At 48.0% G+C, this 136,434-nt stretch overlaps 1 protein-coding gene and 30 non-coding genes across 32 annotated transcripts in view; 1 reads left to right on the top strand and 30 right to left on the bottom strand.

Moving 5' to 3' along the window:
• CCDC190 (coiled-coil domain containing 190) overlaps nt 1–13,701 on the top strand; it is a 16,972-nt gene extending 3,271 nt beyond the window's left edge. The window contains exons 3-5 of one of the 2 annotated variants that reach the window (XM_015125664.3): nt 1,819–1,945; nt 2,218–2,618; nt 11,310–13,701. In XM_015125664.3, coding sequence (XP_014981150.2) covers nt 1,819–1,945; nt 2,218–2,618; nt 11,310–11,329 — 548 coding nt within the window. In that variant the 3' untranslated portion in view covers nt 11,330–13,701. Of the gene's footprint in view, nt 1–1,818; nt 1,946–2,217; nt 2,919–11,309 lie in introns of those variants that run through there. The other variant, XM_015125657.3, reaches the window with a different exon arrangement.
• A 12,403-nt stretch (nt 13,702–26,104) lies between these two features.
• LOC144338925 (5S ribosomal RNA) lies at nt 26,105–26,223 on the bottom strand. Its single transcript, XR_013413317.1, has one exon. It is a non-coding gene; the product is annotated as a 5S ribosomal RNA (ribosomal RNA).
• A 4,382-nt stretch (nt 26,224–30,605) lies between these two features.
• LOC144338924 (5S ribosomal RNA) lies at nt 30,606–30,724 on the bottom strand. The gene has a single exon (XR_013413316.1). It is a non-coding gene; the product is annotated as a 5S ribosomal RNA (ribosomal RNA).
• Nucleotides 30,725–33,549: 2,825 nt separating this feature from the next.
• LOC144338922 (5S ribosomal RNA) lies at nt 33,550–33,668 on the bottom strand. Its single transcript, XR_013413314.1, has one exon. It is a non-coding gene; the product is annotated as a 5S ribosomal RNA (ribosomal RNA).
• A 4,379-nt stretch (nt 33,669–38,047) lies between these two features.
• Nucleotides 38,048–38,166, bottom strand: LOC144338921 (5S ribosomal RNA). The gene has a single exon (XR_013413313.1). It is a non-coding gene; the product is annotated as a 5S ribosomal RNA (ribosomal RNA).
• A 2,824-nt stretch (nt 38,167–40,990) lies between these two features.
• LOC114674650 (5S ribosomal RNA) lies at nt 40,991–41,109 on the bottom strand. The gene has a single exon (XR_003725771.1). It is a non-coding gene; the product is annotated as a 5S ribosomal RNA (ribosomal RNA).
• Nucleotides 41,110–45,489: 4,380 nt separating this feature from the next.
• On the bottom strand, nt 45,490–45,608 carry LOC114675916 (5S ribosomal RNA). Its single transcript, XR_003726779.1, has one exon. It is a non-coding gene; the product is annotated as a 5S ribosomal RNA (ribosomal RNA).
• A 4,399-nt stretch (nt 45,609–50,007) lies between these two features.
• LOC114675632 (5S ribosomal RNA) lies at nt 50,008–50,126 on the bottom strand. The gene has a single exon (XR_003726540.2). It is a non-coding gene; the product is annotated as a 5S ribosomal RNA (ribosomal RNA).
• Nucleotides 50,127–52,986: 2,860 nt separating this feature from the next.
• On the bottom strand, nt 52,987–53,105 carry LOC114675631 (5S ribosomal RNA). The gene has a single exon (XR_003726539.1). It is a non-coding gene; the product is annotated as a 5S ribosomal RNA (ribosomal RNA).
• A 4,404-nt stretch (nt 53,106–57,509) lies between these two features.
• Nucleotides 57,510–57,628, bottom strand: LOC144338731 (5S ribosomal RNA). Its single transcript, XR_013413059.1, has one exon. It is a non-coding gene; the product is annotated as a 5S ribosomal RNA (ribosomal RNA).
• A 2,838-nt stretch (nt 57,629–60,466) lies between these two features.
• LOC144338725 (5S ribosomal RNA) lies at nt 60,467–60,585 on the bottom strand. Its single transcript, XR_013413055.1, has one exon. It is a non-coding gene; the product is annotated as a 5S ribosomal RNA (ribosomal RNA).
• Nucleotides 60,586–64,962: 4,377 nt separating this feature from the next.
• LOC144338929 (5S ribosomal RNA) lies at nt 64,963–65,081 on the bottom strand. Its single transcript, XR_013413322.1, has one exon. It is a non-coding gene; the product is annotated as a 5S ribosomal RNA (ribosomal RNA).
• A 2,821-nt stretch (nt 65,082–67,902) lies between these two features.
• LOC144338918 (5S ribosomal RNA) lies at nt 67,903–68,021 on the bottom strand. Its single transcript, XR_013413310.1, has one exon. It is a non-coding gene; the product is annotated as a 5S ribosomal RNA (ribosomal RNA).
• A 4,406-nt stretch (nt 68,022–72,427) lies between these two features.
• On the bottom strand, nt 72,428–72,546 carry LOC144338928 (5S ribosomal RNA). Its single transcript, XR_013413321.1, has one exon. It is a non-coding gene; the product is annotated as a 5S ribosomal RNA (ribosomal RNA).
• A 2,878-nt stretch (nt 72,547–75,424) lies between these two features.
• On the bottom strand, nt 75,425–75,543 carry LOC114675858 (5S ribosomal RNA). The gene has a single exon (XR_003726701.2). It is a non-coding gene; the product is annotated as a 5S ribosomal RNA (ribosomal RNA).
• Nucleotides 75,544–79,928: 4,385 nt separating this feature from the next.
• LOC114675859 (5S ribosomal RNA) lies at nt 79,929–80,047 on the bottom strand. Its single transcript, XR_003726702.2, has one exon. It is a non-coding gene; the product is annotated as a 5S ribosomal RNA (ribosomal RNA).
• A 2,812-nt stretch (nt 80,048–82,859) lies between these two features.
• On the bottom strand, nt 82,860–82,978 carry LOC114675642 (5S ribosomal RNA). The gene has a single exon (XR_003726547.2). It is a non-coding gene; the product is annotated as a 5S ribosomal RNA (ribosomal RNA).
• A 4,376-nt stretch (nt 82,979–87,354) lies between these two features.
• LOC144338927 (5S ribosomal RNA) lies at nt 87,355–87,473 on the bottom strand. Its single transcript, XR_013413319.1, has one exon. It is a non-coding gene; the product is annotated as a 5S ribosomal RNA (ribosomal RNA).
• A 2,824-nt stretch (nt 87,474–90,297) lies between these two features.
• Nucleotides 90,298–90,416, bottom strand: LOC114675638 (5S ribosomal RNA). The gene has a single exon (XR_003726545.2). It is a non-coding gene; the product is annotated as a 5S ribosomal RNA (ribosomal RNA).
• A 4,371-nt stretch (nt 90,417–94,787) lies between these two features.
• Nucleotides 94,788–94,906, bottom strand: LOC144338917 (5S ribosomal RNA). Its single transcript, XR_013413309.1, has one exon. It is a non-coding gene; the product is annotated as a 5S ribosomal RNA (ribosomal RNA).
• Nucleotides 94,907–99,318: 4,412 nt separating this feature from the next.
• LOC144338916 (5S ribosomal RNA) lies at nt 99,319–99,437 on the bottom strand. Its single transcript, XR_013413308.1, has one exon. It is a non-coding gene; the product is annotated as a 5S ribosomal RNA (ribosomal RNA).
• Nucleotides 99,438–102,220: 2,783 nt separating this feature from the next.
• On the bottom strand, nt 102,221–102,339 carry LOC144338915 (5S ribosomal RNA). The gene has a single exon (XR_013413307.1). It is a non-coding gene; the product is annotated as a 5S ribosomal RNA (ribosomal RNA).
• Nucleotides 102,340–106,783: 4,444 nt separating this feature from the next.
• On the bottom strand, nt 106,784–106,902 carry LOC114675643 (5S ribosomal RNA). Its single transcript, XR_003726548.1, has one exon. It is a non-coding gene; the product is annotated as a 5S ribosomal RNA (ribosomal RNA).
• Nucleotides 106,903–109,743: 2,841 nt separating this feature from the next.
• LOC144338914 (5S ribosomal RNA) lies at nt 109,744–109,862 on the bottom strand. The gene has a single exon (XR_013413306.1). It is a non-coding gene; the product is annotated as a 5S ribosomal RNA (ribosomal RNA).
• A 4,378-nt stretch (nt 109,863–114,240) lies between these two features.
• On the bottom strand, nt 114,241–114,359 carry LOC114674642 (5S ribosomal RNA). The gene has a single exon (XR_003725759.1). It is a non-coding gene; the product is annotated as a 5S ribosomal RNA (ribosomal RNA).
• Nucleotides 114,360–117,219: 2,860 nt separating this feature from the next.
• Nucleotides 117,220–117,338, bottom strand: LOC114674882 (5S ribosomal RNA). The gene has a single exon (XR_003725970.1). It is a non-coding gene; the product is annotated as a 5S ribosomal RNA (ribosomal RNA).
• Nucleotides 117,339–121,722: 4,384 nt separating this feature from the next.
• Nucleotides 121,723–121,841, bottom strand: LOC114674638 (5S ribosomal RNA). The gene has a single exon (XR_003725754.1). It is a non-coding gene; the product is annotated as a 5S ribosomal RNA (ribosomal RNA).
• A 2,840-nt stretch (nt 121,842–124,681) lies between these two features.
• LOC114674637 (5S ribosomal RNA) lies at nt 124,682–124,800 on the bottom strand. Its single transcript, XR_003725753.1, has one exon. It is a non-coding gene; the product is annotated as a 5S ribosomal RNA (ribosomal RNA).
• Nucleotides 124,801–129,181: 4,381 nt separating this feature from the next.
• Nucleotides 129,182–129,300, bottom strand: LOC144338905 (5S ribosomal RNA). The gene has a single exon (XR_013413301.1). It is a non-coding gene; the product is annotated as a 5S ribosomal RNA (ribosomal RNA).
• A 2,846-nt stretch (nt 129,301–132,146) lies between these two features.
• Nucleotides 132,147–132,265, bottom strand: LOC144338904 (5S ribosomal RNA). Its single transcript, XR_013413300.1, has one exon. It is a non-coding gene; the product is annotated as a 5S ribosomal RNA (ribosomal RNA).
• Nucleotides 132,266–135,123: 2,858 nt separating this feature from the next.
• Nucleotides 135,124–135,242, bottom strand: LOC114675922 (5S ribosomal RNA). Its single transcript, XR_003726782.1, has one exon. It is a non-coding gene; the product is annotated as a 5S ribosomal RNA (ribosomal RNA).
• Between the last annotated feature and the right edge of the window lie 1,192 nt (nt 135,243–136,434).

The raw sequence follows: 136,434 nt of genomic DNA, 5'->3' as shown, positions 1-136,434 counted from the left end.
AAAAGGAAGAGTATGTACAAAGGCACATAAGTGAGCACTGCTTGCCTCAAATAGCTCAGTACTGCAGGCACGTGACATGGAAGTGGGGAAGAGGAGAACGTGTAGGTGCAGTTTTCAGAGACAACGCAAAATAGCCAATGTCTCCAATCCAATCCAATCATGAATGACTTCACAGGTCTTGCAAAAGAGTTGAGAGTTCACCCTGTAGGGTTTGAGACTGGTGAAAATTACATGCTCAAATGTTAAAAAGATCATTCTGGGTGCAAAGTTTAAGGTAAAACAGACCTCATGCTATAGTCAGAGTAGACCTGATAGAATTACAAAGTTCAGGCCATGGTTTCAAGGCCTAAACTAGGGCATTGGTCAGGTGAAGCAAATGAGAAGACGAGCATCTCAAGATATTTAGAAAGTAGAATTGTTGGAGCTTTAAGACTAAATATATGTCCAAGGGTAAAGAAAACCAGAATCTAAAGTATATTGCCTGGCACAAAGTAGGTGCTCAAATGAGCTTGTCAAATCTGGTAACTGGGTGGGTAGAAGTACCATACCTTCACAGAGAGAACATTGGAGAAATATCAAGTTTCAAAGAAAAGATATGTTCATTTCTCAACCTATTATCCCCGTAGGTCTAAACTTCAGAAGACAGACCTTGCTGGGAGAAGTAGCTCAAAATCCCTCAGTTTATATGGAATAGGTGAAGTTCTTACATGTCCGAGACCCCCACAAAAGACCCCAAGGAGAAAACAAAGGATGAGAGGCTCACAAAGAACTCTTCCTTGTTCTGATCGCTTCACAAAGAAGCGATCATATGAAAGAGTATTAGGAGTTCAATGTGAATTCTAGGTTCCCTATCTGGTCATATTCCCTCTGCTTGGTGCCTATTAACCGAACTGTAGATTTAAAGAATTCTGTCCCATGAGCAAAACTAGTCCAAGACTTTCAACTCTAAAGGACCAGTTCATGAGATGTCTTAAAAACTAATTGAGTTCTCCATAGCAGCTATGTCTGCAAGATGCTAAAACATCAACTCAACAAGTGAAAAGTCCACTTAGTCATGGCTGGCAGTTGCAAACTCACAGTTGGGTAGGAGGTCACATAATTGCGGTGAAGGAGACAATCCACTCACACCCAGTCATTTTGTTTTTGAAAACATTGTGCTTGCCAAGTAAAATGTTCAAAGGAAACCTCCACGGGCTTAGCCAGTTTAAACCTCTGATCTTAGTGTTTCTAAATCCTCTTTAACATATACTAGGTAAATACTGGAAAACTGCTTTAAATTTTTCCGTTTCCATCTATCACACCAGATGAACCTAATGTGTAATATACACCAAGGTTTATACACATTGGTTTTCTGAAAGCCCAGTTTACAGAATTCTTTTTCTTCTTCTTATGTTGGTTTTCTAGGGCTGCCATAACAAAGAACTACAAACTGGGTGCCTTAAACAACAAAAATGTATTGCCTTACAATTCTAGAGTCTGGAAATTCAAAATCAATATGTCAGACATGTTGGTTCCTTCTGAAAACTGTGAAGGAAGGCTCTGTTGCAGGCCTCTCTCCTTGGCTTATAGATGGCTGTCTTCTCCCTGTGTCTCTTAGTGCTCTCCCTGTATGTGTCTGTGTGTTCTAAGTTCCTTTCCTTATAAGGACACCAGTAATATAGGATTAGGACCCACCCTAGTGACCGCATTTTAATTTTGTTATCTCTGTAAGATCTTATCTCCAAATAAAGTCCCACTCTGAGGTACTGGGGGTTAGGACTTGAAAGTAAAAAATGTAAAGACACAATCCAACTCATAACACTTCTTAATTAACTCAAGCAAAAACCATGAAGAAAAAGTTCTCCTCTTATTTGGGGAATGGAATTCAGAAGAGACCAGAAGATGTTCTCATGTTCTCACCACAGGGAGGGCAGCAGCACAGAGCCCCACAGGCTAAGAAAATGAGGTAAGAACTTGATTACTAAACTCATGGGTATGACATTAAGTCCCTCTTCCCAACTGACCTCTTTAAACTGTTTTCCTGAAGAAATGCTCCGTTCCCCTTCTTAAGTGAGACATTTTCCCTACATTGTTACCATTCAATTTCACCCACCACCCCATTCCCACCTATATTACCTTGGCTGATACTGAAGAGGACCACATTCTAGTAAGTTGAAAGGTCTAAAGAAGAGGCTCTTTATTGGTTTTCAGAGATCTTTCTTTTATCTCCTTTCTCAGAGCATTGGCAACCCGTGTGACCCAAGACACATACAAAAGCAAATCCCAGCTGCCTCCTTCACATGATCCTGGCCTCAAAGACTCCATGAAGAGCAAAGAGCAGCTACTCTCTCAAAATAAGAGAACTGCCTGCTTCACGAAAGAGCAACCACAAGCCCAAGAGAAAGATTCTGTGAATCCACCTAAGGACGTAGACTCCAGCAAGAGCATCTCTGTTCTATGCCAAAATCAAGAGGTTTCCACCAACACCATAGAACAAGGTCCTAGTTCCAGCCTAGCTCGTAATAGTGGAACGGCACATGCTGATAAGACCAGATCAAAAGATGTTGCTGTAAAGCCAGATGGGAACACTGGAAAACAAATTCCTCCAAATCACACGGAATGTGCAGGAAGCTTCGAAGGTGAGTTCACGAAGCCAGCCTTCTTAGAGTTGCTTTCAAAGGCCAGAAATGTGCATTATCTCCGGCACAGGGTGCCCCCTGAGTCTGAGAGGTTGCTTAGCATTGGGGAGGTATTTGGGCATGGGGAATCCCTGGAAGGCAGGCGAGGAGTGTGAAAATAGAGCGCCTTCTAAGTTTCTTCCTCTCTAACCATTTAACATAGCCTGATAATAACATATTCCATTATTGCTAAGGAAATGTGCTCCTCAAATGGCTATATTAAGCAATACAGAGAAAAACAAATAAACATAATTGAGTTACAATTTTATTTTAAACTTCCTATTATTTTCTGGGAATATAATATTTCTTGAATGAACAATGCTAATATATGAAAAAGGAGGGGAGGAATGAATCTTCTGAAAGTGCTTTTTAAGGGATGTGTTTATGATGTCATCAACAGTATGAATATATATTGATGACTGGACTTGGGAAAACAGTAAGAGTCTTGCTTTCAGGGACTTCCGGTTTCTTCTAGGAGATTCTCATGGTGCCACCTGCTGGCAAAACGGCGTAGCTATTCTCTTTTTTTAGTTTGATATACAGTAGTGGTAGGAATAGGAATGCGATTGTAAACATGTACTGTAACATGGTCTGCAAAGAAAACCCGCTCTTTAACCACACCCATGTGCTTTCTTTGGAAGCCGTTTCCTTCTTTCCTTTATTTACAGATAGCTCCATTTTAGTTTTCACCTTCCCACTTTCAACCTGCTCCTATCAAATTTTTTGAATCCTATTGAAAGAATAATGGACAATCTTTTCCGTCTCGTATCTTTGAGAATCAAAGGATTTTAAAAACTTTTAATCATCTCCCAACGTGCTGTCAAATGCATAGCAGACTCTATCAAAACGATTTCACTGTAAAATGAGAGGTACTAACATTGTTAACAAGTTATTGTTTCAAGTAGGCCTCTATGACTTGGCCTACATTGTAAAAGAATCGATTAGATTTTGTTTCCCATTCAAGGGATCCAAATATCACACTAAAAATAAGTAGTATCATAAGTCATCAGAAAACAATAGCTTTTTGTTAACACATTTAAACTTATTGTCTACCTAATGAAGTGTAGAATAAAATCATCACCACTTTTTATCTATACTGACTTTATTAGGAAAATCATCTTGCGCCATAGGTCTCAAAGAAATCATGCCTCTATGGTGGATAAATTCAAATCTTCAGCCCAATAACAAATTTTAATTCCAGAAGTATAAACTTGAGGGCCTATTTCATATCTGGCATCCATACTTGATGTAACCCAGCCTGGGATATTTTGATGAAACAAGGTTATTTAGCTCAGAAATGATAAAGGACCCCAACCTACTAATATGACAAAGGGCCTGCAATGAAGATTAATTCATATTTAATTTATAGTTCATTAAATATAAATTTGAAGTACATTTAGTTTGAAAACATTTCATTTAATTCAGATTTAGAATTCCTGTGTTTAAAAATAGCAATTCCTAATAGCTCCTATTTTTCAGTACCTCCCCCCATCCTGGCACATTCCACACAGCATGCCAACTGATCCTCAAAACAATGCTGCAAAATAGTTTTCTTTATCCCCATTCCACAGATAAGGAAATTGAGGGAAGAGTGGTGGCAACTTGCTAGTAGATGGCAGTCTAGCATTTGATCTCTCCTCTACTCAATTTCCTTGCTCACACTCTTTCATTACACCACACTACCACCTATCTGAAGACAAAAGCTTAGATCAAACATGTGAGAGTCAGTTTCATTAGCCCAGCCTCTGACCTTCAATGGGGAGACAATACTTTATAGTGAAAAGAACACAAGAAATCTGCTACTGCCAAGATTTTCTTCCATGAAGCAAAGCAGCAGAGGAAGATAGGCCACAGGTGACAGAACTGATTCACGAAAACTTAACTTATTTGCACCAGCCATGCTTGGGCCAACAGGAATAGGCATACAACAATTAGAGAACCCCTTTGTAAACTGCACAAGCTCTTTCCTAAAATGTCTTTCTTCTTGCCTTCTACGCAAGCCTTGCCTATCATCATCACAATTCTCCCTCAAGGCTGAGTCCTGAGTGAATGGTTTGTCACTACTAAGTGGGTCTTTTCACTGTACTAGCTATCACAGTTAGAAGGGGCCATCACAAGGCAGAGGGAGCCAGCCTCAGCCCACACCTCTGTTCTACTTGGTTCCACGCCCTCTGCTCCAAGTCCACCTCACTCCTGCCATCTACAGAAGGGAACATTCTGCATGTTCCTCCTTGCTGTCTTGCTTGTGTCTTCATATACATCTGACAGACCCAGATCTGTCTGCACTTTTAAAATCAGTATTTTAGTATATCCTGTTTTAAATATTCCCTGCATTGCCACAAATTATACATTTAAAAATCTTCTAACCACCTCGATGTTATCTTCTTATCATTTAGTCTAATACATTTTCCTTCTTCAATACAATGGATGTAATACTCTGATTAGTACAACTTAACACAATCAAAGAGAACGCTGCTGCATGGAGCCTTTCTTGCGTAACTCATTAAATTCTAAAGAACAGTTTAAATCCTTAATCCTCGCACGGCACATGGTGTTCTAGGATGGCTTGCTCTCGACTAGGCACAGTTACTGTGCTTATACCAGTGGTTCTCAGCTAGGAGCAAATGTGCCCCCCCGCCCCCAAAAAACATCTAGCACTGTCCAGAGGTATTTCTGGTTGTCACAACTGAGGTGAGGGGGCTGCTACTGGAGTCTAGTACGTAGGGACCATAAATTCTATAATACATGGAGCAGCCCTCTAAAACAAAGAATTAACAAGCACAAAACATCAATAGTGCCAAGATTGGAAACTCCACCCTGTACCATTACATTAAATATTCACAAAACCTTCTGAGATAGAAAATCAGGGAGATACTTGCTGCCATTTTACAGATAAAGAAACTGAGGCTCATGGTAAGTAAAATAGCTTTCTCCATACCAGAATGTGGATGAGGAACGAAGACGAGGATACTCTTTTCCCATACTCTCCTCTCAAAGAAGATGGGGAATGACACGTGTCCGATGGCTCCTGCCCTCATTTTCAGTTAAGAAATGCTTTCAACCCTACAAATACAAATCTTTAACATTCAAATTAGTAACAAATGGTTAAAAGGGATAATTTATACTTCAATTTTGAGGAAACATTTTTATTGCATTCATCCATTCATTCATTCAGAGATGTACTGGGGACAGATAATCCCTTCCCCGTTTCCTCCCCCATGAGGAAGAAGGAGCTTTTGACTTGTTGCCTTAACTCATTCAATGCGAAGAGATTCCATTTCTCACCTAGAGACAGAGGCAGCTGGAAACTCCCAGAGGTAGAGACTCAGCCTCTCACCCAGGGTCCCCAGGTCCTGGAGGCTACTAAAGAGCACCCTGAAGGATCTCACAATCCTCAGTGTGGGAGGAAGGTTGGGTAAGTTGTTACCAGGAACACTGGAGGGACCAGCTCCTCTCAAGGTGAAATGAGCCTTGAAGGAAGGGCAGAGGAAATCACTCTTGGGCAAGTGTTTTGCCCTCACATCAAGAGTACCAGGGAAGCAGAGAGCACCAGTCCAAACAGACGTCAGCAGCCCAACCTCACCATTGACAACCAGAATAGCAAGCAACCATTGCAAAAAAAAAGGCGGGGGGAGGAGCCAGAGGTGTGTGAACAATTGCATGAACCAACTCATTCCCTCACCTCCACCCACACCTACTGGATCAGGCATTCAGGCACTGAAGACAGAAGAAGGGAGAGCAGGCAGCCAGGTCCTCCTCTTCTGCCTGAGGCCACTGCAGTAGAACAGAAGTTCTACCAGGTGGGGAAGGAAGACTGTAAACTGGACAAGAACCATAAGTAATAATAACCTAAATGCAGTTAAATGAATATCTACTGGCAGTAAAACTTTTAGAACAGAAGTGCATGGAAGTTATCAGATCAGACTGAAGTAATATTAAGCAAAGTTGGTCACAGTTATTGGGGGTAAGAAAAGATAACCATTCCATATTTATACCTCACCAAACTGAGATTTTTCAACTTAACCTATATAAAGATGCATTGCACTGAATTACACTGACTATAAGAAACACAGGTCTTTATTATATGGTCCTCATCTCAATGTGGCTTGGGGCATGTGTGGCCCCCTTAAGATTTATAGGAAAAAAATGTTTTACATAATTAGGCATAATGCAAACTATCCCCTAACTTTTCCACCTTCCCACCACTATTGTGAATATGTTGCTGCTCTGTGTCCTAATAGTAGGCATCATTAAAAAATTGTAAACAAAATTTAATGTAATTAGTTAAATTATTTTGAACTACTCAAGTTTAATCCCATTGAACTGGTTGCATGAAACTGGGCAACGAGGAAACTTTCCTGGTAAAAGGAAAACACATACAAATACACATAAAAAGACTCCAAATACATGTAGCACATTTTGGTCAGAATCAAACTGAATACTTGCATGGACCCTTTCAACTCAAAATTATTAATAAAACTAAATCTTACTTTAAAAATGTGTGATAAACAAAATGTATGCATGCTATATATAAAGATGTCAATGCAATTCACAACTGGAAAATTTTTGAATATTCTGAGGACTATTTGTTCATAGTGAGGTGGAAGAAATGAGGCAAACAGCATAGACCAAGGGTTCAAAACTAAAGGACAAGAGCTAGGATTGCCAAACCAAGTGACTGATTCAGCTGTGGAGAGAGCAACAGAAAGTGAGCAAGCATCTGCCTGCATCACTGAGACCTCAGCCTACTTTCCTCCTGGCTTCCCCTGGAGCTCCAGCAAGTAGGATAGTATGAGCAGAATAATAGTGATGCTAGTAATTATTTTGATACTATTAAATGAAAGAGCAGATACATTTTACATAAGAGGTATAAGAATTCATATTTGAATGATATTTTTTCTTAGAGGATTTTCCTCTCATTTTCCTTGGGGAGTACACACTCATTCAGACACTGAGACCCACAACAATCTTTTTAAAAATGGCCATAAAAAGAAGGTGCCCCCAAGGACTCAGATGGTAGTTCACTACAAGCACTCATACCCGCAGTATGCTAGCTATCAGTATGCTGGAGGGAGGTGATCATGTTTCAGGGAACTAAGGGTGAATGGCAACCCTAATACACTTTTTTAAGTCCCAGCAAATTTTGGTAAAAACATTTGGCAGTGTCTTTATCCAGGTCTGTCTGAAAACTACAAGCAAAATGAAGTATAAGTTGGTGTGATGGTTAATACTAGGTGTCAACTTGACTGAGTCAACGTATTGATCCTGGGTGTGTCTGTGAGGGTGTTGCCAAAGGAGATTAACATTTGAGTCAATGGACTGGGAAGGCAGACCCACCCTCCATCTGGGTGGGCACCATCTAATCAGCTGCCAGCACAGCTAGAATATAAAGCAAGCAGAAAATGTGAAAAGACTAGACTGGCCCAGCCTCCCAGGCTATATCTTTCTCCCGTGCTGGAGGCTTCCTGTCCTCAAACATTGGACTCCAAGTTGTTCAGGTTTGGGATTCAGACTGGCTCTCCTTGCTCCTCAGCCTGCGGACAACCTATTATAGGATCTCGTGATTGTGTAAGTTAATACTTAATAAACTCCCCTATATATATCTGTTATGGGGATATATACATATATACATATATATGTCTATCCTATTAGTTCTGTCCCTCTAGATAACCCCAACTAATACAGTTGGGTCCCAACATAAAGAAAACTAAAATTAATTGAGTTTGGACTAAAAATGACATTTGGCATAGTCTATAGGAACAGAATTAAAAATCTGGACAGAAAGAGATCAGCAAGATAAGGCAATTCTAGGAATCACAGGGAACTTAAGAACATGTTATCTTGTGGTTCTAACTCCATCCCTTACTAAACCAAGTGAGACTTCTCTTAAACACAAAAGCTGGCAGATCTCAGTTTTACTGCCCCCAAATATCTTTGTTTCTGTAGCAGAAGTACTAACAACTGGTGTCATGACCAAACAGAAAAAAAAAAAAAAAAAAAAAAAAGTCCCTAATACAAGTTTTAATACAAAGCCTTGACAGGGACCTCAATTCTAAAATCAAGACTTTTCCTTAATTATCCAAGCAGCAGTAAGATAAGAGGCTTTTTCTTATAACAACTGATTCCCAAGGGTCATTCTTTCATTATAGAAAGCCTATACCGACTTTCCTTTTGCCTCATAGCTAACTCTCCAGGGATGGAAAATAATTCACACTCAGGAGAATGTACTTTGGCTCAGGGTAATCTGCAACTTACCCATACTTTGCCATTTAATCCTAAATATCACTAAAAAAATTAACAAAACTATATTAGTAACAGAAATAACTATCTTATTTATACTAGTCGTTTTGGGGTTTTTCCATAGGATATTGGAATTGGTAGAATTTTGGGGGTTAACCAGCTTAACCCCAGTTCAAAGGTATGAAGTTACTTCTTCAAAACACACCAAAATGAACACTTTCCCACCAAAGAACGTTAGTTTAGAATTGAAAGTTTGTTCACCCTGTGTAAACCAATGCTGCCCTCTAGTGGTGAAGGTGGCAAGTTCAAGCAAGTCACCTTGAGGGCCAGGAAATTTACCTAATTTTTTAGAAAACAGTACTAGTAGTGTCAGTTATTTTTAGAATTCCATTGATTTGTGGATTTTAAAGAGCTTCAGAGTTATTTGGAAGAAATACAATTACAGCTTTAGTCAAAATGCATGGATTTTAATGCACATGAATCAGATTTTATTTCTGTGCCTGCCTTTGGAGTACAAACCTTGGGATGCCTCTGAATTACAAACTCCTGCCTTTTAGTGTGGCCCAATTTGAAGAGGAACTGCTTGAGCTGGAAAGTGAACTGTGTTACCCAAAAGACATGGCAGCCCTGGAATTGGCAAGATGTATCTGTGACTCCTAGGAAATTACTGAAATTTTTGGTTCTTTGACCAAATGTTATCTAAGCCAATTAGTTTTCAGGAATCTAGTAGGATCCAAGGTAAGCATCAGGCAGTGCTCAATGGCTCACACCTGTAATCTCAGCACTTGGGGAGGCTGAAGTGGGTGGATCACCTGAGGTCAGGAGTTCGAGACCAGCCTGGGCAACACAGTAATTAGGCTAATACAATTTCCCAAAGAGTATTGCAAAAGATCTTGCTAGGTGCTGTCAGAAAAAAAGGACTCTGGGTTAAAATAAATTTGGAGAAACCTGGGTTAAACAATGAAAACAAATTTCTCTATGAGACTTCTCTAAACCTTTGATATGCTAATGTCACTGTGAATGTCAAGGGGGAAATCACACCACACTGAATTCCACCAAATAATATGACCGTGAAAACTTTGTCCAAAGATCATCTCCAGGGACTATTACAATCCACAAAGCATACGTCAGAAACAGTTTCCTGGAATAAAAAATAGATTAAGACAGGCTTTTTAAGATTAAGACAGGTCTGCCGGGCGCGGTGGCTCACGCCTGTAATCCCAGCACTTTGGGAGGCCAAGGCCGGCGGATCACAAGGTCAGGAGATCCAGACCACGGTGAAACCCCGTCTCTACTAAAAGTACAAAAAATTAGCCGGGCGCGTTGGCGGGCGCCTGTAGTCCCAGCTACTCGGGAGGCTGAGGCAAGAGAATGGCGTGAACCCGGGAGTCGGAGCTTGCAGTGAGCCGAGATCGCGCCACTGCACTCCAGGCTGGGCGACAGAGCGAGACTCCCTCTCAAAAAAAAAAAAAAAAGAGGCCGGGCGCGGTGGCTCAAGCCTGTAATCCCAGCACTTTGGGAGGCCGAGGCGGGTGGATCACGTGGTCAGGAGATCGAGACTATCCTGGCTAACATGGTGAAACCCCGTCTCTACTAAAAATACAAAAAACTAGCCGGGCGCGGTGGCGGGCGCCTGTAGTCTCAGCTACTCGGGAGGCTGAGGCGGGAGAATGGCGTGAACCCGGGAGGCGGAGCTTGCAGTGAGCCGAGATCACGCCACTGCACTCCAGCCTGGGAGACACAGCGAGACTCCGTCTCAAAAAAAAAAAAAAGAAAAAAAGAAAAAAAAAGAAAGAAAGAAAGTTAAGACAGGTCAAATAGTCAGCAAAGACCTCATAAATTCCAGATGGCAATAGCAGGAATGACATTTTCCTTAGAAGATATTTTCCTCCATTTTTCTTACAGGTATTCCCACATACACATGGCATACACCTGTTCACAAGTGCACACATACACACACAAAAGGTTGCCACACCCACACTCAAAAATATTGTTAGAATTAAATAGAAATGTTAAGAAGCTGGGCCGGGCACGGTGACTCACGCCTATAATGCCAGCACTTTGGGAGGCTGAGGAAGGCGGATCACGAGGTCTGGAGATCGAGACCATCCTGGGTAACACAGTGAAACTCCGTCTCTACTGAAAATACAAAAAATTAGCTGGGCGTGGTGTCGGGCGCCTGTAATCCCAGCTGCTCGGGAGGCTGAGGCAGGAGAATGGCGTGAACCCGGGAGGTGGAGCTTGCAGTGAGCCAAGATCAGGCCACTGCACTCCAGCCTGGGCGACAAAGCGAAACTCCATCTCAAAAAGAAAAAAAAAAAAAAAAGAAGCTAGAAAAATATCTTTGGCTGTTTTGGCTGGTTCATATGTGTTACATGTGTTCTCAGGGGTAGTCTTTGCTTCATTTTACAGATGAGAAATCTGAAGCTTAGAGATTTTGAACTTCAGAAGTCCAGCAAGATCCTAAACAGGCAGCAAGTGCTGAGCTGGGGACCAAGCCTACTTCTATCTAGCTCTAAGGACCCTGTTCTCCCCACTACATGATACCATCTAGCTTACGTCCATCCAAAAGTTCAACAATGGCAACAAAAGTGCCCGCTGATGCAGGCACTGTGCTTGGGGCTAAGGGTGAACACAGATCCCACGCAGTGATCTTGTTTGCCTTCTAATCAACAGGCCCCAAAGCAAATTAAACAAAAAAATGGTGTTACAGTCACAGCTGCTACCTATTTCCTCACATCTATCGCAAATGATAAACATCAGTCATGGTCATTCTTTCCTTCTTGCCAGAGGCCTGTTTGGGAAAGAGTATGTGACTCAATCCTTGTCAGTTAGACATGAAGGGAAGTCTCCTGAAGACTTCTGGGAAAGATATTCCCATTCCTAAGAAATAGACACAGAGAAAACAGTTGTTTCCATCCTTTAGACACTGTCCTATCTGGATGTGACTTCCTAGATGTTGCGTCTGGAAGATCTGCTACAGTCATCCTGCTCCAGGGGGAGGAGGAAGCCCAGGGAGAGAGGAGCAGGAGATAAGCTGCTGAACGGATGTGCTGAAGAGCTGGAGAAGTGGGAGATTCAGATAATGAAAAGCTTGATATTGAGGGGACTACATAACTGACCGTCTAAACGAACACTTCCAAGAGTGAAAAGGGATGCTCCTAATAAATAAACTGAGACCATGTGTGGTGGCTCACGCTTGTAATCCTAGCACTTTGGGAGCCCGAGGCAGGAGGATTGCCTGAGCTCAGGAGTTCAAGACCAGCCTGGGCAACACGGTGAAACCCTGTCTCTACTAAAATACAAAAAATTAGCCGGGCGTGGCTGTGTGCATCTGCAATCTCAGCTACTCAGGAGGCTGAGACAGGAAAATCACTTGAACCCCAGCAGCGGAGGCTGCAGTGAGCGGAGATCAGGCCACTGCACTCCAGCCTGGGTGGCAGAGCAAGACCATCTTCAAAAAAAAAGTAACAATCAAAAAAATAAATAAACTGGGACAAAAGGCATACAATGGAATAACCTACTTACATACCATGCTGATCAGTCTGGACTTTGTCCCGGCCTGGCTACTTCAGAGCTTTTAAAAGGTTAGAGCCACTTCTGGAATTTATATACATCTTTCTGGCTGCTACAGACAAAAGGGCTTCCAGGACAGGCCAAGAATCAGGGCATAAAACTGTAGGTCTGGCTAACATGAGAGAGGTTGAGGGATCCAATGAGGGCAGGGTGTAGATCAAGAGGAGGGGAAGATTAGAAAAGTGGTCAAGAGGAAGAACACGGTGGCTGGCTAGGCCTGAAGAAAGAAGGTAAGGTGGGGTTCAGGTCCCTGGCTTGGGCGTCTTCATGAAAGATGATGCCATTTCCAAGAACTGGGAAAATCCAAGGAGTAATGGCCTTCCCCTCTTGCTGGGGACACCCTGGCAACCAAATTCTGAAGGCTGCGGGACGCTAAGCTCACTGGACCTGCTGCATGGACTTGTACATAAGACGCTATCTTGATGTAGAAAGTAACTTGGAGGTTGGGAGACCTGTGTTAGCTCTCTCAATCCTTCTGGCAGAGATTAGCAATGAGAAAAAAATGGAAGAAAGAGAATTAGATAGTGGCTAGGAGTCCGGTAGAAACTGTCAACAAGTGGAGATTGAGGGCAATATATTGCAATGTGTATGAGGCACAGGACACATCAGGGAGACAAAATCTTGCCTGTGGCAGGAGCTACTTCATGCCTGGATTTTTAGTCACTCCTATGTTGTGACTATAGTCAAGTCATTCTCTTTCTTCCAAGAATCAATCTCTTTCTTTTCTCTCCTTGTTATTTTATCAGTTTTAATACAACTGGGGGAGGTTGAATTTTATTAAGCATTCTGTTACACAATTAAGATAGTATATGCAACATGTTGGTTGCTGGCCAGGGGCTAAAACACACACTGCTGTATTGCTTGAGATTGATTCATTCAACAAATATCTGTATTGAACACCATTCTGTGATTGGTGCTGTTCTTTCATTACAGAAAATAGAAAATAAGGTATGATTGTTGCACTCATGGCCAACTTCTAGGCTGCTTGTTCATGCTTGTGAAGCTAATTTAATAAAGATGTCTGATAGATGGGTATTTGTGAAACACACACACACACACACACACACCACTCTGTCTCCTCCCAACCTCCAAATAAATCACACATCATATTTCTCTACAAGAGCCAAAAGTGCTCTTGGGGATATTAAACTGAAAGAAACCTTGAATGTGATCAAGACAAAAGACAGTTTTTGTAAATTAATAATAAATTTTCTCTTTTCTTATTGTAGAATTTTTTTTTTCTTGCAGAAGACTGGTCTGAATCTAAGAAGACTTTTTCTGTGCTTCATCTTCAGTGCTTTCAAAACAGCATTTCTTATATAAAACTACCATAGCTGGTAATGGTCAAAGTGACAGTGGTCTTTAGGATGAACTAAGAAGTAGAGAATTTCTTAAGGGAAAACTCTTTTTGGTTAATACCATACTCTCCTTTATTTGGCAGTTCATGCAATGCATATCTCTTGTCTACTTTGTATAAAGGCCCTGTTCCAGGGTTGGAAACACAGAAAATCCTCCTCTTGGAGCATCTACTCTGGCAGGAGAGCCAAACAATAAGGAAGTAAAATTCAATTAATTGTTTAATTACAATTATGATGAATGAAAAGCATAGGTGCAAAGAAAACCAAAAACAGAGGCCTGACTTAGTAAGGAGAGACAAGAAAGGCGTCAATGAGGGCCTGTTATTTCAGCTGAGATTTGAGGGGTAAGGAGAAATTAGCAAGTTAAAAGGGAAGGAGGGAGGAGCAGAGAGTTTCCAGAAGGAAGGTGAACCTGAGCAAAGGCCCTTAGGGAGCAGGAGCATGGGTTTGGCAGGGGAAGCAGGGATGGTGGTGGGGTCAGGTCAGGGGGCAGGCGGTGGTTGGGGGCGGGGGCAGTCCTGAGAGAAAAGCCCTGTAGCTGGAGCTTAGGGAGTTAGGAAGAGGAGCAGCATGGCAGGGAATGGGCGGCAAGGATTTGCAGAGAAGGTGGGGTCTCCCTACTAAAAGTCTTCATTTAAACAATGTTAAAATAGCTTATATTGGGATATTGATACAATTGTTCCCAAGGCCTGATAGCACTCTGTTACTTGGTCAGTGGATTGAGAGACTAAGGCTGTTTTTGAACCAGCCGTAACTAGGAAGGAGGTGGAGATGTCAGCATTTCACACCTACCTGAGCCAAGGGAGGCTCTAGTGCTGTCCACCTAGTACCTTACACTGAACAAACCTTACAAATCCCATGTTCTTCATTTGTGATTTTTTTCAGTGATTTACACTCTCAAAAGTAAGCCATAGGAAGGAAATGGGACAAACTGATTAACAATGTCCTTGCAAATTATTTAAAGGAGACGAATCCCATTGCAATTGTTTCCTTCCTTAAAGCTCTATAATTTTGCACACCCTGTGTCACCAAAACATGTGAATCCCTAGTCTCCCAGGGCCTTGAAAATGGAATGGTAGCACATGGATCTAAATAGACCCCTCAGCCAAAACTAATTCAACACATTTTATAGACATCATTTGGCATAAAATTATTAGGAGTCCTCTTTTCCAAATGGAATTGGAGAGCAAGTACATCCAAACCCAGGTCTGACTGACAATGAAGGGCTAAGCCTGATGGCTTATATGGCAGCCCATTTTATTCAAATGACTGAATGGAGCAGCAAACTGCATTTGTAATACAAGCTCACACATTGATGTGTGTATAGAGATACATACTCACAAACAAGTACACTTATACATATGTAAATAGACATAAATATTTAATACCGTATTTCGTCTGATCCAGGATGCCAATTTTACAAGATGCACCCTTATTTTATGTACTAGTAAGAAAGAAAAAGGATGCTGCCAATTAAACTATGGCATGCTCTTGATTGCAAAATGCGTCACAGTTTCAAAGAAGTTAAAATATGAAAATGTAAATTTCACAATTAATGAAACAAAGAGTATATATGTGTGTGTATATTGTGTGTGAGACACATACATACACACACTTTTTTAATGCCCTTCACATATGAACAACCAAGCATTATGTTAGAACTAAAATGAAGCCTTGGATGATAGTCTCCTAATCCCACATTAAAAGATATCCAAACAGGATCACCACCAACTAAAAATTAGATTATGTTGAAACTTCTTTATGTTCAGGGCTCAGCACAAGTCCCACTTAATGCATGATTTTTCAGGGGAAGCTCTCCCTTCCTGTCTGCTGGAGCAGCAGCAATTCAAAACTTGAGTTCAGAAGGTCTTGTTTTTTTTTTAATTTTATTTTTCCATAAGTTATTGGGGTACAGTTGCTGTTTGGCTACATAAGTAAGTTCTTTAGTGGAGTTCTGTGTGAACTTGGTGCATCCATCACCTGAGCAGTATGCACTAAAGCATATTTGCTGTCTTTTATCCCTCATCGCCCCCCCACCCTTCCTCCCAAGTCCCCAAAGTCCACTGTACCATTCTTATGCCTTTGTGTCCTCATAGCTTAGCTCCCACATATCAGCGAGCACATGCGATATTTGGTTTTCCATTCGCAAGTTATTTCACTTAGAATAATAGTCTCTAATCTCATCCAGGTCATTGCAAATATTGTTAATTCATTCCTTTTTATGGCTAAGTAGTATTCCACTATGTATTCCATATATCTATTCCATATATATACGTTCCATATATCTATTCCATATATATACGTTCCATATATCTATTCCATATATATACGTTCCATATATCTATTCCATATATATACGTTCCATATATCTATTCCATATATATACGTTCCATATATCTATTCCATATATATACGTTCCATATATCTATTCCATATATATACGTTCCATATATCTATTCATATATATACGTTCCATATATATACGTTCCATATATATACGTGTTCCATATATATACGTGTTCCATATATATACGTGTTCCATATATATGTGTTCCATATATATGTGTTCCATATATATATCAGAGTTTCTGTATCCACTCATTGATTGATGGGCATTTGGGTTGATTCCACAATTTTGCTAATCAAACTAAAGAGCTTTTGCATGGCAAAAAGAACAGTTAGCAGAGTGAACAGACAACCCACTGAGTGCGAGAAAATCTTCACAATCTATACATCTGACAAAGGACTAATATCCAGAATCTACAACGAACTCAAACAAATCAGTAAGAAGAAAACAATCAATTCTCATCAAAAAGTGGGCTAAGGACAAAAACAGGCAATTCTCAATAGAAGACACACAAATGGGCAACAAACATAAGAAAAAAACGCTCAACGTCACTAATGATCAGGGAAATGCAAATCAAAACCACAATGCGATACCACCTTACTCCTGCAAGAATAGCCATAATCAAAGAATCAAAAAGCAGTAGATGTTGACATGGATGTGGTAATCAGGGAACACTTCTACACTACTGGTGGGAATGTAAACTAGTACAGCCACTATGAAAAACAATGTGGAGATTCCTTAAATAAGTAAAAGTAGAACTACCATTTGATCCAGCAATCCCACTACTGGGTATCTACCCAGAGGAAAAGAAGTCATTATTCGAAAAAGATACTTGCACAAGTATGTTTATAGCAGCACAATCAGGAGGTCTTGTTTTGACCTCTCTTTGTCTCTGTATTTAAATTTTGTATCCTCACCAAGATTTAAGTTCCCTGCAATGTGTGTGTGAGGAGAGACAGATTACCAGTGACTGTTTTTTATCTGTCCCTTGGAGCTCTTAGCACCAGCCTGAGCATAAATACCCATGTCTTTGACTTGTATCCCAATGCTGTAAATGTATAGTAAGTAAGAGCCCTCAATAGGTTGCTTATTAATGTTCCTGGTGGTTTTCAAAAGGAGAGAAAACTTTATAAGAAAATCAGTGGAAGATTTCTCATTCTGAACGCAAATTCCTTTTACTGAATCTTTTACTTAATTTTAATCAGCTAACATTTATGAAGCACCTACTAGGAATAGGCACTTCCAGGCTAGCCACTACTGGGCTAGGCACTTGTAGATACACAGAGAAGGGCTGCTGCTCATTGAGCACTCATTCCCATGCTGGGTGAGGGCCTGAATCTGCTCAGAGAGACCGTGGGAGACAGGCACACCAGCATGCAAGTATAGTGCACTGGGATCTCTCTCACTAGATACAAGGAACGTTGGGCAAATAAGTTTGTTTCTCATGGGCCATGATTGTTAGCAGCTACCCTTGGATCATGATGTTAAGAAGGATTCTAATGTCCTAGCACTAACACTTCTACTCCGTTGTAAGGCGTTGCTGTGAAAGAATTCACCAGGAAAAGTACAGCTGAGCAAAGGAAGGAAGATAAGTTACCCATTAAGAACTAGCAATATTTTTGCTAATTTAACCAGGGTCGTAAAAACATAATTTTTATTTAATTATTTTAGGATGTAATAAGTAATGCATGTTAATTGTAGATATTTGGAAAGTACTAAAAATGTTACAGGAAGCTAAAAATGTATACAAGGTCCCAGCATTAGGAGACAATGCTATTAACACGTTAGCATATTCCTTTCTAATCTTTTCTCTAAGCATTGTCGAAAAGGAGGAATATTACAACAACAACAGTAAAGATATACAGAAGCCTTTAGCTTTTAGGAACAGTTCCCCCAGTGTTTTCATAGAGCATTCTTGCCACAAGATGTCCTCAAAGAAGGAGTCTGTGTTTGAATGCATTTGGGATACACTGTATCTTCTATTAGGGACTCACACATGGTAACATATTAGCATAGCAAAGATCCTGGCAAGTTCCACAGTTAAAGAAAAATTCCTATGGAAATTTTCCTCCTTTCCTGCTTGCCTGCCTTCCTTCCTTCCTTCCCTCCTTCCTTCCTTCCTTCATTCATTCATTCCTTCATTCCTTCCCTCCCTCCTTCCTTCCTTCCTTCCCTCCCTCCCTCCCTCTTTCTCTTTTTCTTTCTTTTTCTTTATTTCTCTTTCTCTCTTTCTTTCTTCCCTTGCTACCCCTTCTACTTCTCCACTATTCCTTTCTTTCCCTTCGCCTTCTTTCCTCTTTGTTTCTTTATTCCCTGCTTGCTTGCTTTTATTATTACCTACTAACATCTTGCAGAATAACTACTTTGCTGAAGAACACATGTTAGAAAATAATTTCTAAAAGAAAGGCAGTTCCTGATGTTCCCAAGGTCTCAAATTTCTGTGTTTCTCAAAGTCAGGCAGCCAACTTGAGGGAAGCAAGTCTAGTTGAAGAAAGACAGTAAGTGCAAAGATAATTGCATTACACCTGGTGGCACGTGCTGAGGTATATTGCCTCAGAGAATACTATGTGGTACAAACAAGAGTGCAAAATAAATTCCTACATGCTGTCCCTCTGGATTGGTAGGATAAAGTAAAGAATTAATGAACTTGAAAACTCCTAAAACTTGTAATTTACATAAACATCTGCTTTCTTTGCTCCCCAAACCTAAAATTTATCTTCTATGTACCCAAAGTGAATGCATTTTTATAGTTAAGTCATATTTCTTACTCACCAATAATATGACCGGCACCAGCAGCATCCAGATTAAAGGAGGCATAATTTCATATGTACGGTTGGCCACCACTGTGCCTGGGCCACCCTGTAATCACCCAGCTGGGTTCATCTTGCCTGCTGCCTGAAAGTGCCAAACACTGAAAATAGCAGGAGTTGCAGTAGAGAAAGAGTTTAATAATCACAGTGCCAGCCAAGCTGAAGGGTGGGAGATGTTTCACAAATCTACCTCTCTGAGAATTCAGAAGCTAAGGTTTTTCAAGGATAGTTTGGTGGGCAGGTGGCTAGGGAATGGGGGATGCTGATTGGTTGGGTCAGAGATAAAATTATAGGTGGTCGAAGCTCTCTTGTCATGTTGAGTTGGTTCCTGGGTAGGGGTCACAAGACCAGTTGAGCCAATTTCTTGGTGTGGCTACCAGTGCAGGTGGCACCACCTGGTCCACCAAAATGCAAGGTGTGAAAAACACCTCAAACACCAGTTTTAGTTTTTACAATAGTGATGCTATCTATAGGAGCAATTGAGGAGGTTAACGCTTGTGACCTCTGGCTACATAACTCCTGAACCATAATTCTAACCTTGTGAAGTTTTACAAAGGCAGTTGAAGTCGCTGAGCAAGGAGGAGGTTAGTTTCAGGAAACTACTTTGTTTTAAAGTTAAACTGTGAACGAAATTCCTCCCATAGCCTACACCCAGGAATGAGCAAGGTTTGTGAGATTACAAGACAGATGGAGTTAGTTACGTTAGATTTCTCTCACTGGCACAGTTTTTGCAAAGGCGGTTTCAACTGTACACTGGAATACAGACCTTAGGGACACAGACAGAGGCACTATGAGGTTCTTGATTCATCAGATAATTACTATGTCATCTTCATATGCAAGATATTGTCCTAAACCGACTCTGTCAATTTTCCTTGAAATAGGAGATCTCTTCAGTTCAACAACTATTATGTGTCTATCATGTAAAAGGAACCTAGGATATAAAAGAAAGCCTCTACTCCCAGAAACTTGTAGTATAAAAAATTAGACAGCTATACCATGCCTTTACCTAAGAACTGATTGGGGAAGAAGAAGCGGTCCCAGAGATACAATATCCCTTGCCTCTAGCTTGAGGTAGATGCTCTAGTCATTAGAAAAAGACTGGAGCTGGAAAGTTCAAAATGAGATGTTTAGCCCAGGGTCGCATCCCTCTAATAAGTTCTGCCCGAATGAAAATCTCAGTCTACATAAAACTTATGTTGGTGGCTTTTAGCTATTTTACTCTATTTAAAAGCACTGCTTGATCTTTGGTGATTTGTTAACCACAGCAGAATTGCTTTAGTATTTTTAATGGCTTGATTTTCAACTATTTATTTTAATTATTGATAATTTATCCTGAGACCACATTTATTATTTGTCATCTCAATGTTAATTTATTTTAAATAATAATTATTATAAGCATAATCATAATATACACTATATATAATCATATATACATTATATTTAATTATATATGAATTAGCATTTTTATACCAATTTATTTTAATCTTCATTCTATTCCTTTAAGTGAGGACTAGAAAACACCAATGTAAATGAGTCAGTCCCTGTTTTGCTTGTGCCCCAAATAAAAGAAGACTATTGCTTCTTTCCTCTAGGCAGCAGTAGGGAAGTCTGTTGGCCCTCAAAGCAGATCTCCTCTAGTGCTACTTATGTGGTTAAATAAGAAGTTCATAACATCCCCAGAAAAGGTCAGGTAAATAGCCTTAGGCTCAATATCACAGCTCTTGGCAACTCATTGTTTATTTTTAATTTATTTTAATAAACAAATATAGCTATAGCCACCACATAGCAGACACTGTGGTAAGCATTTTATAAATATCAATCCAGGCCCCTCTCCTCAAAGAGGGGAATGTGTCTTATCTCAAGGAGTGCTCAGAAAAGCTGAGAAGCTGTGTTTCTGTCTTATTTTAGCACCATTCATTTTCTAGCTAAGAAAATCTACGAGCTAAAACTCAGAGTCTCCAACACATACAATAGATATTAGACAAAACACTAACTAGGTAGGAAGTCACAGCCCAGTGGGCCCTTCACTGTAATCACACCATGAGTTTAATTCAAGGAAAAATGCAGGTAATCCTGAAACTCTCTATAAGAGGTATGTGAACTACTTAAATCTATTATTTTACTTCTATGAAACTGGGCAAGCATCAATAACATAAACTTTCTAAAGGAATAGTCCTGTTTAGTTCTTTCCCAGGTCCTTTCTCATCAAGAAAGCCAATAGAGCCTTCAGAAAGAAATATTCTATCATTACCCTATTCCCCATTTATAGAAAAAGAGCTCAAATCTCTCATGACAATTGTGGCTTAAGTAAAATTCCAGATGCCCCCAAGAATGGGTAATACACTCCAACCTCGCTTAGCTCCAGTTCAGTTTGTATAGGATAAGCAAGAGTGACCAGATTCCAACAATCTGAACAGAAGCAGAAAGGCGAACTGAAACGACTCCTCCCTACCCTTCAAGCTACAGAGAGATGATTACACACACATTTACAACTAGTCCTTAAAGACTGCAGAACAGCTGTGCTAGATGATTACATAAGATGGAGTCAGATCTGAAAGGAACTCAGCATACAAAAATTAAAGCATTGGCTGGGCATGGTGGCTCATGTCTGTAATTCCAGCACTTCGGGAGGCCGAGGTGGGTGGATCACTTTGAGGTCAGGCATTCGAGACCAGCCTGACCAACATGGTGACACCTCGTCTCTGCTAAAAAAAAAATTAAAATAAAAAATAAAAAATAAAAAATTAGCTGGGCATGGCAGCACACACCTGTAATCCCAGCTACTTGGGAGGCTGAGACAGGAGAATCACTTGAATCCAGGAGGCAGAGCTTGCAGTGAGCTGAGATTGCACCACTGCACTCCAGACTGGGCAACAAGAGTAAAACTCCGTGTCAAAAAAAAAAAAAAAAAATTTTTTAAAGCATTAAATAGGAAAGTGTTAAGGTGACAGTAACTGAAAGTGGGAAAGTTACTGCAGCACATACCTTGAAGGAACATGCTTAGGAAAGTACCAGGAGGATGAAACAGACTAAAGAAAAGGCATGGAAGCCAAAAGACTGGTCCAGGACTTGACACTACCAGTACAAATTATTCAAAGCTTCAAACATGCGAACATGCAGAAAGGGTAAAGTTTGGGCAGCACATAGCACTACAAGTATTGGCCTTCACTGGGTCCTTTGCAGCCAGACTCTGGAATTACTAACAGCAGTTTCAGTTCAGGTATATGCTGAAGATGATTCTCTAGCTGAAGTAAATCTGTGACAAGGGAGAGACTCTCCCTAAAATCAAGTTTTTATAGGCCTAAAGAAATTTCAGAGCAAGGAGACAATGGCAAAGGCCACAGCCACATCAAGTTCAAAAATGTCTTGAACTTTGTTGAAATGAAGAAATCCAAAGAAAGAGTAAGAGATCAGGACTTGGAGAAGGAAAGGCTACAAGGTGAGTCCTTGGGGCACATCAGCCACAAACGTGTCATTTGACAGTCTAGTGCAGCAGTAAGATTCTGGGGACACAAGACTTAAGAGGAAAAAGAAGTGAAAGGTTTTAAATAGGCATAAAAGAGAAAGGGGGAATTGCAAGCAAAGACATAGTGGCTGGCCACTACATAAACTTTTTAAATTTGCTAGAAGAAATGTCTCATATGCTATTCTCTGACAGAAAATATGCTTAGGTGCATTTTCTTGCAAATATGGCAAAGTGCCTTAGTAAACCTCACGATGGGTGATTTCTTCCATATGTTAAACTCTAGATAGCTGCACAGGAAGCCAAGAACACAAGTGAAACTGAAAAACCACACAATGTTCTCTTTTCTCTTGTTTTTTTCATTCTACCACAAAGTCTCTGCTATGATCTTTGGCGAATAATAGCAATGTGGGTTCTGAAGTTGGCTTAGGATGATTGCTATAGGGGCTCAAGATTTGTTTGTAGTTTCTAAGTGCCTGGGGTGTGAGGCTAGTGCTGGGAAAATCTTATGTGTCCTGTTCATACTATAGATTCTTTAAGGAGACGGTGATGAGAGAATGGGCTTTGATTAATCCGGTCACAGAGTTCTAAGTGCACAATGGCTATTCCGGTAACAGGCAGCTCAGGTTACTCAGGTTACAGATGCTGGAGACAGCCCTACTCACCCTAAACATCTGAGCATGATGGCTATAGTGGACAAAGCAATGAGGAAGGATGATTTGAGGACATAATGAAACATGAACTTATATGGGAGAGGAATTTTCATCTTCAGACATTAATTTGTCCCAGGAAATTTTAAAATGAGATCATATGCATGCAGTTCAAATTTAGGGATTTTGTATATTGCTGGTGTATGGTAGATTCACCTGATAGCAATAACTCAAGCATACCCTGAGAATACCCTAGGTCTAAGAAGCATGTATGTTCAGGGTTCCAAGTTAAAGAATCTGGAAGTACCAACCAAGAGATGTGCTCTTTATCTATGAAGCACATTCAAATCCCTGGCCCATCCCTTGGGACACAGGCTGTACAGGGGACTGAGGTCCTTTGTTTTGGGCTAAATGCAGGTTGCTAGATGGAGGCTGCCAAGTGGAAATGCTATATAACGGTATGCTTTGTGTGAACCGTAGCATTTTTCTTGTCCAGCCTGCCACTCCTGGACCTCCCTGTATGTAAGTCCTCAATAAACCCTATGTCTCATTCACTGGCTCCAGACCTCTTCTGAGGCCTCCTGGACACGCTGGCCACCACTACTGGAGTCAATAGGGGTCTAGCACAATAACTGGTACTGGTTATTTCTGTTTTCATTAAAGCTCACTGCATCATGTCTGGAGAGCTAAATCGAACAATAGAGCACACAACTGAGAATTAGAAAAGAGAACTGAGAGCAAATTTGTATTCTGGGTAGAGAGTGGTCTTAGAGTTAATTTCTTTCATGAACTGTTCTAACCCAATCCAGAACTTTCTGGGAGCAAAAGTTCACCTGGTGAGCCCAGAGAAAACATGAAGGAACAACAGTTGATATTAGAACATCAGTCCTTAAACTGATCAAGGGGCCTTTCAGGTCAAAACTACTTTTATAATTACACCGTACTGCCTTTTTCACTCTTCTGTCTCACATGTATACAGCTGAAGTCTCTACAAGCTCTACAACATGTGGCTCCATGACATTGCTCAGATGCTCCCATACCGCCTGCCACCTCCTGCTTACCCTCTCTATGAAAGTGATTTATCTTAAGGCGAGATTAAGCAAAGGGGATGAGACTGTGAGGTTTAGCTCTTCCAGAGCTGGCTTGCCCACAAGCAGCTCATATTCTTCTTCTCTTCCCTGCCTCCTCCATTCAGTGAGGAAGGCTCCATCACAGTTGGGAAGGGAGTCATCTGGCCTGTAGCTGAAGGGCAATGTTAATTCATAGGAAACGGACTAAAAAAAATCCAATTTTAACATCAGGTCCAGATTTGGCAGAAACAAAACAATCTGGTAATCTTTATATGTATGTGTCAACCCAGAAAATCTGAGACAACTCTGAGTTTATTTACTTAATTTAGAAAGTTTATTTTGCCAAGGTTGAGGACGTGACACAGCCTCAAGAAGTCCTGACTACATGTGCCCAAGGTGGTTGGGGCACAGCTTGGTTTTATAGATTTTAGGAAGACATGAGACATCAATCAATATATGTAAGAAGTACATTGATTGCATCTGGAAACGCAGGACAACTTGAAGCAAAGAGGAAGACTCAAAGCAAAGCAGCAGAAAGCTTCCAGGTCATAGGTAGGTTAGAGACAAACCATTGCATTCTTAGAGCTTTTGAGGAGCCTACCCAAAGGAGACAATCAGATATGCATCCAGCTGGAGCCTGGCTCCCGGAAAGGCGACGGCAAGGCTGAAGCAGTGGGATGCCTCTGCTCGGTGGTGCTTTCATGGAAGACCCTCAGAAGGAGGTCCCCAGCGGTGTAGGTGGGTGACAAAGGGAGAGCAGAGTCAGGGGAGGTAGGGAAGCATGGCGACAGTAGGGGCAAGGGAGGGAGAGGGGAGGCCACAAAAGCCTACAGCAGGCCGGGCGCGGTGGATCACGCCTGTAATCCCAGCACTTTGGGAGGCCGAGGCGGGTGGATCACGAGGTCAGGAGATCCAGACCAGCCTGGCTAACAAGGTGAAACCCCGTCTCTACTAGAAATACAAAACATGAGCCCGGCGTGGTGGCGGACGCCTGTAGTCCCAGCTGCTTGGGAGGCTGAGGCAGGAGAATGGTGTGAACTCGGGAGGCGGAGCTTGCAGTGAGCCGAGATCTTGCCACTGCACTCCAGGCTGGGTGACAGCGAGACTCCGTCTGGAAGAAAAAGGAAAGAGACAAAGAAAGAAGGAAACAAAGAAAGAGAAAGACAGAAAGAGAGAGAGAGAGAGAGAAAGAAAGAAAGAAAGAAAGAAAGAAAGAAAGAAAGAAAGAAAGAAAGAAAGAAAGAAAGAAAGAAAGAAAGAAAGGAGGGAGGCAGGGAGGGAGGGAGGGAGGAAAGGAAGGAAGGAAGGAAGGAAGGAAGGAAGGAAGGAAGGAAGGAAGGAAAAGAAAGAAAGGAGCAAAGAGAGAAGAAAGAAAGAAAGAGAAAGGAAGAAAAGAGAGTGAGAAAGAAAAGGAAGAAACAAGGAAAGAACGAAATAAAGAAAGAGAAAGAGAGAGAAAGAGAGAGGAGAAAGAAAGAAAGAAGGAAAGAAAGAAGAAACAAAGAGAAAGAAAGAAAAGGAAGATACGAAGGGAAGAAAAAGAAAAGAATGAAAGAAAGAAGGAAAGAAAGAAAGAGGGAGAGAAAAGAAAGACGAAAGAAAGAAAGAAAACAGAGAAAGAAAGAAAGTAGGTAGGAAAGAAAGAGATAGAGAGGAAAAAAGAAAGAAACAAGCAAAGACAAGAAAGAAAGAGAGAGAGATGAAGAAAGAAAGGAAAGATAACAAGGAAAAAACAGAAAAGAATGAAAGAAAAAGAAAGAAAGAAAGAAAGAAAGAGCAAGATAGAAAGAGGGAGAGATAGAAAGAAAGAAGGAAAGAAAGAAAGAAAGGAAAGAAAGAGAGAAAGAAGGAAAGAAAGAAAGAAAGGTGAGTGAGAGAAGGGAAGAAAGGAAGGTAGAAAAGAAAGAAAGAAAGAGAAGAAAGCAAGCCAAAAAGCCTACAGCACCCGGTATTCCCAGGCGGTCTCCCATCCAAGTACTAACCAGGCCCGACCCTGCTTAGCTTCCGAGATCAGACGAGATCGGGCGCGTTCAGGGTGGTATGGCCGTAGACGCCGGCAGAGGCGCCTGGCTGCCCCAAGAGCCCGGCCCAGCCATGCCCGCCGGCTTCCAGCCCGCACCGCCAGCCCGGGGTCGTCGTGCTCGGATCGGGATCCCGGAGCCTCTTCGCCTGCTGCCTCTCCCGGCTGCCGAGCTCCCGAGCTTCCACCACGTCGGGCCCGCTCGGAACAGGGAGTGCTCCGAGGCGTCAGGGCCCACAGCCCACGATCCTGGGACCCCGTCGGGTCCTCCGCCCTGTCGCGCAGGTATTCTTTGGGATCCCTGGCCGCTCAGGAATCCTGCGAGGGCCCCTCTTGCCCCCTCACCCAGAGTCGTCGAGGCTGGCGAAGGGCGAACAGCGTATTATCAAATGTCTTCTCTGACCACAACAAAATCGAGTTAAAAATCAATAACACAAGGAAAACTGATAAACTGACCTGTTTTCTTTTTGGAAAGTACAGAACACACTGCTATGGTCTGAATGTCCCCCAAAATTTATATGCTGAAATTTATTTGCCAATATGATAGTATTAAGAGGTGGGCACTGGCCTGGGGTGGTGGCTAACGCTGTCATCCCAGCACTTTGGAAGGGAAAGGCAGTCAGATTGTTCGAGCCCAGGAGTTCAAGACCAGCCAGGGCAAAATGGCAAAACTTGTCTCTAGAAAAAACACCAAATTCGGTGGGCGTGGTGGTGCAGGCCTGTAGTCCCAGCTACTCAGGAGGCTGAAGCAGGAGGACTGGTTGAGCCTGGGAGGTCAAGGCTGCAGTGAGCCATGATCAGGCTACAGGCTACTGCACTGCCGTAGGGGCAATAGAATGAGACCCTGTCTCAAAAAAAAGAAAAAGAAAAAAAAAAAAAAAGGGTAAAAAGGTGGATTCTTTAGGAGGCGATTATCTCATGAGGGTAGAAGTCCTTATGGATGAAATTAGAGCCCTTAGAAAAGGACTTGAGTGGGTTCATTCCCTCCGTCTCCTCCGTGTGGGGACACAATGTTCTTCCCCTCTGAAAGATGAAGCAACGTTGTGTCATCTTGGAAGGAGAGACTGGGCCCTCCTTAGACACTGAATGGGCTGATGACTTGACCTTGGACACCCCAGCCTTGAGAACTGAGAGAAATAAATGTCTCTTTTTAATAAATTATCCAGTCTCAGGTATTTGAAGAGATTCAGATATTTGCTTAAACAACCAATGGGTTAAAGAAGAAACCACAAGAGAAATCAGAAAATACAGTTGGGTGTCAGTATCCACAGGGGATTGGTTCCAGGACCCCGTAAGTAGGCCAAAATCCACACAGAGTCAAGTCTTGCAGTTGGCCCTGTAAAACCTGGGCATTAAAAAAGTTAGGCCGCTGTATCCTCAGGGTTTGCGCTCTGTGAAGACTGTATTTTCAATCTGCCTTTGGTTACAGATGCAGAATTAATGAAATCAGAGGACCTACTGTACTTATTGAAAACAATTCCTGTATAAGTGCACCCTTGCAGTTCAAACCCATGTTGTTCAAGGCTCAGCTGTACTCAGAAATGAATGAAAATGAAAACACAGCATAGCCAAACTTTGGGATGCAGTGAAAGCAGTGCTAACAGGGAAATTTATAGTGTGAAATGCTTACATGAAAAAAACCTAAAGAAAGCCAGGCGTCGCGGTTAATGCCTGTAATCCCAGCACTTTGGGAGGCTGAGGTGAGCCAATCACCTGAGGTCAGGAGTTCGAGACTAGCCTGAACAACAGGGAGAAACCCTGTCTCTGCTGAAAATACAAAATTAGCCGGTTGTGGTGGCAGGCGCCTGTAATCCCAGCGACTTGGGAGGCTGAAGCAAGAGAATTGCTTAAACCTGGGAGGCAGAGGTTGCAGTGAGCCGAGATCGCACCATTGCACTCCAGCCTGGGCAACAAGAGCGAGACTCCCTCTCAAAAGAAAACAAAACAAAAAACACCCAAAGGACCTCAAATTAGCAATCTAAATTTACAATTTAGGCACTAGAAAAGAACAAATTAAACCCTAGGAAGGAAAGAAAGAAAGATTAATTCAGAAATAAATAAAACAGAAAATACAAAAATGGAGAAAATCAACAAAACTGAAAGTTGGTTTTCTAAAAGATCAAATTGACAAACTTTATGGAGTGACTAAGAAAAAAAGAGAGAATACTCAAATTACGAAAATCAGAAATGGAAGTGGGGACATTACTATTGGATCCAGTCAAAATGAAAACGATTGGCAGGGTGAAGTGGCTCACACCTATAATCCCAGCACTTTGGGAGGCCGAGGCATGCAGATCACTTGAGGTTAGGAGTTCAAGACTAACCTGGCCAACATGGTGAAACCATCTCTACTAAAAATACAAAAAAAATTAGCCGGGTGTGGTGGTAGGCCCCTGTAATCCCAGCTACTCGGGAGGTTCAGGCAGGTGAATCACTTTAGCTCAGGAGTTCAAGACCAGCCTGGGAGATATGGTCAAACCCGGTCTTTACAAAAAAAAAAAAAAAAAAAAAAAAAGATAAAAAGGAAAGAAAAAAATAAATTAAAGAAAGAAAGAAAGAAAGAAAGAAGAAAATTCAGCCCATCTTGATGGCAAAAGCCTGTTGTCCCAGCTACTGAGGAGGCTGAGGTAGGAGGATCGCTTGAACCTGGGAGGTGGAGGTTGTAATGAGCCTAGATCACACCACTGCACTCTAGCCTAGGTGACAGATGAGATCCTGTCTCAAAGAAATAAATGAATAGGATTGTAAGAGAGTGCTAAGAACAATTGTACACCAACATATTGGATAACTTGGATGAAATGGATAAATTCCTAGGAACATGAACCCTACCAAGACTAAATCACAAAGAAAGTGAAAATCTGAATAGACTAGTAACTAGTAAGGAGACTGAATCAGTAACCCAATATCTCCTGCCAAAAAAAAAAAAAAAAAAAAAGCCTTGGACTTGACTTCTCTATCAAATATTTAGAGAACGAATAGTAATCCTTGTTAATCCTGCCAAAACCTTGAAGAGGAGGGAGTATTCCCTAACTCATTCTATGAGGCTACAATTGCCCTGATACCAAAGCAAGACAAAGATTTTACAAGAGAAAACTGTAGAATAATATCCCATATGAAGATCGATGCCTAAAACTCCTCACCATATCCTAAGACTGTGAGGTGAAATTCATCACAGAAAAGGAAAGCCAAGCAGAAGCCTAAAACTATACCCCTAGTCTGACCGGGCGCTGGTGACTCACGCCTGTAATCCTAGCACTTTGGGTATCCTAGCACTTTGGGAAAGTGGGTGGATCGCCTGAAGTTGGGAGTTCCAGACCAAGACCAAGCTAACCAACATGGAGAAGCCCCGTCTCTACTAAAAATACAAAATTAGCCAGGTGTGGTGGTGCATGCCTGTAATCCCAGCTACTCAGGAGGCTGAGGCAGGAGAATGGCGTGAACCCGGGAGGCGGAGCTTGCAGTGGGCCCAGATCTTGCCACTGCACTCCAGGTTGGGTGACAGAGTGAGACTCCGTCTGGAAGAAAAAGGAAAGAAAGAAAGAAACCAAGTAGGAAAGAAAGAAAGAAAGAAAGAAAGAAAGAAAGAAAGAAAGAAAGAAAGAAAGAAAGAAAGAAAGAAAGAAAGAAAGAAAGAAAGAAAGAAAGAAAGAAAGAGAGAAAGAAAGAGAGAAAGAAAGAAAGAGAGAAAGAGTGAGAGAGAAAGAGAGAGAGAGAGAAAGAAAGAGAGAGAAAGAAAGAAGGAAAAGATAGTAAGGGAAGAAAAAGAAAAGAATGAAAGTAAGAAGGAAAGAAAGAAAGGAAGAAAGAGGCAAAGACCGAAGAAAGCATGAAACAAAGAAAGAAAGAAAGAAAGAAAGAGAAAGGAAGAAAGTGAGAAAGAAAGAAAAGCAAGAGAAAAGGAAAGAATGAAATAAAGAGAAAGAAAGAGACAGAGAGATAGGAGAAAGAAAGAAAGAAGGAAAGAAAAGAAAAGAGAAAGAAAGAAAACAAAGATAGCAAGGGAAGAAAAAGAAAAGAAGGAAAGAAAGAGAGAAAGAGCGAGAGAGAGAGAGAGAAAGAAGGAAAGAAAGAAAGAAAACAAAGAAAGAAAGAAGGAAGGAAAGAAAGAAAGAGTGATAGAGAGATAGAGAGGAAGGAAGAAAGGAAGGAAGGAAGGAAGAAAGAGAAAGAGAGAGAGACAAAGAAAGAAAGGAAAGATAGCAAGGGAAGAAACAGAAAAGAATGAAAGTAAGAAGGAAAGCAAAAGAGAGAGAAAGAGCGAGATAGAAAGAGGGAGAGATAGAAAGAAAGAAGGAAAGAAAGAAAGGAAAGAAAGAGAGAAAGAAGGAAAGAAAGAAGGAAAGAAGAGTGAGTGAGAGAAGGGAAGAAAGGAAGGTAGAAAAGAAAGAAAGAAAGAGAAGAAAGCAAGCCAAAAAGCCTACAGCACCCGGTATTCCCAGGCGGTCTCCCATCCAAGTACTAACCAGGCCCGACCCTGCTTAGCTTCCGAGATCAGACGAGATCGGGCGCGTTCAGGGTGGTATGGCCGTAGACGCCGGCAGAGGCGCCTGGCTGCCCCAAGAGCCCGGCCCAGCCATGCCCGCCGGCTTCCAGCCCGCACCGCCAGCCCGGGGTCGCCGGGCTCGGATCGGGACCCCCGAGCCGCTCGCCCGCGGCCTTCCCCCGGCTGCCGAGCTCCCGAGCTTCCACCACGTCGGGCCCGCTCGGAACAGGGAGTGCTCCGAGGCGTCTGGGCCCAGGGCCCACGATCCTGGGACCCCGGCGGGTCCTCCGCCCTGTCGTGGAGGTATTCTTTTGGATCCCTGGCCGCTGGGGAGCTCCTGCGAGGCCCCCTCTTGGCCCACCCCCCCAGAGGCGTCAGGGCTGGCCAAGGGCGAACAGCCGGCCCAGCCGCGCCTGGCCTTTTTCTCACAACGCCCCCACCACGGTCGCTTGTCCCGACCAAGACCCGGCCGGTGGGCAAGAGGGCGTGGGGGCTGGGGTGTTGGGGGATGGCCCTGCTTTGCCCCGGGCTGGCACTAGAGCCGGCAGCCTGATCCCCGGCGAGAGGGGCTGAGAGAAACCCAGAAACACCCCACCACCACCAGCAGCAAATCCACAGCCCCACACACAGACACACCCGGGCGCTCGCGCGCGGGAACCCACACACGCGCGCGCGCTCACACACAGACACACACACACACACACACGTGCACACAGAAACGGCTTGAAGGAGAGCAAGGAAGAGATAGATGGAGAGATTGAAACCGAGGGAGGGAGAGAGACAGCGATCGAGAGAGACAGGGGAGGTGGAGAGGGAAAGAGACAGAGAGGCAGAGATAGAGAGAGGGACAGAGAGAGCGAGAAAGACAGACAGAGAGGGAGAGACAGAGGAAAGGCGACAGAAATAGCGCGAGGTGCAGGGGCAAACCCAGAAGAGAGAGGGGCAGGGAGCTAGAGAGCGAGAGCGATAGAGCCTTGGAGAGGGAGCGCCCTGCTCCCGTAGGCAGGGCCCTTTTGAGCAGGCCGGGATAGGGTGGAGGGGGCTTGGGCTGGGCCAGAACAGGGTGGCCAGGCCGTCCATGCGAGAGGAGCAACGGAGCGCTGAGACGGGTTTTGTCTTGGATTAATTGCTTGCTTTGGGGGTGGGTTTCGTAGGCTCCTTCCTGTGTTGGCACCTCCCTGTGCTCTTGGTGCGGTGCGGTGGGCCCCTTGATTTGCAGAGTGCGCCCGCCCTTTTGGCGGGAGCCGTGGCACCGGGCGTGCCCACGGGGCCCGAGGCCTGGGTCTCTGGCGTGTCCTCGGGACTGGAGTTTACACGAAGTTGGTGGCAATGGGAATCCGGGTGCACAGGGACTGTTTTCCTGGTTGCTGGCGAAGCAATGTCCTTCCCCCGGATAAAGCAGCCCCTGCGTTCTGGAGCGGAGGTCTCGGCTGGCGTCTGTGGCACCCGCTGGCCCTGCCCGCCCCTTCCCCCGGTTTGGAAGGTTGCGGCGGCGCCCGCCCGGTGAATGGATTGAATCACCTGTGCGTTCCGGGAGCGGGAAGGCGCCGGGAACGGCAGGGAACCCGCGCCTGCGCCTTTGGGGTCCGGCCTCCTGCCCTCCAGGGCTGGAGCCGGGCTCCTGGCCGGGCGGCGGCGAGGCGGAAGCGGTGGGATGCTGCTGCCCGGTGGTGCTTTGGTGGCGGACCCCCAGGAGGAGGTCCCCGGCTGCGGCGGGGGTGTAGGCGGGCGACAAGGGGGGAGCAGAGTCCGGGGAGGTTGGGAAGCATGGCGATAGTAGGGGCAAGGGAGGGAGAGGGGAAGCCACAAAAGCCTACAGCAGGCCGGGCGCGGTGGATCACGCCTGTAGTCCCAGCACTTTGGGAGGCCGAGGCGGGTGGATCACGACGTCAGGAGATCCAGACCAGCCTGGCTAACACGGTGAAACCCCGTCTCCACTAAAACGACAAAACATGAGCCGGGCGTGGTGGCGGGCGCCTGTAGTCCCAGCTGTTTGGGAGGCTGAGGCAGGAGAATGGCGTGAACCCGGGAGGCGGAGCTTGCAGTGAGCCGAGATCTTGCCACTGCACTCCAGGCTGGGTGACAGCGAGACTCCGTCTGGAAGAAAAAGGAAAGACAGAAAGAAAGAAGGAAAGAAAGAAAGAAGGAAGGAAAGAAAGAAGGAAGGAAGGAAGGAAGGAAGGAAGGAAGGAAGGAAGGAAGGAAGGAAGGAAGGAAGGAAGGAAGGAAGGAAGGAAAGAAAGAAAGAAAGAAAGGAAAGAAAGAAAGGAGCAAAGAGAAGAAAGAAAGAAAGAAAGAAAGAGAAAGGAAGAAAAGAAAGTGAGAAAGAAAAGCAAGAAAGAAGGAAAGAACGAAATAAAGAAAGAGAAAGAGAGAGAAAGAAAGAGACAGAGAGATAGGAGAAAGAAAGAAAGAAGGAAAGCAAGAAAGAAGAAAGAACGAGAAGAAAGAAAAGGAAGATAGCAAGGGAAGAAAAGAAAAGAATGAAAGAAAGAAGGAAAGAAAGAAAGAGCAAGCAAGAGAGAGGGAGAGAGAAAGAAAGAAGGAAAGAAAGGAGGAAGGATAGAAAGAAAGATAGAGAGGTAGAAAGAAAGAAAGAAGGAAAGACAGCAGAACGAAAGAAAGAAAGAGAGAGAGACAAAGAAAGAAAGGAAAGATAGCAAGGGAAGAAACAGAAAAGAATGAAAGTAAGAAGGAAAGCAAAAGAGAAAGAGCGAGATAGAAAGAGGGAGAGATAGAAAGAAAGAAGGAAAGAAAGAAAGAAAGGAAAGAAAGAGAGAAAGAAGGAAAGAAAGAAAGAAAGAAAGAGTGAGTGAGAGAAGGGAAGAAAGGAAGGTAGAAAAGAAAGAAAGAAAGAGAAGAAAGCAAGCCAAAAAGCCTACAGCACCCGGTATTCCCAGGCGGTCTCCCATCCAAGTACTAACCAGGCCCGACCCTGCTTAGCTTCCGAGATCAGACGAGATCGGGCGCGTTCAGGGTGGTATGGCCGTAGACGCCGGCAGAGGCGCCTGGCTGCCCCAAGAGCCCGGCCCAGCCATGCCCGCCGGCTTCCAGCCCGCACCGCCAGCCCGGGGTCGTCGTGCTCGGATCGGGATCCCGGAGCCTCTTCGCCTGCTGCCTCTCCCGGCTGCCGAGCTCCCGAGCTTCCACCACGTCGGGCCCGCTCGGAACAGGGAGTGCTCCGAGGCGTCAGGGCCCACAGCCCACGATCCTGGGACCCCGTCGGGTCCTCCGCCCTGTCGCGCAGGTATTCTTTGGGATCCCTGGCCGCTCAGGAATCCTGCGAGGGCCCCTCTTGCCCCCTCACCCAGAGTCGTCGAGGCTGGCGAAGGGCGAACAGCGTATTATCAAATGTCTTCTCTGACCACAACAAAATCGAGTTAAAAATCAATAACACAAGGAAAACTGATAAACTGACCTGTTTTCTTTTTGGAAAGTACAGAACACACTGCTATGGTCTGAATGTCCCCCAAAATTTATATGCTGAAATTTATTTGCCAATATGATAGTATTAAGAGGTGGGCACTGGCCTGGGGTGGTGGCTAACGCTGTCATCCCAGCACTTTGGAAGGGAAAGGCAGTCAGATTGTTCGAGCCCAGGAGTTCAAGACCAGCCAGGGCAAAATGGCAAAACTTGTCTCTAGAAAAAACACCAAATTCGGTGGGCGTGGTGGTGCAGGCCTGTAGTCCCAGCTACTCAGGAGGCTGAAGCAGGAGGACTGGTTGAGCCTGGGAGGTCAAGGCTGCAGTGAGCCATGATCAGGCTACAGGCTACTGCACTGCCGTAGGGGCAATAGAATGAGACCCTGTCTCAAACAAAAAAAAGAAAAAGAAAAAAAAAAAAAGGGTAAAAAGGTGGATTCTTTAGGAGGCGATTATCTCATGAGGGTAGAAGTCCTTATGGATGAAATTAGAGCCCTTAGAAAAGGACTTGAGTGGGTTCATTCCCTCCGTCTCCTCCGTGTGGGGACACAATGTTCTTCCCCTCTGAAAGATGAAGCAACGTTGTGTCATCTTGGAAGGAGAGACTGGGCCCTCCTTAGACACTGAATGGGCTGATGACTTGACCTTGGACACCCCAGCCTTGAGAACTGAGAGAAATAAATGTCTCTTTTTAATAAATTATCCAGTCTCAGGTATTTGAAGAGATTCAGATATTTGCTTAAACAACCAATGGGTTAAAGAAGAAACCACAAGAGAAATCAGAAAATACAGTTGGGTGTCAGTATCCACAGGGGATTGGTTCCAGGACCCCGTAAGTAGGCCAAAATCCACACAGAGTCAAGTCTTGCAGTTGGCCCTGTAAAACCTGGGCATTAAAAAAGTTAGGCCGCTGTATCCTCAGGGTTTGCGCTCTGTGAAGACTGTATTTTCAATCTGCCTTTGGTTACAGATGCAGAATTAATGAAATCAGAGGACCTACTGTACTTATTGAAAACAATTCCTGTATAAGTGCACCCTTGCAGTTCAAACCCATGTTGTTCAAGGCTCAGCTGTACTCAGAAATGAATGAAAATGAAAACACAGCATAGCCAAACTTTGGGATGCAGTGAAAGCAGTGCTAACAGGGAAATTTATAGTGTGAAATGCTTACATGAAAAAAACCTAAAGAAAGCCAGGCGTCGCGGTTAATGCCTGTAATCCCAGCACTTTGGGAGGCTGAGGTGAGCCAATCACCTGAGGTCAGGAGTTCGAGACTAGCCTGAACAACAGGGAGAAACCCTGTCTCTGCTGAAAATACAAAATTAGCCGGTTGTGGTGGCAGGCGCCTGTAATCCCAGCGACTTGGGAGGCTGAAGCAAGAGAATTGCTTAAACCTGGGAGGCAGAGGTTGCAGTGAGCCGAGATCGCACCATTGCACTCCAGCCTGGGCAACAAGAGCGAGACTCCCTCTCAAAAGAAAACAAAACAAAAAACACCCAAAGGACCTCAAATTAGCAATCTAAATTTACAATTTAGGCACTAGAAAAGAACAAATTAAACCCTAGGAAGGAAAGAAAGAAAGATTAATTCAGAAATAAATAAAACAGAAAATACAAAAATGGAGAAAATCAACAAAACTGAAAGTTGGTTTTCTAAAAGATCAAATTGACAAACTTTATGGAGTGACTAAGAAAAAAAGAGAGAATACTCAAATTACGAAAATCAGAAATGGAAGTGGGGACATTACTATTGGATCCAGTCAAAATGAAAACGATTGGCAGGGTGAAGTGGCTCACACCTATAATCCCAGCACTTTGGGAGGCCGAGGCATGCAGATCACTTGAGGTTAGGAGTTCAAGACTAACCTGGCCAACATGGTGAAACCATCTCTACTAAAAATACAAAAAAAATTAGCCGGGTGTGGTGGTAGGCCCCTGTAATCCCAGCTACTCGGGAGGTTCAGGCAGGTGAATCACTTTAGCTCAGGAGTTCAAGACCAGCCTGGGAGATATGGTCAAACCCGGTCTTTACAAAAAAAAAAAAAAAAAAGATAAAAAGGAAAGAAAAAAATAAATTAAAGAAAGAAAGAAAGAAAGAAAGAAGAAAATTCAGCCCATCTTGATGGCAAAAGCCTGTTGTCCCAGCTACTGAGGAGGCTGAGGTAGGAGGATCGCTTGAACCTGGGAGGTGGAGGTTGTAATGAGCCTAGATCACACCACTGCACTCTAGCCTAGGTGACAGATGAGATCCTGTCTCAAAGAAATAAATGAATAGGATTGTAAGAGAGTGCTAAGAACAATTGTACACCAACATATTGGATAACTTGGATGAAATGGATAAATTCCTAGGAACATGAACCCTACCAAGACTAAATCACAAAGAAAGTGAAAATCTGAATAGACTAGTAACTAGTAAGGAGACTGAATCAGTAACCCAATATCTCCTGCCAAAAAAAAAAAAAAAAAAAAAAAGCCTTGGACTTGACTTCTCTATCAAATATTTAGAGAACGAATAGTAATCCTTGTTAATCCTGCCAAAACCTTGAAGAGGAGGGAGTATTCCCTAACTCATTCTATGAGGCTACAATTGCCCTGATACCAAAGCAAGACAAAGATTTTACAAGAGAAAACTGTAGAATAATATCCCATATGAAGATCGATGCCTAAAACTCCTCACCATATCCTAAGACTGTGAGGTGAAATTCATCACAGAAAAGGAAAGCCAAGCAGAAGCCTAAAACTATACCCCTAGTCTGACCGGGCGCTGGTGACTCACGCCTGTAATCCTAGCACTTTGGGTATCCTAGCACTTTGGGAAAGTGGGTGGATCGCCTGAAGTTGGGAGTTCCAGACCAAGACCAAGCTAACCAACATGGAGAAGCCCCGTCTCTACTAAAAATACAAAATTAGCCAGGTGTGGTGGTGCATGCCTGTAATCCCAGCTACTCAGGAGGCTGAGGCAGGAGAATGGCGTGAACCCGGGAGGCGGAGCTTGCAGTGGGCCCAGATCTTGCCACTGCACTCCAGGTTGGGTGACAGAGTGAGACTCCGTCTGGAAGAAAAAGGAAAGAAAGAAAGAAACCAAGTAGGAAAGAAAGAAAGAAAGAAAGAAAGAAAGAAAGAAAGAAAGAAAGAAAGAAAGAAAGAAAGAAAGAAAGAAAGAAAGAAAGAAAGAAAGAAAGAGAGAAAGAAAGAGAGAAAGAAAGAAAGAGAGAAAGAGTGAGAGAGAAAGAGAGAGAGAGAGAAAGAAAGAGAGAGAAAGAAAGAAGGAAAAGATAGTAAGGGAAGAAAAAGAAAAGAATGAAAGTAAGAAGGAAAGAAAGAAAGGAAGAAAGAGGCAAAGACCGAAGAAAGCATGAAACAAAGAAAGAAAGAAAGAAAGAAAGAGAAAGGAAGAAAGTGAGAAAGAAAGAAAAGCAAGAGAAAAGGAAAGAATGAAATAAAGAAAGAGAAAGAAAGAGACAGAGAGATAGGAGAAAGAAAGAAAGAAGGAAAGAAAAGAAAAGAGAAAGAAAGAAAACAAAGATAGCAAGGGAAGAAAAAGAAAAGAAGGAAAGAAAGAGAGAAAGAGCGAGAGAGAGAGAGAGAAAGAAGGAAAGAAAGAAAGAAAACAAAGAGAGAAAGAAAGAAGGAAGGAAAGAAAGAAAGAGTGATAGAGAGATAGAGAGGAAGGAAGAAAGGAAGGAAGGAAGGAAGAAAGAGAAAGAGAGAGAGACAAAGAAAGAAAGGAAAGATAGCAAGGGAAGAAACAGAAAAGAATGAAAGTAAGAAGGAAAGCAAAAGAGAGAGAAAGAGCGAGATAGAAAGAGGGAGAGATAGAAAGAAAGAAGGAAAGAAAGAAAGGAAAGAAAGAGAGAAAGAAGGAAAGAAAGAAGGAAAGAAGAGTGAGTGAGAGAAGGGAAGAAAGGAAGGTAGAAAAGAAAGAAAGAAAGAGAAGAAAGCAAGCCAAAAAGCCTACAGCACCCGGTATTCCCAGGCGGTCTCCCATCCAAGTACTAACCAGGCCCGACCCTGCTTAGCTTCCGAGATCAGACGAGATCGGGCGCGTTCAGGGTGGTATGGCCGTAGACGCCGGCAGAGGCGCCTGGCTGCCCCAAGAGCCCGGCCCAGCCATGCCCGCCGGCTTCCAGCCCGCACCGCCAGCCCGGGGTCGCCGGGCTCGGATCGGGACCCCCGAGCCGCTCGCCCGCGGCCTTCCCCCGGCTGCCGAGCTCCCGAGCTTCCACCACGTCGGGCCCGCTCGGAACAGGGAGTGCTCCGAGGCGTCTGGGCCCAGGGCCCACGATCCTGGGACCCCGGCGGGTCCTCCGCCCTGTCGTGGAGGTATTCTTTTGGATCCCTGGCCGCTGGGGAGCTCCTGCGAGGCCCCCTCTTGGCCCACCCCCCCAGAGGCGTCAGGGCTGGCCAAGGGCGAACAGCCGGCCCAGCCGCGCCTGGCCTTTTTCTCACAACGCCCCCACCACGGTCGCTTGTCCCGACCAAGACCCGGCCGGTGGGCAAGAGGGCGTGGGGGCTGGGGTGTTGGGGGATGGCCCTGCTTTGCCCCGGGCTGGCACTAGAGCCGGCAGCCTGATCCCCGGCGAGAGGGGCTGAGAGAAACCCAGAAACACCCCACCACCACCAGCAGCAAATCCACAGCCCCACACACAGACACACCCGGGCGCTCGCGCGCGGGAACCCACACACGCGCGCGCGCTCACACACAGACACACACACACACACACACGTGCACACAGAAACGGCTTGAAGGAGAGCAAGGAAGAGATAGATGGAGAGATTGAAACCGAGGGAGGGAGAGAGACAGCGATCGAGAGAGACAGGGGAGGTGGAGAGGGAAAGAGACAGAGAGGCAGAGATAGAGAGAGGGACAGAGAGAGCGAGAAAGACAGACAGAGAGGGAGAGACAGAGGAAAGGCGACAGAAATAGCGCGAGGTGCAGGGGCAAACCCAGAAGAGAGAGGGGCAGGGAGCTAGAGAGCGAGAGCGATAGAGCCTTGGAGAGGGAGCGCCCTGCTCCCGTAGGCAGGGCCCTTTTGAGCAGGCCGGGATAGGGTGGAGGGGGCTTGGGCTGGGCCAGAACAGGGTGGCCAGGCCGTCCATGCGAGAGGAGCAACGGAGCGCTGAGACGGGTTTTGTCTTGGATTAATTGCTTGCTTTGGGGGTGGGTTTCGTAGGCTCCTTCCTGTGTTGGCACCTCCCTGTGCTCTTGGTGCGGTGCGGTGGGCCCCTTGATTTGCAGAGTGCGCCCGCCCTTTTGGCGGGAGCCGTGGCACCGGGCGTGCCCACGGGGCCCGAGGCCTGGGTCTCTGGCGTGTCCTCGGGACTGGAGTTTACACGAAGTTGGTGGCAATGGGAATCCGGGTGCACAGGGACTGTTTTCCTGGTTGCTGGCGAAGCAATGTCCTTCCCCCGGATAAAGCAGCCCCTGCGTTCTGGAGCGGAGGTCTCGGCTGGCGTCTGTGGCACCCGCTGGCCCTGCCCGCCCCTTCCCCCGGTTTGGAAGGTTGCGGCGGCGCCCGCCCGGTGAATGGATTGAATCGCCTGTGCGTTCCGGGAGCGGGAAGGCGCCGGGAACGGCAGGGAACCCGCGCCTGCGCCTTTGGGGTCCGGCCTCCTGCCCTCCAGGGCTGGAGCCGGGCTCCTGGCCGGGCGGCGGCGAGACGGAAGCGGTGGGATGCTGCTGCCCGGTGGTGCTTTGGTGGCGGACCCCCAGGAGGAGGTCCCCGGCTGCGGCGGGGGTGTAGGCGGGCGACAAGGGGGGAGCAGAGTCCGGGGAGGTTGGGAAGCATGGCGATAGTAGGGGCAAGGGAGGGAGAGGGGAAGCCACAAAAGCCTACAGCAGGCCGGGCGCGGTGGATCACGCCTGTAGTCCCAGCACTTTGGGAGGCCGAGGCGGGTGGATCACGACGTCAGGAGATCCAGACCAGCCTGGCTAACACGGTGAAACCCCGTCTCCACTAAAACGACAAAACATGAGCCGGGCGTGGTGGCGGGCGCCTGTAGTCCCAGCTGTTTGGGAGGCTGAGGCAGGAGAATGGCGTGAACCCGGGAGGCGGAGCTTGCAGTGAGCCGAGATCTTGCCACTGCACTCCAGGCTGGGTGACAGCGAGACTCCGTCTGGAAGAACAAGGAAAGACAGAAAGAAAGAAGGAAAGAAAGAAAGAAGGAAGGAAAGAAAGAAAGAAGGAAGGAAGGAAGGAAGGAAGGAAGGAAGGAAGGAAGGAAGGAAGGAAAGAAAGAAAGAAAGAAAGAAAGAAAGAAAGAAAGAAAGAAAGAAAGAAAGGAAAGAAAGGAGCAAAGAGAAGAAAGAAAGAAAGAAAGAGAAAGGAAGAAAAGAAAGTGAGAAAGAAAAGCAAGAAAGAAGGAAAGAACGAAATAAAGAAAGAGAAAGAGAGAGAAAGAAAGAGACAGAGAGATAGGAGAAAGAAAGAAAGAAGGAAAGCAAGAAAGAAGAAAGAACGAGAAGAAAGAAAAGGAAGATAGCAAGGGAAGAAAAGAAAAGAATGAAAGAAAGAAGGAAAGAAAGAAAGAGCAAGCAAGAGAGAGGGAGAGAGAAAGAAAGAAGGAAAGAAAGGAGGAAGGATAGAAAGAAAGAGAGGTAGAAAGAAAGAAAGAAGGAAAGACAGCAGAACGAAAGAAAGAAAGAGAGAGAGACAAAGAAAGAAAGGAAAGATAGCAAGGGAAGAAACAGAAAAGAATGAAAGTAAGAAGGAAAGCAAAAGAGAGAGAAAGAGCGAGATAGAAAGAGGGAGAGATAGAAAGAAAGAAGGAAAGAAAGAAAGAAAGGAAAGAAAGAGAGAAAGAAGGAAAGAAAGAAGGAAAGAAGAGTGAGTGAGAGAAGGGAAGAAAGGAAGGTAGAAAAGAAAGAAAGAAAGAGAAGAAAGCAAGCCAAAAAGCCTACAGCACCCGGTATTCCCAGGCGGTCTCCCATCCAAGTACTAACCAGGCCCGACCCTGCTTAGCTTCCGAGATCAGACGAGATCGGGCGCGTTCAGGGTGGTATGGCCGTAGACGCCGGCAGAGGCGCCTGGCTGCCCCAAGAGCCCGGCCCAGCCATGCCCGCCGGCTTCCAGCCCGCACCGCCAGCCCGGGGTCGTCGTGCTCGGATCGGGATCCCGGAGCCTCTTCGCCTGCTGCCTCTCCCGGCTGCCGAGCTCCCGAGCTTCCACCACGTCGGGCCCGCTCGGAACAGGGAGTGCTCCGAGGCGTCAGGGCCCACAGCCCACGATCCTGGGACCCCGTCGGGTCCTCCGCCCTGTCGCGCAGGTATTCTTTGGGATCCCTGGCCGCTCAGGAATCCTGCGAGGGCCCCTCTTGCCCCCTCACCCAGAGTCGTCGAGGCTGGCGAAGGGCGAACAGCGTATTATCAAATGTCTTCTCTGACCACAACAAAATCGAGTTAAAAATCAATAACACAAGGAAAACTGATAAACTGACCTGTTTTCTTTTTGGAAAGTAAAGAACACACTGCTATGGTCTGAATGTCCCCCAAAATTTATATGCTGAAATTTATTTGCCAATATGATAGTATTAAGAGGTGGGCACTGGCCTGGGGTGGTGGCTAACGCTGTCATCCCAGCACTTTGGAAGGGAAAGGCAGTCAGATTGTTCGAGCCCAGGAGTTCAAGACCAGCCAGGGCAAAATGGCAAAACTTGTCTCTAGAAAAAACACCAAATTCGGTGGGCGTGGTGGTGCAGGCCTGTAGTCCCAGCTACTCAGGAGGCTGAAGCAGGAGGACTGGTTGAGCCTGGGAGGTCAAGGCTGCAGTGAGCCATGATCAGGCTACAGGCTACTGCACTGCCGTAGGGGCAATAGAATGAGACCCTGTCTCAAACAAAAAAAAGAAAAAGAAAAAAAAAAAAAAGGGTAAAAAGGTGGATTCTTTAGGAGGCGATTATCTCATGAGGGTAGAAGTCCTTATGGATGAAATTAGAGCCCTTAGAAAAGGACTTGAGTGGGTTCATTCCCTCCGTCTCCTCCGTGTGGGGACACAATGTTCTTCCCCTCTGAAAGATGAAGCAACGTTGTGTCATCTTGGAAGGAGAGACTGGGCCCTCCTTAGACACTGAATGGGCTGATGACTTGACCTTGGACACCCCAGCCTTGAGAACTGAGAGAAATAAATGTCTCTTTTTAATAAATTATCCAGTCTCAGGTATTTGAAGAGATTCAGATATTTGCTTAAACAACCAATGGGTTAAAGAAGAAACCACAAGAGAAATCAGAAAATACAGTTGAGTGTCAGTATCCACAGGGGATTGGTTCCAGGACCCCGTAAGTAGGCCAAAATCCACACAGAGTCAAGTCTTGCAGTTGGCCCTGTAAAACCTGGGCATTAAAAAAGTTAGGCCGCTGTATCCTCAGGGTTTGCGCTCTGTGAAGACTGTATTTTCAATCTGCCTTTGGTTACAGATGCAGAATTAATGAAATCAGAGGACCTACTGTACTTATTGAAAACAATTCCTGTATAAGTGCACCCTTGCAGTTCAAACCCATGTTGTTCAAGGCTCAGCTGTACTCAGAAATGAATGAAAATGAAAACACAGCATAGCCAAACTTTGGGATGCAGTGAAAGCAGTGCTAACAGGGAAATTTATAGTGTGAAATGCTTACATGAAAAAAACCTAAAGAAAGCCAGGCGTCGCGGTTAATGCCTGTAATCCCAGCACTTTGGGAGGCTGAGGTGAGCCAATCACCTGAGGTCAGGAGTTCGAGACTAGCCTGAACAACAGGGAGAAACCCTGTCTCTGCTGAAAATACAAAATTAGCCGGTTGTGGTGGCAGGCGCCTGTAATCCCAGCGACTTGGGAGGCTGAAGCAAGAGAATTGCTTAAACCTGGGAGGCAGAGGTTGCAGTGAGCCGAGATCGCACCATTGCACTCCAGCCTGGGCAACAAGAGCGAGACTCCCTCTCAAAAGAAAACAAAACAAAAAACACCCAAAGGACCTCAAATTAGCAATCTAAATTTACAATTTAGGCACTAGAAAAGAACAAATTAAACCCTAGGAAGGAAAGAAAGAAAGATTAATTCAGAAATAAATAAAACAGAAAATACAAAAATGGAGAAAATCAACAAAACTGAAAGTTGGTTTTCTAAAAGATCAAATTGACAAACTTTATGGAGTGACTAAGAAAAAAAGAGAGAATACTCAAATTACGAAAATCAGAAATGGAAGTGGGGACATTACTATTGGATCCAGTCAAAATGAAAACGATTGGCAGGGTGAAGTGGCTCACACCTATAATCCCAGCACTTTGGGAGGCCGAGGCATGCAGATCACTTGAGGTTAGGAGTTCAAGACTAACCTGGCCAACATGGTGAAACCATCTCTACTAAAAATACAAAAAAAATTAGCCGGGTGTGGTGGTAGGCCCCTGTAATCCCAGCTACTCGGGAGGTTCAGGCAGGTGAATCACTTTAGCTCAGGAGTTCAAGACCAGCCTGGGAGATATGGTCAAACCCGGTCTTTACAAAAAAAAAAAAAAAAAAAAAAAAGATAAAAAGGAAAGAAAAAAATAAATTAAAGAAAGAAAGAAAGAAAGAAGAAAATTCAGCCCATCTTGATGGCAAAAGCCTGTTGTCCCAGCTACTGAGGAGGCTGAGGTAGGAGGATCGCTTGAACCTGGGAGGTGGAGGTTGTAATGAGCCTAGATCACACCACTGCACTCTAGCCTAGGTGACAGATGAGATCCTGTCTCAAAGAAATAAATGAATAGGATTGTAAGAGAGTGCTAAGAACAATTGTACACCAACATATTGGATAACTTGGATGAAATGGATAAATTCCTAGGAACATGAACCCTACCAAGACTAAATCACAAAGAAAGTGAAAATCTGAATAGACTAGTAACTAGTAAGGAGACTGAATCAGTAACCCAATATCTCCTGCCAAAAAAAAAAAAAAAAAAAAAAAAAGCCTTGGACTTGACTTCTCTATCAAATATTTAGAGAACGAATAGTAATCCTTGTTAATCCTGCCAAAACCTTGAAGAGGAGGGAGTATTCCCTAACTCATTCTATGAGGCTACAATTGCCCTGATACCAAAGCAAGACAAAGATTTTACAAGAGAAAACTGTAGAATAATATCCCATATGAAGATCGATGCCTAAAACTCCTCACCATATCCTAAGACTGTGAGGTGAAATTCATCACAGAAAAGGAAAGCCAAGCAGAAGCCTAAAACTATACCCCTAGTCTGACCGGGCGCTGGTGACTCACGCCTGTAATCCTAGCACTTTGGGTATCCTAGCACTTTGGGAAAGTGGGTGGATCGCCTGAAGTTGGGAGTTCCAGACCAAGACCAAGCTAACCAACATGGAGAAGCCCCGTCTCTACTAAAAATACAAAATTAGCCAGGTGTGGTGGTGCATGCCTGTAATCCCAGCTACTCAGGAGGCTGAGGCAGGAGAATGGCGTGAACCCGGGAGGCGGAGCTTGCAGTGGGCCCAGATCTTGCCACTGCACTCCAGGTTGGGTGACAGAGTGAGACTCCGTCTGGAAGAAAAAGGAAAGAAAGAAAGAAACCAAGTAGGAAAGAAAGAAAGAAAGAAAGAAAGAAAGAAAGAAAGAAAGAAAGAAAGAAAGAAAGAAAGAAAGAAAGAAAGAAAGAAAGAAAGAAAGAGAGAAAGAGTGAGAGAGAAAGAGAGAGAGAGAGAAAGAAAGAGAGAGAAAGAAAGAAGGGAAAGATAGTAAGGGAAGAAAAAGAAAAGAATGAAAGTAAGAAGGAAAGAAAGAAAGGAAGAAAGAGGCAAAGACCGAAGAAAGCATGAAACAAAGAAAGAAAGAAAGAAAGAAAGAAAGAAAGAAAGAAAGAAAGAGAAAGGAAGAAAGTGAGAAAGAAAGAAAAGCAAGAGAAAAGGAAAGAATGAAATAAAGAAAGAGAAAGAAAGAGACAGAGAGATAGGAGAAAGAAAGAAAGAAGGAAAGAAAAGAAAAGAGAAAGAAAGAAAACAAAGATAGCAAGGGAAGAAAAAGAAAAGAAGGAAAGAAAGAGAGAAAGAGCGAGAAAGAGAGAGAGAGAGAAAGAAGGAAAGAAAGAAAGAAAACAAAGAGAGAAAGAAAGAAGGAAGGAAAGAAAGAAAGAGTGATAGAGAGATAGAGAGGAAGGAAGAAAGGAAGGAAGGAAGAAAGAAAGAGAAAGAGAGAGAGACAAAGAAAGAAAGGAAAGATAGCAAGGGAAGAAACAGAAAAGAATGAAAGTAAGAAGGAAAGCAAAAGAGAGAGAAAGAGCGAGATAGAAAGAGGGAGAGATAGAAAGAAAGAAGGAAAGAAAGAAAGAAAGGAAAGAAAGAGAGAAAGAAGGAAAGAAAGAAGGAAAGAAGAGTGAGTGAGAGAAGGGAAGAAAGGAAGGTAGAAAAGAAAGAAAGAAAGAGAAGAAAGCAAGCCAAAAAGCCTACAGCACCCGGTATTCCCAGGCGGTCTCCCATCCAAGTACTAACCAGGCCCGACCCTGCTTAGCTTCCGAGATCAGACGAGATCGGGCGCGTTCAGGGTGGTATGGCCGTAGACGCCGGCAGAGGCGCCTGGCTGCCCCAAGAGCCCGGCCCAGCCATGCCCGCCGGCTTCCAGCCCGCACCGCCAGCCCGGGGTCGTCGTGCTCGGATCGGGATCCCGGAGCCTCTTCGCCTGCTGCCTCTCCCGGCTGCCGAGCTCCCGAGCTTCCACCACGTCGGGCCCGCTCGGAACAGGGAGTGCTCCGAGGCGTCAGGGCCCACAGCCCACGATCCTGGGACCCCGTCGGGTCCTCCGCCCTGTCGCGCAGGTATTCTTTGGGATCCCTGGCCGCTCAGGAATCCTGCGAGGGCCCCTCTTGCCCCCTCACCCAGAGTCGTCGAGGCTGGCGAAGGGCGAACAGCGTATTATCAAATGTCTTCTCTGACCACAACAAAATCGAGTTAAAAATCAATAACACAAGGAAAACTGATAAACTGACCTGTTTTCTTTTTGGAAAGTAAAGAACACACTGCTATGGTCTGAATGTCCCCCAAAATTTATATGCTGAAATTTATTTGCCAATATGATAGTATTAAGAGGTGGGCACTGGCCTGGGGTGGTGGCTAACGCTGTCATCCCAGCACTTTGGAAGGGAAAGGCAGTCAGATTGTTCGAGCCCAGGAGTTCAAGACCAGCCAGGGCAAAATGGCAAAACTTGTCTCTAGAAAAAACACCAAATTCGGTGGGCGTGGTGGTGCAGGCCTGTAGTCCCAGCTACTCAGGAGGCTGAAGCAGGAGGACTGGTTGAGCCTGGGAGGTCAAGGCTGCAGTGAGCCATGATCAGGCTACAGGCTACTGCACTGCCGTAGGGGCAATAGAATGAGACCCTGTCTCAAACAAAAAAAAGAAAAAGAAAAAAAAAAAAAAGGGTAAAAAGGTGGATTCTTTAGGAGGCGATTATCTCATGAGGGTAGAAGTCCTTATGGATGAAATTAGAGCCCTTAGAAAAGGACTTGAGTGGGTTCATTCCCTCCGTCTCCTCCGTGTGGGGACACAATGTTCTTCCCCTCTGAAAGATGAAGCAACGTTGTGTCATCTTGGAAGGAGAGACTGGGCCCTCCTTAGACACTGAATGGGCTGATGACTTGACCTTGGACACCCCAGCCTTGAGAACTGAGAGAAATAAATGTCTCTTTTTAATAAATTATCCAGTCTCAGGTATTTGAAGAGATTCAGATATTTGCTTAAACAACCAATGGGTTAAAGAAGAAACCACAAGAGAAATCAGAAAATACAGTTGAGTGTCAGTATCCACAGGGGATTGGTTCCAGGACCCCGTAAGTAGGCCAAAATCCACACAGAGTCAAGTCTTGCAGTTGGCCCTGTAAAACCTGGGCATTAAAAAAGTTAGGCCGCTGTATCCTCAGGGTTTGCGCTCTGTGAAGACTGTATTTTCAATCTGCCTTTGGTTACAGATGCAGAATTAATGAAATCAGAGGACCTACTGTACTTATTGAAAACAATTCCTGTATAAGTGCACCCTTGCAGTTCAAACCCATGTTGTTCAAGGCTCAGCTGTACTCAGAAATGAATGAAAATGAAAACACAGCATAGCCAAACTTTGGGATGCAGTGAAAGCAGTGCTAACAGGGAAATTTATAGTGTGAAATGCTTACATGAAAAAAACCTAAAGAAAGCCAGGCGTCGCGGTTAATGCCTGTAATCCCAGCACTTTGGGAGGCTGAGGTGAGCCAATCACCTGAGGTCAGGAGTTCGAGACTAGCCTGAACAACAGGGAGAAACCCTGTCTCTGCTGAAAATACAAAATTAGCCGGTTGTGGTGGCAGGCGCCTGTAATCCCAGCGACTTGGGAGGCTGAAGCAAGAGAATTGCTTAAACCTGGGAGGCAGAGGTTGCAGTGAGCCGAGATCGCACCATTGCACTCCAGCCTGGGCAACAAGAGCGAGACTCCCTCTCAAAAGAAAACAAAACAAAAAACACCCAAAGGACCTCAAATTAGCAATCTAAATTTACAATTTAGGCACTAGAAAAGAACAAATTAAACCCTAGGAAGGAAAGAAAGAAAGATTAATTCAGAAATAAATAAAACAGAAAATACAAAAATGGAGAAAATCAACAAAACTGAAAGTTGGTTTTCTAAAAGATCAAATTGACAAACTTTATGGAGTGACTAAGAAAAAAAGAGAGAATACTCAAATTACGAAAATCAGAAATGGAAGTGGGGACATTACTATTGGATCCAGTCAAAATGAAAACGATTGGCAGGGTGAAGTGGCTCACACCTATAATCCCAGCACTTTGGGAGGCCGAGGCATGCAGATCACTTGAGGTTAGGAGTTCAAGACTAACCTGGCCAACATGGTGAAACCATCTCTACTAAAAATACAAAAAAAATTAGCCGGGTGTGGTGGTAGGCCCCTGTAATCCCAGCTACTCGGGAGGTTCAGGCAGGTGAATCACTTTAGCTCAGGAGTTCAAGACCAGCCTGGGAGATATGGTCAAACCCGGTCTTTACAAAAAAAAAAAAAAAAAAAGATAAAAAGGAAAGAAAAAAATAAATTAAAGAAAGAAAGAAAGAAAGAAGAAAATTCAGCCCATCTTGATGGCAAAAGCCTGTTGTCCCAGCTACTGAGGAGGCTGAGGTAGGAGGATCGCTTGAACCTGGGAGGTGGAGGTTGTAATGAGCCTAGATCACACCACTGCACTCTAGCCTAGGTGACAGATGAGATCCTGTCTCAAAGAAATAAATGAATAGGATTGTAAGAGAGTGCTAAGAACAATTGTACACCAACATATTGGATAACTTGGATGAAATGGATAAATTCCTAGGAACATGAACCCTACCAAGACTAAATCACAAAGAAAGTGAAAATCTGAATAGACTAGTAACTAGTAAGGAGACTGAATCAGTAACCCAATATCTCCTGCCAAAAAAAAAAAAAAAAAAAAAAAAAGCCTTGGACTTGACTTCTCTATCAAATATTTAGAGAACGAATAGTAATCCTTGTTAATCCTGCCAAAACCTTGAAGAGGAGGGAGTATTCCCTAACTCATTCTATGAGGCTACAATTGCCCTGATACCAAAGCAAGACAAAGATTTTACAAGAGAAAACTGTAGAATAATATCCCATATGAAGATCGATGCCTAAAACTCCTCACCATATCCTAAGACTGTGAGGTGAAATTCATCACAGAAAAGGAAAGCCAAGCAGAAGCCTAAAACTATACCCCTAGTCTGACCGGGCGCTGGTGACTCACGCCTGTAATCCTAGCACTTTGGGTATCCTAGCACTTTGGGAAAGTGGGTGGATCGCCTGAAGTTGGGAGTTCCAGACCAAGACCAAGCTAACCAACATGGAGAAGCCCCGTCTCTACTAAAAATACAAAATTAGCCAGGTGTGGTGGTGCATGCCTGTAATCCCAGCTACTCAGGAGGCTGAGGCAGGAGAATGGCGTGAACCCGGGAGGCGGAGCTTGCAGTGGGCCCAGATCTTGCCACTGCACTCCAGGTTGGGTGACAGAGTGAGACTCCGTCTGGAAGAAAAAGGAAAGAAAGAAAGAAACCAAGTAGGAAAGAAAGAAAGAAAGAAAGAAAGAAAGAAAGAAAGAAAGAAAGAAAGAAAGAAAGAAAGAAAGAAAGAAAGAAAGAAAGAAAGAAAGAGAGAAAGAAAGAGAGAAAGAGTGAGAGAGAAAGAGAGAGAGAGAGAAAGAAAGAGAGAGAAAGAAAGAAGGGAAAGATAGTAAGGGAAGAAAAAGAAAAGAATGAAAGTAAGAAGGAAAGAAAGAAAGGAAGAAAGAGGCAAAGACCGAAGAAAGCATGAAACAAAGAAAGAAAGAAAGAAAGAAAGAAAGAAAGAAAGAAAGAAAGAAAGAAAGAAAGAAAGAGAAAGGAAGAAAGTGAGAAAGAAAGAAAAGCAAGAGAAAAGGAAAGAATGAAATAAAGAAAGAGAAAGAAAGAGACAGAGAGATAGGAGAAAGAAAGAAAGAAGGAAAGAAAAGAAAAGAGAAAGAAAGAAAACAAAGATAGCAAGGGAAGAAAAAGAAAAGAAGGAAAGAAAGAGAGAAAGAGCGAGAAAGAGAGAGAGAGAGAAAGAAGGAAAGAAAGAAAGAAAACAAAGAGAGAAAGAAAGAAGGAAGGAAAGAAAGAAAGAGTGATAGAGAGATAGAGAGGAAGGAAGAAAGGAAGGAAGGAAGAAAGAAAGAGAAAGAGAGAGAGACAAAGAAAGAAAGGAAAGATAGCAAGGGAAGAAACAGAAAAGAATGAAAGTAAGAAGGAAAGCAAAAGAGAGAGAAAGAGCGAGATAGAAAGAGGGAGAGATAGAAAGAAAGAAGGAAAGAAAGAAAGGAAAGAAAGAGAGAAAGAAGGAAAGAAAGAAGGAAAGAAGAGTGAGTGAGAGAAGGGAAGAAAGGAAGGTAGAAAAGAAAGAAAGAAAGAGAAGAAAGCAAGCCAAAAAGCCTACAGCACCCGGTATTCCCAGGCGGTCTCCCATCCAAGTACTAACCAGGCCCGACCCTGCTCAGCTTCCGAGATCAGACGAGATCGGGCGCGTTCAGGGTGGTATGGCCGTAGACGCCGGCAGAGGCGCCTGGCTGCCCCAAGAGCCCGGCCCAGCCATGCCCGCCGGCTTCCAGCCCGCACCGCCAGCCCGGGGTCGCCGGGCTCGGATCGGGACCCCCGAGCCGCTCGCCCGCGGCCTTCCCCCGGCTGCCGAGCTCCCGAGCTTCCACCACGTCGGGCCCGCTCGGAACAGGGAGTGCTCCGAGGCGTCTGGGCCCAGGGCCCACGATCCTGGGACCCCGGCGGGTCCTCCGCCCTGTCGTGGAGGTATTCTTTTGGATCCCTGGCCGCTGGGGAGCTCCTGCGAGGCCCCCTCTTGGCCCACCCCCCCAGAGGCGTCAGGGCTGGCCAAGGGCGAACAGCCGGCCCAGCCGCGCCTGGCCTTTTTCTCACAACGCCCCCACCACGGTCGCTTGTCCCGACCAAGACCCGGCCGGTGGGCAAGAGGGCGTGGGGGCTGGGGTGTTGGGGGATGGCCCTGCTTTGCCCCGGGCTGGCACTAGAGCCGGCAGCCTGATCCCCGGCGAGAGGGGCTGAGAGAAACCCAGAAACACCCCACCACCACCAGCAGCAAATCCACAGCCCCACACACAGACACACCCGGGCGCTCGCGCGCGGGAACCCACACACGCGCGCGCGCTCACACACAGACACACACACACACACACACACACACACACACACACGCACACACACACACACGTGCACACAGAAACGGCTTGAAGGAGAGCAAGGAAGAGATAGATGGAGAGATTGAAACCGAGGGAGGGAGAGAGACAGCGATCGAGAGAGACAGGGGAGGTGGAGAGGGAAAGAGACAGAGAGGCAGAGATAGAGAGAGGGACAGAGAGAGCGAGAAAGACAGACAGAGAGGGAGAGACAGAGGAAAGGCGACAGAAATAGCGCGAGGTGCAGGGGCAAACCCAGAAGAGAGAGGGGCAGGGAGCTAGAGAGCGAGAGCGATAGAGCCTTGGAGAGGGAGCGCCCTGCTCCCGTAGGCAGGGCCCTTTTGAGCAGGCCGGGATAGGGTGGAGGGGGCTTGGGCTGGGCCAGAACAGGGTGGCCAGGCCGTCCATGCGAGAGGAGCAACGGAGCGCTGAGACGGGTTTTGTCTTGGATTAATTGCTTGCTTTGGGGGTGGGTTTCGTAGGCTCCTTCCTGTGTTGGCACCTCCCTGTGCTCTTGGTGCGGTGCGGTGGGCCCCTTGATTTGCAGAGTGCGCCCGCCCTTTTGGCGGGAGCCGTGGCACCGGGCGTGCCCACGGGGCCCGAGGCCTGGGTCTCTGGCGTGTCCTCGGGACTGGAGTTTACACGAAGTTGGTGGCAATGGGAATCCGGGTGCACAGGGACTGTTTTCCTGGTTGCTGGCGAAGCAATGTCCTTCCCCCGGATAAAGCAGCCCCTGCGTTCTGGAGCGGAGGTCTCGGCTGGCGTCTGTGGCACCCGCTGGCCCTGCCCGCCCCTTCCCCCGGTTTGGAAGGTTGCGGCGGCGCCCGCCCGGTGAATGGATTGAATCGCCTGTGCGTTCCGGGAGCGGGAAGGCGCCGGGAACGGCAGGGAACCCGCGCCTGCGCCTTTGGGGTCCGGCCTCCTGCCCTCCAGGGCTGGAGCCGGGCTCCTGGCCGGGCGGCGGCGAGGCGGAAGCGGTGGGATGCTGCTGCCCGGTGGTGCTTTGGTGGCGGACCCCCAGGAGGAGGTCCCCGGCTGCGGCGGGGGTGTAGGCGGGCGACAAGGGGGGAGCAGAGTCCGGGGAGGTTGGGAAGCATGGCGATAGTAGGGGCAAGGGAGGGAGAGGGGAAGCCACAAAAGCCTACAGCAGGCCGGGCGCGGTGGATCACGCCTGTAGTCCCAGCACTTTGGGAGGCCGAGGCGGGTGGATCACGACGTCAGGAGATCCAGACCAGCCTGGCTAACACGGTGAAACCCCGTCTCCACTAAAACGACAAAACATGAGCCGGGCGTGGTGGCGGGCGCCTGTAGTCCCAGCTGTTTGGGAGGCTGAGGCAGGAGAATGGCGTGAACCCGGGAGGCGGAGCTTGCAGTGAGCCGAGATCTTGCCACTGCACTCCAGGCTGGGTGACAGCGAGACTCCGTCTGGAAGAAAAAGGAAAGACAGAAAGAAAGAAGGAAAGAAAGAAAGAAGGAAGGAAAGAAAGAAAGAAGGAAGGAAGGAAGGAAGGAAGGAAGGAAGGAAGGAAGGAAGGAAGGAAGGAAGGAAAGAAAGAAAGAAAGAAAGAAAGAAAGAAAGAAAGAAAGAAAGAAAGAAAGGAAAGAAAGGAGCAAAGAGAAGAAAGAAAGAAAGAAAGATAAAGGAAGAAAAGAAAGTGAGAAAGAAAAGCAAGAAAGAAGGAAAGAACGAAATAAAGAAAGAGAAAGAGAGAGAAAGAAAGAGACAGAGAGATAGGAGAAAGAAAGAAGGAAAGCAAGAAAGAAGAAAGAACGAGAAGAAAGAAAAGGAAGATAGCAAGGGAAGAAAAGAAAAGAATGAAAGAAAGAAGGAAAGAAAGAAAGAGCAAGCAAGAGAGAGGGAGAGAGAAAGAAAGAAGGAAAGAAAGGAGGAAGGATAGAAAGAAAGATAGAGAGGTAGAAAGAAAGAAAGAAGGAAAGACAGCAGAACGAAAGAAAGAAAGAGAGAGAGACAAAGAAAGAAAGGAAAGATAGCAAGGGAAGAAACAGAAAAGAATGAAAGTAAGAAGGAAAGCAAAAGAGAGAGAAAGAGCGAGATAGAAAGAGGGAGAGATAGAAAGAAAGAAGGAAAGAAAGAAAGAAAGGAAAGAAAGAGAGAAAGAAGGAAAGAAAGATGGAAAGAAGAGTGAGTGAGAGAAGGGAAGAAAGGAAGGTAGAAAAGAAAGAAAGAGAAGAAAGCAAGCCAAAAAGCCTACAGCACCCGGTATTCCCAGGCGGTCTCCCATCCAAGTACTAACCAGGCCCGACCCTGCTTAGCTTCCGAGATCAGACGAGATCGGGCGCGTTCAGGGTGGTATGGCCGTAGACGCCGGCAGAGGCGCCTGGCTGCCCCAAGAGCCCGGCCCAGCCATGCCCGCCGGCTTCCAGCCCGCACCGCCAGCCCGGGGTCGTCGTGCTCGGATCGGGATCCCGGAGCCTCTTCGCCTGCTGCCTCTCCCGGCTGCCGAGCTCCCGAGCTTCCACCACGTCGGGCCCGCTCGGAACAGGGAGTGCTCCGAGGCGTCAGGGCCCACAGCCCACGATCCTGGGACCCCGTCGGGTCCTCCGCCCTGTCGCGCAGGTATTCTTTGGGATCCCTGGCCGCTCAGGAATCCTGCGAGGGCCCCTCTTGCCCCCTCACCCAGAGTCGTCGAGGCTGGCGAAGGGCGAACAGCGTATTATCAAATGTCTTCTCTGACCACAACAAAATCGAGTTAAAAATCAATAACACAAGGAAAACTGATAAACTGACCTGTTTTCTTTTTGGAAAGTAAAGAACACACTGCTATGGTCTGAATGTCCCCCAAAATTTATATGCTGAAATTTATTTGCCAATATGATAGTATTAAGAGGTGGGCACTGGCCTGGGGTGGTGGCTAACGCTGTCATCCCAGCACTTTGGAAGGGAAAGGCAGTCAGATTGTTCGAGCCCAGGAGTTCAAGACCAGCCAGGGCAAAATGGCAAAACTTGTCTCTAGAAAAAACACCAAATTCGGTGGGCGTGGTGGTGCAGGCCTGTAGTCCCAGCTACTCAGGAGGCTGAAGCAGGAGGACTGGTTGAGCCTGGGAGGTCAAGGCTGCAGTGAGCCATGATCAGGCTACAGGCTACTGCACTGCCGTAGGGGCAATAGAATGAGACCCTGTCTCAAACAAAAAAAAGAAAAAGAAAAAAAAAAAAAAAGGGTAAAAAGGTGGATTCTTTAGGAGGCGATTATCTCATGAGGGTAGAAGTCCTTATGGATGAAATTAGAGCCCTTAGAAAAGGACTTGAGTGGGTTCATTCCCTCCGTCTCCTCCGTGTGGGGACACAATGTTCTTCCCCTCTGAAAGATGAAGCAACGTTGTGTCATCTTGGAAGGAGAGACTGGGCCCTCCTTAGACACTGAATGGGCTGATGACTTGACCTTGGACACCCCAGCCTTGAGAACTGAGAGAAATAAATGTCTCTTTTTAATAAATTATCCAGTCTCAGGTATTTGAAGAGATTCAGATATTTGCTTAAACAACCAATGGGTTAAAGAAGAAACCACAAGAGAAATCAGAAAATACAGTTGAGTGTCAGTATCCACAGGGGATTGGTTCCAGGACCCCGTAAGTAGGCCAAAATCCACACAGAGTCAAGTCTTGCAGTTGGCCCTGTAAAACCTGGGCATTAAAAAAGTTAGGCCGCTGTATCCTCAGGGTTTGCGCTCTGTGAAGACTGTATTTTCAATCTGCCTTTGGTTACAGATGCAGAATTAATGAAATCAGAGGACCTACTGTACTTATTGAAAACAATTCCTGTATAAGTGCACCCTTGCAGTTCAAACCCATGTTGTTCAAGGCTCAGCTGTACTCAGAAATGAATGAAAATGAAAACACAGCATAGCCAAACTTTGGGATGCAGTGAAAGCAGTGCTAACAGGGAAATTTATAGTGTGAAATGCTTACATGAAAAAAACCTAAAGAAAGCCAGGCGTCGCGGTTAATGCCTGTAATCCCAGCACTTTGGGAGGCTGAGGTGAGCCAATCACCTGAGGTCAGGAGTTCGAGACTAGCCTGAACAACAGGGAGAAACCCTGTCTCTGCTGAAAATACAAAATTAGCCGGTTGTGGTGGCAGGCGCCTGTAATCCCAGCGACTTGGGAGGCTGAAGCAAGAGAATTGCTTAAACCTGGGAGGCAGAGGTTGCAGTGAGCCGAGATCGCACCATTGCACTCCAGCCTGGGCAACAAGAGCGAGACTCCCTCTCAAAAGAAAACAAAACAAAAAACACCCAAAGGACCTCAAATTAGCAATCTAAATTTACAATTTAGGCACTAGAAAAGAACAAATTAAACCCTAGGAAGGAAAGAAAGAAAGATTAATTCAGAAATAAATAAAACAGAAAATACAAAAATGGAGAAAATCAACAAAACTGAAAGTTGGTTTTCTAAAAGATCAAATTGACAAACTTTATGGAGTGACTAAGAAAAAAAGAGAGAATACTCAAATTACGAAAATCAGAAATGGAAGTGGGGACATTACTATTGGATCCAGTCAAAATGAAAACGATTGGCAGGGTGAAGTGGCTCACACCTATAATCCCAGCACTTTGGGAGGCCGAGGCATGCAGATCACTTGAGGTTAGGAGTTCAAGACTAACCTGGCCAACATGGTGAAACCATCTCTACTAAAAATACAAAAAAAATTAGCCGGGTGTGGTGGTAGGCCCCTGTAATCCCAGCTACTCGGGAGGTTCAGGCAGGTGAATCACTTTAGCTCAGGAGTTCAAGACCAGCCTGGGAGATATGGTCAAACCCGGTCTTTACAAAAAAAAAAAAAAAAAAAAGATAAAAAGGAAAGAAAAAAATAAATTAAAGAAAGAAAGAAAGAAAGAAGAAAATTCAGCCCATCTTGATGGCAAAAGCCTGTTGTCCCAGCTACTGAGGAGGCTGAGGTAGGAGGATCGCTTGAACCTGGGAGGTGGAGGTTGTAATGAGCCTAGATCACACCACTGCACTCTAGCCTAGGTGACAGATGAGATCCTGTCTCAAAGAAATAAATGAATAGGATTGTAAGAGAGTGCTAAGAACAATTGTACACCAACATATTGGATAACTTGGATGAAATGGATAAATTCCTAGGAACATGAACCCTACCAAGACTAAATCACAAAGAAAGTGAAAATCTGAATAGACTAGTAACTAGTAAGAAGACTGAATCAGTAACCCAATATCTCCTGCCAAAAAAAAAAAAAAAAAAAAAAAAAAGCCTTGGACTTGACTTCTCTATCAAATATTTAGAGAACGAATAGTAATCCTTGTTAATCCTGCCAAAACCTTGAAGAGGAGGGAGTATTCCCTAACTCATTCTATGAGGCTACAATTGCCCTGATACCAAAGCAAGACAAAGATTTTACAAGAGAAAACTGTAGAATAATATCCCATATGAAGATCGATGCCTAAAACTCCTCACCATATCCTAAGACTGTGAGGTGAAATTCATCACAGAAAAGGAAAGCCAAGCAGAAGCCTAAAACTATACCCCTAGTCTGACCGGGCGCTGGTGACTCACGCCTGTAATCCTAGCACTTTGGGTATCCTAGCACTTTGGGAAAGTGGGTGGATCGCCTGAAGTTGGGAGTTCCAGACCAAGACCAAGCTAACCAACATGGAGAAGCCCCGTCTCTACTAAAAATACAAAATTAGCCAGGTGTGGTGGTGCATGCCTGTAATCCCAGCTACTCAGGAGGCTGAGGCAGGAGAATGGCGTGAACCCGGGAGGCGGAGCTTGCAGTGGGCCCAGATCTTGCCACTGCACTCCAGGTTGGGTGACAGAGTGAGACTCCGTCTGGAAGAAAAAGGAAAGAAAGAAAGAAACCAAGTAGGAAAGAAAGAAAGAAAGAAAGAAAGAAAGAAAGAAAGAAAGAAAGAAAGAAAGAAAGAAAGAAAGAAAGAAAGAAAGAAAGAAAGAAAGAGAAAGAAAGAGAGAAAGAGTGAGAGAGAAAGAGAGAGAGAGAGAAAGAAAGAGAGAGAAAGAAAGAAGGGAAAGATAGTAAGGGAAGAAAAAGAAAAGAATGAAAGTAAGAAGGAAAGAAAGAAAGGAAGAAAGAGGCAAAGACCGAAGAAAGCATGAAACAAAGAAAGAAAGAAAGAAAGAAAGAAAGAAAGAAAGAAAGAAAGAAAGAAAGAAAGAAAGAAAGAGAAAGGAAGAAAGTGAGAAAGAAAGAAAAGCAAGAGAAAAGGAAAGAATGAAATAAAGAAAGAGAAAGAAAGAGACAGAGAGATAGGAGAAAGAAAGAAAGAAGGAAAGAAAAGAAAAGAGAAAGAAAGAAAACAAAGATAGCAAGGGAAGAAAAAGAAAAGAAGGAAAGAAAGAGAGAAAGAGCGAGAAAGAGAGAGAGAGAGAAAGAAGGAAAGAAAGAAAGAAAACAAAGAGAGAAAGAAAGAAGGAAGGAAAGAAAGAAAGAGTGATAGAGAGATAGAGAGGAAGGAAGAAAGGAAGGAGGGAAGGAAGAAAGAGAAAGAGAGAGAGACAAAGAAAGGAAGGAAAGATAGCAAGGGAAGAAACAGAAAAGAATGAAAGTAAGAAGGAAAGCAAAAGAGAGAGAAAGAGCGAGATAGAAAGAGGGAGAGATAGAAAGAAAGAAGGAAAGAAAGAAAGGAAAGAAAGAGAGAAAGAAGGAAAGAAAGAAGGAAAGAAGAGTGAGTGAGAGAAGGGAAGAAAGGAAGGTAGAAAAGAAAGAAAGAAAGAGAAGAAAGCAAGCCAAAAAGCCTACAGCACCCGGTATTCCCAGGCGGTCTCCCATCCAAGTACTAACCAGGCCCGACCCTGCTCAGCTTCCGAGATCAGACGAGATCGGGCGCGTTCAGGGTGGTATGGCCGTAGACGCCGGCAGAGGCGCCTGGCTGCCCCAAGAGCCCGGCCCAGCCATGCCCGCCGGCTTCCAGCCCGCACCGCCAGCCCGGGGTCGCCGGGCTCGGATCGGGACCCCCGAGCCGCTCGCCCGCGGCCTTCCCCCGGCTGCCGAGCTCCCGAGCTTCCACCACGTCGGGCCCGCTCGGAACAGGGAGTGCTCCGAGGCGTCTGGGCCCAGGGCCCACGATCCTGGGACCCCGGCGGGTCCTCCGCCCTGTCGTGGAGGTATTCTTTTGGATCCCTGGCCGCTGGGGAGCTCCTGCGAGGCCCCCTCTTGGCCCACCCCCCCAGAGGCGTCAGGGCTGGCCAAGGGCGAACAGCCGGCCCAGCCGCGCCTGGCCTTTTTCTCACAACGCCCCCACCACGGTCGCTTGTCCCGACCAAGACCCGGCCGGTGGGCAAGAGGGCGTGGGGGCTGGGGTGTTGGGGGATGGCCCTGCTTTGCCCCGGGCTGGCACTAGAGCCGGCAGCCTGATCCCCGGCGAGAGGGGCTGAGAGAAACCCAGAAACACCCCACCACCACCAGCAGCAAATCCACAGCCCCACACACAGACACACCCGGGCGCTCGCGCGCGGGAACCCACACACGCGCGCGCGCTCACACACAGACACACACACACACACACACACACACACACACACACACGCACACACACACACACGTGCACACAGAAACGGCTTGAAGGAGAGCAAGGAAGAGATAGATGGAGAGATTGAAACCGAGGGAGGGAGAGAGACAGCGATCGAGAGAGACAGGGGAGGTGGAGAGGGAAAGAGACAGAGAGGCAGAGATAGAGAGAGGGACAGAGAGAGCGAGAAAGACAGACAGAGAGGGAGAGACAGAGGAAAGGCGACAGAAATAGCGCGAGGTGCAGGGGCAAACCCAGAAGAGAGAGGGGCAGGGAGCTAGAGAGCGAGAGCGATAGAGCCTTGGAGAGGGAGCGCCCTGCTCCCGTAGGCAGGGCCCTTTTGAGCAGGCCGGGATAGGGTGGAGGGGGCTTGGGCTGGGCCAGAACAGGGTGGCCAGGCCGTCCATGCGAGAGGAGCAACGGAGCGCTGAGACGGGTTTTGTCTTGGATTAATTGCTTGCTTTGGGGGTGGGTTTCGTAGGCTCCTTCCTGTGTTGGCACCTCCCTGTGCTCTTGGTGCGGTGCGGTGGGCCCCTTGATTTGCAGAGTGCGCCCGCCCTTTTGGCGGGAGCCGTGGCACCGGGCGTGCCCACGGGGCCCGAGGCCTGGGTCTCTGGCGTGTCCTCGGGACTGGAGTTTACACGAAGTTGGTGGCAATGGGAATCCGGGTGCACAGGGACTGTTTTCCTGGTTGCTGGCGAAGCAATGTCCTTCCCCCGGATAAAGCAGCCCCTGCGTTCTGGAGCGGAGGTCTCGGCTGGCGTCTGTGGCACCCGCTGGCCCTGCCCGCCCCTTCCCCCGGTTTGGAAGGTTGCGGCGGCGCCCGCCCGGTGAATGGATTGAATCGCCTGTGCGTTCCGGGAGCGGGAAGGCGCCGGGAACGGCAGGGAACCCGCGCCTGCGCCTTTGGGGTCCGGCCTCCTGCCCTCCAGGGCTGGAGCCGGGCTCCTGGCCGGGCGGCGGCGAGGCGGAAGCGGTGGGATGCTGCTGCCCGGTGGTGCTTTGGTGGCGGACCCCCAGGAGGAGGTCCCCGGCTGCGGCGGGGGTGTAGGCGGGCGACAAGGGGGGAGCAGAGTCCGGGGAGGTTGGGAAGCATGGCGATAGTAGGGGCAAGGGAGGGAGAGGGGAAGCCACAAAAGCCTACAGCAGGCCGGGCGCGGTGGATCACGCCTGTAGTCCCAGCACTTTGGGAGGCCGAGGCGGGTGGATCACGACGTCAGGAGATCCAGACCAGCCTGGCTAACACGGTGAAACCCCGTCTCCACTAAAACGACAAAACATGAGCCGGGCGTGGTGGCGGGCGCCTGTAGTCCCAGCTGTTCGGGAGGCTGAGGCAGGAGAATGGCGTGAACCCGGGAGGCGGAGCTTGCAGTGAGCCGAGATCTTGCCACTGCACTCCAGGCTGGGTGACAGCGAGACTCCGTCTGGAAGAAAAAGGAAAGACAGAAAGAAAGAAGGAAAGAAAGAAAGAAGGAAGGAAAGAAAGAAGGAAGGAAGGAAGGAAGGAAGGAAGGAAGGAAGGAAGGAAGGAAGGAAGGAAAGAAAGAAAGAAAGAAAGAAAGAAAGGAAAGAAAGAAAGGAGCAAAGAGAAGAAAGAAAGAAAGAAAGAGAAAGGAAGAAAAGAAAGTGAGAAAGAAAAGCAAGAAAGAAGGAAAGAACGAAATAAAGAAAGAGAAAGAGAGAGAAAGAAAGAGACAGAGAGATAGGAGAAAGAAAGAAAGAAGGAAAGCAAGAAAGAAGAAAGAACGAGAAGAAAGAAAAGGAAGATAGCAAGGGAAGAAAAGAAAAGAATGAAAGAAAGAAGGAAAGAAAGAAAGAGCAAGCAAGAGAGAGGGAGAGAGAAAGAAAGAAGGAAAGAAAGGAGGAAGGATAGAAAGAAAGATAGAGAGGTAGAAAGAAAGAAAGAAGGAAAGACAGCAGAACGAAAGAAAGAAAGAGAGAGAGACAAAGAAAGAAAGGAAAGATAGCAAGGGAAGAAACAGAAAAGAATGAAAGTAAGAAGGAAAGCAAAAGAGAGAGAAAGAGCGAGATAGAAAGAGGGAGAGATAGAAAGAAAGAAGGAAAGAAAGAAAGGAAAGAAAGAGAGAAAGAAGGAAAGAAAGAAGGAAAGAAGAGTGAGTGAGAGAAGGGAAGAAAGGAAGGTAGAAAAGAAAGAAAGAAAGAGAAGAAAGCAAGCCAAAAAGCCTACAGCACCCGGTATTCCCAGGCGGTCTCCCATCCAAGTACTAACCAGGCCCGACCCTGCTCAGCTTCCGAGATCAGACGAGATCGGGCGCGTTCAGGGTGGTATGGCCGTAGACGCCGGCAGAGGCGCCTGGCTGCCCCAAGAGCCCGGCCCAGCCATGCCCGCCGGCTTCCAGCCCGCACCGCCAGCCCGGGGTCGTCGTGCTCGGATCGGGATCCCGGAGCCTCTTCGCCTGCTGCCTCTCCCGGCTGCCGAGCTCCCGAGCTTCCACCACGTCGGGCCCGCTCGGAACAGGGAGTGCTCCGAGGCGTCAGGGCCCACAGCCCACGATCCTGGGACCCCGTCGGGTCCTCCGCCCTGTCGCGCAGGTATTCTTTGGGATCCCTGGCCGCTCAGGAATCCTGCGAGGGCCCCTCTTGCCCCCTCACCCAGAGTCGTCGAGGCTGGCGAAGGGCGAACAGCGTATTATCAAATGTCTTCTCTGACCACAACAAAATCGAGTTAAAAATCAATAACACAAGGAAAACTGATAAACTGACCTGTTTTCTTTTTGGAAAGTAAAGAACACACTGCTATGGTCTGAATGTCCCCCAAAATTTATATGCTGAAATTTATTTGCCAATATGATAGTATTAAGAGGTGGGCACTGGCCTGGGGTGGTGGCTAACGCTGTCATCCCAGCACTTTGGAAGGGAAAGGCAGTCAGATTGTTCGAGCCCAGGAGTTCAAGACCAGCCAGGGCAAAATGGCAAAACTTGTCTCTAGAAAAAACACCAAATTCGGTGGGCGTGGTGGTGCAGGCCTGTAGTCCCAGCTACTCAGGAGGCTGAAGCAGGAGGACTGGTTGAGCCTGGGAGGTCAAGGCTGCAGTGAGCCATGATCAGGCTACAGGCTACTGCACTGCCGTAGGGGCAATAGAATGAGACCCTGTCTCAAACAAAAAAAAGAAAAAGAAAAAAAAAAAAAGGGTAAAAAGGTGGATTCTTTAGGAGGCGATTATCTCATGAGGGTAGAAGTCCTTATGGATGAAATTAGAGCCCTTAGAAAAGGACTTGAGTGGGTTCATTCCCTCCGTCTCCTCCGTGTGGGGACACAATGTTCTTCCCCTCTGAAAGATGAAGCAACGTTGTGTCATCTTGGAAGGAGAGACTGGGCCCTCCTTAGACACTGAATGGGCTGATGACTTGACCTTGGACACCCCAGCCTTGAGAACTGAGAGAAATAAATGTCTCTTTTTAATAAATTATCCAGTCTCAGGTATTTGAAGAGATTCAGATATTTGCTTAAACAACCAATGGGTTAAAGAAGAAACCACAAGAGAAATCAGAAAATACAGTTGGGTGTCAGTATCCACAGGGGATTGGTTCCAGGACCCCGTAAGTAGGCCAAAATCCACACAGAGTCAAGTCTTGCAGTTGGCCCTGTAAAACCTGGGCATTAAAAAAGTTAGGCCGCTGTATCCTCAGGGTTTGCGCTCTGTGAAGACTGTATTTTCAATCTGCCTTTGGTTACAGATGCAGAATTAATGAAATCAGAGGACCTACTGTACTTATTGAAAACAATTCCTGTATAAGTGCACCCTTGCAGTTCAAACCCATGTTGTTCAAGGCTCAGCTGTACTCAGAAATGAATGAAAATGAAAACACAGCATAGCCAAACTTTGGGATGCAGTGAAAGCAGTGCTAACAGGGAAATTTATAGTGTGAAATGCTTACATGAAAAAAACCTAAAGAAAGCCAGGCGTCGCGGTTAATGCCTGTAATCCCAGCACTTTGGGAGGCTGAGGTGAGCCAATCACCTGAGGTCAGGAGTTCGAGACTAGCCTGAACAACAGGGAGAAACCCTGTCTCTGCTGAAAATACAAAATTAGCCGGTTGTGGTGGCAGGCGCCTGTAATCCCAGCGACTTGGGAGGCTGAAGCAAGAGAATTGCTTAAACCTGGGAGGCAGAGGTTGCAGTGAGCCGAGATCGCACCATTGCACTCCAGCCTGGGCAACAAGAGCGAGACTCCCTCTCAAAAGAAAACAAAACAAAAAACACCCAAAGGACCTCAAATTAGCAATCTAAATTTACAATTTAGGCACTAGAAAAGAACAAATTAAACCCTAGGAAGGAAAGAAAGAAAGATTAATTCAGAAATAAATAAAACAGAAAATACAAAAATGGAGAAAATCAACAAAACTGAAAGTTGGTTTTCTAAAAGATCAAATTGACAAACTTTATGGAGTGACTAAGAAAAAAAGAGAGAATACTCAAATTACGAAAATCAGAAATGGAAGTGGGGACATTACTATTGGATCCAGTCAAAATGAAAACGATTGGCAGGGTGAAGTGGCTCACACCTATAATCCCAGCACTTTGGGAGGCCGAGGCATGCAGATCACTTGAGGTTAGGAGTTCAAGACTAACCTGGCCAACATGGTGAAACCATCTCTACTAAAAATACAAAAAAAATTAGCCGGGTGTGGTGGTAGGCCCCTGTAATCCCAGCTACTCGGGAGGTTCAGGCAGGTGAATCACTTTAGCTCAGGAGTTCAAGACCAGCCTGGGAGATATGGTCAAACCCGGTCTTTACAAAAAAAAAAAAAAAAAAAAAAAAAAAAGATAAAAAGGAAAGAAAAAAATAAATTAAAGAAAGAAAGAAAGAAAGAAAGAAAGAAGAAAATTCAGCCCATCTTGATGGCAAAAGCCTGTTGTCCCAGCTACTGAGGAGGCTGAGGTAGGAGGATCGCTTGAACCTGGGAGGTGGAGGTTGTAATGAGCCTAGATCACACCACTGCACTCTAGCCTAGGTGACAGATGAGATCCTGTCTCAAAGAAATAAATGAATAGGATTGTAAGAGAGTGCTAAGAACAATTGTACACCAACATATTGGATAACTTGGATGAAATGGATAAATTCCTAGGAACATGAACCCTACCAAGACTAAATCACAAAGAAAGTGAAAATCTGAAAAGACTAGTAACTAGTAAGGAGACTGAATCAGTAACCCAATATCTCCTGCCAAAAAAAAAAAAAAAAAAAAAAAAAGCCTTGGACTTGACTTCTCTATCAAATATTTAGAGAACGAATAGTAATCCTTGTTAATCCTGCCAAAACCTTGAAGAGGAGGGAGTATTCCCTAACTCATTCTATGAGGCTACAATTGCCCTGATACCAAAGCAAGACAAAGATTTTACAAGAGAAAACTGTAGAATAATATCCCATATGAAGATCGATGCCTAAAACTCCTCACCATATCCTAAGACTGTGAGGTGAAATTCATCACAGAAAAGGAAAGCCAAGCAGAAGCCTAAAACTATACCCCTAGTCTGACCGGGCGCTGGTGACTCACGCCTGTAATCCTAGCACTTTGGGTATCCTAGCACTTTGGGAAAGTGGGTGGATCGCCTGAAGTTGGGAGTTCCAGACCAAGACCAAGCTAACCAACATGGAGAAGCCCCGTCTCTACTAAAAATACAAAATTAGCCAGGTGTGGTGGTGCATGCCTGTAATCCCAGCTACTCAGGAGGCTGAGGCAGGAGAATGGCGTGAACCCGGGAGGCGGAGCTTGCAGTGGGCCCAGATCTTGCCACTGCACTCCAGGTTGGGTGACAGAGTGAGACTCCGTCTGGAAGAAAAAGGAAAGAAAGAAAGAAACCAAGTAGGAAAGAAAGAAAGAAAGAAAGAAAGAAAGAAAGAAAGAAAGAAAGAAAGAAAGAAAGAAAGAAAGAAAGAAAGAAAGAAAGAGAGAAAGAAAGAGAGAAAGAAAGAAAGAGAGAAAGAGAGAGAGAGAGAAAGAAAGAGAGAGAAAGAAAGAAGGGAAAGATAGTAAGGGAAGAAAAAGAAAAGAATGAAAGTAAGAAGGAAAGAAAGAAAGGAAGAAAGAGGCAAAGACCGAAGAAAGCATGAAACAAAGAAAGAAAGAAAGAAAGAAAGAAAGAGAAAGGAAGAAAGTGAGAAAGAAAGAAAAGCAAGAGAAAAGGAAAGAATGAAATAAAGAAAGAGAAAGAAAGAGACAGAGAGATAGGAGAAAGAAAGAAAGAAGGAAAGAAAAGAAAAGAGAAAGAAAGAAAACAAAGATAGCAAGGGAAGAAAAAGAAAAGAAGGAAAGAAAGAGAGAAAGAGCGAGAAAGAGAGAGAGAGAGAAAGAAGGAAAGAAAGAAAGAAAACAAAGAGAGAAAGAAAGAAGGAAGGAAAGAAAGAAAGAGTGATAGAGAGATAGAGAGGAAGGAAGAAAGGAAGGAAGGAAGGAAGAAAGAGAAAGAGAGAGAGACAAAGAAAGAAAGGAAAGATAGCAAGGGAAGAAACAGAAAAGAATGAAAGTAAGAAGGAAAGCAAAAGAGAGAGAAAGAGCGAGATAGAAAGAGGGAGAGATAGAAAGAAAGAAGGAAAGAAAGAAAGGAAAGAAAGAGAGAAAGAAGGAAAGAAAGAAGGAAAGAAGAGTGAGTGAGAGAAGGGAAGAAAGGAAGGTAGAAAAGAAAGAAAGAAAGAGAAGAAAGCAAGCCAAAAAGCCTACAGCACCCGGTATTCCCAGGCGGTCTCCCATCCAAGTACTAACCAGGCCCGACCCTGCTCAGCTTCCGAGATCAGACGAGATCGGGCGCGTTCAGGGTGGTATGGCCGTAGACGCCGGCAGAGGCGCCTGGCTGCCCCAAGAGCCCGGCCCAGCCATGCCCGCCGGCTTCCAGCCCGCACCGCCAGCCCGGGGTCGCCGGGCTCGGATCGGGACCCCCGAGCCGCTCGCCCGCGGCCTTCCCCCGGCTGCCGAGCTCCCGAGCTTCCACCACGTCGGGCCCGCTCGGAACAGGGAGTGCTCCGAGGCGTCTGGGCCCAGGGCCCACGATCCTGGGACCCCGGCGGGTCCTCCGCCCTGTCGTGGAGGTATTCTTTTGGATCCCTGGCCGCTGGGGAGCTCCTGCGAGGCCCCCTCTTGGCCCACCCCCCCAGAGGCGTCAGGGCTGGCCAAGGGCGAACAGCCGGCCCAGCCGCGCCTGGCCTTTTTCTCACAACGCCCCCACCACGGTCGCTTGTCCCGACCAAGACCCGGCCGGTGGGCAAGAGGGCGTGGGGGCTGGGGTGTTGGGGGATGGCCCTGCTTTGCCCCGGGCTGGCACTAGAGCCGGCAGCCTGATCCCCGGCGAGAGGGGCTGAGAGAAACCCAGAAACACCCCACCACCACCAGCAGCAAATCCACAGCCCCACACACAGACACACCCGGGCGCTCGCGCGCGGGAACCCACACACGCGCGCGCGCTCACACACAGACACACACAGACACACACACACACACACACACACACACACACGCACACACACACACACGTGCACACAGAAACGGCTTGAAGGAGAGCAAGGAAGAGATAGATGGAGAGATTGAAACCGAGGGAGGGAGAGAGACAGCGATCGAGAGAGACAGGGGAGGTGGAGAGGGAAAGAGACAGAGAGGCAGAGATAGAGAGAGGGACAGAGAGAGCGAGAAAGACAGACAGAGAGGGAGAGACAGAGGAAAGGCGACAGAAATAGCGCGAGGTGCAGGGGCAAACCCAGAAGAGAGAGGGGCAGGGAGCTAGAGAGCGAGAGCGATAGAGCCTTGGAGAGGGAGCGCCCTGCTCCCGTAGGCAGGGCCCTTTTGAGCAGGCCGGGATAGGGTGGAGGGGGCTTGGGCTGGGCCAGAACAGGGTGGCCAGGCCGTCCATGCGAGAGGAGCAACGGAGCGCTGAGACGGGTTTTGTCTTGGATTAATTGCTTGCTTTGGGGGTGGGTTTCGTAGGCTCCTTCCTGTGTTGGCACCTCCCTGTGCTCTTGGTGCGGTGCGGTGGGCCCCTTGATTTGCAGAGTGCGCCCGCCCTTTTGGCGGGAGCCGTGGCACCGGGCGTGCCCACGGGGCCCGAGGCCTGGGTCTCTGGCGTGTCCTCGGGACTGGAGTTTACACGAAGTTGGTGGCAATGGGAATCCGGGTGCACAGGGACTGTTTTCCTGGTTGCTGGCGAAGCAATGTCCTTCCCCCGGATAAAGCAGCCCCTGCGTTCTGGAGCGGAGGTCTCGGCTGGCGTCTGTGGCACCCGCTGGCCCTGCCCGCCCCTTCCCCCGGTTTGGAAGGTTGCGGCGGCGCCCGCCCGGTGAATGGATTGAATCGCCTGTGCGTTCCGGGAGCGGGAAGGCGCCGGGAACGGCAGGGAACCCGCGCCTGCGCCTTTGGGGTCCGGCCTCCTGCCCTCCAGGGCTGGAGCCGGGCTCCTGGCCGGGCGGCGGCGAGGCGGAAGCGGTGGGATGCTGCTGCCCGGTGGTGCTTTGGTGGCGGACCCCCAGGAGGAGGTCCCCGGCTGCGGCGGGGGTGTAGGCGGGCGACAAGGGGGGAGCAGAGTCCGGGGAGGTTGGGAAGCATGGCGATAGTAGGGGCAAGGGAGGGAGAGGGGAAGCCACAAAAGCCTACAGCAGGCCGGGCGCGGTGGATCACGCCTGTAGTCCCAGCACTTTGGGAGGCCGAGGCGGGTGGATCACGACGTCAGGAGATCCAGACCAGCCTGGCTAACACGGTGAAACCCCGTCTCCACTAAAACGACAAAACATGAGCCGGGCGTGGTGGCGGGCGCCTGTAGTCCCAGCTGTTTGGGAGGCTGAGGCAGGAGAATGGCGTGAACCCGGGAGGCGGAGCTTGCAGTGAGCCGAGATCTTGCCACTGCACTCCAGGCTGGGTGACAGCGAGACTCCGTCTGGAAGAAAAAGGAAAGACAGAAAGAAGGAAAGAAAGAAAGAAGGAAGGAAAGAAAGAAGGAAGGAAGGAAGGAAGGAAGGAAGGAAGGAAGGAAGGAAGGAAAGAAAGAAAGAAAGAAAGAAAGGAAAGAAAGAAAGGAGCAAAGAGAAGAAAGAAAGAAAGAGAAAGGAAGAAAAGAAAGTGAGAAAGAAAAGCAAGAAAGAAGGAAAGAACGAAATAAAGAAAGAGAAAGAGAGAGAAAGAAAGAGACAGAGAGATAGGAGAAAGAAAGAAAGAAGGAAAGCAAGAAAGAAGAAAGAACGAGAAGAAAGAAAAGGAAGATAGCAAGGGAAGAAAAGAAAAGAATGAAAGAAAGAAGGAAAGAAAGAAAGAGCAAGCAAGAGAGAGGGAGAGAGAAAGAAAGAAGGAAAGAAAGGAGGAAGGATAGAAAGAAAGATAGAGAGGTAGAAAGAAAGAAAGAAGGAAAGACAGCAGAACGAAAGAAAGAAAGAGAGAGAGACAAAGAAAGAAAGGAAAGATAGCAAGGGAAGAAACAGAAAAGAATGAAAGTAAGAAGGAAAGCAAAAGAGAGAGAAAGAGCGAGATAGAAAGAGGGAGAGATAGAAAGAAAGAAGGAAAGAAAGAAAGGAAAGAAAGAGAGAAAGAAGGAAAGAGAAAGGAAAGAAGAGTGAGTGAGAGAAGGGAAGAAAGGAAGGTAGAAAAGAAAGAAAGAAAGAGAAGAAAGCAAGCCATAAAGCCTACAGCACCCGGTATTCCCAGGCGGTCTCCCATCCAAGTACTAACCAGGCCCGACCCTGCTTAGCTTCCGAGATCAGACGAGATCGGGCGCGTTCAGGGTGGTATGGCCGTAGACGCCGGCAGAGGCGCCTGGCTGCCCCAAGAGCCCGGCCCAGCCATGCCCGCCGGCTTCCAGCCCGCACCGCCAGCCCGGGGTCGTCGTGCTCGGATCGGGATCCCGGAGCCTCTTCGCCTGCTGCCTCTCCCGGCTGCCGAGCTCCCGAGCTTCCACCACGTCGGGCCCGCTCGGAACAGGGAGTGCTCCGAGGCGTCAGGGCCCACAGCCCACGATCCTGGGACCCCGTCGGGTCCTCCGCCCTGTCGCGCAGGTATTCTTTGGGATCCCTGGCCGCTCAGGAATCCTGCGAGGGCCCCTCTTGCCCCCTCACCCAGAGTCGTCGAGGCTGGCGAAGGGCGAACAGCGTATTATCAAATGTCTTCTCTGACCACAACAAAATCGAGTTAAAAATCAATAACACAAGGAAAACTGATAAACTGACCTGTTTTCTTTTTGGAAAGTACAGAACACACTGCTATGGTCTGAATGTCCCCCAAAATTTATATGCTGAAATTTATTTGCCAATATGATAGTATTAAGAGGTGGGCACTGGCCTGGGGTGGTGGCTAACGCTGTCATCCCAGCACTTTGGAAGGGAAAGGCAGTCAGATTGTTCGAGCCCAGGAGTTCAAGACCAGCCAGGGCAAAATGGCAAAACTTGTCTCTAGAAAAAACACCAAATTCGGTGGGCGTGGTGGTGCAGGCCTGTAGTCCCAGCTACTCAGGAGGCTGAAGCAGGAGGACTGGTTGAGCCTGGGAGGTCAAGGCTGCAGTGAGCCATGATCAGGCTACAGGCTACTGCACTGCCGTAGGGGCAATAGAATGAGACCCTGTCTCAAACAAAAAAAAGAAAAAGAAAAAGAAAAAAAGGGTAAAAAGGTGGATTCTTTAGGAGGCGATTATCTCATGAGGGTAGAAGTCCTTATGGATGAAATTAGAGCCCTTAGAAAAGGACTTGAGTGGGTTCATTCCCTCCGTCTCCTCCGTGTGGGGACACAATGTTCTTCCCCTCTGAAAGATGAAGCAACGTTGTGTCATCTTGGAAGGAGAGACTGGGCCCTCCTTAGACACTGAATGGGCTGATGACTTGACCTTGGACACCCCAGCCTTGAGAACTGAGAGAAATAAATGTCTCTTTTTAATAAATTATCCAGTCTCAGGTATTTGAAGAGATTCAGATATTTGCTTAAACAACCAATGGGTTAAAGAAGAAACCACAAGAGAAATCAGAAAATACAGTTGGGTGTCAGTATCCACAGGGGATTGGTTCCAGGACCCCGTAAGTAGGCCAAAATCCACACAGAGTCAAGTCTTGCAGTTGGCCCTGTAAAACCTGGGCATTAAAAAAGTTAGGCCGCTGTATCCTCAGGGTTTGCGCTCTGTGAAGACTGTATTTTCAATCTGCCTTTGGTTACAGATGCAGAATTAATGAAATCAGAGGACCTACTGTACTTATTGAAAACAATTCCTGTATAAGTGCACCCTTGCAGTTCAAACCCATGTTGTTCAAGGCTCAGCTGTACTCAGAAATGAATGAAAATGAAAACACAGCATAGCCAAACTTTGGGATGCAGTGAAAGCAGTGCTAACAGGGAAATTTATAGTGTGAAATGCTTACATGAAAAAAACCTAAAGAAAGCCAGGCGTCGCGGTTAATGCCTGTAATCCCAGCACTTTGGGAGGCTGAGGTGAGCCAATCACCTGAGGTCAGGAGTTCGAGACTAGCCTGAACAACAGGGAGAAACCCTGTCTCTGCTGAAAATACAAAATTAGCCGGTTGTGGTGGCAGGCGCCTGTAATCCCAGCGACTTGGGAGGCTGAAGCAAGAGAATTGCTTAAACCTGGGAGGCAGAGGTTGCAGTGAGCCGAGATCGCACCATTGCACTCCAGCCTGGGCAACAAGAGCGAGACTCCCTCTCAAAAGAAAACAAAACAAAAAACACCCAAAGGACCTCAAATTAGCAATCTAAATTTACAATTTAGGCACTAGAAAAGAACAAATTAAACCCTAGGAAGGAAAGAAAGAAAGATTAATTCAGAAATAAATAAAACAGAAAATACAAAAATGGAGAAAATCAACAAAACTGAAAGTTGGTTTTCTAAAAGATCAAATTGACAAACTTTATGGAGTGACTAAGAAAAAAAGAGAGAATACTCAAATTACGAAAATCAGAAATGGAAGTGGGGACATTACTATTGGATCCAGTCAAAATGAAAACGATTGGCAGGGTGAAGTGGCTCACACCTATAATCCCAGCACTTTGGGAGGCCGAGGCATGCAGATCACTTGAGGTTAGGAGTTCAAGACTAACCTGGCCAACATGGTGAAACCATCTCTACTAAAAATACAAAAAAAATTAGCCGGGTGTGGTGGTAGGCCCCTGTAATCCCAGCTACTCGGGAGGTTCAGGCAGGTGAATCACTTTAGCTCAGGAGTTCAAGACCAGCCTGGGAGATATGGTCAAACCCGGTCTTTACAAAAAAAAAAAAAAAAAAAAAAAAAAAGATAAAAAGGAAAGAAAAAAATAAATTAAAGAAAGAAAGAAAGAAAGAAAGAAAGAAGAAAATTCAGCCCATCTTGATGGCAAAAGCCTGTTGTCCCAGCTACTGAGGAGGCTGAGGTAGGAGGATCGCTTGAACCTGGGAGGTGGAGGTTGTAATGAGCCTAGATCACACCACTGCACTCTAGCCTAGGTGACAGATGAGATCCTGTCTCAAAGAAATAAATGAATAGGATTGTAAGAGAGTGCTAAGAACAATTGTACACCAACATATTGGATAACTTGGATGAAATGGATAAATTCCTAGGAACATGAACCCTACCAAGACTAAATCACAAAGAAAGTGAAAATCTGAATAGACTAGTAACTAGTAAGGAGACTGAATCAGTAACCCAATATCTCCTGCCAAAAAAAAAAAAAAAAAAAAAAAAAAAGCCTTGGACTTGACTTCTCTATCAAATATTTAGAGAACGAATAGTAATCCTTGTTAATCCTGCCAAAACCTTGAAGAGGAGGGAGTATTCCCTAACTCATTCTATGAGGCTACAATTGCCCTGATACCAAAGCAAGACAAAGATTTTACAAGAGAAAACTGTAGAATAATATCCCATATGAAGATCGATGCCTAAAACTCCTCACCATATCCTAAGACTGTGAGGTGAAATTCATCACAGAAAAGGAAAGCCAAGCAGAAGCCTAAAACTATACCCCTAGTCTGACCGGGCGCTGGTGACTCACGCCTGTAATCCTAGCACTTTGGGTATCCTAGCACTTTGGGAAAGTGGGTGGATCGCCTGAAGTTGGGAGTTCCAGACCAAGACCAAGCTAACCAACATGGAGAAGCCCCGTCTCTACTAAAAATACAAAATTAGCCAGGTGTGGTGGTGCATGCCTGTAATCCCAGCTACTCAGGAGGCTGAGGCAGGAGAATGGCGTGAACCCGGGAGGCGGAGCTTGCAGTGGGCCCAGATCTTGCCACTGCACTCCAGGTTGGGTGACAGAGTGAGACTCCGTCTGGAAGAAAAAGGAAAGAAAGAAAGAAACCAAGTAGGAAAGAAAGAAAGAAAGAAAGAAAGAAAGAAAGAAAGAAAGAAAGAAAGAAAGAAAGAAAGAAAGAAAGAAAGAAAGAAAGAAAGAAAGAAAGAAAGAAAGAAAGAGAGAAAGAAAGAGAGAAAGAAAGAAAGAGAGAAAGAGAGAGAGAGAGAAAGAAAGAGAGAGAAAGAAAGAAGGGAAAGATAGTAAGGGAAGAAAAAGAAAAGAATGAAAGTAAGAAGGAAAGAAAGAAAGGAAGAAAGAGGCAAAGACCGAAGAAAGCATGAAACAAAGAAAGAAAGAAAGAAAGAAAGAAAGAGAAAGGAAGAAAGTGAGAAAGAAAGAAAAGCAAGAGAAAAGGAAAGAATGAAAAAAAGAAAGAGAAAGAAAGAGACAGAGAGATAGGAGAAAGAAAGAAAGAAGGAAAGAAAAGAAAAGAGAAAGAAAGAAAACAAAGATAGCAAGGGAAGAAAAAGAAAAGAAGGAAAGAAAGAGAGAAAGAGCGAGAAAGAGAGAGAGAGAGAAAGAAGGAAAGAAAGAAAGAAAACAAAGAGAGAAAGAAAGAAGGAAGGAAAGAAAGAAAGAGTGATAGAGAGATAGAGAGGAAGGAAGAAAGGAAGGAAGGAAGGAAGAAAGAGAAAGAGAGAGAGACAAAGAAAGAAAGGAAAGATAGCAAGGGAAGAAACAGAAAAGAATGAAAGTAAGAAGGAAAGCAAAAGAGAGAGAAAGAGCGAGATAGAAAGAGGGAGAGATAGAAAGAAAGAAGGAAAGAAAGAAAGGAAAGAAAGAGAGAAAGAAGGAAAGAAAGAAAGAAAGAAAGAAGAGTGAGTGAGAGAAGGGAAGAAAGGAAGGTAGAAAAGAAAGAAAGAAAGAGAAGAAAGCAAGCCAAAAAGCCTACAGCACCCGGTATTCCCAGGCGGTCTCCCATCCAAGTACTAACCAGGCCCGACCCTGCTCAGCTTCCGAGATCAGACGAGATCGGGCGCGTTCAGGGTGGTATGGCCGTAGACGCCGGCAGAGGCGCCTGGCTGCCCCAAGAGCCCGGCCCAGCCATGCCCGCCGGCTTCCAGCCCGCACCGCCAGCCCGGGGTCGCCGGGCTCGGATCGGGACCCCCGAGCCGCTCGCCCGCGGCCTTCCCCCGGCTGCCGAGCTCCCGAGCTTCCACCACGTCGGGCCCGCTCGGAACAGGGAGTGCTCCGAGGCGTCTGGGCCCAGGGCCCACGATCCTGGGACCCCGGCGGGTCCTCCGCCCTGTCGTGGAGGTATTCTTTTGGATCCCTGGCCGCTGGGGAGCTCCTGCGAGGCCCCCTCTTGGCCCACCCCCCCAGAGGCGTCAGGGCTGGCCAAGGGCGAACAGCCGGCCCAGCCGCGCCTGGCCTTTTTCTCACAACGCCCCCACCACGGTCGCTTGTCCCGACCAAGACCCGGCCGGTGGGCAAGAGGGCGTGGGGGCTGGGGTGTTGGGGGATGGCCCTGCTTTGCCCCGGGCTGGCACTAGAGCCGGCAGCCTGATCCCCGGCGAGAGGGGCTGAGAGAAACCCAGAAACACCCCACCACCACCAGCAGCAAATCCACAGCCCCACACACAGACACACCCGGGCGCTCGCGCGCGGGAACCCACACACGCGCGCGCGCTCACACACAGACACACACACACACACACACACACACACACACACACACACACACACACACGCACACACACACACACGTGCACACAGAAACGGCTTGAAGGAGAGCAAGGAAGAGATAGATGGAGAGATTGAAACCGAGGGAGGGAGAGAGACAGCGATCGAGAGAGACAGGGGAGGTGGAGAGGGAAAGAGACAGAGAGGCAGAGATAGAGAGAGGGACAGAGAGAGCGAGAAAGACAGACAGAGAGGGAGAGACAGAGGAAAGGCGACAGAAATAGCGCGAGGTGCAGGGGCAAACCCAGAAGAGAGAGGGGCAGGGAGCTAGAGAGCGAGAGCGATAGAGCCTTGGAGAGGGAGCGCCCTGCTCCCGTAGGCAGGGCCCTTTTGAGCAGGCCGGGATAGGGTGAAGGGGGCTTGGGCTGGGCCAGAACAGGGTGGCCAGGCCGTCCATGCGAGAGGAGCAACGGAGCGCTGAGACGGGTTTTGTCTTGGATTAATTGCTTGCTTTGGGGGTGGGTTTCGTAGGCTCCTTCCTGTGTTGGCACCTCCCTGTGCTCTTGGTGCGGTGCGGTGGGCCCCTTGATTTGCAGAGTGCGCCCGCCCTTTTGGCGGGAGCCGTGGCACCGGGCGTGCCCACGGGGCCCGAGGCCTGGGTCTCTGGCGTGTCCTCGGGACTGGAGTTTACACGAAGTTGGTGGCAATGGGAATCCGGGTGCACAGGGACTGTTTTCCTGGTTGCTGGCGAAGCAATGTCCTTCCCCCGGATAAAGCAGCCCCTGCGTTCTGGAGCGGAGGTCTCGGCTGGCGTCTGTGGCACCCGCTGGCCCTGCCCGCCCCTTCCCCCGGTTTGGAAGGTTGCGGCGGCGCCCGCCCGGTGAATGGATTGAATCGCCTGTGCGTTCCGGGAGCGGGAAGGCGCCGGGAACGGCAGGGAACCCGCGCCTGCGCCTTTGGGGTCCGGCCTCCTGCCCTCCAGGGCTGGAGCCGGGCTCCTGGCCGGGCGGCGGCGAGGCGGAAGCGGTGGGATGCTGCTGCCCGGTGGTGCTTTGGTGGCGGACCCCCAGGAGGAGGTCCCCGGCTGCGGCGGGGGTGTAGGCGGGCGACAAGGGGGGAGCAGAGTCCGGGGAGGTTGGGAAGCATGGCGATAGTAGGGGCAAGGGAGGGAGAGGGGAAGCCACAAAAGCCTACAGCAGGCCGGGCGCGGTGGATCACGCCTGTAGTCCCAGCACTTTGGGAGGCCGAGGCGGGTGGATCACGACGTCAGGAGATCCAGACCAGCCTGGCTAACACGGTGAAACCCCGTCTCCACTAAAACGACAAAACATGAGCCGGGCGTGGTGGCGGGCGCCTGTAGTCCCAGCTGTTTGGGAGGCTGAGGCAGGAGAATGGCGTGAACCCGGGAGGCGGAGCTTGCAGTGAGCCGAGATCTTGCCACTGCACTCCAGGCTGGGTGACAGCGAGACTCCGTCTGGAAGAAAAAGGAAAGACAGAAAGAAAGAAGGAAAGAAAGAAAGAAGGAAGGAAAGAAAGAAGGAAGGAAGGAAGGAAGGAAGGAAGGAAGGAAGGAAGGAAGGAAGGAAGGAAGGAAGGAAGGAAGGAAGGAAAGAAAGAAAGAAAGAAAGAAAGAAAGAAAGGAAAGAAAGAAAGGAGCAAAGAGAAGAAAGAAAGAAAGAAAGAGAAAGGAAGAAAAGAAAGTGAGAAAGAAAAGCAAGAAAGAAGGAAAGAACGAAATAAAGAAAGAGAAAGAGAGAGAAAGAAAGAGACAGAGAGATAGGAGAAAGAAAGAAAGAAGGAAAGCAAGAAAGAAGAAAGAACGAGAAGAAAGAAAAGGAAGATAGCAAGGGAAGAAAAGAAAAGAATGAAAGAAAGAAAGAAGGAAAGAAAGAAAGAGCAAGCAAGAGAGAGGGAGAGAGAAAGAAAGAAGGAAAGAAAGGAGGAAGGATAGAAAGAAAGATAGAGAGGTAGAAAGAAAGAAAGAAGGAAAGACAGCAGAACGAAAGAAAGAAAGAGAGAGAGACAAAGAAAGAAAGGAAAGATAGCAAGGGAAGAAACAGAAAAGAATGAAAGTAAGAAGGAAAGCAAAAGAGAGAGAAAGAGCGAGATAGAAAGAGGGAGAGATAGAAAGAAAGAAGGAAAGAAAGAAAGGAAAGAAAGAGAGAAAGAAGGAAAGAAAGAAGGAAAGAAGAGTGAGTGAGAGAAGGGAAGAAAGGAAGGTAGAAAAGAAAGAAAGAAAGAGAAGAAAGCAAGCCAAAAAGCCTACAGCACCCGGTATTCCCAGGCGGTCTCCCATCCAAGTACTAACCAGGCCCGACCCTGCTCAGCTTCCGAGATCAGACGAGATCGGGCGCGTTCAGGGTGGTATGGCCGTAGACGCCGGCAGAGGCGCCTGGCTGCCCCAAGAGCCCGGCCCAGCCATGCCCGCCGGCTTCCAGCCCGCACCGCCAGCCCGGGGTCGTCGTGCTCGGATCGGGATCCCGGAGCCTCTTCGCCTGCTGCCTCTCCCGGCTGCCGAGCTCCCGAGCTTCCACCACGTCGGGCCCGCTCGGAACAGGGAGTGCTCCGAGGCGTCAGGGCCCACAGCCCACGATCCTGGGACCCCGTCGGGTCCTCCGCCCTGTCGCGCAGGTATTCTTTGGGATCCCTGGCCGCTCAGGAATCCTGCGAGGGCCCCTCTTGCCCCCTCACCCAGAGTCGTCGAGGCTGGCGAAGGGCGAACAGCGTATTATCAAATGTCTTCTCTGACCACAACAAAATCGAGTTAAAAATCAATAACACAAGGAAAACTGATAAACTGACCTGTTTTCTTTTTGGAAAGTAAAGAACACACTGCTATGGTCTGAATGTCCCCCAAAATTTATATGCTGAAATTTATTTGCCAATATGATAGTATTAAGAGGTGGGCACTGGCCTGGGGTGGTGGCTAACGCTGTCATCCCAGCACTTTGGAAGGGAAAGGCAGTCAGATTGTTCGAGCCCAGGAGTTCAAGACCAGCCAGGGCAAAATGGCAAAACTTGTCTCTAGAAAAAACACCAAATTCGGTGGGCGTGGTGGTGCAGGCCTGTAGTCCCAGCTACTCAGGAGGCTGAAGCAGGAGGACTGGTTGAGCCTGGGAGGTCAAGGCTGCAGTGAGCCATGATCAGGCTACAGGCTACTGCACTGCCGTAGGGGCAATAGAATGAGACCCTGTCTCAAACAAAAAAAAGAAAAAGAAAAAAAAAAAGGGTAAAAAGGTGGATTCTTTAGGAGGCGATTATCTCATGAGGGTAGAAGTCCTTATGGATGAAATTAGAGCCCTTAGAAAAGGACTTGAGTGGGTTCATTCCCTCCGTCTCCTCCGTGTGGGGACACAATGTTCTTCCCCTCTGAAAGATGAAGCAACGTTGTGTCATCTTGGAAGGAGAGACTGGGCCCTCCTTAGACACTGAATGGGCTGATGACTTGACCTTGGACACCCCAGCCTTGAGAACTGAGAGAAATAAATGTCTCTTTTTAATAAATTATCCAGTCTCAGGTATTTGAAGAGATTCAGATATTTGCTTAAACAACCAATGGGTTAAAGAAGAAACCACAAGAGAAATCAGAAAATACAGTTGGGTGTCAGTATCCACAGGGGATTGGTTCCAGGACCCCGTAAGTAGGCCAAAATCCACACAGAGTCAAGTCTTGCAGTTGGCCCTGTAAAACCTGGGCATTAAAAAAGTTAGGCCGCTGTATCCTCAGGGTTTGCGCTCTGTGAAGACTGTATTTTCAATCTGCCTTTGGTTACAGATGCAGAATTAATGAAATCAGAGGACCTACTGTACTTATTGAAAACAATTCCTGTATAAGTGCACCCTTGCAGTTCAAACCCATGTTGTTCAAGGCTCAGCTGTACTCAGAAATGAATGAAAATGAAAACACAGCATAGCCAAACTTTGGGATGCAGTGAAAGCAGTGCTAACAGGGAAATTTATAGTGTGAAATGCTTACATGAAAAAAACCTAAAGAAAGCCAGGCGTCGCGGTTAATGCCTGTAATCCCAGCACTTTGGGAGGCTGAGGTGAGCCAATCACCTGAGGTCAGGAGTTCGAGACTAGCCTGAACAACAGGGAGAAACCCTGTCTCTGCTGAAAATACAAAATTAGCCGGTTGTGGTGGCAGGCGCCTGTAATCCCAGCGACTTGGGAGGCTGAAGCAAGAGAATTGCTTAAACCTGGGAGGCAGAGGTTGCAGTGAGCCGAGATCGCACCATTGCACTCCAGCCTGGGCAACAAGAGCGAGACTCCCTCTCAAAAGAAAACAAAACAAAAAACACCCAAAGGACCTCAAATTAGCAATCTAAATTTACAATTTAGGCACTAGAAAAGAACAAATTAAACCCTAGGAAGGAAAGAAAGAAAGATTAATTCAGAAATAAATAAAACAGAAAATACAAAAATGGAGAAAATCAACAAAACTGAAAGTTGGTTTTCTAAAAGATCAAATTGACAAACTTTATGGAGTGACTAAGAAAAAAAGAGAGAATACTCAAATTACGAAAATCAGAAATGGAAGTGGGGACATTACTATTGGATCCAGTCAAAATGAAAACGATTGGCAGGGTGAAGTGGCTCACACCTATAATCCCAGCACTTTGGGAGGCCGAGGCATGCAGATCACTTGAGGTTAGGAGTTCAAGACTAACCTGGCCAACATGGTGAAACCATCTCTACTAAAAATACAAAAAAAATTAGCCGGGTGTGGTGGTAGGCCCCTGTAATCCCAGCTACTCGGGAGGTTCAGGCAGGTGAATCACTTTAGCTCAGGAGTTCAAGACCAGCCTGGGAGATATGGTCAAACCCGGTCTTTACAAAAAAAAAAAAAAAAAAGATAAAAAGGAAAGAAAAAAATAAATTAAAGAAAGAAAGAAAGAAAGAAGAAAATTCAGCCCATCTTGATGGCAAAAGCCTGTTGTCCCAGCTACTGAGGAGGCTGAGGTAGGAGGATCGCTTGAACCTGGGAGGTGGAGGTTGTAATGAGCCTAGATCACACCACTGCACTCTAGCCTAGGTGACAGATGAGATCATGTCTCAAAGAAATAAATGAATAGGATTGTAAGAGAGTGCTAAGAACAATTGTACACCAACATATTGGATAACTTGGATGAAATGGATAAATTCCTAGGAACATGAACCCTACCAAGACTAAATCACAAAGAAAGTGAAAATCTGAATAGACTAGTAACTAGTAAGGAGACTGAATCAGTAACCCAATATCTCCTGCCAAAAAAAAAAAAAAAAAAAAAAAAAAAAAAAGCCTTGGACTTGACTTCTCTATCAAATATTTAGAGAACGAATAGTAATCCTTGTTAATCCTGCCAAAACCTTGAAGAGGAGGGAGTATTCCCTAACTCATTCTATGAGGCTACAATTGCCCTGATACCAAAGCAAGACAAAGATTTTACAAGAGAAAACTGTAGAATAATATCCCATATGAAGATCGATGCCTAAAACTCCTCACCATATCCTAAGACTGTGAGGTGAAATTCATCACAGAAAAGGAAAGCCAAGCAGAAGCCTAAAACTATACCCCTAGTCTGACCGGGCGCTGGTGACTCACGCCTGTAATCCTAGCACTTTGGGTATCCTAGCACTTTGGGAAAGTGGGTGGATCGCCTGAAGTTGGGAGTTCCAGACCAAGACCAAGCTAACCAACATGGAGAAGCCCCGTCTCTACTAAAAATACAAAATTAGCCAGGTGTGGTGGTGCATGCCTGTAATCCCAGCTACTCAGGAGGCTGAGGCAGGAGAATGGCGTGAACCCGGGAGGCGGAGCTTGCAGTGGGCCCAGATCTTGCCACTGCACTCCAGGTTGGGTGACAGAGTGAGACTCCGTCTGGAAGAAAAAGGAAAGAAAGAAAGAAACCAAGTAGGAAAGAAAGAAAGAAAGAAAGAAAGAAAGAAAGAAAGAAAGAAAGAAAGAAAGAAAGAAAGAAAGAAAGAAAGAAAGAAAGAAAGAAAGAGAGAAAGAAAGAGAGAAAGAGTGAGAGAAAGAGTGAGAGAGAAAGAGAGAGAGAGAGAAAGAAAGAGAGAGAAAGAAACAAGGGAAAGATAGTAAGGGAAGAAAAAGAAAAGAATGAAAGTAAGAAGGAAAGAAAGAAAGGAAGAAAGAGGCAAAGACCGAAGAAAGCATGAAACAAAGAAAGAAAGAAAGAAAGAAAGGAAGAGAAAGGAAGAAAGTGAGAAAGAAAGAAAAGCAAGAGAAAAGGAAAGAATGAAATAAAGAAAGAGAAAGAAAGAGACAGAGAGATAGGAGAAAGAAAGAAAGAAGGAAAGAAAAGAAAAGAGAAAGAAAGAAAACAAAGATAGCAAGGGAAGAAAAAGAAAAGAAGGAAAGAAAGAGAGAAAGAGCGAGAAAGAGAGAGAGAGAGAAAGAAGGAAAGAAAGAAAGAAAACAAAGAGAGAAAGAAAGAAGGAAGGAAAGAAAGAAAGAGTGATAGAGAGATAGAGAGGAAGGAAGAAAGGAAGGAAGGAAGGAAGAAAGAGAAAGAGAGAGAGACAAAGAAAGAAAGGAAAGATAGCAAGGGAAGAAACAGAAAAGAATGAAAGTAAGAAGGAAAGCAAAAGAGAGAGAAAGAGCGAGATAGAAAGAGGGAGAGATAGAAAGAAAGAAGGAAAGAAAGAAAGGAAAGAAAGAGAGAAAGAAGGAAAGAAAGAAAGAAAGAAAGAAGAGTGAGTGAGAGAAGGGAAGAAAGGAAGGTAGAAAAGAAAGAAAGAAAGAGAAGAAAGCAAGCCAAAAAGCCTACAGCACCCGGTATTCCCAGGCGGTCTCCCATCCAAGTACTAACCAGGCCCGACCCTGCTCAGCTTCCGAGATCAGACGAGATCGGGCGCGTTCAGGGTGGTATGGCCGTAGACGCCGGCAGAGGCGCCTGGCTGCCCCAAGAGCCCGGCCCAGCCATGCCCGCCGGCTTCCAGCCCGCACCGCCAGCCCGGGGTCGCCGGGCTCGGATCGGGACCCCCGAGCCGCTCGCCCGCGGCCTTCCCCCGGCTGCCGAGCTCCCGAGCTTCCACCACGTCGGGCCCGCTCGGAACAGGGAGTGCTCCGAGGCGTCTGGGCCCAGGGCCCACGATCCTGGGACCCCGGCGGGTCCTCCGCCCTGTCGTGGAGGTATTCTTTTGGATCCCTGGCCGCTGGGGAGCTCCTGCGAGGCCCCCTCTTGGCCCACCCCCCCAGAGGCGTCAGGGCTGGCCAAGGGCGAACAGCCGGCCCAGCCGCGCCTGGCCTTTTTCTCACAACGCCCCCACCACGGTCGCTTGTCCCGACCAAGACCCGGCCGGTGGGCAAGAGGGCGTGGGGGCTGGGGTGTTGGGGGATGGCCCTGCTTTGCCCCGGGCTGGCACTAGAGCCGGCAGCCTGATCCCCGGCGAGAGGGGCTGAGAGAAACCCAGAAACACCCCACCACCACCAGCAGCAAATCCACAGCCCCACACACAGACACACCCGGGCGCTCGCGCGCGGGAACCCACACACGCGCGCGCGCTCACACACAGACACACACACACACACACACACACACACACACGCACACACACACACACGTGCACACAGAAACGGCTTGAAGGAGAGCAAGGAAGAGATAGATGGAGAGATTGAAACCGAGGGAGGGAGAGAGACAGCGATCGAGAGAGACAGGGGAGGTGGAGAGGGAAAGAGACAGAGAGGCAGAGATAGAGAGAGGGACAGAGAGAGCGAGAAAGACAGACAGAGAGGGAGAGACAGAGGAAAGGCGACAGAAATAGCGCGAGGTGCAGGGGCAAACCCAGAAGAGAGAGGGGCAGGGAGCTAGAGAGCGAGAGCGATAGAGCCTTGGAGAGGGAGCGCCCTGCTCCCGTAGGCAGGGCCCTTTTGAGCAGGCCGGGATAGGGTGGAGGGGGCTTGGGCTGGGCCAGAACAGGGTGGCCAGGCCGTCCATGCGAGAGGAGCAACGGAGCGCTGAGACGGGTTTTGTCTTGGATTAATTGCTTGCTTTGGGGGTGGGTTTCGTAGGCTCCTTCCTGTGTTGGCACCTCCCTGTGCTCTTGGTGCGGTGCGGTGGGCCCCTTGATTTGCAGAGTGCGCCCGCCCTTTTGGCGGGAGCCGTGGCACCGGGCGTGCCCACGGGGCCCGAGGCCTGGGTCTCTGGCGTGTCCTCGGGACTGGAGTTTACACGAAGTTGGTGGCAATGGGAATCCGGGTGCACAGGGACTGTTTTCCTGGTTGCTGGCGAAGCAATGTCCTTCCCCCGGATAAAGCAGCCCCTGCGTTCTGGAGCGGAGGTCTCGGCTGGCGTCTGTGGCACCCGCTGGCCCTGCCCGCCCCTTCCCCCGGTTTGGAAGGTTGCGGCGGCGCCCGCCCGGTGAATGGATTGAATCGCCTGTGCGTTCCGGGAGCGGGAAGGCGCCGGGAACGGCAGGGAACCCGCGCCTGCGCCTTTGGGGTCCGGCCTCCTGCCCTCCAGGGCTGGAGCCGGGCTCCTGGCCGGGCGGCGGCGAGGCGGAAGCGGTGGGATGCTGCTGCCCGGTGGTGCTTTGGTGGCGGACCCCCAGGAGGAGGTCCCCGGCTGCGGCGGGGGTGTAGGCGGGCGACAAGGGGGGAGCAGAGTCCGGGGAGGTTGGGAAGCATGGCGATAGTAGGGGCAAGGGAGGGAGAGGGGAAGCCACAAAAGCCTACAGCAGGCCGGGCGCGGTGGATCACGCCTGTAGTCCCAGCACTTTGGGAGGCCGAGGCGGGTGGATCACGACGTCAGGAGATCCAGACCAGCCTGGCTAACACGGTGAAACCCCGTCTCCACTAAAACGACAAAACATGAGCCGGGCGTGGTGGCGGGCGCCTGTAGTCCCAGCTGTTCGGGAGGCTGAGGCAGGAGAATGGCGTGAACCCGGGAGGCGGAGCTTGCAGTGAGCCGAGATCTTGCCACTGCACTCCAGGCTGGGTGACAGCGAGACTCCGTCTGGAAGAAAAAGGAAAGACAGAAAGAAGGAAAGAAAGAAAGAAGGAAGGAAAGAAAGAAGGAAGGAAGGAAGGAAGGAAGGAAGGAAGGAAGGAAGGAAGGAAAGAAAGAAAGAAAGAAAGAAAGGAAAGAAAGAAAGGAGCAAAGAGAAGAAAGAAAGAAAGAGAAAGGAAGAAAAGAAAGTGAGAAAGAAAAGCAAGAAAGAAGGAAAGAACGAAATAAAGAAAGAGAAAGAGAGAGAAAGAAAGAGACAGAGAGATAGGAGAAAGAAAGAAAGAAGGAAAGCAAGAAAGAAGAAAGAACGAGAAGAAAGAAAAGGAAGATAGCAAGGGAAGAAAAGAAAAGAATGAAAGAAAGAAGGAAAGAAAGAAAGAGCAAGCAAGAGAGAGGGAGAGAGAAAGAAAGAAGGAAAGAAAGGAGGAAGGATAGAAAGAAAGATAGAGAGGTAGAAAGAAAGAAAGAAGGAAAGACAGCAGAACGAAAGAAAGAAAGAGAGAGAGACAAAGAAAGAAAGGAAAGATAGCAAGGGAAGAAACAGAAAAGAATGAAAGTAAGAAGGAAAGCAAAAGAGAGAGAAAGAGCGAGATAGAAAGAGGGAGAGATAGAAAGAAAGAAGGAAAGAAAGAAAGGAAAGAAAGAGAGAAAGAAGGAAAGAAAGAAGGAAAGAAGAGTGAGTGAGAGAAGGGAAGAAAGGAAGGTAGAAAAGAAAGAAAGAAAGAGAAGAAAGCAAGCCAAAAAGCCTACAGCACCCGGTATTCCCAGGCGGTCTCCCATCCAAGTACTAACCAGGCCCGACCCTGCTCAGCTTCCGAGATCAGACGAGATCGGGCGCGTTCAGGGTGGTATGGCCGTAGACGCCGGCAGAGGCGCCTGGCTGCCCCAAGAGCCCGGCCCAGCCATGCCCGCCGGCTTCCAGCCCGCACCGCCAGCCCGGGGTCGTCGTGCTCGGATCGGGATCCCGGAGCCTCTTCGCCTGCTGCCTCTCCCGGCTGCCGAGCTCCCGAGCTTCCACCACGTCGGGCCCGCTCGGAACAGGGAGTGCTCCGAGGCGTCAGGGCCCACAGCCCACGATCCTGGGACCCCGTCGGGTCCTCCGCCCTGTCGCGCAGGTATTCTTTGGGATCCCTGGCCGCTCAGGAATCCTGCGAGGGCCCCTCTTGCCCCCTCACCCAGAGTCGTCGAGGCTGGCGAAGGGCGAACAGCGTATTATCAAATGTCTTCTCTGACCACAACAAAATCGAGTTAAAAATCAATAACACAAGGAAAACTGATAAACTGACCTGTTTTCTTTTTGGAAAGTAAAGAACACACTGCTATGGTCTGAATGTCCCCCAAAATTTATATGCTGAAATTTATTTGCCAATATGATAGTATTAAGAGGTGGGCACTGGCCTGGGGTGGTGGCTAACGCTGTCATCCCAGCACTTTGGAAGGGAAAGGCAGTCAGATTGTTCGAGCCCAGGAGTTCAAGACCAGCCAGGGCAAAATGGCAAAACTTGTCTCTAGAAAAAACACCAAATTCGGTGGGCGTGGTGGTGCAGGCCTGTAGTCCCAGCTACTCAGGAGGCTGAAGCAGGAGGACTGGTTGAGCCTGGGAGGTCAAGGCTGCAGTGAGCCATGATCAGGCTACAGGCTACTGCACTGCCGTAGGGGCAATAGAATGAGACCCTGTCTCAAACAAAAAAAAGAAAAAGAAAAAAAAAAAAAGGGTAAAAAGGTGGATTCTTTAGGAGGCGATTATCTCATGAGGGTAGAAGTCCTTATGGATGAAATTAGAGCCCTTAGAAAAGGACTTGAGTGGGTTCATTCCCTCCGTCTCCTCCGTGTGGGGACACAATGTTCTTCCCCTCTGAAAGATGAAGCAACGTTGTGTCATCTTGGAAGGAGAGACTGGGCCCTCCTTAGACACTGAATGGGCTGATGACTTGACCTTGGACACCCCAGCCTTGAGAACTGAGAGAAATAAATGTCTCTTTTTAATAAATTATCCAGTCTCAGGTATTTGAAGAGATTCAGATATTTGCTTAAACAACCAATGGGTTAAAGAAGAAACCACAAGAGAAATCAGAAAATACAGTTGGGTGTCAGTATCCACAGGGGATTGGTTCCAGGACCCCGTAAGTAGGCCAAAATCCACACAGAGTCAAGTCTTGCAGTTGGCCCTGTAAAACCTGGGCATTAAAAAAGTTAGGCCGCTGTATCCTCAGGGTTTGCGCTCTGTGAAGACTGTATTTTCAATCTGCCTTTGGTTACAGATGCAGAATTAATGAAATCAGAGGACCTACTGTACTTATTGAAAACAATTCCTGTATAAGTGCACCCTTGCAGTTCAAACCCATGTTGTTCAAGGCTCAGCTGTACTCAGAAATGAATGAAAATGAAAACACAGCATAGCCAAACTTTGGGATGCAGTGAAAGCAGTGCTAACAGGGAAATTTATAGTGTGAAATGCTTACATGAAAAAAACCTAAAGAAAGCCAGGCGTCGCGGTTAATGCCTGTAATCCCAGCACTTTGGGAGGCTGAGGTGAGCCAATCACCTGAGGTCAGGAGTTCGAGACTAGCCTGAACAACAGGGAGAAACCCTGTCTCTGCTGAAAATACAAAATTAGCCGGTTGTGGTGGCAGGCGCCTGTAATCCCAGCGACTTGGGAGGCTGAAGCAAGAGAATTGCTTAAACCTGGGAGGCAGAGGTTGCAGTGAGCCGAGATCGCACCATTGCACTCCAGCCTGGGCAACAAGAGCGAGACTCCCTCTCAAAAGAAAACAAAACAAAAAACACCCAAAGGACCTCAAATTAGCAATCTAAATTTACAATTTAGGCACTAGAAAAGAACAAATTAAACCCTAGGAAGGAAAGAAAGAAAGATTAATTCAGAAATAAATAAAACAGAAAATACAAAAATGGAGAAAATCAACAAAACTGAAAGTTGGTTTTCTAAAAGATCAAATTGACAAACTTTATGGAGTGACTAAGAAAAAAAGAGAGAATACTCAAATTACGAAAATCAGAAATGGAAGTGGGGACATTACTATTGGATCCAGTCAAAATGAAAACGATTGGCAGGGTGAAGTGGCTCACACCTATAATCCCAGCACTTTGGGAGGCCGAGGCATGCAGATCACTTGAGGTTAGGAGTTCAAGACTAACCTGGCCAACATGGTGAAATCATCTCTACTAAAAATACAAAAAAAATTAGCCGGGTGTGGTGGTAGGCCCCTGTAATCCCAGCTACTCGGGAGGTTCAGGCAGGTGAATCACTTTAGCTCAGGAGTTCAAGACCAGCCTGGGAGATATGGTCAAACCCGGTCTTTACAAAAAAAAAAAAAAAAAAAAAAAAAGATAAAAAGGAAAGAAAAAAATAAATTAAAGAAAGAAAGAAAGAAAGAAAGAAAGAAGAAAATTCAGCCCATCTTGATGGCAAAAGCCTGTTGTCCCAGCTACTGAGGAGGCTGAGGTAGGAGGATCGCTTGAACCTGGGAGGTGGAGGTTGTAATGAGCCTAGATCACACCACTGCACTCTAGCCTAGGTGACAGATGAGATCCTGTCTCAAAGAAATAAATGAATAGGATTGTAAGAGAGTGCTAAGAACAATTGTACACCAACATATTGGATAACTTGGATGAAATGGATAAATTCCTAGGAACATGAACCCTACCAAGACTAAATCACAAAGAAAGTGAAAATCTGAATAGACTAGTAACTAGTAAGGAGACTGAATCAGTAACCCAATATCTCCTGCCAAAAAAAAAAAAAAAAAAAAAAAAAAAGCCTTGGACTTGACTTCTCTATCAAATATTTAGAGAACGAATAGTAATCCTTGTTAATCCTGCCAAAACCTTGAAGAGGAGGGAGTATTCCCTAACTCATTCTATGAGGCTACAATTGCCCTGATACCAAAGCAAGACAAAGATTTTACAAGAGAAAACTGTAGAATAATATCCCATATGAAGATCGATGCCTAAAACTCCTCACCATATCCTAAGACTGTGAGGTGAAATTCATCACAGAAAAGGAAAGCCAAGCAGAAGCCTAAAACTATACCCCTAGTCTGACCGGGCGCTGGTGACTCACGCCTGTAATCCTAGCACTTTGGGTATCCTAGCACTTTGGGAAAGTGGGTGGATCGCCTGAAGTTGGGAGTTCCAGACCAAGACCAAGCTAACCAACATGGAGAAGCCCCGTCTCTACTAAAAATACAAAATTAGCCAGGTGTGGTGGTGCATGCCTGTAATCCCAGCTACTCAGGAGGCTGAGGCAGGAGAATGGCGTGAACCCGGGAGGCGGAGCTTGCAGTGGGCCCAGATCTTGCCACTGCACTCCAGGTTGGGTGACAGAGTGAGACTCCGTCTGGAAGAAAAAGGAAAGAAAGAAAGAAACCAAGTAGGAAAGAAAGAAAGAAAGAAAGAAAGAAAGAAAGAAAGAAAGAAAGAAAGAAAGAAAGAAAGAAAGAAAGAAAGAAAGAAAGAAAGAAAGAGAGAAAGAAAGAGAGAAAGAAAGAAAGAGAGAAAGAGAGAGAGAGAGAAAGAAAGAGAGAGAAAGAAAGAAGGGAAAGATAGTAAGGGAAGAAAAAGAAAAGAATGAAAGTAAGAAGGAAAGAAAGAAAGGAAGAAAGAGGCAAAGACCGAAGAAAGCATGAAACAAAGAAAGAAAGAAAGAAAGAGAAAGGAAGAAAGTGAGAAAGAAAGAAAAGCAAGAGAAAAGGAAAGAATGAAATAAAGAAAGAGAAAGAAAGAGACAGAGAGATAGGAGAAAGAAAGAAAGAAGGAAAGAAAAGAAAAGAGAAAGAAAGAAAACAAAGATAGCAAGGGAAGAAAAAGAAAAGAAGGAAAGAAAGAGAGAAAGAGCGAGAAAGAGAGAGAGAGAGAAAGAAGGAAAGAAAGAAAGAAAACAAAGAGAGAAAGAAAGAAGGAAGGAAAGAAAGAAAGAGTGATAGAGAGATAGAGAGGAAGGAAGAAAGGAAGGAAGGAAGGAAGAAAGAGAAAGAGAGAGAGACAAAGAAAGAAAGGAAAGATAGCAAGGGAAGAAACAGAAAAGAATGAAAGTAAGAAGGAAAGCAAAAGAGAGAGAAAGAGCGAGATAGAAAGAGGGAGAGATAGAAAGAAAGAAGGAAAGAAAGAAAGGAAAGAAAGAGAGAAAGAAGGAAAGAAAGAAGGAAAGAAGAGTGAGTGAGAGAAGGGAAGAAAGGAAGGTAGAAAAGAAAGAAAGAAAGAGAAGAAAGCAAGCCAAAAAGCCTACAGCACCCGGTATTCCCAGGCGGTCTCCCATCCAAGTACTAACCAGGCCCGACCCTGCTCAGCTTCCGAGATCAGACGAGATCGGGCGCGTTCAGGGTGGTATGGCCGTAGACGCCGGCAGAGGCGCCTGGCTGCCCCAAGAGCCCGGCCCAGCCATGCCCGCCGGCTTCCAGCCCGCACCGCCAGCCCGGGGTCGCCGGGCTCGGATCGGGACCCCCGAGCCGCTCGCCCGCGGCCTTCCCCCGGCTGCCGAGCTCCCGAGCTTCCACCACGTCGGGCCCGCTCGGAACAGGGAGTGCTCCGAGGCGTCTGGGCCCAGGGCCCACGATCCTGGGACCCCGGCGGGTCCTCCGCCCTGTCGTGGAGGTATTCTTTTGGATCCCTGGCCGCTGGGGAGCTCCTGCGAGGCCCCCTCTTGGCCCACCCCCCCAGAGGCGTCAGGGCTGGCCAAGGGCGAACAGCCGGCCCAGCCGCGCCTGGCCTTTTTCTCACAACGCCCCCACCACGGTCGCTTGTCCCGACCAAGACCCGGCCGGTGGGCAAGAGGGCGTGGGGGCTGGGGTGTTGGGGGATGGCCCTGCTTTGCCCCGGGCTGGCACTAGAGCCGGCAGCCTGATCCCCGGCGAGAGGGGCTGAGAGAAACCCAGAAACACCCCACCACCACCAGCAGCAAATCCACAGCCCCACACACAGACACACCCGGGCGCTCGCGCGCGGGAACCCACACACGCGCGCGCGCTCACACACAGACACACACACACACACACACGTGCACACAGAAACGGCTTGAAGGAGAGCAAGGAAGAGATAGATGGAGAGATTGAAACCGAGGGAGGGAGAGAGACAGCGATCGAGAGAGACAGGGGAGGTGGAGAGGGAAAGAGACAGAGAGGCAGAGATAGAGAGAGGGACAGAGAGAGCGAGAAAGACAGACAGAGAGGGAGAGACAGAGGAAAGGCGACAGAAATAGCGCGAGGTGCAGGGGCAAACCCAGAAGAGAGAGGGGCAGGGAGCTAGAGAGCGAGAGCGATAGAGCCTTGGAGAGGGAGCGCCCTGCTCCCGTAGGCAGGGCCCTTTTGAGCAGGCCGGGATAGGGTGGAGGGGGCTTGGGCTGGGCCAGAACAGGGTGGCCAGGCCGTCCATGCGAGAGGAGCAACGGAGCGCTGAGACGGGTTTTGTCTTGGATTAATTGCTTGCTTTGGGGGTGGGTTTCGTAGGCTCCTTCCTGTGTTGGCACCTCCCTGTGCTCTTGGTGCGGTGCGGTGGGCCCCTTGATTTGCAGAGTGCGCCCGCCCTTTTGGCGGGAGCCGTGGCACCGGGCGTGCCCACGGGGCCCGAGGCCTGGGTCTCTGGCGTGTCCTCGGGACTGGAGTTTACACGAAGTTGGTGGCAATGGGAATCCGGGTGCACAGGGACTGTTTTCCTGGTTGCTGGCGAAGCAATGTCCTTCCCCCGGATAAAGCAGCCCCTGCGTTCTGGAGCGGAGGTCTCGGCTGGCGTCTGTGGCACCCGCTGGCCCTGCCCGCCCCTTCCCCCGGTTTGGAAGGTTGCGGCGGCGCCCGCCCGGTGAATGGATTGAATCGCCTGTGCGTTCCGGGAGCGGGAAGGCGCCGGGAACGGCAGGGAACCCGCGCCTGCGCCTTTGGGGTCCGGCCTCCTGCCCTCCAGGGCTGGAGCCGGGCTCCTGGCCGGGCGGCGGCGAGGCGGAAGCGGTGGGATGCTGCTGCCCGGTGGTGCTTTGGTGGCGGATCCCCAGGAGGAGGTCCCCGGCTGCGGCGGGGGTGTAGGCGGGCGACAAGGGGGGAGCAGAGTCCGGGGAGGTTGGGAAGCATGGCGATAGTAGGGGCAAGGGAGGGAGAGGGGAAGCCACAAAAGCCTACAGCAGGCCGGGCGCGGTGGATCACGCCTGTAGTCCCAGCACTTTGGGAGGCCGAGGCGGGTGGATCACGACGTCAGGAGATCCAGACCAGCCTGGCTAACACGGTGAAACCCCGTCTCCACTAAAACGACAAAACATGAGCCGGGCGTGGTGGCGGGCGCCTGTAGTCCCAGCTGTTTGGGAGGCTGAGGCAGGAGAATGGCGTGAACCCGGGAGGCGGAGCTTGCAGTGAGCCGAGATCTTGCCACTGCACTCCAGGCTGGGTGACAGCGAGACTCCGTCTGGAAGAAAAAGGAAAGACAGAAAGAAAGAAGGAAAGAAAGAAAGAAGGAAGGAAAGAAAGAAAGAAGGAAGGAAGGAAGGAAGGAAGGAAGGAAGGAAGGAAGGAAGGAAGGAAGGAAGGAAGGAAGGAAGGAAAGAAAGAAAGAAAGAAAGGAAGGAAAGAAAGAAAGGAGCAAAGAGAAGAAAGAAAGAAAGAAAGAAAGAGAAAGGAAGAAAAGAAAGTGAGAAAGAAAAGCAAGAAAGAAGGAAAGAACGAAATAAAGAAAGAGAAAGAGAGAGAAAGAAAGAGACAGAGAGATAGGAGAAAGAAAGAAGGAAAGCAAGAAAGAAGAAAGAACGAGAAGAAAGAAAAGGAAGATAGCAAGGGAAGAAAAGAAAAGAATGAAAGAAAGAAGGAAAGAAAGAAAGAGCAAGCAAGAGAGAGGGAGAGAGAAAGAAAGAAGGAAAGAAAGGAGGAAGGATAGAAAGAAAGATAGAGAGGTAGAAAGAAAGAAAGAAGGAAAGACAGCAGAACGAAAGAAAGAAAGAGAGAGAGACAAAGAAAGAAAGGAAAGATAGCAAGGGAAGAAACAGAAAAGAATGAAAGTAAGAAGGAAAGCAAAAGAGAGAGAAAGAGCGAGATAGAAAGAGGGAGAGATAGAAAGAAAGAAGGAAAGAAAGAAAGAAAGGAAAGAAAGAGAGAAAGAAGGAAAGAAAGAAAGAAAGAAGAGTGAGTGAGAGAAGGGAAGAAAGGAAGGTAGAAAAGAAAGAAAGAAAGAGAAGAAAGCAAGCCAAAAAGCCTACAGCACCCGGTATTCCCAGGCGGTCTCCCATCCAAGTACTAACCAGGCCCGACCCTGCTTAGCTTCCGAGATCAGACGAGATCGGGCGCGTTCAGGGTGGTATGGCCGTAGACGCCGGCAGAGGCGCCTGGCTGCCCCAAGAGCCCGGCCCAGCCATGCCCGCCGGCTTCCAGCCCGCACCGCCAGCCCGGGGTCGTCGTGCTCGGATCGGGATCCCGGAGCCTCTTCGCCTGCTGCCTCTCCCGGCTGCCGAGCTCCCGAGCTTCCACCACGTCGGGCCCGCTCGGAACAGGGAGTGCTCCGAGGCGTCAGGGCCCACAGCCCACGATCCTGGGACCCCGTCGGGTCCTCCGCCCTGTCGCGCAGGTATTCTTTGGGATCCCTGGCCGCTCAGGAATCCTGCGAGGGCCCCTCTTGCCCCCTCACCCAGAGTCGTCGAGGCTGGCGAAGGGCGAACAGCGTATTATCAAATGTCTTCTCTGACCACAACAAAATCGAGTTAAAAATCAATAACACAAGGAAAACTGATAAACTGACCTGTTTTCTTTTTGGAAAGTACAGAACACACTGCTATGGTCTGAATGTCCCCCAAAATTTATATGCTGAAATTTATTTGCCAATATGATAGTATTAAGAGGTGGGCACTGGCCTGGGGTGGTGGCTAACGCTGTCATCCCAGCACTTTGGAAGGGAAAGGCAGTCAGATTGTTCGAGCCCAGGAGTTCAAGACCAGCCAGGGCAAAATGGCAAAACTTGTCTCTAGAAAAAACACCAAATTCGGTGGGCGTGGTGGTGCAGGCCTGTAGTCCCAGCTACTCAGGAGGCTGAAGCAGGAGGACTGGTTGAGCCTGGGAGGTCAAGGCTGCAGTGAGCCATGATCAGGCTACAGGCTACTGCACTGCCGTAGGGGCAATAGAATGAGACCCTGTCTCAAACAAAAAAAAGAAAAAGAAAAAAAAAAAAGGGTAAAAAGGTGGATTCTTTAGGAGGCGATTATCTCATGAGGGTAGAAGTCCTTATGGATGAAATTAGAGCCCTTAGAAAAGGACTTGAGTGGGTTCATTCCCTCCGTCTCCTCCGTGTGGGGACACAATGTTCTTCCCCTCTGAAAGATGAAGCAACGTTGTGTCATCTTGGAAGGAGAGACTGGGCCCTCCTTAGACACTGAATGGGCTGATGACTTGACCTTGGACACCCCAGCCTTGAGAACTGAGAGAAATAAATGTCTCTTTTTAATAAATTATCCAGTCTCAGGTATTTGAAGAGATTCAGATATTTGCTTAAACAACCAATGGGTTAAAGAAGAAACCACAAGAGAAATCAGAAAATACAGTTGGGTGTCAGTATCCACAGGGGATTGGTTCCAGGACCCCGTAAGTAGGCCAAAATCCACACAGAGTCAAGTCTTGCAGTTGGCCCTGTAAAACCTGGGCATTAAAAAAGTTAGGCCGCTGTATCCTCAGGGTTTGCGCTCTGTGAAGACTGTATTTTCAATCTGCCTTTGGTTACAGATGCAGAATTAATGAAATCAGAGGACCTACTGTACTTATTGAAAACAATTCCTGTATAAGTGCACCCTTGCAGTTCAAACCCATGTTGTTCAAGGCTCAGCTGTACTCAGAAATGAATGAAAATGAAAACACAGCATAGCCAAACTTTGGGATGCAGTGAAAGCAGTGCTAACAGGGAAATTTATAGTGTGAAATGCTTACATGAAAAAAACCTAAAGAAAGCCAGGCGTCGCGGTTAATGCCTGTAATCCCAGCACTTTGGGAGGCTGAGGTGAGCCAATCACCTGAGGTCAGGAGTTCGAGACTAGCCTGAACAACAGGGAGAAACCCTGTCTCTGCTGAAAATACAAAATTAGCCGGTTGTGGTGGCAGGCGCCTGTAATCCCAGCGACTTGGGAGGCTGAAGCAAGAGAATTGCTTAAACCTGGGAGGCAGAGGTTGCAGTGAGCCGAGATCGCACCATTGCACTCCAGCCTGGGCAACAAGAGCGAGACTCCCTCTCAAAAGAAAACAAAACAAAAAACACCCAAAGGACCTCAAATTAGCAATCTAAATTTACAATTTAGGCACTAGAAAAGAACAAATTAAACCCTAGGAAGGAAAGAAAGAAAGATTAATTCAGAAATAAATAAAACAGAAAATACAAAAATGGAGAAAATCAACAAAACTGAAAGTTGGTTTTTTAAAAGATCAAATTGACAAACTTTATGGAGTGACTAAGAAAAAAAGAGAGAATACTCAAATTACGAAAATCAGAAATGGAAGTGGGGACATTACTATTGGATCCAGTCAAAATGAAAACGATTGGCAGGGTGAAGTGGCTCACACCTATAATCCCAGCACTTTGGGAGGCCGAGGCATGCAGATCACTTGAGGTTAGGAGTTCAAGACTAACCTGGCCAACATGGTGAAACCATCTCTACTAAAAATACAAAAAAAATTAGCCGGGTGTGGTGGTAGGCCCCTGTAATCCCAGCTACTCGGGAGGTTCAGGCAGGTGAATCACTTTAGCTCAGGAGTTCAAGACCAGCCTGGGAGATATGGTCAAACCCGGTCTTTACAAAAAAAAAAAAAAAAAGATAAAAAGGAAAGAAAAAAATAAATTAAAGAAAGAAAGAAAGAAAGAAGAAAATTCAGCCCATCTTGATGGCAAAAGCCTGTTGTCCCAGCTACTGAGGAGGCTGAGGTAGGAGGATCGCTTGAACCTGGGAGGTGGAGGTTGTAATGAGCCTAGATCACACCACTGCACTCTAGCCTAGGTGACAGATGAGATCCTGTCTCAAAGAAATAAATGAATAGGATTGTAAGAGAGTGCTAAGAACAATTGTACACCAACATATTGGATAACTTGGATGAAATGGATAAATTCCTAGGAACATGAACCCTACCAAGACTAAATCACAAAGAAAGTGAAAATCTGAATAGACTAGTAACTAGTAAGGAGACTGAATCAGTAACCCAATATCTCCTGCCAAAAAAAAAAAAAAAAAAAAAAAAAAAAAGCCTTGGACTTGACTTCTCTATCAAATATTTAGAGAACGAATAGTAATCCTTGTTAATCCTGCCAAAACCTTGAAGAGGAGGGAGTATTCCCTAACTCATTCTATGAGGCTACAATTGCCCTGATACCAAAGCAAGACAAAGATTTTACAAGAGAAAACTGTAGAATAATATCCCATATGAAGATCGATGCCTAAAACTCCTCACCATATCCTAAGACTGTGAGGTGAAATTCATCACAGAAAAGGAAAGCCAAGCAGAAGCCTAAAACTATACCCCTAGTCTGACCGGGCGCTGGTGACTCACGCCTGTAATCCTAGCACTTTGGGTATCCTAGCACTTTGGGAAAGTGGGTGGATCGCCTGAAGTTGGGAGTTCCAGACCAAGACCAAGCTAACCAACATGGAGAAGCCCCGTCTCTACTAAAAATACAAAATTAGCCAGGTGTGGTGGTGCATGCCTGTAATCCCAGCTACTCAGGAGGCTGAGGCAGGAGAATGGCGTGAACCCGGGAGGCGGAGCTTGCAGTGGGCCCAGATCTTGCCACTGCACTCCAGGTTGGGTGACAGAGTGAGACTCCGTCTGGAAGAAAAAGGAAAGAAAGAAAGAAACCAAGTAGGAAAGAAAGAAAGAAAGAAAGAAAGAAAGAAAGAAAGAAAGAAAGAAAGAAAGAAAGAAAGAAAGAAAGAAAGAAAGAGAGAAAGAAAGAGAGAAAGAAAGAAAGAGAGAAAGAGTGAGAGAGAAAGAGAGAGAGAGAGAAAGAAAGAGAGAGAAAGAAACAAGGGAAAGATAGTAAGGGAAGAAAAAGAAAAGAATGAAAGTAAGAAGGAAAGAAAGAAAGGAAGAAAGAGGCAAAGACCGAAGAAAGCATGAAACAAAGAAAGAAAGAAAGAAAGAAAGGAAGAGAAAGGAAGAAAGTGAGAAAGAAAGAAAAGCAAGAGAAAAGGAAAGAATGAAATAAAGAAAGAGAAAGAAAGAGACAGAGAGATAGGAGAAAGAAAGAAAGAAGGAAAGAAAAGAAAAGAGAAAGAAAGAAAACAAAGATAGCAAGGGAAGAAAAAGAAAAGAAGGAAAGAAAGAGAGAAAGAGCGAGAAAGAGAGAGAGAGAGAAAGAAGGAAAGAAAGAAAGAAAACAAAGAGAGAAAGAAAGAAGGAAGGAAAGAAAGAAAGAGTGATAGAGAGATAGAGAGGAAGGAAGAAAGGAAGGAAGGAAGGAAGAAAGAGAAAGAGAGAGAGACAAAGAAAGAAAGGAAAGATAGCAAGGGAAGAAACAGAAAAGAATGAAAGTAAGAAGGAAAGCAAAAGAGAGAGAAAGAGCGAGATAGAAAGAGGGAGAGATAGAAAGAAAGAAGGAAAGAAAGAAAGGAAAGAAAGAGAGAAAGAAGGAAAGAAAGAAGGAAAGAAGAGTGAGTGAGAGAAGGGAAGAAAGGAAGGTAGAAAAGAAAGAAAGAAAGAGAAGAAAGCAAGCCAAAAAGCCTACAGCACCCGGTATTCCCAGGCGGTCTCCCATCCAAGTACTAACCAGGCCCGACCCTGCTTAGCTTCCGAGATCAGACGAGATCGGGCGCGTTCAGGGTGGTATGGCCGTAGACGCCGGCAGAGGCGCCTGGCTGCCCCAAGAGCCCGGCCCAGCCATGCCCGCCGGCTTCCAGCCCGCACCGCCAGCCCGGGGTCGTCGTGCTCGGATCGGGATCCCGGAGCCTCTTCGCCTGCTGCCTCTCCCGGCTGCCGAGCTCCCGAGCTTCCACCACGTCGGGCCCGCTCGGAACAGGGAGTGCTCCGAGGCGTCAGGGCCCACAGCCCACGATCCTGGGACCCCGTCGGGTCCTCCGCCCTGTCGCGCAGGTATTCTTTGGGATCCCTGGCCGCTCAGGAATCCTGCGAGGGCCCCTCTTGCCCCCTCACCCAGAGTCGTCGAGGCTGGCGAAGGGCGAACAGCGTATTATCAAATGTCTTCTCTGACCACAACAAAATCGAGTTAAAAATCAATAACACAAGGAAAACTGATAAACTGACCTGTTTTCTTTTTGGAAAGTACAGAACACACTGCTATGGTCTGAATGTCCCCCAAAATTTATATGCTGAAATTTATTTGCCAATATGATAGTATTAAGAGGTGGGCACTGGCCTGGGGTGGTGGCTAACGCTGTCATCCCAGCACTTTGGAAGGGAAAGGCAGTCAGATTGTTCGAGCCCAGGAGTTCAAGACCAGCCAGGGCAAAATGGCAAAACTTGTCTCTAGAAAAAACACCAAATTCGGTGGGCGTGGTGGTGCAGGCCTGTAGTCCCAGCTACTCAGGAGGCTGAAGCAGGAGGACTGGTTGAGCCTGGGAGGTCAAGGCTGCAGTGAGCCATGATCAGGCTACAGGCTACTGCACTGCCGTAGGGGCAATAGAATGAGACCCTGTCTCAAACAAAAAAAAGAAAAAGAAAAAAAAAAAAAGGGTAAAAAGGTGGATTCTTTAGGAGGCGATTATCTCATGAGGGTAGAAGTCCTTATGGATGAAATTAGAGCCCTTAGAAAAGGACTTGAGTGGGTTCATTCCCTCCGTCTCCTCCGTGTGGGGACACAATGTTCTTCCCCTCTGAAAGATGAAGCAACGTTGTGTCATCTTGGAAGGAGAGACTGGGCCCTCCTTAGACACTGAATGGGCTGATGACTTGACCTTGGACACCCCAGCCTTGAGAACTGAGAGAAATAAATGTCTCTTTTTAATAAATTATCCAGTCTCAGGTATTTGAAGAGATTCAGATATTTGCTTAAACAACCAATGGGTTAAAGAAGAAACCACAAGAGAAATCAGAAAATACAGTTGGGTGTCAGTATCCACAGGGGATTGGTTCCAGGACCCCGTAAGTAGGCCAAAATCCACACAGAGTCAAGTCTTGCAGTTGGCCCTGTAAAACCTGGGCATTAAAAAAGTTAGGCCGCTGTATCCTCAGGGTTTGCGCTCTGTGAAGACTGTATTTTCAATCTGCCTTTGGTTACAGATGCAGAATTAATGAAATCAGAGGACCTACTGTACTTATTGAAAACAATTCCTGTATAAGTGCACTCTTGCAGTTCAAACCCATGTTGTTCAAGGCTCAGCTGTACTCAGAAATGAATGAAAATGAAAACACAGCATAGCCAAACTTTGGGATGCAGTGAAAGCAGTGCTAACAGGGAAATTTATAGTGTGAAATGCTTACATGAAAAAAACCTAAAGAAAGCCAGGCGTCGCGGTTAATGCCTGTAATCCCAGCACTTTGGGAGGCTGAGGTGAGCCAATCACCTGAGGTCAGGAGTTCGAGACTAGCCTGAACAACAGGGAGAAACCCTGTCTCTGCTGAAAATACAAAATTAGCCGGTTGTGGTGGCAGGCGCCTGTAATCCCAGCGACTTGGGAGGCTGAAGCAAGAGAATTGCTTAAACCTGGGAGGCAGAGGTTGCAGTGAGCCGAGATCGCACCATTGCACTCCAGCCTGGGCAACAAGAGCGAGACTCCCTCTCAAAAGAAAACAAAACAAAAAACACCCAAAGGACCTCAAATTAGCAATCTAAATTTACAATTTAGGCACTAGAAAAGAACAAATTAAACCCTAGGAAGGAAAGAAAGAAAGATTAATTCAGAAATAAATAAAACAGAAAATACAAAAATGGAGAAAATCAACAAAACTGAAAGTTGGTTTTTTAAAAGATCAAATTGACAAACTTTATGGAGTGACTAAGAAAAAAAGAGAGAATACTCAAATTACGAAAATCAGAAATGGAAGTGGGGACATTACTATTGGATCCAGTCAAAATGAAAACGATTGGCAGGGTGAAGTGGCTCACACCTATAATCCCAGCACTTTGGGAGGCCGAGGCATGCAGATCACTTGAGGTTAGGAGTTCAAGACTAACCTGGCCAACATGGTGAAACCATCTCTACTAAAAATACAAAAAAAATTAGCCGGGTGTGGTGGTAGGCCCCTGTAATCCCAGCTACTCGGGAGGTTCAGGCAGGTGAATCACTTTAGCTCAGGAGTTCAAGACCAGCCTGGGAGATATGGTCAAACCCGGTCTTTACAAAAAAAAAAAAAAAAAAAAAAAAAAAGATAAAAAGGAAAGAAAAAAATAAATTAAAGAAAGAAAGAAAGAAAGAAGAAAATTCAGCCCATCTTGATGGCAAAAGCCTGTTGTCCCAGCTACTGAGGAGGCTGAGGTAGGAGGATCGCTTGAACCTGGGAGGTGGAGGTTGTAATGAGCCTAGATCACACCACTGCACTCTAGCCTAGGTGACAGATGAGATCCTGTCTCAAAGAAATAAATGAATAGGATTGTAAGAGAGTGCTAAGAACAATTGTACACCAACATATTGGATAACTTGGATGAAATGGATAAATTCCTAGGAACATGAACCCTACCAAGACTAAATCACAAAGAAAGTGAAAATCTGAATAGACTAGTAACTAGTAAGGAGACTGAATCAGTAACCCAATATCTCCTGCCAAAAAAAAAAAAAAAAAAAAAAAAAAAGCCTTGGACTTGACTTCTCTATCAAATATTTAGAGAACGAATAGTAATCCTTGTTAATCCTGCCAAAACCTTGAAGAGGAGGGAGTATTCCCTAACTCATTCTATGAGGCTACAATTGCCCTGATACCAAAGCAAGACAAAGATTTTACAAGAGAAAACTGTAGAATAATATCCCATATGAAGATCGATGCCTAAAACTCCTCACCATATCCTAAGACTGTGAGGTGAAATTCATCACAGAAAAGGAAAGCCAAGCAGAAGCCTAAAACTATACCCCTAGTCTGACCGGGCGCTGGTGACTCACGCCTGTAATCCTAGCACTTTGGGTATCCTAGCACTTTGGGAAAGTGGGTGGATCGCCTGAAGTTGGGAGTTCCAGACCAAGACCAAGCTAACCAACATGGAGAAGCCCCGTCTCTACTAAAAATACAAAATTAGCCAGGTGTGGTGGTGCATGCCTGTAATCCCAGCTACTCAGGAGGCTGAGGCAGGAGAATGGCGTGAACCCGGGAGGCGGAGCTTGCAGTGGGCCCAGATCTTGCCACTGCACTCCAGGTTGGGTGACAGAGTGAGACTCCGTCTGGAAGAAAAAGGAAAGAAAGAAAGAAACCAAGTAGGAAAGAAAGAAAGAAAGAAAGAAAGAAAGAAAGAAAGAAAGAAAGAAAGAAAGAGAGAGAGAGAGAAAGAAAGAAAGAAAGAAAGAAAGAAAGAAAGAAAGAAAGAAAGAAAGAGAGAAAGAAAGAGAGAAAGAAAGAGAGAAAGAGTGAGAGAGAAAGAGAGAGAGAGAGAAAGAAAGAGAGAGAAAGAAACAAGGGAAAGATAGTAAGGGAAGAAAAAGAAAAGAATGAAAGTAAGAAGGAAAGAAAGAAAGGAAGAAAGAGGCAAAGACCGAAGAAAGCATGAAACAAAGAAAGAAAGAAAGAAAGAAAGGAAGAGAAAGGAAGAAAGTGAGAAAGAAAGAAAAGCAAGAGAAAAGGAAAGAATGAAATAAAGAAAGAGAAAGAAAGAGACAGAGAGATAGGAGAAAGAAAGAAAGAAGGAAAGAAAAGAAAAGAGAAAGAAAGAAAACAAAGATAGCAAGGGAAGAAAAAGAAAAGAAGGAAAGAAAGAGAGAAAGAGCGAGAAAGAGAGAGAGAGAGAAAGAAGGAAAGAAAGAAAGAAAACAAAGAGAGAAAGAAAGAAGGAAGGAAAGAAAGAAAGAGTGATAGAGAGATAGAGAGGAAGGAAGAAAGGAAGGAAGGAAGGAAGAAAGAGAAAGAGAGAGAGACAAAGAAAGAAAGGAAAGATAGCAAGGGAAGAAACAGAAAAGAATGAAAGTAAGAAGGAAAGCAAAAGAGAGAGAAAGAGCGAGATAGAAAGAGGGAGAGATAGAAAGAAAGAAGGAAAGAAAGAAAGGAAAGAAAGAGAGAAAGAAGGAAAGAAAGAAGGAAAGAAGAGTGAGTGAGAGAAGGGAAGAAAGGAAGGTAGAAAAGAAAGAAAGAAAGAGAAGAAAGCAAGCCAAAAAGCCTACAGCACCCGGTATTCCCAGGCGGTCTCCCATCCAAGTACTAACCAGGCCCGACCCTGCTTAGCTTCCGAGATCAGACGAGATCGGGCGCGTTCAGGGTGGTATGGCCGTAGACGCCGGCAGAGGCGCCTGGCTGCCCCAAGAGCCCGGCCCAGCCATGCCCGCCGGCTTCCAGCCCGCACCGCCAGCCCGGGGTCGCCGGGCTCGGATCGGGACCCCCGAGCCGCTCGCCCGCGGCCTTCCCCCGGCTGCCGAGCTCCCGAGCTTCCACCACGTCGGGCCCGCTCGGAACAGGGAGTGCTCCGAGGCGTCTGGGCCCAGGGCCCACGATCCTGGGACCCCGGCGGGTCCTCCGCCCTGTCGTGGAGGTATTCTTTTGGATCCCTGGCCGCTGGGGAGCTCCTGCGAGGCCCCCTCTTGGCCCACCCCCCCAGAGGCGTCAGGGCTGGCCAAGGGCGAACAGCCGGCCCAGCCGCGCCTGGCCTTTTTCTCACAACGCCCCCACCACGGTCGCTTGTCCCGACCAAGACCCGGCCGGTGGGCAAGAGGGCGTGGGGGCTGGGGTGTTGGGGGATGGCCCTGCTTTGCCCCGGGCTGGCACTAGAGCCGGCAGCCTGATCCCCGGCGAGAGGGGCTGAGAGAAACCCAGAAACACCCCACCACCACCAGCAGCAAATCCACAGCCCCACACACAGACACACCCGGGCGCTCGCGCGCGGGAACCCACACACGCGCGCGCGCTCACACACAGACACACACACACACACACACACACACACACACGCACACACACACACGTGCACACAGAAACGGCTTGAAGGAGAGCAAGGAAGAGATAGATGGAGAGATTGAAACCGAGGGAGGGAGAGAGACAGCGATCGAGAGAGACAGGGGAGGTGGAGAGGGAAAGAGACAGAGAGGCAGAGATAGAGAGAGGGACAGAGAGAGCGAGAAAGACAGACAGAGAGGGAGAGACAGAGGAAAGGCGACAGAAATAGCGCGAGGTGCAGGGGCAAACCCAGAAGAGAGAGGGGCAGGGAGCTAGAGAGCGAGAGCGATAGAGCCTTGGAGAGGGAGCGCCCTGCTCCCGTAGGCAGGGCCCTTTTGAGCAGGCCGGGATAGGGTGGAGGGGGCTTGGGCTGGGCCAGAACAGGGTGGCCAGGCCGTCCATGCGAGAGGAGCAACGGAGCGCTGAGACGGGTTTTGTCTCGGATTAATTGCTTGCTTTGGGGGTGGGTTTCGTAGGCTCCTTCCTGTGTTGGCACCTCCCTGTGCTCTTGGTGCGGTGCGGTGGGCCCCTTGATTTGCAGAGTGCGCCCGCCCTTTTGGCGGGAGCCGTGGCACCGGGCGTGCCCACGGGGCCCGAGGCCTGGGTCTCTGGCGTGTCCTCGGGACTGGAGTTTACACGAAGTTGGTGGCAATGGGAATCCGGGTGCACAGGGACTGTTTTCCTGGTTGCTGGCGAAGCAATGTCCTTCCCCCGGATAAAGCAGCCCCTGCGTTCTGGAGCGGAGGTCTCGGCTGGCGTCTGTGGCACCCGCTGGCCCTGCCCGCCCCTTCCCCCGGTTTGGAAGGTTGCGGCGGCGCCCGCCCGGTGAATGGATTGAATCGCCTGTGCGTTCCGGGAGCGGGAAGGCGCCGGGAACGGCAGGGAACCCGCGCCTGCGCCTTTGGGGTCCGGCCTCCTGCCCTCCAGGGCTGGAGCCGGGCTCCTGGCCGGGCGGCGGCGAGGCGGAAGCGGTGGGATGCTGCTGCCCGGTGGTGCTTTGGTGGCGGATCCCCAGGAGGAGGTCCCCGGCTGCGGCGGGGGTGTAGGCGGGCGACAAGGGGGGAGCAGAGTCCGGGGAGGTTGGGAAGCATGGCGATAGTAGGGGCAAGGGAGGGAGAGGGGAAGCCACAAAAGCCTACAGCAGGCCGGGCGCGGTGGATCACGCCTGTAGTCCCAGCACTTTGGGAGGCCGAGGCGGGTGGATCACGACGTCAGGAGATCCAGACCAGCCTGGCTAACACGGTGAAACCCCGTCTCCACTAAAACGACAAAACATGAGCCGGGCGTGGTGGCGGGCGCCTGTAGTCCCAGCTGTTTGGGAGGCTGAGGCAGGAGAATGGCGTGAACCCGGGAGGCGGAGCTTGCAGTGAGCCGAGATCTTGCCACTGCACTCCAGGCTGGGTGACAGCGAGACTCCGTCTGGAAGAAAAAGGAAAGACAGAAAGAAAGAAGGAAAGAAAGAAAGAAGGAAGGAAAGAAAGAAAGAAGGAAGGAAGGAAGGAAGGAAGGAAGGAAGGAAGGAAGGAAGGAAGGAAGGAAAGAAAGAAAGAAAGAAAGAAAGAGAAAGGAAGAAAAGAAAGTGAGAAAGAAAAGCAAGAAAGAAGGAAAGAACGAAATAAAGAAAGAGAAAGAGAGAGAAAGAAAGAGACAGAGAGATAGGAGAAAGAAAGAAGGAAAGCAAGAAAGAAGAAAGAACGAGAAGAAAGAAAAGGAAGATAGCAAGGGAAGAAAAGAAAAGAATGAAAGAAAGAAGGAAAGAAAGAAAGAGCAAGCAAGAGAGAGGGAGAGAGAAAGAAAGAAGGAAAGAAAGGAGGAAGGATAGAAAGAAAGATAGAGAGGTAGAAAGAAAGAAAGAAGGAAAGACAGCAGAACGAAAGAAAGAAAGAGAGAGAGACAAAGAAAGAAAGGAAAGATAGCAAGGGAAGAAACAGAAAAGAATGAAAGTAAGAAGGAAAGCAAAAGAGAGAGAAAGAGCGAGATAGAAAGAGGGAGAGATAGAAAGAAAGAAGGAAAGAAAGAAAGGAAAGAAAGAGAGAAAGAAGGAAAGAGAAAGGAAAGAAGAGTGAGTGAGAGAAGGGAAGAAAGGAAGGTAGAAAAGAAAGAAAGAAAGAGAAGAAAGCAAGCCATAAAGCCTACAGCACCCGGTATTCCCAGGCGGTCTCCCATCCAAGTACTAACCAGGCCCGACCCTGCTTAGCTTCCGAGATCAGACGAGATCGGGCGCGTTCAGGGTGGTATGGCCGTAGACGCCGGCAGAGGCGCCTGGCTGCCCCAAGAGCCCGGCCCAGCCATGCCCGCCGGCTTCCAGCCCGCACCGCCAGCCCGGGGTCGTCGTGCTCGGATCGGGATCCCGGAGCCTCTTCGCCTGCTGCCTCTCCCGGCTGCCGAGCTCCCGAGCTTCCACCACGTCGGGCCCGCTCGGAACAGGGAGTGCTCCGAGGCGTCAGGGCCCACAGCCCACGATCCTGGGACCCCGTCGGGTCCTCCGCCCTGTCGCGCAGGTATTCTTTGGGATCCCTGGCCGCTCAGGAATCCTGCGAGGGCCCCTCTTGCCCCCTCACCCAGAGTCGTCGAGGCTGGCGAAGGGCGAACAGCGTATTATCAAATGTCTTCTCTGACCACAACAAAATCGAGTTAAAAATCAATAACACAAGGAAAACTGATAAACTGACCTGTTTTCTTTTTGGAAAGTACAGAACACACTGCTATGGTCTGAATGTCCCCCAAAATTTATATGCTGAAATTTATTTGCCAATATGATAGTATTAAGAGGTGGGCACTGGCCTGGGGTGGTGGCTAACGCTGTCATCCCAGCACTTTGGAAGGGAAAGGCAGTCAGATTGTTCGAGCCCAGGAGTTCAAGACCAGCCAGGGCAAAATGGCAAAACTTGTCTCTAGAAAAAACACCAAATTCGGTGGGCGTGGTGGTGCAGGCCTGTAGTCCCAGCTACTCAGGAGGCTGAAGCAGGAGGACTGGTTGAGCCTGGGAGGTCAAGGCTGCAGTGAGCCATGATCAGGCTACAGGCTACTGCACTGCCGTAGGGGCAATAGAATGAGACCCTGTCTCAAACAAAAAAAAGAAAAAGAAAAAAAAAAAAAGGGTAAAAAGGTGGATTCTTTAGGAGGCGATTATCTCATGAGGGTAGAAGTCCTTATGGATGAAATTAGAGCCCTTAGAAAAGGACTTGAGTGGGTTCATTCCCTCCGTCTCCTCCGTGTGGGGACACAATGTTCTTCCCCTCTGAAAGATGAAGCAACGTTGTGTCATCTTGGAAGGAGAGACTGGGCCCTCCTTAGACACTGAATGGGCTGATGACTTGACCTTGGACACCCCAGCCTTGAGAACTGAGAGAAATAAATGTCTCTTTTTAATAAATTATCCAGTCTCAGGTATTTGAAGAGATTCAGATATTTGCTTAAACAACCAATGGGTTAAAGAAGAAACCACAAGAGAAATCAGAAAATACAGTTGGGTGTCAGTATCCACAGGGGATTGGTTCCAGGACCCCGTAAGTAGGCCAAAATCCACACAGAGTCAAGTCTTGCAGTTGGCCCTGTAAAACCTGGGCATTAAAAAAGTTAGGCCGCTGTATCCTCAGGGTTTGCGCTCTGTGAAGACTGTATTTTCAATCTGCCTTTGGTTACAGATGCAGAATTAATGAAATCAGAGGACCTACTGTACTTATTGAAAACAATTCCTGTATAAGTGCACCCTTGCAGTTCAAACCCATGTTGTTCAAGGCTCAGCTGTACTCAGAAATGAATGAAAATGAAAACACAGCATAGCCAAACTTTGGGATGCAGTGAAAGCAGTGCTAACAGGGAAATTTATAGTGTGAAATGCTTACATGAAAAAAACCTAAAGAAAGCCAGGCGTCGCGGTTAATGCCTGTAATCCCAGCACTTTGGGAGGCTGAGGTGAGCCAATCACCTGAGGTCAGGAGTTCGAGACTAGCCTGAACAACAGGGAGAAACCCTGTCTCTGCTGAAAATACAAAATTAGCCGGTTGTGGTGGCAGGCGCCTGTAATCCCAGCGACTTGGGAGGCTGAAGCAAGAGAATTGCTTAAACCTGGGAGGCAGAGGTTGCAGTGAGCCGAGATCGCACCATTGCACTCCAGCCTGGGCAACAAGAGCGAGACTCCCTCTCAAAAGAAAACAAAACAAAAAACACCCAAAGGACCTCAAATTAGCAATCTAAATTTACAATTTAGGCACTAGAAAAGAACAAATTAAACCCTAGGAAGGAAAGAAAGAAAGATTAATTCAGAAATAAATAAAACAGAAAATACAAAAATGGAGAAAATCAACAAAACTGAAAGTTGGTTTTTTAAAAGATCAAATTGACAAACTTTATGGAGTGACTAAGAAAAAAAGAGAGAATACTCAAATTACGAAAATCAGAAATGGAAGTGGGGACATTACTATTGGATCCAGTCAAAATGAAAACGATTGGCAGGGTGAAGTGGCTCACACCTATAATCCCAGCACTTTGGGAGGCCGAGGCATGCAGATCACTTGAGGTTAGGAGTTCAAGACTAACCTGGCCAACATGGTGAAACCATCTCTACTAAAAATACAAAAAAAATTAGCCGGGTGTGGTGGTAGGCCCCTGTAATCCCAGCTACTCGGGAGGTTCAGGCAGGTGAATCACTTTAGCTCAGGAGTTCAAGACCAGCCTGGGAGATATGGTCAAACCCGGTCTTTACAAAAAAAAAAAAAAAAAAAAAAAAAAAAGATAAAAAGGAAAGAAAAAAATAAATTAAAGAAAGAAAGAAAGAAAGAAGAAAATTCAGCCCATCTTGATGGCAAAAGCCTGTTGTCCCAGCTACTGAGGAGGCTGAGGTAGGAGGATCGCTTGAACCTGGGAGGTGGAGGTTGTAATGAGCCTAGATCACACCACTGCACTCTAGCCTAGGTGACAGATGAGATCCTGTCTCAAAGAAATAAATGAATAGGATTGTAAGAGAGTGCTAAGAACAATTGTACACCAACATATTGGATAACTTGGATGAAATGGATAAATTCCTAGGAACATGAACCCTACCAAGACTAAATCACAAAGAAAGTGAAAATCTGAATAGACTAGTAACTAGTAAGGAGACTGAATCAGTAACCCAATATCTCCTGCCAAAAAAAAAAAAAAAAAAAAAAAAAAAAGCCTTGGACTTGACTTCTCTATCAAATATTTAGAGAACGAATAGTAATCCTTGTTAATCCTGCCAAAACCTTGAAGAGGAGGGAGTATTCCCTAACTCATTCTATGAGGCTACAATTGCCCTGATACCAAAGCAAGACAAAGATTTTACAAGAGAAAACTGTAGAATAATATCCCATATGAAGATCGATGCCTAAAACTCCTCACCATATCCTAAGACTGTGAGGTGAAATTCATCACAGAAAAGGAAAGCCAAGCAGAAGCCTAAAACTATACCCCTAGTCTGACCGGGCGCTGGTGACTCACGCCTGTAATCCTAGCACTTTGGGTATCCTAGCACTTTGGGAAAGTGGGTGGATCGCCTGAAGTTGGGAGTTCCAGACCAAGACCAAGCTAACCAACATGGAGAAGCCCCGTCTCTACTAAAAATACAAAATTAGCCAGGTGTGGTGGTGCATGCCTGTAATCCCAGCTACTCAGGAGGCTGAGGCAGGAGAATGGCGTGAACCCGGGAGGCGGAGCTTGCAGTGGGCGCAGATCTTGCCACTGCACTCCAGGTTGGGTGACAGAGTGAGACTCCGTCTGGAAGAAAAAGGAAAGAAAGAAAGAAACCAAGTAGGAAAGAAAGAAAGAAAGAAAGAAAGAAAGAAAGAAAGAAAGAAAGAAAGAAAGAAAGAAAGAAAGAAAGAAAGAAAGAAAGAAAGAAAGAAAGAAAGAGAGAAAGAAAGAAAGAAAGAAAGAAAGAAAGAAAGAAAGAAAGAGAGAAAGAAAGAGAGAAAGAAAGAAAGAGAGAAAGAGTGAGAGAGAAAGAGAGAGAGAGAAAGAAAGAGAGAGAAAGAAACAAGGGAAAGATAGTAAGGGAAGAAAAAGAAAAGAATGAAAGTAAGAAGGAAAGAAAGAAAGGAAGAAAGAGGCAAAGACCGAAGAAAGCATGAAACAAAGAAAGAAAGAAAGAAAGAAAGGAAGAGAAAGGAAGAAAGTGAGAAAGAAAGAAAAGCAAGAGAAAAGGAAAGAATGAAATAAAGAAAGAGAAAGAAAGAGACAGAGAGATAGGAGAAAGAAAGAAAGAAGGAAAGAAAAGAAAAGAGAAAGAAAGAAAACAAAGATAGCAAGGGAAGAAAAAGAAAAGAAGGAAAGAAAGAGAGAAAGAGCGAGAAAGAGAGAGAGAGAGAAAGAAGGAAAGAAAGAAAGAAAACAAAGAGAGAAAGAAAGAAGGAAGGAAAGAAAGAAAGAGTGATAGAGAGATAGAGAGGAAGGAAGAAAGGAAGGAAGGAAGGAAGAAAGAGAAAGAGAGAGAGACAAAGAAAGAAAGGAAAGATAGCAAGGGAAGAAACAGAAAAGAATGAAAGTAAGAAGGAAAGCAAAAGAGAGAGAAAGAGCGAGATAGAAAGAGGGAGAGATAGAAAGAAAGAAGGAAAGAAAGAAAGGAAAGAAAGAGAGAAAGAAGGAAAGAAAGAAGGAAAGAAGAGTGAGTGAGAGAAGGGAAGAAAGGAAGGTAGAAAAGAAAGAAAGAAAGAGAAGAAAGCAAGCCAAAAAGCCTACAGCACCCGGTATTCCCAGGCGGTCTCCCATCCAAGTACTAACCAGGCCCGACCCTGCTTAGCTTCCGAGATCAGACGAGATCGGGCGCGTTCAGGGTGGTATGGCCGTAGACGCCGGCAGAGGCGCCTGGCTGCCCCAAGAGCCCGGCCCAGCCATGCCCGCCGGCTTCCAGCCCGCACCGCCAGCCCGGGGTCGCCGGGCTCGGATCGGGACCCCCGAGCCGCTCGCCCGCGGCCTTCCCCCGGCTGCCGAGCTCCCGAGCTTCCACCACGTCGGGCCCGCTCGGAACAGGGAGTGCTCCGAGGCGTCTGGGCCCAGGGCCCACGATCCTGGGACCCCGGCGGGTCCTCCGCCCTGTCGTGGAGGTATTCTTTTGGATCCCTGGCCGCTGGGGAGCTCCTGCGAGGCCCCCTCTTGGCCCACCCCCCCAGAGGCGTCAGGGCTGGCCAAGGGCGAACAGCCGGCCCAGCCGCGCCTGGCCTTTTTCTCACAACGCCCCCACCACGGTCGCTTGTCCCGACCAAGACCCGGCCGGTGGGCAAGAGGGCGTGGGGGCTGGGGTGTTGGGGGATGGCCCTGCTTTGCCCCGGGCTGGCACTAGAGCCGGCAGCCTGATCCCCGGCGAGAGGGGCTGAGAGAAACCCAGAAACACCCCACCACCACCAGCAGCAAATCCACAGCCCCACACACAGACACACCCGGGCGCTCGCGCGCGGGAACCCACACACGCGCGCGCGCTCACACACAGACACACACACACACACACACACACACACACACGCACACACACACACGTGCACACAGAAACGGCTTGAAGGAGAGCAAGGAAGAGATAGATGGAGAGATTGAAACCGAGGGAGGGAGAGAGACAGCGATCGAGAGAGACAGGGGAGGTGGAGAGGGAAAGAGACAGAGAGGCAGAGATAGAGAGAGGGACAGAGAGAGCGAGAAAGACAGACAGAGAGGGAGAGACAGAGGAAAGGCGACAGAAATAGCGCGAGGTGCAGGGGCAAACCCAGAAGAGAGAGGGGCAGGGAGCTAGAGAGCGAGAGCGATAGAGCCTTGGAGAGGGAGCGCCCTGCTCCCGTAGGCAGGGCCCTTTTGAGCAGGCCGGGATAGGGTGGAGGGGGCTTGGGCTGGGCCAGAACAGGGTGGCCAGGCCGTCCATGCGAGAGGAGCAACGGAGCGCTGAGACGGGTTTTGTCTCGGATTAATTGCTTGCTTTGGGGGTGGGTTTCGTAGGCTCCTTCCTGTGTTGGCACCTCCCTGTGCTCTTGGTGCGGTGCGGTGGGCCCCTTGATTTGCAGAGTGCGCCCGCCCTTTTGGCGGGAGCCGTGGCACCGGGCGTGCCCACGGGGCCCGAGGCCTGGGTCTCTGGCGTGTCCTCGGGACTGGAGTTTACACGAAGTTGGTGGCAATGGGAATCCGGGTGCACAGGGACTGTTTTCCTGGTTGCTGGCGAAGCAATGTCCTTCCCCCGGATAAAGCAGCCCCTGCGTTCTGGAGCGGAGGTCTCGGCTGGCGTCTGTGGCACCCGCTGGCCCTGCCCGCCCCTTCCCCCGGTTTGGAAGGTTGCGGCGGCGCCCGCCCGGTGAATGGATTGAATCGCCTGTGCGTTCCGGGAGCGGGAAGGCGCCGGGAACGGCAGGGAACCCGCGCCTGCGCCTTTGGGGTCCGGCCTCCTGCCCTCCAGGGCTGGAGCCGGGCTCCTGGCCGGGCGGCGGCGAGGCGGAAGCGGTGGGATGCTGCTGCCCGGTGGTGCTTTGGTGGCGGATCCCCAGGAGGAGGTCCCCGGCTGCGGCGGGGGTGTAGGCGGGCGACAAGGGGGGAGCAGAGTCCGGGGAGGTTGGGAAGCATGGCGATAGTAGGGGCAAGGGAGGGAGAGGGGAAGCCACAAAAGCCTACAGCAGGCCGGGCGCGGTGGATCACGCCTGTAGTCCCAGCACTTTGGGAGGCCGAGGCGGGTGGATCACGACGTCAGGAGATCCAGACCAGCCTGGCTAACACGGTGAAACCCCGTCTCCACTAAAACGACAAAACATGAGCCGGGCGTGGTGGCGGGCGCCTGTAGTCCCAGCTGTTTGGGAGGCTGAGGCAGGAGAATGGCGTGAACCCGGGAGGCGGAGCTTGCAGTGAGCCGAGATCTTGCCACTGCACTCCAGGCTGGGTGACAGCGAGACTCCGTCTGGAAGAAAAAGGAAAGACAGAAAGAAAGAAGGAAAGAAAGAAAGAAGGAAGGAAAGAAAGAAAGAAGGAAGGAAGGAAGGAAGGAAGGAAGGAAGGAAGGAAGGAAGGAAGGAAGGAAGGAAGGAAAGAAAGAAAGAAAGAAAGGAAGGAAAGAAAGAAAGGAGCAAAGAGAAGAAAGAAAGAAAGAAAGAAAGAAAGAGAAAGGAAGAAAAGAAAGTGAGAAAGAAAAGCAAGAAAGAAGGAAAGAACGAAATAAAGAAAGAGAAAGAGAGAGAAAGAAAGAGACAGAGAGATAGGAGAAAGAAAGAAGGAAAGCAAGAAAGAAGAAAGAACGAGAAGAAAGAAAAGGAAGATAGCAAGGGAAGAAAAGAAAAGAATGAAAGAAAGAAGGAAAGAAAGAAAGAGCAAGCAAGAGAGAGGGAGAGAGAAAGAAAGAAGGAAAGAAAGGAGGAAGGATAGAAAGAAAGATAGAGAGGTAGAAAGAAAGAAAGAAGGAAAGACAGCAGAACGAAAGAAAGAAAGAGAGAGAGACAAAGAAAGAAAGGAAAGATAGCAAGGGAAGAAACAGAAAAGAATGAAAGTAAGAAGGAAAGCAAAAGAGAGAGAAAGAGCGAGATAGAAAGAGGGAGAGATAGAAAGAAAGAAGGAAAGAAAGAAAGGAAAGAAAGAGAGAAAGAAGGAAAGAGAAAGGAAAGAAGAGTGAGTGAGAGAAGGGAAGAAAGGAAGGTAGAAAAGAAAGAAAGAAAGAGAAGAAAGCAAGCCATAAAGCCTACAGCACCCGGTATTCCCAGGCGGTCTCCCATCCAAGTACTAACCAGGCCCGACCCTGCTTAGCTTCCGAGATCAGACGAGATCGGGCGCGTTCAGGGTGGTATGGCCGTAGACGCCGGCAGAGGCGCCTGGCTGCCCCAAGAGCCCGGCCCAGCCATGCCCGCCGGCTTCCAGCCCGCACCGCCAGCCCGGGGTCGTCGTGCTCGGATCGGGATCCCGGAGCCTCTTCGCCTGCTGCCTCTCCCGGCTGCCGAGCTCCCGAGCTTCCACCACGTCGGGCCCGCTCGGAACAGGGAGTGCTCCGAGGCGTCAGGGCCCACAGCCCACGATCCTGGGACCCCGTCGGGTCCTCCGCCCTGTCGCGCAGGTATTCTTTGGGATCCCTGGCCGCTCAGGAATCCTGCGAGGGCCCCTCTTGCCCCCTCACCCAGAGTCGTCGAGGCTGGCGAAGGGCGAACAGCGTATTATCAAATGTCTTCTCTGACCACAACAAAATCGAGTTAAAAATCAATAACACAAGGAAAACTGATAAACTGACCTGTTTTCTTTTTGGAAAGTACAGAACACACTGCTATGGTCTGAATGTCCCCCAAAATTTATATGCTGAAATTTATTTGCCAATATGATAGTATTAAGAGGTGGGCACTGGCCTGGGGTGGTGGCTAACGCTGTCATCCCAGCACTTTGGAAGGGAAAGGCAGTCAGATTGTTCGAGCCCAGGAGTTCAAGACCAGCCAGGGCAAAATGGCAAAACTTGTCTCTAGAAAAAACACCAAATTCGGTGGGCGTGGTGGTGCAGGCCTGTAGTCCCAGCTACTCAGGAGGCTGAAGCAGGAGGACTGGTTGAGCCTGGGAGGTCAAGGCTGCAGTGAGCCATGATCAGGCTACAGGCTACTGCACTGCCGTAGGGGCAATAGAATGAGACCCTGTCTCAAACAAAAAAAAGAAAAAGAAAAAAAAAAAAAAGGGTAAAAAGGTGGATTCTTTAGGAGGCGATTATCTCATGAGGGTAGAAGTCCTTATGGATGAAATTAGAGCCCTTAGAAAAGGACTTGAGTGGGTTCATTCCCTCCGTCTCCTCCGTGTGGGGACACAATGTTCTTCCCCTCTGAAAGATGAAGCAACGTTGTGTCATCTTGGAAGGAGAGACTGGGCCCTCCTTAGACACTGAATGGGCTGATGACTTGACCTTGGACACCCCAGCCTTGAGAACTGAGAGAAATAAATGTCTCTTTTTAATAAATTATCCAGTCTCAGGTATTTGAAGAGATTCAGATATTTGCTTAAACAACCAATGGGTTAAAGAAGAAACCACAAGAGAAATCAGAAAATACAGTTGGGTGTCAGTATCCACAGGGGATTGGTTCCAGGACCCCGTAAGTAGGCCAAAATCCACACAGAGTCAAGTCTTGCAGTTGGCCCTGTAAAACCTGGGCATTAAAAAAGTTAGGCCGCTGTATCCTCAGGGTTTGCGCTCTGTGAAGACTGTATTTTCAATCTGCCTTTGGTTACAGATGCAGAATTAATGAAATCAGAGGACCTACTGTACTTATTGAAAACAATTCCTGTATAAGTGCACCCTTGCAGTTCAAACCCATGTTGTTCAAGGCTCAGCTGTACTCAGAAATGAATGAAAATGAAAACACAGCATAGCCAAACTTTGGGATGCAGTGAAAGCAGTGCTAACAGGGAAATTTATAGTGTGAAATGCTTACATGAAAAAAACCTAAAGAAAGCCAGGCGTCGCGGTTAATGCCTGTAATCCCAGCACTTTGGGAGGCTGAGGTGAGCCAATCACCTGAGGTCAGGAGTTCGAGACTAGCCTGAACAACAGGGAGAAACCCTGTCTCTGCTGAAAATACAAAATTAGCCGGTTGTGGTGGCAGGCGCCTGTAATCCCAGCGACTTGGGAGGCTGAAGCAAGAGAATTGCTTAAACCTGGGAGGCAGAGGTTGCAGTGAGCCGAGATCGCACCATTGCACTCCAGCCTGGGCAACAAGAGCGAGACTCCCTCTCAAAAGAAAACAAAACAAAAAACACCCAAAGGACCTCAAATTAGCAATCTAAATTTACAATTTAGGCACTAGAAAAGAACAAATTAAACCCTAGGAAGGAAAGAAAGAAAGATTAATTCAGAAATAAATAAAACAGAAAATACAAAAATGGAGAAAATCAACAAAACTGAAAGTTGGTTTTTTAAAAGATCAAATTGACAAACTTTATGGAGTGACTAAGAAAAAAAGAGAGAATACTCAAATTACGAAAATCAGAAATGGAAGTGGGGACATTACTATTGGATCCAGTCAAAATGAAAACGATTGGCAGGGTGAAGTGGCTCACACCTATAATCCCAGCACTTTGGGAGGCCGAGGCATGCAGATCACTTGAGGTTAGGAGTTCAAGACTAACCTGGCCAACATGGTGAAACCATCTCTACTAAAAATACAAAAAAAATTAGCCGGGTGTGGTGGTAGGCCCCTGTAATCCCAGCTACTCGGGAGGTTCAGGCAGGTGAATCACTTTAGCTCAGGAGTTCAAGACCAGCCTGGGAGATATGGTCAAACCCGGTCTTTACAAAAAAAAAAAAAAAAAGATAAAAAGGAAAGAAAAAAATAAATTAAAGAAAGAAAGAAAGAAAGAAGAAAATTCAGCCCATCTTGATGGCAAAAGCCTGTTGTCCCAGCTACTGAGGAGGCTGAGGTAGGAGGATCGCTTGAACCTGGGAGGTGGAGGTTGTAATGAGCCTAGATCACACCACTGCACTCTAGCCTAGGTGACAGATGAGATCCTGTCTCAAAGAAATAAATGAATAGGATTGTAAGAGAGTGCTAAGAACAATTGTACACCAACATATTGGATAACTTGGATGAAATGGATAAATTCCTAGGAACATGAACCCTACCAAGACTAAATCACAAAGAAAGTGAAAATCTGAATAGACTAGTAACTAGTAAGGAGACTGAATCAGTAACCCAATATCTCCTGCCAAAAAAAAAAAAAAAAAAAAAAAAAAAAAAGCCTTGGACTTGACTTCTCTATCAAATATTTAGAGAACGAATAGTAATCCTTGTTAATCCTGCCAAAACCTTGAAGAGGAGGGAGTATTCCCTAACTCATTCTATGAGGCTACAATTGCCCTGATACCAAAGCAAGACAAAGATTTTACAAGAGAAAACTGTAGAATAATATCCCATATGAAGATCGATGCCTAAAACTCCTCACCATATCCTAAGACTGTGAGGTGAAATTCATCACAGAAAAGGAAAGCCAAGCAGAAGCCTAAAACTATACCCCTAGTCTGACCGGGCGCTGGTGACTCACGCCTGTAATCCTAGCACTTTGGGTATCCTAGCACTTTGGGAAAGTGGGTGGATCGCCTGAAGTTGGGAGTTCCAGACCAAGACCAAGCTAACCAACATGGAGAAGCCCCGTCTCTACTAAAAATACAAAATTAGCCAGGTGTGGTGGTGCATGCCTGTAATCCCAGCTACTCAGGAGGCTGAGGCAGGAGAATGGCGTGAACCCGGGAGGCGGAGCTTGCAGTGGGCCCAGATCTTGCCACTGCACTCCAGGTTGGGTGACAGAGTGAGACTCCGTCTGGAAGAAAAAGGAAAGAAAGAAAGAAACCAAGTAGGAAAGAAAGAAAGAAAGAAAGAAAGAAAGAAAGAAAGAAAGAAAGAAAGAAAGAAAGAAAGAAAGAAAGAAAGAAAGAAAGAAAGAGAGAAAGAAAGAGAGAAAGAAAGAAAGAGAGAAAGAGTGAGAGAGAAAGAGAGAGAGAGAGAAAGAAAGAGAGAGAAAGAAACAAGGGAAAGATAGTAAGGGAAGAAAAAGAAAAGAATGAAAGTAAGAAGGAAAGAAAGAAAGGAAGAAAGAGGCAAAGACCGAAGAAAGCATGAAACAAAGAAAGAAAGAAAGAAAGAAAGGAAGAGAAAGGAAGAAAGTGAGAAAGAAAGAAAAGCAAGAGAAAAGGAAAGAATGAAATAAAGAAAGAGAAAGAGACAGAGAGATAGGAGAAAGAAAGAAAGAAGGAAAGAAAAGAAAAGAGAAAGAAAGAAAACAAAGATAGCAAGGGAAGAAAAAGAAAAGAAGGAAAGAAAGAGAGAAAGAGCGAGAAAGAGAGAGAGAGAGAAAGAAGGAAAGAAAGAAAGAAAACAAAGAGAGAAAGAAAGAAGGAAGGAAAGAAAGAAAGAGTGATAGAGAGATAGAGAGGAAGGAAGAAAGGAAGGAAGGAAGGAAGAAAGAGAAAGAGAGAGAGACAAAGAAAGAAAGGAAAGATAGCAAGGGAAGAAACAGAAAAGAATGAAAGTAAGAAGGAAAGCAAAAGAGAGAGAAAGAGCGAGATAGAAAGAGGGAGAGATAGAAAGAAAGAAGGAAAGAAAGAAAGGAAAGAAAGAGAGAAAGAAGGAAAGAAAGAAGGAAAGAAGAGTGAGTGAGAGAAGGGAAGAAAGGAAGGTAGAAAAGAAAGAAAGAAAGAGAAGAAAGCAAGCCAAAAAGCCTACAGCACCCGGTATTCCCAGGCGGTCTCCCATCCAAGTACTAACCAGGCCCGACCCTGCTTAGCTTCCGAGATCAGACGAGATCGGGCGCGTTCAGGGTGGTATGGCCGTAGACGCCGGCAGAGGCGCCTGGCTGCCCCAAGAGCCCGGCCCAGCCATGCCCGCCGGCTTCCAGCCCGCACCGCCAGCCCGGGGTCGCCGGGCTCGGATCGGGACCCCCGAGCCGCTCGCCCGCGGCCTTCCCCCGGCTGCCGAGCTCCCGAGCTTCCACCACGTCGGGCCCGCTCGGAACAGGGAGTGCTCCGAGGCGTCTGGGCCCAGGGCCCACGATCCTGGGACCCCGGCGGGTCCTCCGCCCTGTCGTGGAGGTATTCTTTTGGATCCCTGGCCGCTGGGGAGCTCCTGCGAGGCCCCCTCTTGGCCCACCCCCCCAGAGGCGTCAGGGCTGGCCAAGGGCGAACAGCCGGCCCAGCCGCGCCTGGCCTTTTTCTCACAACGCCCCCACCACGGTCGCTTGTCCCGACCAAGACCCGGCCGGTGGGCAAGAGGGCGTGGGGGCTGGGGTGTTGGGGGATGGCCCTGCTTTGCCCCGGGCTGGCACTAGAGCCGGCAGCCTGATCCCCGGCGAGAGGGGCTGAGAGAAACCCAGAAACACCCCACCACCACCAGCAGCAAATCCACAGCCCCACACACAGACACACCCGGGCGCTCGCGCGCGGGAACCCACACACGCGCGCGCGCTCACACACAGACACACACACACACACACACACACACACACACACACACACACGCACACACACACACGTGCACACAGAAACGGCTTGAAGGAGAGCAAGGAAGAGATAGATGGAGAGATTGAAACCGAGGGAGGGAGAGAGACAGCGATCGAGAGAGACAGGGGAGGTGGAGAGGGAAAGAGACAGAGAGGCAGAGATAGAGAGAGGGACAGAGAGAGCGAGAAAGACAGACAGAGAGGGAGAGACAGAGGAAAGGCGACAGAAATAGCGCGAGGTGCAGGGGCAAACCCAGAAGAGAGAGGGGCAGGGAGCTAGAGAGCGAGAGCGATAGAGCCTTGGAGAGGGAGCGCCCTGCTCCCGTAGGCAGGGCCCTTTTGAGCAGGCCGGGATAGGGTGGAGGGGGCTTGGGCTGGGCCAGAACAGGGTGGCCAGGCCGTCCATGCGAGAGGAGCAACGGAGCGCTGAGACGGGTTTTGTCTTGGATTAATTGCTTGCTTTGGGGGTGGGTTTCGTAGGCTCCTTCCTGTGTTGGCACCTCCCTGTGCTCTTGGTGCGGTGCGGTGGGCCCCTTGATTTGCAGAGTGCGCCCGCCCTTTTGGCGGGAGCCGTGGCACCGGGCGTGCCCACGGGGCCCGAGGCCTGGGTCTCTGGCGTGTCCTCGGGACTGGAGTTTACACGAAGTTGGTGGCAATGGGAATCCGGGTGCACAGGGACTGTTTTCCTGGTTGCTGGCGAAGCAATGTCCTTCCCCCGGATAAAGCAGCCCCTGCGTTCTGGAGCGGAGGTCTCGGCTGGCGTCTGTGGCACCCGCTGGCCCTGCCCGCCCCTTCCCCCGGTTTGGAAGGTTGCGGCGGCGCCCGCCCGGTGAATGGATTGAATCGCCTGTGCGTTCCGGGAGCGGGAAGGCGCCGGGAACGGCAGGGAACCCGCGCCTGCGCCTTTGGGGTCCGGCCTCCTGCCCTCCAGGGCTGGAGCCGGGCTCCTGGCCGGGCGGCGGCGAGGCGGAAGCGGTGGGATGCTGCTGCCCGGTGGTGCTTTGGTGGCGGACCCCCAGGAGGAGGTCCCCGGCTGCGGCGGGGGTGTAGGCGGGCGACAAGGGGGGAGCAGAGTCCGGGGAGGTTGGGAAGCATGGCGATAGTAGGGGCAAGGGAGGGAGAGGGGAAGCCACAAAAGCCTACAGCAGGCCGGGCGCGGTGGATCACGCCTGTAGTCCCAGCACTTTGGGAGGCCGAGGCGGGTGGATCACGACGTCAGGAGATCCAGACCAGCCTGGCTAACACGGTGAAACCCCGTCTCCACTAAAACGACAAAACATGAGCCGGGCGTGGTGGCGGGCGCCTGTAGTCCCAGCTGTTTGGGAGGCTGAGGCAGGAGAATGGCGTGAACCCGGGAGGCGGAGCTTGCAGTGAGCCGAGATCTTGCCACTGCACTCCAGGCTGGGTGACAGCGAGACTCCGTCTGGAAGAAAAAGGAAAGACAGAAAGAAAGAAGGAAAGAAAGAAAGAAGGAAGGAAAGAAAGAAAGAAGGAAGGAAGGAAGGAAGGAAGGAAGGAAAGAAAGAAAGAAAGAAAGAAAGAAAGAAAGAAAGAAAGAAAGAAAGAAAGAAAGAAAGGAAGGAAAGAAAGAAAGGAGCAAAGAGAAGAAAGAAAGAAAGAAAGAGAAAGGAAGAAAAGAAAGTGAGAAAGAAAAGCAAGAAAGAAGGAAAGAACGAAATAAAGAAAGAGAAAGAGAGAGAAAGAAAGAGACAGAGAGATAGGAGAAAGAAAGAAAGAAGGAAAGCAAGAAAGAAGAAAGAACGAGAAGAAAGAAAAGGAAGATAGCAAGGGAAGAAAAGAAAAGAATGAAAGAAAGAAGGAAAGAAAGAAAGAGCAAGCAAGAGAGAGGGAGAGAGAAAGAAAGAAGGAAAGAAAGGAGGAAGGATAGAAAGAAAGATAGAGAGGTAGAAAGAAAGAAAGAAGGAAAGACAGCAGAACGAAAGAAAGAAAGAGAGAGAGACAAAGAAAGAAAGGAAAGATAGCAAGGGAAGAAACAGAAAAGAATGAAAGTAAGAAGGAAAGCAAAAGAGAGAGAAAGAGCGAGATAGAAAGAGGGAGAGATAGAAAGAAAGAAGGAAAGAAAGAAAGAAAGGAAAGAAAGAGAGAAAGAAGGAAAGAAAGAAGGAAAGAAGAGTGAGTGAGAGAAGGGAAGAAAGGAAGGTAGAAAAGAAAGAAAGAAAGAGAAGAAAGCAAGCCAAAAAGCCTACAGCACCCGGTATTCCCAGGCGGTCTCCCATCCAAGTACTAACCAGGCCCGACCCTGCTTAGCTTCCGAGATCAGACGAGATCGGGCGCGTTCAGGGTGGTATGGCCGTAGACGCCGGCAGAGGCGCCTGGCTGCCCCAAGAGCCCGGCCCAGCCATGCCCGCCGGCTTCCAGCCCGCACCGCCAGCCCGGGGTCGTCGTGCTCGGATCGGGATCCCGGAGCCTCTTCGCCTGCTGCCTCTCCCGGCTGCCGAGCTCCCGAGCTTCCACCACGTCGGGCCCGCTCGGAACAGGGAGTGCTCCGAGGCGTCAGGGCCCACAGCCCACGATCCTGGGACCCCGTCGGGTCCTCCGCCCTGTCGCGCAGGTATTCTTTGGGATCCCTGGCCGCTCAGGAATCCTGCGAGGGCCCCTCTTGCCCCCTCACCCAGAGTCGTCGAGGCTGGCGAAGGGCGAACAGCGTATTATCAAATGTCTTCTCTGACCACAACAAAATCGAGTTAAAAATCAATAACACAAGGAAAACTGATAAACTGACCTGTTTTCTTTTTGGAAAGTACAGAACACACTGCTATGGTCTGAATGTCCCCCAAAATTTATATGCTGAAATTTATTTGCCAATATGATAGTATTAAGAGGTGGGCACTGGCCTGGGGTGGTGGCTAACGCTGTCATCCCAGCACTTTGGAAGGGAAAGGCAGTCAGATTGTTCGAGCCCAGGAGTTCAAGACCAGCCAGGGCAAAATGGCAAAACTTGTCTCTAGAAAAAACACCAAATTCGGTGGGCGTGGTGGTGCAGGCCTGTAGTCCCAGCTACTCAGGAGGCTGAAGCAGGAGGACTGGTTGAGCCTGGGAGGTCAAGGCTGCAGTGAGCCATGATCAGGCTACAGGCTACTGCACTGCCGTAGGGGCAATAGAATGAGACCCTGTCTCAAACAAAAAAAAGAAAAAGAAAAAAAAAAAAAAGGGTAAAAAGGTGGATTCTTTAGGAGGCGATTATCTCATGAGGGTAGAAGTCCTTATGGATGAAATTAGAGCCCTTAGAAAAGGACTTGAGTGGGTTCATTCCCTCCGTCTCCTCCGTGTGGGGACACAATGTTCTTCCCCTCTGAAAGATGAAGCAACGTTGTGTCATCTTGGAAGGAGAGACTGGGCCCTCCTTAGACACTGAATGGGCTGATGACTTGACCTTGGACACCCCAGCCTTGAGAACTGAGAGAAATAAATGTCTCTTTTTAATAAATTATCCAGTCTCAGGTATTTGAAGAGATTCAGATATTTGCTTAAACAACCAATGGGTTAAAGAAGAAACCACAAGAGAAATCAGAAAATACAGTTGGGTGTCAGTATCCACAGGGGATTGGTTCCAGGACCCCGTAAGTAGGCCAAAATCCACACAGAGTCAAGTCTTGCAGTTGGCCCTGTAAAACCTGGGCATTAAAAAAGTTAGGCCGCTGTATCCTCAGGGTTTGCGCTCTGTGAAGACTGTATTTTCAATCTGCCTTTGGTTACAGATGCAGAATTAATGAAATCAGAGGACCTACTGTACTTATTGAAAACAATTCCTGTATAAGTGCACCCTTGCAGTTCAAACCCATGTTGTTCAAGGCTCAGCTGTACTCAGAAATGAATGAAAATGAAAACACAGCATAGCCAAACTTTGGGATGCAGTGAAAGCAGTGCTAACAGGGAAATTTATAGTGTGAAATGCTTACATGAAAAAAACCTAAAGAAAGCCAGGCGTCGCGGTTAATGCCTGTAATCCCAGCACTTTGGGAGGCTGAGGTGAGCCAATCACCTGAGGTCAGGAGTTCGAGACTAGCCTGAACAACAGGGAGAAACCCTGTCTCTGCTGAAAATACAAAATTAGCCGGTTGTGGTGGCAGGCGCCTGTAATCCCAGCGACTTGGGAGGCTGAAGCAAGAGAATTGCTTAAACCTGGGAGGCAGAGGTTGCAGTGAGCCGAGATCGCACCATTGCACTCCAGCCTGGGCAACAAGAGCGAGACTCCCTCTCAAAAGAAAACAAAACAAAAAACACCCAAAGGACCTCAAATTAGCAATCTAAATTTACAATTTAGGCACTAGAAAAGAACAAATTAAACCCTAGGAAGGAAAGAAAGAAAGATTAATTCAGAAATAAATAAAACAGAAAATACAAAAATGGAGAAAATCAACAAAACTGAAAGTTGGTTTTTTAAAAGATCAAATTGACAAACTTTATGGAGTGACTAAGAAAAAAAGAGAGAATACTCAAATTACGAAAATCAGAAATGGAAGTGGGGACATTACTATTGGATCCAGTCAAAATGAAAACGATTGGCAGGGTGAAGTGGCTCACACCTATAATCCCAGCACTTTGGGAGGCCGAGGCATGCAGATCACTTGAGGTTAGGAGTTCAAGACTAACCTGGCCAACATGGTGAAACCATCTCTACTAAAAATACAAAAAAAATTAGCCGGGTGTGGTGGTAGGCCCCTGTAATCCCAGCTACTCGGGAGGTTCAGGCAGGTGAATCACTTTAGCTCAGGAGTTCAAGACCAGCCTGGGAGATATGGTCAAACCCGGTCTTTACAAAAAAAAAAAAAAAAAGATAAAAAGGAAAGAAAAAAATAAATTAAAGAAAGAAAGAAAGAAAGAAGAAAATTCAGCCCATCTTGATGGCAAAAGCCTGTTGTCCCAGCTACTGAGGAGGCTGAGGTAGGAGGATCGCTTGAACCTGGGAGGTGGAGGTTGTAATGAGCCTAGATCACACCACTGCACTCTAGCCTAGGTGACAGATGAGATCCTGTCTCAAAGAAATAAATGAATAGGATTGTAAGAGAGTGCTAAGAACAATTGTACACCAACATATTGGATAACTTGGATGAAATGGATAAATTCCTAGGAACATGAACCCTACCAAGACTAAATCACAAAGAAAGTGAAAATCTGAATAGACTAGTAACTAGTAAGGAGACTGAATCAGTAACCCAATATCTCCTGCCAAAAAAAAAAAAAAAAAAAAAAAAAAAAGCCTTGGACTTGACTTCTCTATCAAATATTTAGAGAACGAATAGTAATCCTTGTTAATCCTGCCAAAACCTTGAAGAGGAGGGAGTATTCCCTAACTCATTCTATGAGGCTACAATTGCCCTGATACCAAAGCAAGACAAAGATTTTACAAGAGAAAACTGTAGAATAATATCCCATATGAAGATCGATGCCTAAAACTCCTCACCATATCCTAAGACTGTGAGGTGAAATTCATCACAGAAAAGGAAAGCCAAGCAGAAGCCTAAAACTATACCCCTAGTCTGACCGGGCGCTGGTGACTCACGCCTGTAATCCTAGCACTTTGGGTATCCTAGCACTTTGGGAAAGTGGGTGGATCGCCTGAAGTTGGGAGTTCCAGACCAAGACCAAGCTAACCAACATGGAGAAGCCCCGTCTCTACTAAAAATACAAAATTAGCCAGGTGTGGTGGTGCATGCCTGTAATCCCAGCTACTCAGGAGGCTGAGGCAGGAGAATGGCGTGAACCCGGGAGGCGGAGCTTGCAGTGGGCCCAGATCTTGCCACTGCACTCCAGGTTGGGTGACAGAGTGAGACTCCGTCTGGAAGAAAAAGGAAAGAAAGAAAGAAACCAAGTAGGAAAGAAAGAAAGAAAGAAAGAAAGAAAGAAAGAAAGAAAGAAAGAAAGAAAGAAAGAAAGAAAGAAAGAAAGAAAGAAAGAAAGAAAGAGAGAAAGAAAGAGAGAAAGAAAGAAAGAGAGAAAGAGTGAGAGAGAAAGAGAGAGAGAGAGAAAGAAAGAGAGAGAAAGAAACAAGGGAAAGATAGTAAGGGAAGAAAAAGAAAAGAATGAAAGTAAGAAGGAAAGAAAGAAAGGAAGAAAGAGGCAAAGACCGAAGAAAGCATGAAACAAAGAAAGAAAGAAAGAAAGAAAGGAAGAGAAAGGAAGAAAGTGAGAAAGAAAGAAAAGCAAGAGAAAAGGAAAGAATGAAATAAAGAAAGAGAAAGAAAGAGACAGAGAGATAGGAGAAAGAAAGAAAGAAGGAAAGAAAAGAAAAGAGAAAGAAAGAAAACAAAGATAGCAAGGGAAGAAAAAGAAAAGAAGGAAAGAAAGAGAGAAAGAGCGAGAAAGAGAGAGAGAGAGAAAGAAGGAAAGAAAGAAAGAAAACAAAGAGAGAAAGAAAGAAGGAAGGAAAGAAAGAAAGAGTGATAGAGAGATAGAGAGGAAGGAAGAAAGGAAGGAAGGAAGGAAGAAAGAGAAAGAGAGAGAGACAAAGAAAGAAAGGAAAGATAGCAAGGGAAGAAACAGAAAAGAATGAAAGTAAGAAGGAAAGCAAAAGAGAGAGAAAGAGCGAGATAGAAAGAGGGAGAGATAGAAAGAAAGAAGGAAAGAAAGAAAGGAAAGAAAGAGAGAAAGAAGGAAAGAAAGAAGGAAAGAAGAGTGAGTGAGAGAAGGGAAGAAAGGAAGGTAGAAAAGAAAGAAAGAAAGAGAAGAAAGCAAGCCAAAAAGCCTACAGCACCCGGTATTCCCAGGCGGTCTCCCATCCAAGTACTAACCAGGCCCGACCCTGCTTAGCTTCCGAGATCAGACGAGATCGGGCGCGTTCAGGGTGGTATGGCCGTAGACGCCGGCAGAGGCGCCTGGCTGCCCCAAGAGCCCGGCCCAGCCATGCCCGCCGGCTTCCAGCCCGCACCGCCAGCCCGGGGTCGCCGGGCTCGGATCGGGACCCCCGAGCCGCTCGCCCGCGGCCTTCCCCCGGCTGCCGAGCTCCCGAGCTTCCACCACGTCGGGCCCGCTCGGAACAGGGAGTGCTCCGAGGCGTCTGGGCCCAGGGCCCACGATCCTGGGACCCCGGCGGGTCCTCCGCCCTGTCGTGGAGGTATTCTTTTGGATCCCTGGCCGCTGGGGAGCTCCTGCGAGGCCCCCTCTTGGCCCACCCCCCCAGAGGCGTCAGGGCTGGCCAAGGGCGAACAGCCGGCCCAGCCGCGCCTGGCCTTTTTCTCACAACGCCCCCACCACGGTCGCTTGTCCCGACCAAGACCCGGCCGGTGGGCAAGAGGGCGTGGGGGCTGGGGTGTTGGGGGATGGCCCTGCTTTGCCCCGGGCTGGCACTAGAGCCGGCAGCCTGATCCCCGGCGAGAGGGGCTGAGAGAAACCCAGAAACACCCCACCACCACCAGCAGCAAATCCACAGCCCCACACACAGACACACCCGGGCGCTCGCGCGCGGGAACCCACACACGCGCGCGCGCTCACACACAGACACACACACACACACACACACACACACACACACACACACACGCACACACACACACGTGCACACAGAAACGGCTTGAAGGAGAGCAAGGAAGAGATAGATGGAGAGATTGAAACCGAGGGAGGGAGAGAGACAGCGATCGAGAGAGACAGGGGAGGTGGAGAGGGAAAGAGACAGAGAGGCAGAGATAGAGAGAGGGACAGAGAGAGCGAGAAAGACAGACAGAGAGGGAGAGACAGAGGAAAGGCGACAGAAATAGCGCGAGGTGCAGGGGCAAACCCAGAAGAGAGAGGGGCAGGGAGCTAGAGAGCGAGAGCGATAGAGCCTTGGAGAGGGAGCGCCCTGCTCCCGTAGGCAGGGCCCTTTTGAGCAGGCCGGGATAGGGTGGAGGGGGCTTGGGCTGGGCCAGAACAGGGTGGCCAGGCCGTCCATGCGAGAGGAGCAACGGAGCGCTGAGACGGGTTTTGTCTTGGATTAATTGCTTGCTTTGGGGGTGGGTTTCGTAGGCTCCTTCCTGTGTTGGCACCTCCCTGTGCTCTTGGTGCGGTGCGGTGGGCCCCTTGATTTGCAGAGTGCGCCCGCCCTTTTGGCGGGAGCCGTGGCACCGGGCGTGCCCACGGGGCCCGAGGCCTGGGTCTCTGGCGTGTCCTCGGGACTGGAGTTTACACGAAGTTGGTGGCAATGGGAATCCGGGTGCACAGGGACTGTTTTCCTGGTTGCTGGCGAAGCAATGTCCTTCCCCCGGATAAAGCAGCCCCTGCGTTCTGGAGCGGAGGTCTCGGCTGGCGTCTGTGGCACCCGCTGGCCCTGCCCGCCCCTTCCCCCGGTTTGGAAGGTTGCGGCGGCGCCCGCCCGGTGAATGGATTGAATCGCCTGTGCGTTCCGGGAGCGGGAAGGCGCCGGGAACGGCAGGGAACCCGCGCCTGCGCCTTTGGGGTCCGGCCTCCTGCCCTCCAGGGCTGGAGCCGGGCTCCTGGCCGGGCGGCGGCGAGGCGGAAGCGGTGGGATGCTGCTGCCCGGTGGTGCTTTGGTGGCGGACCCCCAGGAGGAGGTCCCCGGCTGCGGCGGGGGTGTAGGCGGGCGACAAGGGGGGAGCAGAGTCCGGGGAGGTTGGGAAGCATGGCGATAGTAGGGGCAAGGGAGGGAGAGGGGAAGCCACAAAAGCCTACAGCAGGCCGGGCGCGGTGGATCACGCCTGTAGTCCCAGCACTTTGGGAGGCCGAGGCGGGTGGATCACGACGTCAGGAGATCCAGACCAGCCTGGCTAACACGGTGAAACCCCGTCTCCACTAAAACGACAAAACATGAGCCGGGCGTGGTGGCGGGCGCCTGTAGTCCCAGCTGTTTGGGAGGCTGAGGCAGGAGAATGGCGTGAACCCGGGAGGCGGAGCTTGCAGTGAGCCGAGATCTTGCCACTGCACTCCAGGCTGGGTGACAGCGAGACTCCGTCTGGAAGAAAAAGGAAAGACAGAAAGAAAGAAGGAAAGAAAGAAAGAAGGAAGGAAAGAAAGAAAGAAGGAAGGAAGGAAGGAAGGAAGGAAAGAAAGAAAGAAAGAAAGAAAGAAAGAAAGAAAGAAAGAAAGGAAGGAAAGAAAGAAAGGAGCAAAGAGAAGAAAGAAAGAAAGAAAGAGAAAGGAAGAAAAGAAAGTGAGAAAGAAAAGCAAGAAAGAAGGAAAGAACGAAATAAAGAAAGAGAAAGAGAGAGAAAGAAAGAGACAGAGAGATAGGAGAAAGAAAGAAAGAAGGAAAGCAAGAAAGAAGAAAGAACGAGAAGAAAGAAAAGGAAGATAGCAAGGGAAGAAAAGAAAAGAATGAAAGAAAGAAGGAAAGAAAGAAAGAGCAAGCAAGAGAGAGGGAGAGAGAAAGAAAGAAGGAAAGAAAGGAGGAAGGATAGAAAGAAAGATAGAGAGGTAGAAAGAAAGAAAGAAGGAAAGACAGCAGAACGAAAGAAAGAAAGAGAGAGAGACAAAGAAAGAAAGGAAAGATAGCAAGGGAAGAAACAGAAAAGAATGAAAGTAAGAAGGAAAGCAAAAGAGAGAGAAAGAGCGAGATAGAAAGAGGGAGAGATAGAAAGAAAGAAGGAAAGAAAGAAAGAAAGGAAAGAAAGAGAGAAAGAAGGAAAGAAAGAAGGAAAGAAGAGTGAGTGAGAGAAGGGAAGAAAGGAAGGTAGAAAAGAAAGAAAGAAAGAGAAGAAAGCAAGCCAAAAAGCCTACAGCACCCGGTATTCCCAGGCGGTCTCCCATCCAAGTACTAACCAGGCCCGACCCTGCTTAGCTTCCGAGATCAGACGAGATCGGGCGCGTTCAGGGTGGTATGGCCGTAGACGCCGGCAGAGGCGCCTGGCTGCCCCAAGAGCCCGGCCCAGCCATGCCCGCCGGCTTCCAGCCCGCACCGCCAGCCCGGGGTCGTCGTGCTCGGATCGGGATCCCGGAGCCTCTTCGCCTGCTGCCTCTCCCGGCTGCCGAGCTCCCGAGCTTCCACCACGTCGGGCCCGCTCGGAACAGGGAGTGCTCCGAGGCGTCAGGGCCCACAGCCCACGATCCTGGGACCCCGTCGGGTCCTCCGCCCTGTCGCGCAGGTATTCTTTGGGATCCCTGGCCGCTCAGGAATCCTGCGAGGGCCCCTCTTGCCCCCTCACCCAGAGTCGTCGAGGCTGGCGAAGGGCGAACAGCGTATTATCAAATGTCTTCTCTGACCACAACAAAATCGAGTTAAAAATCAATAACACAAGGAAAACTGATAAACTGACCTGTTTTCTTTTTGGAAAGTACAGAACACACTGCTATGGTCTGAATGTCCCCCAAAATTTATATGCTGAAATTTATTTGCCAATATGATAGTATTAAGAGGTGGGCACTGGCCTGGGGTGGTGGCTAACGCTGTCATCCCAGCACTTTGGAAGGGAAAGGCAGTCAGATTGTTCGAGCCCAGGAGTTCAAGACCAGCCAGGGCAAAATGGCAAAACTTGTCTCTAGAAAAAACACCAAATTCGGTGGGCGTGGTGGTGCAGGCCTGTAGTCCCAGCTACTCAGGAGGCTGAAGCAGGAGGACTGGTTGAGCCTGGGAGGTCAAGGCTGCAGTGAGCCATGATCAGGCTACAGGCTACTGCACTGCCGTAGGGGCAATAGAATGAGACCCTGTCTCAAACAAAAAAAAGAAAAAGAAAAAAAAAAAAAAGGGTAAAAAGGTGGATTCTTTAGGAGGCGATTATCTCATGAGGGTAGAAGTCCTTATGGATGAAATTAGAGCCCTTAGAAAAGGACTTGAGTGGGTTCATTCCCTCCGTCTCCTCCGTGTGGGGACACAATGTTCTTCCCCTCTGAAAGATGAAGCAACGTTGTGTCATCTTGGAAGGAGAGACTGGGCCCTCCTTAGACACTGAATGGGCTGATGACTTGACCTTGGACACCCCAGCCTTGAGAACTGAGAGAAATAAATGTCTCTTTTTAATAAATTATCCAGTCTCAGGTATTTGAAGAGATTCAGATATTTGCTTAAACAACCAATGGGTTAAAGAAGAAACCACAAGAGAAATCAGAAAATACAGTTGGGTGTCAGTATCCACAGGGGATTGGTTCCAGGACCCCGTAAGTAGGCCAAAATCCACACAGAGTCAAGTCTTGCAGTTGGCCCTGTAAAACCTGGGCATTAAAAAAGTTAGGCCGCTGTATCCTCAGGGTTTGCGCTCTGTGAAGACTGTATTTTCAATCTGCCTTTGGTTACAGATGCAGAATTAATGAAATCAGAGGACCTACTGTACTTATTGAAAACAATTCCTGTATAAGTGCACCCTTGCAGTTCAAACCCATGTTGTTCAAGGCTCAGCTGTACTCAGAAATGAATGAAAATGAAAACACAGCATAGCCAAACTTTGGGATGCAGTGAAAGCAGTGCTAACAGGGAAATTTATAGTGTGAAATGCTTACATGAAAAAAACCTAAAGAAAGCCAGGCGTCGCGGTTAATGCCTGTAATCCCAGCACTTTGGGAGGCTGAGGTGAGCCAATCACCTGAGGTCAGGAGTTCGAGACTAGCCTGAACAACAGGGAGAAACCCTGTCTCTGCTGAAAATACAAAATTAGCCGGTTGTGGTGGCAGGCGCCTGTAATCCCAGCGACTTGGGAGGCTGAAGCAAGAGAATTGCTTAAACCTGGGAGGCAGAGGTTGCAGTGAGCCGAGATCGCACCATTGCACTCCAGCCTGGGCAACAAGAGCGAGACTCCCTCTCAAAAGAAAACAAAACAAAAAACACCCAAAGGACCTCAAATTAGCAATCTAAATTTACAATTTAGGCACTAGAAAAGAACAAATTAAACCCTAGGAAGGAAAGAAAGAAAGATTAATTCAGAAATAAATAAAACAGAAAATACAAAAATGGAGAAAATCAACAAAACTGAAAGTTGGTTTTTTAAAAGATCAAATTGACAAACTTTATGGAGTGACTAAGAAAAAAAGAGAGAATACTCAAATTACGAAAATCAGAAATGGAAGTGGGGACATTACTATTGGATCCAGTCAAAATGAAAACGATTGGCAGGGTGAAGTGGCTCACACCTATAATCCCAGCACTTTGGGAGGCCGAGGCATGCAGATCACTTGAGGTTAGGAGTTCAAGACTAACCTGGCCAACATGGTGAAACCATCTCTACTAAAAATACAAAAAAAATTAGCCGGGTGTGGTGGTAGGCCCCTGTAATCCCAGCTACTCGGGAGGTTCAGGCAGGTGAATCACTTTAGCTCAGGAGTTCAAGACCAGCCTGGGAGATATGGTCAAACCCGGTCTTTACAAAAAAAAAAAAAAAAAGATAAAAAGGAAAGAAAAAAATAAATTAAAGAAAGAAAGAAAGAAAGAAGAAAATTCAGCCCATCTTGATGGCAAAAGCCTGTTGTCCCAGCTACTGAGGAGGCTGAGGTAGGAGGATCGCTTGAACCTGGGAGGTGGAGGTTGTAATGAGCCTAGATCACACCACTGCACTCTAGCCTAGGTGACAGATGAGATCCTGTCTCAAAGAAATAAATGAATAGGATTGTAAGAGAGTGCTAAGAACAATTGTACACCAACATATTGGATAACTTGGATGAAATGGATAAATTCCTAGGAACATGAACCCTACCAAGACTAAATCACAAAGAAAGTGAAAATCTGAATAGACTAGTAACTAGTAAGGAGACTGAATCAGTAACCCAATATCTCCTGCCAAAAAAAAAAAAAAAAAAAAAAAAAAAAAGCCTTGGACTTGACTTCTCTATCAAATATTTAGAGAACGAATAGTAATCCTTGTTAATCCTGCCAAAACCTTGAAGAGGAGGGAGTATTCCCTAACTCATTCTATGAGGCTACAATTGCCCTGATACCAAAGCAAGACAAAGATTTTACAAGAGAAAACTGTAGAATAATATCCCATATGAAGATCGATGCCTAAAACTCCTCACCATATCCTAAGACTGTGAGGTGAAATTCATCACAGAAAAGGAAAGCCAAGCAGAAGCCTAAAACTATACCCCTAGTCTGACCGGGCGCTGGTGACTCACGCCTGTAATCCTAGCACTTTGGGTATCCTAGCACTTTGGGAAAGTGGGTGGATCGCCTGAAGTTGGGAGTTCCAGACCAAGACCAAGCTAACCAACATGGAGAAGCCCCGTCTCTACTAAAAATACAAAATTAGCCAGGTGTGGTGGTGCATGCCTGTAATCCCAGCTACTCAGGAGGCTGAGGCAGGAGAATGGCGTGAACCCGGGAGGCGGAGCTTGCAGTGGGCCCAGATCTTGCCACTGCACTCCAGGTTGGGTGACAGAGTGAGACTCCGTCTGGAAGAAAAAGGAAAGAAAGAAAGAAACCAAGTAGGAAAGAAAGAAAGAAAGAAAGAAAGAAAGAAAGAAAGAAAGAAAGAAAGAAAGAAAGAAAGAAAGAAAGAAAGAAAGAAAGAAAGAAAGAGAGAAAGAAAGAGAGAAAGAAAGAAAGAGAGAAAGAGTGAGAGAGAAAGAGAGAGAGAGAGAAAGAAAGAGAGAGAAAGAAACAAGGGAAAGATAGTAAGGGAAGAAAAAGAAAAGAATGAAAGTAAGAAGGAAAGAAAGAAAGGAAGAAAGAGGCAAAGACCGAAGAAAGCATGAAACAAAGAAAGAAAGAAAGAAAGAAAGGAAGAGAAAGGAAGAAAGTGAGAAAGAAAGAAAAGCAAGAGAAAAGGAAAGAATGAAATAAAGAAAGAGAAAGAAAGAGACAGAGAGATAGGAGAAAGAAAGAAAGAAGGAAAGAAAAGAAAAGAGAAAGAAAGAAAACAAAGATAGCAAGGGAAGAAAAAGAAAAGAAGGAAAGAAAGAGAGAAAGAGCGAGAAAGAGAGAGAGAGAGAAAGAAGGAAAGAAAGAAAGAAAACAAAGAGAGAAAGAAAGAAGGAAGGAAAGAAAGAAAGAGTGATAGAGAGATAGAGAGGAAGGAAGAAAGGAAGGAAGGAAGGAAGAAAGAGAAAGAGAGAGAGACAAAGAAAGAAAGGAAAGATAGCAAGGGAAGAAACAGAAAAGAATGAAAGTAAGAAGGAAAGCAAAAGAGAGAGAAAGAGCGAGATAGAAAGAGGGAGAGATAGAAAGAAGGAAAGAAAGAAAGGAAAGAAAGAGAGAAAGAAGGAAAGAAAGAAGGAAAGAAGAGTGAGTGAGAGAAGGGAAGAAAGGAAGGTAGAAAAGAAAGAAAGAAAGAGAAGAAAGCAAGCCAAAAAGCCTACAGCACCCGGTATTCCCAGGCGGTCTCCCATCCAAGTACTAACCAGGCCCGACCCTGCTTAGCTTCCGAGATCAGACGAGATCGGGCGCGTTCAGGGTGGTATGGCCGTAGACGCCGGCAGAGGCGCCTGGCTGCCCCAAGAGCCCGGCCCAGCCATGCCCGCCGGCTTCCAGCCCGCACCGCCAGCCCGGGGTCGCCGGGCTCGGATCGGGACCCCCGAGCCGCTCGCCCGCGGCCTTCCCCCGGCTGCCGAGCTCCCGAGCTTCCACCACGTCGGGCCCGCTCGGAACAGGGAGTGCTCCGAGGCGTCTGGGCCCAGGGCCCACGATCCTGGGACCCCGGCGGGTCCTCCGCCCTGTCGTGGAGGTATTCTTTTGGATCCCTGGCCGCTGGGGAGCTCCTGCGAGGCCCCCTCTTGGCCCACCCCCCCAGAGGCGTCAGGGCTGGCCAAGGGCGAACAGCCGGCCCAGCCGCGCCTGGCCTTTTTCTCACAACGCCCCCACCACGGTCGCTTGTCCCGACCAAGACCCGGCCGGTGGGCAAGAGGGCGTGGGGGCTGGGGTGTTGGGGGATGGCCCTGCTTTGCCCCGGGCTGGCACTAGAGCCGGCAGCCTGATCCCCGGCGAGAGGGGCTGAGAGAAACCCAGAAACACCCCACCACCACCAGCAGCAAATCCACAGCCCCACACACAGACACACCCGGGCGCTCGCGCGCGGGAACCCACACACGCGCGCGCGCTCACACACAGACACACACGCACACACACACACACACACACACACACACACGCACACACACACACGTGCACACAGAAACGGCTTGAAGGAGAGCAAGGAAGAGATAGATGGAGAGATTGAAACCGAGGGAGGGAGAGAGACAGCGATCGAGAGAGACAGGGGAGGTGGAGAGGGAAAGAGACAGAGAGGCAGAGATAGAGAGAGGGACAGAGAGAGCGAGAAAGACAGACAGAGAGGGAGAGACAGAGGAAAGGCGACAGAAATAGCGCGAGGTGCAGGGGCAAACCCAGAAGAGAGAGGGGCAGGGAGCTAGAGAGCGAGAGCGATAGAGCCTTGGAGAGGGAGCGCCCTGCTCCCGTAGGCAGGGCCCTTTTGAGCAGGCCGGGATAGGGTGGAGGGGGCTTGGGCTGGGCCAGAACAGGGTGGCCAGGCCGTCCATGCGAGAGGAGCAACGGAGCGCTGAGACGGGTTTTGTCTTGGATTAATTGCTTGCTTTGGGGGTGGGTTTCGTAGGCTCCTTCCTGTGTTGGCACCTCCCTGTGCTCTTGGTGCGGTGCGGTGGGCCCCTTGATTTGCAGAGTGCGCCCGCCCTTTTGGCGGGAGCCGTGGCACCGGGCGTGCCCACGGGGCCCGAGGCCTGGGTCTCTGGCGTGTCCTCGGGACTGGAGTTTACACGAAGTTGGTGGCAATGGGAATCCGGGTGCACAGGGACTGTTTTCCTGGTTGCTGGCGAAGCAATGTCCTTCCCCCGGATAAAGCAGCCCCTGCGTTCTGGAGCGGAGGTCTCGGCTGGCGTCTGTGGCACCCGCTGGCCCTGCCCGCCCCTTCCCCCGGTTTGGAAGGTTGCGGCGGCGCCCGCCCGGTGAATGGATTGAATCGCCTGTGCGTTCCGGGAGCGGGAAGGCGCCGGGAACGGCAGGGAACCCGCGCCTGCGCCTTTGGGGTCCGGCCTCCTGCCCTCCAGGGCTGGAGCCGGGCTCCTGGCCGGGCGGCGGCGAGGCGGAAGCGGTGGGATGCTGCTGCCCGGTGGTGCTTTGGTGGCGGACCCCCAGGAGGAGGTCCCCGGCTGCGGCGGGGGTGTAGGCGGGCGACAAGGGGGGAGCAGAGTCCGGGGAGGTTGGGAAGCATGGCGATAGTAGGGGCAAGGGAGGGAGAGGGGAAGCCACAAAAGCCTACAGCAGGCCGGGCGCGGTGGATCACGCCTGTAGTCCCAGCACTTTGGGAGGCCGAGGCGGGTGGATCACGACGTCAGGAGATCCAGACCAGCCTGGCTAACACGGTGAAACCCCGTCTCCACTAAAACGACAAAACATGAGCCGGGCGTGGTGGCGGGCGCCTGTAGTCCCAGCTGTTTGGGAGGCTGAGGCAGGAGAATGGCGTGAACCCGGGAGGCGGAGCTTGCAGTGAGCCGAGATCTTGCCACTGCACTCCAGGCTGGGTGACAGCGAGACTCCGTCTGGAAGAAAAAGGAAAGACAGAAAGAAAGAAGGAAAGAAAGAAAGAAGGAAGGAAAGAAAGAAAGAAGGAAGGAAGGAAGGAAGGAAGGAAGGAAAGAAAGAAAGAAAGAAAGAAAGAAAGAAAGAAAGAAAGAAAGAAAGAAAGAAAGGAAAGAAAGAAAGGAGCAAAGAGAAGAAAGAAAGAAAGAAAGAGAAAGGAAGAAAAGAAAGTGAGAAAGAAAAGCAAGAAAGAAGGAAAGAACGAAATAAAGAAAGAGAAAGAGAGAGAAAGAAAGAGACAGAGAGATAGGAGAAAGAAAGAAAGAAGGAAAGCAAGAAAGAAGAAAGAACGAGAAGAAAGAAAAGGAAGATAGCAAGGGAAGAAAAGAAAAGAATGAAAGAAAGAAGGAAAGAAAGAAAGAGCAAGCAAGAGAGAGGGAGAGAGAAAGAAAGAAGGAAAGAAAGGAGGAAGGATAGAAAGAAAGATAGAGAGGTAGAAAGAAAGAAAGAAGGAAAGACAGCAGAACGAAAGAAAGAAAGAGAGAGAGACAAAGAAAGAAAGGAAAGATAGCAAGGGAAGAAACAGAAAAGAATGAAAGTAAGAAGGAAAGCAAAAGAGAGAGAAAGAGCGAGATAGAAAGAGGGAGAGATAGAAAGAAAGAAGGAAAGAAAGAAAGGAAAGAAAGAGAGAAAGAAGGAAAGAAAGAAGGAAAGAAGAGTGAGTGAGAGAAGGGAAGAAAGGAAGGTAGAAAAGAAAGAAAGAAAGAGAAGAAAGCAAGCCAAAAAGCCTACAGCACCCGGTATTCCCAGGCGGTCTCCCATCCAAGTACTAACCAGGCCCGACCCTGCTTAGCTTCCGAGATCAGACGAGATCGGGCGCGTTCAGGGTGGTATGGCCGTAGACGCCGGCAGAGGCGCCTGGCTGCCCCAAGAGCCCGGCCCAGCCATGCCCGCCGGCTTCCAGCCCGCACCGCCAGCCCGGGGTCGCCGGGCTCGGATCGGGACCCCCGAGCCGCTCGCCCGCGGCCTTCCCCCGGCTGCCGAGCTCCCGAGCTTCCACCACGTCGGGCCCGCTCGGAACAGGGAGTGCTCCGAGGCGTCTGGGCCCAGGGCCCACGATCCTGGGACCCCGGCGGGTCCTCCGCCCTGTCGTGGAGGTATTCTTTTGGATCCCTGGCCGCTGGGGAGCTCCTGCGAGGCCCCCTCTTGGCCCACCCCCCCAGAGGCGTCAGGGCTGGCCAAGGGCGAACAGCCGGCCCAGCCGCGCCTGGCCTTTTTCTCACAACGCCCCCACCACGGTCGCTTGTCCCGACCAAGACCCGGCCGGTGGGCAAGAGGGCGTGGGGGCTGGGGTGTTGGGGGATGGCCCTGCTTTGCCCCGGGCTGGCACTAGAGCCGGCAGCCTGATCCCCGGCGAGAGGGGCTGAGAGAAACCCAGAAACACCCCACCACCACCAGCAGCAAATCCACAGCCCCACACACAGACACACCCGGGCGCTCGCGCGCGGGAACCCACACACGCGCGCGCGCTCACACACAGACACACACGCACACACACACACACACACACACACACACACGCACACACACACACGTGCACACAGAAACGGCTTGAAGGAGAGCAAGGAAGAGATAGATGGAGAGATTGAAACCGAGGGAGGGAGAGAGACAGCGATCGAGAGAGACAGGGGAGGTGGAGAGGGAAAGAGACAGAGAGGCAGAGATAGAGAGAGGGACAGAGAGAGCGAGAAAGACAGACAGAGAGGGAGAGACAGAGGAAAGGCGACAGAAATAGCGCGAGGTGCAGGGGCAAACCCAGAAGAGAGAGGGGCAGGGAGCTAGAGAGCGAGAGCGATAGAGCCTTGGAGAGGGAGCGCCCTGCTCCCGTAGGCAGGGCCCTTTTGAGCAGGCCGGGATAGGGTGGAGGGGGCTTGGGCTGGGCCAGAACAGGGTGGCCAGGCCGTCCATGCGAGAGGAGCAACGGAGCGCTGAGACGGGTTTTGTCTTGGATTAATTGCTTGCTTTGGGGGTGGGTTTCGTAGGCTCCTTCCTGTGTTGGCACCTCCCTGTGCTCTTGGTGCGGTGCGGTGGGCCCCTTGATTTGCAGAGTGCGCCCGCCCTTTTGGCGGGAGCCGTGGCACCGGGCGTGCCCACGGGGCCCGAGGCCTGGGTCTCTGGCGTGTCCTCGGGACTGGAGTTTACACGAAGTTGGTGGCAATGGGAATCCGGGTGCACAGGGACTGTTTTCCTGGTTGCTGGCGAAGCAATGTCCTTCCCCCGGATAAAGCAGCCCCTGCGTTCTGGAGCGGAGGTCTCGGCTGGCGTCTGTGGCACCCGCTGGCCCTGCCCGCCCCTTCCCCCGGTTTGGAAGGTTGCGGCGGCGCCCGCCCGGTGAATGGATTGAATCGCCTGTGCGTTCCGGGAGCGGGAAGGCGCCGGGAACGGCAGGGAACCCGCGCCTGCGCCTTTGGGGTCCGGCCTCCTGCCCTCCAGGGCTGGAGCCGGGCTCCTGGCCGGGCGGCGGCGAGGCGGAAGAGGTGGGATGCTGCTGCCCGGTGGTGCTTTGGTGGCGGACCCCCAGGAGGAGGTCCCCGGCTGCGGCGGGGGTGTAGGCGGGCGACAAGGGGGGAGCAGAGTCCGGGGAGGTTGGGAAGCATGGCGATAGTAGGGGCAAGGGAGGGAGAGGGGAAGCCACAAAAGCCTACAGCAGGCCGGGCGCGGTGGATCACGCCTGTAGTCCCAGCACTTTGGGAGGCCGAGGCGGGTGGATCACGACGTCAGGAGATCCAGACCAGCCTGGCTAACACGGTGAAACCCCGTCTCCACTAAAACGACAAAACATGAGCCGGGCGTGGTGGCGGGCGCCTGTAGTCCCAGCTGTTTGGGAGGCTGAGGCAGGAGAATGGCGTGAACCCGGGAGGCGGAGCTTGCAGTGAGCCGAGATCTTGCCACTGCACTCCAGGCTGGGTGACAGCGAGACTCCGTCTGGAAGAAAAAGGAAAGACAGAAAGAAAGAAGGAAAGAAAGAAAGAAGGAAGGAAAGAAAGAAAGAAGGAAGGAAGGAAGGAAGGAAGGAAGGAAGGAAGGAAGGAAGGAAGGAAGGAAGGAAGGAAAGAAAGAAAGAAAGAAAGGAAGGAAAGAAAGAAAGGAGCAAAGAGAAGAAAGAAAGAAAGAAAGAAAGAGAAAGGAAGAAAAGAAAGTGAGAAAGAAAAGCAAGAAAGAAGGAAAGAACGAAATAAAGAAAGAGAAAGAGAGAGAAAGAAAGAGACAGAGAGATAGGAGAAAGAAAGAAGGAAAGCAAGAAAGAAGAAAGAACGAGAAGAAAGAAAAGGAAGATAGCAAGGGAAGAAAAGAAAAGAATGAAAGAAAGAAGGAAAGAAAGAAAGAGCAAGCAAGAGAGAGGGAGAGAGAAAGAAAGAAGGAAAGAAAGGAGGAAGGATAGAAAGAAAGATAGAGAGGTAGAAAGAAAGAAAGAAGGAAAGACAGCAGAACGAAAGAAAGAAAGAGAGAGAGACAAAGAAAGAAAGGAAAGATAGCAAGGGAAGAAACAGAAAAGAATGAAAGTAAGAAGGAAAGCAAAAGAGAGAGAAAGAGCGAGATAGAAAGAGGGAGAGATAGAAAGAAAGAAGGAAAGAAAGAAAGAAAGGAAAGAAAGAGAGAAAGAAGGAAAGAAAGAAAGAAAGAAAGAAAGAAGAGTGAGTGAGAGAAGGGAAGAAAGGAAGGTAGAAAAGAAAGAAAGAAAGAGAAGAAAGCAAGCCAAAAAGCCTACAGCACCCGGTATTCCCAGGCGGTCTCCCATCCAAGTACTAACCAGGCCCGACCCTGCTTAGCTTCCGAGATCAGACGAGATCGGGCGCGTTCAGGGTGGTATGGCCGTAGACGCCGGCAGAGGCGCCTGGCTGCCCCAAGAGCCCGGCCCAGCCATGCCCGCCGGCTTCCAGCCCGCACCGCCAGCCCGGGGTCGTCGTGCTCGGATCGGGATCCCGGAGCCTCTTCGCCTGCTGCCTCTCCCGGCTGCCGAGCTCCCGAGCTTCCACCACGTCGGGCCCGCTCGGAACAGGGAGTGCTCCGAGGCGTCAGGGCCCACAGCCCACGATCCTGGGACCCCGTCGGGTCCTCCGCCCTGTCGCGCAGGTATTCTTTGGGATCCCTGGCCGCTCAGGAATCCTGCGAGGGCCCCTCTTGCCCCCTCACCCAGAGTCGTCGAGGCTGGCGAAGGGCGAACAGCGTATTATCAAATGTCTTCTCTGACCACAACAAAATCGAGTTAAAAATCAATAACACAAGGAAAACTGATAAACTGACCTGTTTTCTTTTTGGAAAGTACAGAACACACTGCTATGGTCTGAATGTCCCCCAAAATTTATATGCTGAAATTTATTTGCCAATATGATAGTATTAAGAGGTGGGCACTGGCCTGGGGTGGTGGCTAACGCTGTCATCCCAGCACTTTGGAAGGGAAAGGCAGTCAGATTGTTCGAGCCCAGGAGTTCAAGACCAGCCAGGGCAAAATGGCAAAACTTGTCTCTAGAAAAAACACCAAATTCGGTGGGCGTGGTGGTGCAGGCCTGTAGTCCCAGCTACTCAGGAGGCTGAAGCAGGAGGACTGGTTGAGCCTGGGAGGTCAAGGCTGCAGTGAGCCATGATCAGGCTACAGGCTACTGCACTGCCGTAGGGGCAATAGAATGAGACCCTGTCTCAAACAAAAAAAAGAAAAAGAAAAAAAAAAAAAGGGTAAAAAGGTGGATTCTTTAGGAGGCGATTATCTCATGAGGGTAGAAGTCCTTATGGATGAAATTAGAGCCCTTAGAAAAGGACTTGAGTGGGTTCATTCCCTCCGTCTCCTCCGTGTGGGGACACAATGTTCTTCCCCTCTGAAAGATGAAGCAACGTTGTGTCATCTTGGAAGGAGAGACTGGGCCCTCCTTAGACACTGAATGGGCTGATGACTTGACCTTGGACACCCCAGCCTTGAGAACTGAGAGAAATAAATGTCTCTTTTTAATAAATTATCCAGTCTCAGGTATTTGAAGAGATTCAGATATTTGCTTAAACAACCAATGGGTTAAAGAA

Source organism: Macaca mulatta, chromosome 1 (genome assembly GCF_049350105.2).
Source record: "Macaca mulatta isolate MMU2019108-1 chromosome 1, T2T-MMU8v2.0, whole genome shotgun sequence".
Classification (NCBI taxonomy): Eukaryota; Metazoa; Chordata; class Mammalia; order Primates; family Cercopithecidae; genus Macaca; species Macaca mulatta.
This window is presented reverse-complemented; position numbering and strand designations above follow the sequence as displayed.